Genomic DNA, 141,718 nt, shown 5'->3' with positions numbered 1-141,718 from the left:
TTGGTCTGCCCCTTTGCTGGAGCCCTCCCCTTCTGACAAGCTCATTGTTTATGCCCGCCCCCAACTCCGCTCCAACTCCGCCCAGCGAATTACCTTGTGCGGTTCACCTCTGTGGATACGGCCCCAGCGCGCAAAAAAAAAAAAGCACCAGTCCCTCTGGTTTCCTTATATAATTTTTCTATTTACCATGATCCCCGTTTCCCCCCACCCCCATACTTGGCCATGCTCCCCCCCTTCCCAGACTTTGACAGACGGTCATCGTTGTGCTCCCCCACCCCCCAGTAGAGCTCCGGCCATCCAGTGCCAGGAACTTCGATCCAAGAGGACTGGCAGACTTGGGGGCGAGCCTTGGTGGTGAGAGCTCAGGAGACCAAACCGTTCGACTACACTTTCATGCAACCGAATGTATGGGGAGTTTTGCCTTGGATTTGCTGCTCTCTGGATGCACATTTTCCCCATCCAAATTCTCAAAGCTCAACAATAAGCCTCCAAAGCAGAGTTTTGAGCATTTGGATGGGGAAATGTGCATCTAAAGAGTGGCAAACCCAAGGCAAAACCTCCCATGATGCATAAATGACCAAATACTCTCCCTTCCCTTCCCTTTGCAGCATGCCAATCCGCACACTTTTCCAAAATTTCCATCGTTCCTTTGTTCTATTCTTTTACCAGGTTGGGGGTGCACAGGATGCATGGGGGGGGAGGGAGACCCAGAGCAGACTGGCCGCCCCTCCTCAGAAGGGTGATGGGAGGGAGTTTTGCCTTGGATTTGCCACTCTCAGGGTGCACATTTTCCCCCTCCAAATTCTCAAAACTTGACAATAAGCCCCCAAAGCAGAGTTTTGAGAATTTGAATGGAGAAATGTACATCTAAAGAGTGGCAAACCCAAGGCAAAACCTCCCATTCATAAATGGCCAAACACTCTCCCTTCCCTTCGCAGCATGCCAATCTGTCCTGCCTTGGAGGGAGGCTGTCCCCCGGGTGCAATCCCCTAAACAGACCCCCCCTCCCGCGCGCGCAAAAATGAATGACCGGGCTGGCTTAGGTTAGCAAAGCCACGGCACTTGCTCTCCAAAGAACAAAGAGTGCGATCTGCAGCAGCTATGCACCGTCCGGCACTCCTACGAAGAGGAAACGCACACATCTCTGGCCGGAAGACTTTTGCGGAGGTGGAATGGCGGCCTGCGATACTTGTTGGAGCACAAAACTTCCCTTGTCCAATCACCGTTCGCGTGCGTGGCGAGTCATGGGGAGGGAGGAGAAATTTGCCTGCATTGGCGGGGAGAATTGATCCGACTCCAGGGAGTTTTTCATGGAACTTTGCAACAGAAAGGGCGGAGCAAACGCAAAGATCGCACCAACACAGTTTTGAGATGCTGCGGGGATGAAGTGAATTTTGTGGTCAAATCCGGAACAGCCATGAAAAATCAAAAATTAGCAGCGCGGCAAACCTCCGTGAAAAAATTACCTAAATATTTCTGAAGCTATTTACTGTTTTTATTTAGGGCTTCCTTCCCCTGCCCAGTTCTTCAGTGCTTGAAATATTTCTGGGTTAATTGGGAGATTCGTTGTCATTCTAGGAGAGCTGCTGCCACCATTCCTGCTTTGGGGAGAGGAGAAAGCAGGTGTGTTGCTGGGAGGGTGGTGGGGGCAGAAAAAGAGAGTAATGGGGTAGGGTGGGGGCAGAAAGAGAAAGAGTGATGGGATGGGGCAGAAAGAAAGTGACAAGCATGGAAGAGAGAGTATGAAAATGGGTGACAAGAGGGAGAAAGAGTGAGAGACTGAGAAAAGTAGGAGGAGAGGACTGTGGCTCAGTGGTAGAGCATCTGCTTGACATGCAGAAGGTCCTAGGTTCAATCCCTGGCATCTCCATTGAAAGAGACTAGGCAAGTAGGTGGTGTGAAAGACCTCTGCCTGAGACCCTGGAGAGCTGCTGCCGGTCTGAGTAGACAGTACTGACTTTGATGGACCAGGGGTCTGATTCAGAATAAGGCAGCTTCATGTATATGTTCATGGGAGGAGAGGAAGCAAAGGTGGAGGGATGGGATAACTGCCTCCGCAAGTTTCTTGCAGGTCCCCACTTGTTTGTTTCTATGTTTTCAGCCCAATTAATTACTTCCAGTTCTCCCACTGTAAACGGCTTCTTTTAAGAGTGTGAAGAAATGGGCTTCTTCTCCAAGCAAGTATCAGACTTGGAGGTTTTAAAATGCTAGAAGGGGCTCCTTTCCTTTCCTTTTATCCCTTAGAAGCTCCTTGATCAATTGATCTTGAGCAGCATATATCTAGTCTTGGAGGGATATAAGGACTGAAACAAATCTTGCCACTGACAATGTAGCCTTGGGGTCCCTATCACTTAGTAAAAAAGGCATTATGTCAGTCACAGAGGCGTTGGATTTGTATATTAAAAGGGGGGAAATATAGTGCGATCGAAGTTCCTCGTAAAAGCGGCATTCCCAAAGGGCATGGGCTAATGAGTCAATAGAGCCAGAAGAGCAAGGGCAGATCCTGTCTGAGTATGGTATATTCAGAATTCTGCCCTGCATTACCATAGAAGGGTTAGCATTCAATCTAGCCAAGCAAAAAGCTCTACAGAGACGAGGAGTTGTCAGATAATATGTGTAGGCAGGCAGACCACGTGGAGGGGGTATTCCGGAGAACTGGGATGAACAGACGCGACGAGCATGAAAAGTAGTGCTGTTACAATCGAGCTCTTTAATGCGCTTTTTAATTTTGGTAAAAGCTTCCGTTTTCCCAAGATCTAATAACATGTCCTGCGAGAAGCCCAACAACGACAGTTTCTTATCTAAGATTTTTTGTCATGAGGATTTAAAAGGGTCACGCTTCAGAGAAGCTAGGAACCCCTCAGTGCTAAAGCACAGTTTAAGGTGTAGTTTAGAGGGGGAGAAGGGGCTCCAGGAAGAAAGTTTCCGGAGGTTCCAGGAAAAGCATCTTTGACCCAGGTTGACCTAGTCAGTGGGTGGAGAGAGAAAAGGATTAAAACTGCTGAGAGGGAGCAGAGCGCCTTTTTTGGGCTGGGACACTCAGAGAAGACGGAGCTCATCTGAGGCCTGGAGGAGGCAGCCATTTTTGACCATGTGCTGGCCCCAGGCGCAGGTTAAACCTTCCAGGCAATGGGCTCTAGATAGAAATGTACAGTACCCTAAGCTTAAGAGCCTGTCCTGTATTCCAACATCTGGTAGGGCATGTATAGGGAGAGGGACAGAGGAATTGCGTTTCTCCCAGTTCTTTTGAATCCCTTGCTCAATCTGTTGCTGTGCTAGAAGTATCCCTGGAAATGTTTTACTTTTAATAAATACTTTTAAACTTTGAATACTGACCATAGTTCTTGGTACCACATAGTCCTCCACCAGCTTGGAACACGCTATTGGAAAACAGGGGGGCCCTAGGAGGGAGGGAGGGAGGCTGGCCGTTGGCAAGCAGCTATTTCTCCAGTGGCAACCCCAGGCAGCATCTTGTCTCCGTGGTGCCCAGAAGTGGGGCAAGCGGGAGACGCCGAGGCAAGGCCTCAGGGTTTGAGAGGGACGCTGTGGGGGGGGGATCCTGACCCCCCCACCCCAGTGGGCAAGTCCTACAACGGTCAGGTGGTGGCAGCGGTTACCCGAAAGGAGAAAGAGGCAACCCCTTCCAGGAGAGGTTGAGAATCCCTGGGAGAGGGCAGGAGTGGAATAGGGCCTGAGGATCTGAGCAGGCCCGTTCGGCCACAAAGGTGCTGCTTTTCACCATGCAGCCAGCCAAAATCATTGCTCATTTAAATTGTTTATGATAATAATAGAATTATCATGAATATTTGTAAAGGTTAAAAATGAGCAATGACTCTAACTAGTTACAAAAGTGACGAACAGTAATTGTCCCCTCTACAGAGCTGATAATTTAAAATTGATTCATGACTAGCCCGCTATAACAGAATAGGAATAATTACACCAGAAGGGAGGAAAATGTAAAGGGTGATTAGTTCTTCATTTTATTGATAGCACTTTGACTTTCACACTGGATACTGCAATTGGATTCATATGTTTTTTTTAAAAAAAAAATCACTACATGTCTAAAAAAGACAGAAAAACCACACAGGACAACACTGTAAAGCAGGGAATTATCAATGACATTGTGTGGATTGTGCAGAAAAACGGAGAGAATGAATAATGGCATTTTCTTGCCAAAGGGCTTGTGTGGAATCACCTGAGACCACCTCCAAAGGCCCTTTGATCTAGAACAGAAGACCAGAGTGACCTCTTTCATCACTGACGGTTGGCTACCACCTAGTGGTCATCTGGAGACACTTGCCAGATCTCTCTCCCATTCTCTGCCTTTTCATCCAGCTATAAGGTTGCCCATCAACCAAGAAAAAAATAGCTTGACTGGTATTTTGCATTCAAGCCTGTTGCCAGTAAATCAAGACGGAAGGCTATTTTGGTTTAGTCCTTTTTAAAAAGAAGAAGAAGAGTTTTTTATATGCCGACTTTCCCTACCACTTAAGGAATAATCAAACTGGCTTACAATTGCCTTCCCTCCCGTCTCCGCAACAGACACTCTGTGAGGTAGGTGGGGCTGAGAGAGAGCTCTAAGAGAGCTGTGACTAACCCAGGGTCACTCACCTGGCTTTGTGTGTAGGAGTGGGAAAACAAATGCAGTTCACCAGATTAGCCTCCACTACTCATGTGGAGGAGTGGGGAATCAAACCCTGTTCTCCAGATCAGACTCCACCGCTCCAAACCACCAATCTTAACCACCACACCATGCTGGCTGGCTTGGATCCTATGAACAAGTTCTGCACGCTGCCTCTGCTGTGGAGTGCACTTCCACTCACGCTTCCATCTGTGCAAAGGTTCAATGACAATCACTGCTCTCACGTGACCGGAAGGGCACAATCCGTGGCAGAGGCAGCCAAGCACAGAATTTGTTCATTAGATGATTATAATCCTTATAGTTTGGGGCCAAGTCTCTTCCCATCTCCCCAAACCAGGCAGAAGCCACTTGGCTCCCCCTCTTTACCCCTGCCCCAAGGAGACCTGTTTTAACTCAAATTTCAAAACGTCGGGAAACGCAGGGAGAGAGCAAGGCGACCTCTGAGGGTCAGAAACAGCATGCATAATCCAAAGACCCAAAGTCATTGGAGGGGTGACAGCAAGTGAAGCAGCCATGCATAAAAGACTCAAATGTTGTATGAATAGTTCAGGACGGTGCCACAGTGAAATGCGCATAAGCACCCCCACTAGCATCATATTTGGTGCCCTGCTATCCCCCCCAGGCCATTAGGAGATGTTGTGGTTCTCTTTTCTGTAGTCCTGGTGTGTGTACTTCCCTCAGTTAAAAAAAAGAAACACCACAGATAAACCTTGACTGTCTCTAGGGGAAGGTTACTCAAGGGAAATTTACATTGCCACAGGACTGCGTGGCTGGCTTGGCCTTCTTTTAATAAAGTATGGATGAAAGATCTATCATTCTCTTTCTTCTCTTTTCGTGGCAGATTTAGATGACCCACAACCCAACAGCACCAGAGGCTGTTCTTGCAGACTGCTGGGTCATTTGTAGAAGTTAACCACACAGAGCCTCTAGAGACTCCTATACAAAAATAAAGGGTCTACGTGCATGCGGAAACCAGCTCTGAGTAGTACAGTCGACTGGCTAACCGTGGTTAGCCATTCCAAACTTCTGAAAAATAAAAAAGAGGTAGATGTATACCAGTGTGGTGTAGTGGTTACTAGTTAGTATTGGCTAGAATCTGGAAGACCCAGGTATGAATCCCCATTCTGCCTTGGAAACTTGCTGAGTGATTTTGGGCCAGTCATACACCCTCAGCCTAATCCACCTCACAGGATTGTTGTGAGGATAAATTGAAGGAGTCCCCATTGGGGAGAAAGGCATGGCATTCATTAAGAAAATAAATAAATACATGGAAGTTAGTGGTTATAATTGAGCCTTCAAAAGCTACACAAAAAGAAAATTTCTCTGCAAATCCATTGGAACATTTCTTTTCTGCATAGCTTTTGCTGTTTATATATAAACACAACTTAAATTCAGTGGACTGATGGACTAACTGGTTTTGGAGAAAGGTGGATAAAAAACTGCTGTAATCCTTCCACACCGCTCATCTGTGGCGTCTGCCTGCATCCCCAGGAGCCATCCTCTGACACCAGGGGCTCTTCGCTTGCAGGAAGAGATGGGATGCAGTCAGTAATAAACACATTTTAAAATGCATGACCAATCAACTTTTACAGTTCTTTAATTGGCTGACAGAGCTATGTAAAGGAGGTACCACTGGCGCCGGGACACCACATTTCCTCGCTGTGCCAATCCTGTCAATTGGACAGCCCACGTCTGTTCAGCTCCTCTCCCCCCAACCATGCAAACCCCCATTTCTGGCACCTTCTCTGAGCTGCCCAAGTAGAAACACAAAGAGGCTCCGGCCATTCTCTGCGTCATTTCGGCCGGGAACAATCAAAGGCTTTTGAGCTCCTGGCAGCCTCATTAGTGCCTCAGACCCCCCTCAGCTGGTCTGGAGGTCACGGTGGCCCCCCCGGGTCCCTGGCTGGGAAAGTGCTCCAAATCTCAGGAAGGGGGAGGGGAACAAAGCCCCCGTGAGGCTCTGGAGCAGGCCAGGCCACCCCTGATGGGTCTTCTTTCAAAAACTATCTGAAGTCAACGCGGAGAAAGTCTGCCTGAAGGGCCAGCTTTCTACTCACCTTTTTGCCCCGTAATGGGTTCAGAGTACTGTCAGGTCAATGGTTCAAATCCAGCTGCATGTACTCGCACAAGTTAGAGGGGTCGTCGTCGGCTGCTTTTCTGCTCTGGTGAAGCATTTGCTAATTGGTCCCAAAGTGGCTGTGGAAACAGGGAGATTGCCAGTGCGGGAAACGGAAAGTCAGGCACCTTTGCAGTACCATTAAATGTGCAGAAATCATGTGAAGATGCAAATGGATAGGCAGATGGATCACCAAAGATGCGCAATCCAGGATGTGGCGGCTTATTTGGAATCTAGGTGCTGTCCTGACCACCTGGACTCCAGGGCTTCTCTGCCTTTGACCTTCCCAATGTGTTTGTTTATTTATGTTTTTATTTTTTAAAAAAACACCCTGCTTCTTAGAAGCTCAAAGCTGGTTACACAGAATAAACACAATTCAACGGCATCCTTAAAACAATACAGGAAAACTATAAAAGACCCTAAAACACCACACCGGTGACTGCCCCGCAAATAGCACTACAAATCAGTCAGTCCAGTATAATCCAAAAAAGTCCATTCCTCCTTCTGAGCAAGACTATCCATCCATACATCTCTTTCCCTCGACCCTGAATGTGAGCCCTTCCTCATGCTCCTGCTTCCTTGACCCACTCCCCACTTTATCCCACTCACAATATCAGCCCCTTGGCCTTTGGTCCTCTGCCTGTCACCAACTTGCAGCTTTCCTCTCCTTAGGCCCTATGTGAGTCCCCACCCCCCAACTCTGGGGGCCCATTTTCACTTTACGAAGTCCTCATGGTTGTTGGGGAACAGCACAAGACATTTGTATCACACGTGGAACAGGCGTTTTGTTCCTCCCAGGCGCACAGCGGCTCTTCTCTGTTTGTGACCGCAGCACACAATGAGCAACGGCTATAGTGCCCCTCCACAGTTTTCATGTCCCCAAACCACCCCACTGGCTTCGTTGTGAAATTTAAGTGTAGGCACATAAGGAACATGGTTTTTACAAAAGAGCCAAGCTGAGTTTCTCATGTCCTCAGCTGCAACCCAGACTGGGGAGGGGAGCATGGTTATTGGATGAATGTGCAGACTCCAGTGCCAGGTACGTGTGAGCAACATGAGAACTCATGATCTCCAGGGCCCTCCAGGCTAGGCAGGTTGTTAGATTGAGGATATCAGACTTAATGATTCTTGTGCAAAAGTCCAGGATGGGTGCCCAGAATCACTGCCCCTACCCACCCCCCCAGGACGTAGCAAGGGGTAGCCCTGACCCCTTGCAAAGTGAGTTGGAGTCATCATTGCTACCAGGTGCCTGAGCCCCAAGTGGGGCATGTGTAAGCAGAGGCTCTGCCATTCTTTCCCTCCTTGTTTGGGGGCCAGGCCCAATGGGTGTTTGGGTAGGGTTTCCAACCTCCAGGAGATCTCCTGCTATTACAGTTGATCTCCAGACAACCAATGTGAGTTCCCCTGGAAAAAATGGCTGCTTTGGAGGGTGGACTTTATGGTAACTACCGGGTAAATACTGACCCATCCGCTTGTTGTCTATACCTGGAAAAGTTTTTGAACAAGTTATCAAACAGTCAGTCCTTGAGCATTTAGAAAGGATATATCTGGTTACTAAGAGCCAGCACAACAAGAGATGGATTGACTCAATAAAGGAAGCCACAGCCTTCAATCTGCAAGATCTGAACAAGGCTGTTAAAGATAGGACATTTTGGAGGACTTTCATTCATAGGGTCGCCATGAGTCGGAAGCGACTTGACGGCACTTAACACACACACACACACGAACCAGCACAGGTTTCTCAAGAAGAAGTCATGTCAGATTAATCTTATCTCCTTTTTTGAGAAAGTTACTACCTTGCTGGATCAGGGGAATGCAGTAGACATAGTTTATCTTGATTTCAGTAAGGCTTTTGATAAGGTTCCCCATAATATTCTTGTTGACAAATTGGGAAAATGTAGTTTATATCCTATTTCTGTTAGGTGGATCTGTAACTGGTTGAAAGATCGCACCCAAAGAGTGCTTGTTAATGGTTCCTCATCCACTTGGAGAGGAGTGACTAGTGGAGTGCCTCAGGGATCTGTCCTGGGCCCTGTGTTGTTCAACCTCTTTATAAATTGGTTCTTGTAGGTTATCCGGGCTGTGTAACCGTGGTCTTGGTATTTTCTTTCCTGACATTTCGCCAGCAGCTGTGGAAGGCATCTTCAGAGGAGTAACACTGAAGGACAGTGTCTCTGTGTTACTCCTCTGAAGATGCCTGCCACAGCTGCTGGCCAAACCTCAGGAAAGAAAATACCAAGACCACGGTTACACAGCCCGGATAACCTACAAGAACCAGTGAACTCTGACCGTGAAAGCCTTCGACAATATCTTTATAAATTATTGTCGAAGGCTTTCACGGTCAGAGTTCATTGGTTCTTGTAGGTTATCCGGGCTATGTAACCGTGGTCTTGGTATTTTCTTTCCTGACGTTTCGCCAGCAGCTGTGGCAGGCATCTTCAGAGCAGTAACACTGAAGGACAGTGTTCATCTTTATAAATTATTTGGATGAAGGAATAGAGGGGATGCTTATTAAATTTGCAGATGATACTAAATTGGGAGGGGTGGCAAATGTAGCAGAAGACAGAGCCACAATACAGGATGATCTTGACAGGTTGGAGAATTGGGCTAAAACCAATAAAATGCATTTCAACAGAGATAAATGTAAAGTTCTGCATTTAGGTAGGAAAAATCAAATACATAATTATAGGATGGGGGAGACTTGTCTGAGCAGTAGTGTGTGCGAAAAGGATCTTGGAGTCTTAGTAGACCAAACACTGAATATGAGTCAGCAGTGTGATGCAGTAGCTAAAAAAGCAAATGCAATCTTGGGCTGCATCAACACAAGTATAGTGTCCAGATCACACAAAGTGATGGTATCGCTTTACTCTGCTCTGGTTAGACCTCACCTAGAGTATTGTGTTCAGTTTTGGGCACCACAATTTAAGAAGGACGTAGACAAGCTGGAATGTGTCCAGAGGAGGGCAACAAAGATGGTGAGGGGTCTGGAGGCCAAGTCCTATGAGGAAAGGTTGAAGGAGCTGGATAAGTTTAGCCTGAAGAGGAGAAAACTGAGAGGGGTATGATAACCATCTTCAAGTACTTGAAGGGCTGTCATATAGAGGATGGTGCTGAGCTGTTTTCTGTTGCCCCAGAAGGTTGGACCAGAACCAACGGGTTGAAATTAAATCAAAAGAGTTTCCGTCTAGACATTAGGAAGAATTTTCTAACAGCTAGTGCAGTTCCTCAGTGGAACAGGCTTCCTTGGGAGGTGGTAAGCTCTCCTTCCCTGGAGGTTTTTAAGCAGAGACTAGATGGCCATTTGTCAGCAATGTTATTCTGTTACCTTAGGCAGATCCTGAGAGGGAGGGCATCTTGGCCATCTTCTGGGCATGGAGTGAGGGTCACTGGGGGTGTGAGGGGAGGTAGTTGTGAATTTCCTGCATTGTGCAGGGGGTTGGACTAGATGACCCTGGTGGTACCTTCCATGATTCTATGGTTTTATATCCTGCTGAAGCCCCTCCCCAAACTCCGCCCCCAGGCTCCACTCTCAAATCTCCAGGCATTTTCCAACCCAGAGCTGTCAACGCGTATGTTTCGATCCCCCCCAAGTGTGGGGTCCAGGGCAGCTTCCCTGCTGCCCATTGGCTAAGACATGTCCCCAGTGACATCCTGGAAAACCTCCAGGGTTCTCATATCTGCTGCATCATGAGAATACTGAAACCCAGCTACAAGTTCATCTTCTCACGTGTCGCATCCTCGGCATGCCCCTCTCCAATTCCCTCTCTGATACTTTAATTTCCTGCTTCGCTTTGTATGTATCTCTCCTTTGGGGCAGAACTGAAAAACTGCCCAAACTGTTTTTGCTGGACATTCTCCACTCTATAAATGCTCTCCCAGTCACTCCCGTCTCCAGCTTCATGACTTGCCCTTGCTGGAACTCTGTCTCCCCCAAACCCTGGCTGCTGCCAGTGCCCCCAGCATACAAATCATTCCTATAACAATCACTCCTTCTCCTCAATTCCCTTACCTTCGGCCAGGCCTTGTAATGTTCCAGGACCATGAATACCCTTTGTGTTGCATATTGAGGGGAGACCGGGGTCACAAAGGCACTGTCTCGCCCTGGGGAACTCCTGCTGGGGGTGAAGGAGGTGGCCAGAGCCTTAACAGCTCCCCTGGAACAGGAGGGGATTATGAATCACTTCTTTTTTCCCCACTTGGCCATGCCATCTCCCTGGGTTACAAGCAGATTACCAGCAGGCCCTGCATCAAACGCTGACTGCTTGCAACATGCTCTATCCTGGCAAAACAGAGGGCCTGTGTAGCCCTGTTCACAAGAGACAGTGAACACAAGTACAGTCTGTGTTCCGTGTACACTTGATTTTTCTCTATACAAGCGCTGAGTAATTCTCATGTTACGTTCAACACATGCACAGCTGAATGTGTGATTTAAAGCACACATTTATCCAGGTACTGGTCTCTGGCTTCACTGGTAAAATGAACGCATGCTGGCTGTTTCTTACAAGCAGATTGGACACACGTACCGGTGAAGTGCCTGGTTGTCTTATAGAGTCCAATAAAGACAACTAGGCGGAGGTTAAAAGCAACAGTACTTGATTTAGCTAAACACAGACCTGGGGTGAAATAACCCACAAATAACATGCAGAGTTACTCACCAGAGAAACAAAGGAAGCTTAGTATCATTTATGCATTTGCATGGGGCAGGCCCATGGCTGCTGACAAGCAGATTGATACACAAAAGCACCAATGCACATTAGGTGTCTACTCCACTCTAATTAGCATAGCCTATAGATATTGCCCGAAGTGCTAGGTCTTGTGATCTTGGAAGTAGAAAACACATTCCTAAGGATGAAGGTAATTCAGAGCTCTCTACTGGTGAAAGGCTGTACCAGGCACAGAGAGCATGATTAGTTGGTTCATGGCTCCCGGATGCCAACTTCCCCAAAGCTTCCATGTGTGGGCATATGAGTACATAGTATTTTATACCAGCCCTTATATCTGGGCATTACATTGGCAGGATGTGAACAGGGTTTCTGACCAGCATATATGCATGTATAAAGGTAGATGTACTGAATCAGATCATTAGCCTAACACCGTCTGCTCTGGTTGTCTGCGGGGTGGACATTAAAACCACCCTGGAACAAGCACAGCTAAGAGACCCCATAGGGCCCCCTTGGCTCTGACCCTAGAGCTGCAGCCATGACTGCAAAAGAGAAGCCCACAGCTGTTGCCATTGTTGCCACCATCTGGGCCCAGAGAAACTGGGGCCCTTTAGCGGCACTTCTTCCCGGTCACCAAGAACTCTTCAGGAAGGAAGCCAACAGGAACTTCCCTGGTACATTAAAGGAGGGCCCCCCACCCTTTTAATCCTGTGGACACCTTTGGAATTCGGACACAGGCTGGTGGGCTCAGCAGAGCCAACCACAAAGGGTCAGGGGGTGAGGTTATGCATAACTCTCATGGTCATTCTTCAACATTTAAGGCAGAAGATCTGTCTAACAGGATGCCTTTTAATCTGCACAGCCAATCAGAAGCCCTGCTGGACACAAGCCCCACCTGGCCCTGCACACTTTATAAAAGCACTTGGCAGGGCACCATTGTGGGGACCCCTGAGTTAAAGGGTCATTCTGTCCCGGGCTTTCTAAGATCTCGGAAAGCAACCAGACATTCCAAATTACTCAGGACTGTTACCAAGACCAGCAAGTTTGGCTCTCCCAAACAGCATCGAGGGAAATGCCACATGTGAGGAAACTCCATATTGGTGGTTGGCAAGGGAGGAGGAATAAACTGATAAACTGAAGGGAGGAGGAATAAACCAAGGGAGCGTCAATAGATGTCGTTTTTTTATTTTATTTTTATTTCACTTTATTTATTTTATTTCACTTTTTTCCCAATGAGGACTCAAAGTGGCTTACATTATTCTTATCTCCTCCATTTTATCCTCACAACAATCCCATGAGGTAGATTAGGCTGAGAGGGTGTGACTGGCCCAAGGTCACCCAGTGAGCTTCCATGGCAGTAGGAATTTGAACCTGGGGCCTTTTATGCATTCTAGGTTTCCTCACATCAAACTTCCTGTTTAGGGTTGCCAGGTGCCCGCTGGTGGCGGGCAAACCCCCAGCAATTGACCCCTCTGCCCGCCGACCACCTGAGGGTCAGTGGGCAAACGTGCACGTGCGTGTCACTTTCGGTTTAGAACCAGAAGTTCCACCTCGTGAGGGTCCTTATACCTCTTAGTTTGAGTGGTAAAGGGCCGCTTTACCACTCAAACTAAGAGGTAAAGGCCCTTTGCAAGGTGGTTTATGACGCGAGTGTGTTGGCGCACATGCACACGCGCCTACCAACAAAAGCCTCCCACTGGAGGAGAAGAGGGACCTGGCAACCCTATTCCTGTTCCTTCAGGAGTTTTTTTCCAGTACTGCAAGCATTTTGCTCCCTCTGATGGTCGATTCAACATCACACAGCTTTAAATGAAGCGTTTCTCCCTGTAGTTTAAATCAGCAGCTTTTTGTGCTTAATAAAAACTGGTGTTATATTGAATTGACCACGAGAGGGAGCAAAATATGAGCATAACTGAACACCCCCCCCAAAAAAACAGGAAGATAGAGCAAGGAAACTGAGAATACATCAAAGGCCTGGGTCTCCCAGATCCTAGCCTGACACCCTGACCACTATACTGGTTCATATAGACCAGTTTATGACTCTCTAGTGCTTGTTTTCACAACTAGCGTATTTGACCCAGTCTCCAGGGCTGCCCAGGGAGGCATTCCTCTTACCAAACGCCAGCTAACCACTGACCCAGGTGCCACTTCCTCCTTTTTACTCCTGAGGAGCCCTGCCATGGGAGACCTTTGACAAGGAAATCTCCCTGACCTAAATCTAGCAATCGTGCTCAGCCACTTTACATCGTACATGCCAATTGAATATACTGGTCTTCTTCATGTACCCTAATCAAGGGATCACAGGAAAATGGGGGGGGGCATTGTGGGGGGCCTTCCTTAAACCAGAAAGAAATGGTTGCATGTGTCGCCAGCCCCCCCCCCTTTCATTGGCATACCCCTTCCTCCCAGCATGAATGTAATGTACTTTACATGTAACACCATGAGGAAGCTCCACAAGGCACACACAGAACATGGGGAGCAACCGCCATGTTTTCTGTCTCACAGAGAACCTTGTAGTGGTGAACACAGCAGAGGATCTTGGGACAATGACCCCAGCAAATGCTTCCAAGGAAGTCTTTTGGGGAGAAATCATGGAGTGCCAACAGGACAAAAGCAATTAAGCCACATTAGGCCAGAAGACAAAGATGCCTCTTCCTATATTGTCTTTTACATGATATGCAATCACTGACCATTAACACAATTCAGTCTGGAACCTCCAATTCAAATCTTCCCATGGTCCCTAAAGGTCCTGCGAATATATGACTCAGCTTCGCGCCTCTCATTTTGTAATCCTGAATTATAATTAAATAAAAAACTTCCCTTCCTGTTGTCCTTCCCGGTGCCATTTAGTCCTATAGTTTTCTCCTGATAAGTTGCCCAACTCTCAAGTATTCCTTTATTTTCTGTCGTCATCTCTTGTTTCCTGAAAAGAACCCATTTTATGCTGTGGGCTAAAACAGTAAACTAGCCTGACTTTAGAGCCAGTAATTGGAGTCTAATCCTTAGGGTTGCCAGGTACCCCCTGGTAACTGGCAGGGGATGGGGGTGGGGGGTCTTACCAGACGCAAATTGAAGCCTAGACCTCGACGTCGTGTATTGACATCACTTCCGAAGTGATGCCATCATGTTGCCAACCATGTGGGCGACGCTGTGATATTTGGGCAAAAATTCTATGGAAGAAACTGTTTTTACCATAGAGTTCTGACCAGAGCATCTCCCACATCCTTGGTCATGTCAACACGCTGAAAGCATCGAGGTCTAGGCCTCAATTTGCAACAGGTAAGACCCCTGCCAGCTGGCTGAACAGCACCGGGGAGGCCCAAATTGGGGGGTCCCCTGCCTCCAGTGGGGGGTCTGGCAATCCTACTGATCCTGGCTACCAACCCACACTGGATCCCTTCTTCTTCCATCTGATTTCTTCACAGACCAGGGCAGGTTTCTTTGCTCCCATCTGATCTATCCCCTTCCCCAATCAGAGAGCTGGCACGGTGCTCCTCTCTGCTCTTTAGGCCCTCACCTCTGTCCCAGCTGCCTTCACTTCTCCTCTGTCCTGTTCCCCGTTCTTTACCTCAAAGAATAGCTCCTGTTCCAAACCGGAGTAGCTGTGCTGAATGTTTCCATGCTTTGATTTACTACCACTACAGTTTGCTTATGGTAAGTCCCTCCTATACACACTATCGTACCAAATCCCTCAAAAAAACTGTATATCCATTCCTTTTAAATCAGGTCCCTGTCATCTTTTTCCTGCTTAAAGTGCAACTCATGGCCACCTCTTTAGGTAAAAGATCCTTGTTTTCTGTGTCCTGCACAAACATACCAGCTAATTCCCCACGTTAATCTGAATGTATATAAGAGCCACTGAATACAGTGAGACCTGCTCTTGAATAAACATGCATGGGATGCATGTTCTTTGTGAGAAGAGCACAGATGGCAGAGAATACCAAATAGTGATGGGTACTTTTGAACACTTGAAGCTGCCTTACACTGAATCAGACCCTTGGTCCATCAAAGTCAGTATTGCCTACTCAGACTGGCAGCAGCTCTCCAGGGTCTCAGGCAGGGGTCTTTCACATCACCTACTTGCCTAGTCCCTTTAACTGGAGATGCTGGGGATTGAACCTGGGACCTTCTGCATGCCAAGCAGATGCTCTGCCACTGAGTTACAGCCCCTCCCCTAACTTTTAAACATCCCTTATGAAACTGCCCAGAACCCCTATCACAGCATGGGGTTGGCTATCACAATTGTGTCCACCAGACAGTATGCTCACAGCCTTGCTTTAGGTGTGCAATACTAAAAGTTGTGTGTCTTTCTTATCTGCTTGGTGTGTGTTTCAGTATTTGGCACAGAAATTCTAAAGCTTGCAGAAAATCTCAACAGGTTTCTAGTCCTTACAGATGCAAGGATTAGGCTGAAAAACATGTCAGCGGTGCCTGGAGACACCTCAGACGCCGGAGGGTGGGCCCAGCAGGACTTGTCATGGTTGGAAGGGGTGTATGATTCAATTCCCTACATGGCTTCTTGTCCTTTCCATGGTGTGTGGAAGGAGAATAAATTATGGAGACCAAAACAATGTGCATAATTGATTTAGGCACCAGAACCATCCCATTTGTGATGCAAGATCTGAGTTACGTTGGGTCAGTTTTCTGGGTGTGGCCCCCGCAAATATACAAAATTACAATTCCAACTACTCCCAAGACCACGGTTACACAGCCCGGATAACCTACAAGAACCAATACTCCCCATTAGTCATGGCTTGGCTGCTTCAGAGTTTAAATGATTTCCTCACAGCTGGTCCTCACTTGATGGGCTGCTTTTACCTCCCCCATTGTACTTGGTGAAAAGAGACGAAGAGTGGGGGCCGCTGGTCCCTCTGGGGCTGGCCTGGTTCTGCTTCCCTGAAGCCCTGCTTTTTCCCAGAAGCAGGCAGGGGTGATTCGAGGCACCAGGCTTTCCCCGTGCCACGCCAGCTCCCCTCGGGCATGCGGGATAAAGGGGGCTTCATTGCTATGCACAGGCAGCTTGTTCCCCAGCTGCCATCCCATTCACAGCGGCGAAGTCTTGCCCAGCAGCCGAACAACAGCCCTTTCATTCTGTTCCAATGGGCGACATGGCTTTAAAGACTTGGGAGCTGGCAAGCGACTCCATTGGCTCTGTGTGCAGCAAGGGGGGGGGGTTGCATGGGGGTGGGATCAGGGCTGGCCATGGGCCAGGAACAAGGGGGATCCCATGCCTCCCCAGAAGTTGTTGGGTTGTAAAGTCCCCATTAATACAAAGTGAGTCGTCATGGTACGTGTGGTATGGGCGTGCGCTGGCATGCAGGAGAATCATGGAGTACAGACTACAGTGTACAAGGTCGTGTAAGGGCACAAATGTCTTTGCAGCAGCAAGTGAGCGTGTGTGTAGGCATGCAGACCAACCGGTATAGAGGAAAGGGGTATACTAGGTAAATTTCTGCAGAATCTGAAAGTGACGCTAAGGGCCAAAGACTCTGATCAAGGTGGTTTGAAACCAGGTTGGTGGCTCCCCTCTAAATTGAGAGTTACCCATCCTTGTTCAGTACTTTTACATATTATGTTCCTAGCGCACACACACCCTTGAGGGTCCTTGGAAACTTATATGGAATTTCTCAACTAAAAGATCAATTATGTTTATCATCATTTATTTATTTATTTATTATTTAAGGCATTTCTATCCCATCCTTTGTCCTACACAGAACCCCCAGTGTGGCATAGAAATGTAAAAAAATACAAGCTGGGGAGATTTATGGGGGAGGAAACCCCCTTTGACCCTTTTCGAACCCCCTCGCCACTTTTTACCCCTTACCCTGCCTCCCATCCATTTTTTTGGCCTTTTCTCATACCCACTGCTGCTTTTTGCCCCGTGCTGCTTTTCATCTCCTTTTTCCTACCCCCTCACTGATTTGCATCCTTTTACCCCTTTTGCTCCCTGCTACACTTCTTGTCACAGTTCTCAGCACCCTTGCAGGCTGAAAGTCTCTAGTCTAGCTGGAGCTGCTAGGAAACCCCACAATGCCATTCATGATCGCACCATATTTTGCAAGATCTAGGGTAGTAATTCCCATTTTTTATTAGGTGGATTTAAGCCATTCTCAGTTTTATTTAACATTTTGGATTTTTGTGCAAATCTTGGGGCTGCCCCAAATTTGGAGAAAAATCTTCCCTTTCTGAACACAGCTGCATTGTGCAGATGATTTCATCCACACTCTAGGGACATTGTTCAGATTAAGATATATTGATCAAACAATAAAAACATAGACAATGCCAGCAGCCTAGAATCAAGGTCATCAGTTACGCTCAACAGCCAGATTGCTGTCAAGTCACAACTGACTTATGGCGACCCCATAGGGTTTTCACGGCAAAAGATGCTCAAAGGTGGTTTGCCATTGCCCGCCTACGCATCATGCCTCTTGTATTCCTGGGAGGTCTCCCATCCAAATACTTGCCAGAGTTGAACCTGAGAGTGTGTGACTGGCCCAAGGTCACCCAGCAAGCTTCCGTGGCACGAGTAGGAATTCGAACCTGGGTTTCCCAGACCCTAGTCCAACACCACTACACCATGCTGGCTCTCAACAAATAGTTTATAAACCCTAAAAAACTCTCTTAAAGAGCATCCCAAGGGATGTAGAAGAACTTGTAAGGAAGGTACCAGGTGGCCTTCTTTAATAGAGAGTCCTAGGGTTAAAGTGTCACTGCTAAAAGGCCCTGGTTTTTTGTGGATGCCCACCACACCTCAGGTGGTGGAAGCACACAGAAAAAGATTTCTGAAGTGGGTCTGTCTGGGGGGGGGGGGCTATGGCTCAGTGGTAGAGCATCTGCTTGGCATGCAGAAGGTCCAAAACATTTTATAGATGGTATCTGACTCCAAATATGCTTTCTCATATGATATCCTCCGGGAAAAAAGGCGTTTGTTGGAAATGTCAAAATACAGACGGGTCTTACTTCCATGTTTGGTGGACATGTCCTAAAATTCAATTGTATTGGAAACAGATTCACAGAGAACTCCAGACGATATTGAAAACGAAGATATTACAAGATCCCAAATATTATTTACTCAGTATCGTACCACCAAACTTGCCTTTGAAACTTCATGATATTTTCAAATATGCCACAACAGCAGCAAGAACGGTCCTGGCTAGGACTTGGAAACAAACGTCTACTCCCGAAATTGAAGAAAGGAAAGAAAAGCTCCTTGATTATGCCAGTATGGCAAAAATGACTTTTATTCTAAATCCAAAGATTAATGAATCCATGGAACAATTTAATGAAAAATGGGAATCATTTTATACTTATGTCTTCCAGATAAGTAATTGATCAGCTAATATCTCTTTTAAAACGATATATTGACAAATGATAGTTACTTTTAATATACTATTTTATTAGATACATTGTACAATGTTCGTTTGATACTTTGTTGTACTCTATGAGCTTTTTTTTTTTACCGAAACTGCAACGATGTTTTTTATATATTCATGATTTATCTTTCCCCCTTCCTTTCTTTTCCTTTTTGTACCCCTTAAAACATAAAATAAAATTAAAAAAAAAGGATTATAAAAAAAATCAAAAAAAGAAAAAAAGAAAATGGCCACTTTGAAAGGTGGACTCTATGGCATTATAACCCATTGAAGTCCCTCCCCAAACCCCACCCTCCTCAGGCTCCACTCCCAAAATCTCCAGGTATTTCCCAACCCAGAGCTGGCAACCTTATCCAGCAGGCAGACAATGCAGAGATCAAGAAAATCTTAAAGCGGTTTTAAACATCACATAAGAACCAATCATGAAGGATGTTGGACATAACTCCTAAATCAAGCACTGGCATCAGAACAAAGCTACACATAGGGTTGCCAGCTCCAGGTTGGGAAATACCTGGAGATTTTTGAGGATGGAGTCTGAGAAGGGCGGGGTTTGGAGTGGGGAAGGACTTCAATGCCATAAAGTCCAATTGCCAAAGCGGCCATTTTCTCCAGGGAAACTGATTTATATTGCCTGGAGATCAGTTGTAATAGCGGGGGATCTCCAGCCACCACCTGGAGGTTAATGAATATAAAATCATAGCAACATTGGCCTCAATAATGTAATGACAAGTAGGTAACACTGAATGACCGAAATATCGAACAATGAAGGCTAAATTATTGAATTAACAAATGAAAATGCTTATCTGCATATGGGTGTATACCCAACAAGCAACAATATATATTACTAAGTTAACGAAAGTATTCAAACCATACATAACATATATAAACACGGAAATACCGGATTCCTGTTAGATTGCACCTACGGGATTGTTCCAGTAACAGGACTACGGGATTGTTCCAGCAACAGGACTATCTTGGCAACAGTTGCTTGAGGGACTGTGATTCCAGCAGCGGCATCATACAGATGGTTACAGCATATGATGTGGACTTATAATATGTTATGTATGGTTTGAATACTTCTGTTAACTTTGTAATATATATTGTTGCTTGTTGGGTATACACCCATACACAGATAAGCATTTTCATTTGTTAATACAATAATTTAGCCTTCATTGTTCGATATTTCGGTCGTTCAGTGTTACATACTTGTCATTACATTATTGAGGCCAATGTTGCTGTGATTTTATATTCACTTCCAAGTACACAGCACGGGTATATATTTTTGATTGTTACCACCTGGAGGATGGCAACCCTAGCTCCTGGGAGGGAGGGGGAGCAACTTCCAGAGGTGTCCCTGCTACCTGTGAAGATGTACATGATTTGTGTGGTGGCAGTCCCAGAACCCTTTGCTGGAACCCTCTTGGTTCATACACTGCTGAGGAGAGGGGGACTAAAAAACAGTGCTGGGCCAGCTCTGCTTCCCATAGCCCTGAGATAGGATTTTCCTTGTTAATTTTGCTCTTTGTGTTGCTGAGTTCTTCCCAGGCTGGGATATTGGGGGGACTGTGTGTCCTAACAGTAGCCCCCGTGCTTGTGGTAATGCCAGAGGGGGTATCAATCTTGCCACGATGAGCATGAAACTGGAAACACCTTGAAACCTCAGAAGGAGCACAGAGACCCTTCTGTTCCAAGAAGGGGGCCCGCTTACACCATGGCCTCAGGTCCATTAATAAGGCCTTTGTGGGGCTGTCCGCTCCTGGCTCCAGAGGGATGTGGGGACTGAACAACAGTGGCAGTTTCATGCGGGGGGGGGGGTAGTGAGTGCCTGGGTTGGAGCTGGGAGCTGGGAACACAACCGTGGGCCAGAGACCTGGCCAGCAGAGAAGCCTGTAAACTCCTGGACAACAGCTTGACTCTCTGCCATGCGTAGTTGCAGGGTGTGTGTTGTTCTAGGGTCTCTTCCCAGTTCATGGCAGGCTGCGGAGCCTCTACTTCCCACTACTTCAACTGATCTCCAGGCGACTGATCACCTGGAGAAAATGACTGGAAGGTGGAATCTGCCATTATACTGCATTGAAGTCCCATGGAAGGGGTCGCCGCCATCCTCCTCCATTCATATGCATTGGGAGACTCTTTAATATAATCTTACCAGTGTATCTGAATGGAGAAGCTGGGCTTTAAATGGTGGATGGGAAAGTTCGCCCAGTGCCTTCATAGAGATACAATGTGATACACTTTGTCTCTATGGAGGTGTGGGGTGAACTTACCCACCGTTTAAAGCCCAGCTTCTCCATTCAGATACATTGCAAACATCACATTAAAGAGTCTGAATACAGCCACTTTGCCAATGCATTTGAATGGAGGATGGGCACCCTATAACTCTGGACCCCCTGACCCAATCTTTACCAAACTTGTGGTTTCTTGCAAGGAGAGTCACTTCTAGCTACCCTGAAAATTTGGGACCTCTACCTGCAAAAATGCCCCCGCAGGAGCTGCGAAAAGCCACGAAATGCATTTAATGTTTAAATGGCTGAATTATTCGGGGAATCCTGAATTTAAAGCCGAATTCCCACCTATACTGGTATGGGGGAATTTGGCAGTCAGGTTTTCCTGAATTAAAAAAAGGCCATTTAAACCCGAAACCAAATTAAACCGTTTTTCCCCCCTCAACAGCCCTAGTTGCTGGTGACCAAGGTCAAGATAATTCATACAATGGTATTATCCATTATTGTGTATGGATGTGAAAACTGAACAAAGAAGAAAGCTGACAGGAAGAAAGTTGATTTGTTTGGAATGTGGTGTTGGAGGAGAGCTGTGCAGATACCATGGACCGCCAAAAAGACAAATAAGTGGGTTCTAGATCAATCAAGCCTGAACACTCTCTAGGAGCTAAAATGACTAAATTGAGGCTGGCATACTTTGGTCACATTATAAGAAGACAAGAGTCACTGGAAAAGACAACAAAGTTAGGAAAAGTTGAAGCCAACAGGAAAAGAGGAAGACCCAACATGAGATGGATTGATTCAATCAAGGAAGCCACGGGCCCTCAGTTTGCAAGACCTGATGAGCAAGGCTGTTAACTAACGATAGGGTGTTTAGGAGGACATAAATTCGTAGGGTCGCCATAAATTTGAAGTGACTTGACAGCACATAACTGTTAGCCGGACACTGTACTGGATATTTCACACATGGGCTACTCCCCCCTCCCCAGGTACTTTCCCACCCTGGCTCAATTAAACTGTTCAGGCTCCAGCTTCGGCCAACCACAAACATTAAAGGGATTAGGAAGGGGGACGACCAGTCAAGGGAGACCCAAGCACTGCCAAACACCCCCCTAGTCATGTCACGTTATTCTCTATAGTGAAGACCCTCCCTCCCCACATCCCTAAAGACTTTCACCATCTGGGCCCAAATGAGTCCACGCAGCTCAGAGGCAAAGAAAGAACTGTTTTCCTGGAGCAGAAAACTCCCAAGTCACTGGAGTCCAAATATACCTCCTGTGTCTCTGAGCAGGTTGTGGGATCAACTTTAACTACTCTGTTCAATAGCCTTCTTTTAGCCAGGTGTCCAGAAGTCCCGACTCACAACCCATTGTCCCAGCTTTAACTACTAATCATCTTTCACCTTGCTCTGGAGATGCTAACCAGGTCTCCCATTTTCAGACTTTCCAGCTGTGATCTAAACCTGTGGACTCCTTTCTGAGGAACTGAATTGTGATGCAGAAACCAGTAACTTAGAGAATCAGGGTATCCCTTGCTTCCCAACTTGAGCCTGGGATCCTGCTTCAAGCAAGGAAGGGCTTCTAAGCATCTTTCACAACTGGGGTTGCCAGGTTACCCCTGGACACCGGTGAGGGATGGGGGGAGGTAGGGTTTCCAGATCCAGGTTGGAAGATGCCTAGAGATTTGGGGATGGAGCCAGGGGAGAACAAGGACCTCAGTGGGGTACAGTGCCATAGAATCCACCCTCCAAAGCAGCCATTTTCTCCAGGGGAACTGATTTCTATAATCTGGAGATAACCTGTAATTCCAGGGGATACCCAAGTCCTCCCTAGGGGCTGGCACCCCTATTCACAACCAGGGCCCACATTTCTGGGGTTAGGGGGGAAGATCACCAGGTCAAAAGATGTGCATCTTCAAGCTTTGGTTCTGCACCTTATTTTTTATAAGCCCCACCTCCCTTCCCCTCCCCAGCAGCCACTGCCAGCAGCCCCTGGCCTTACACTGTTCTCAACACAATGGCAATGGATGTCTTTCCTGCCTAAGCTTCAGGTGAAAAGTTTTGGGAACAGGGGTGTTGGGGAGGGGGCTGTCTTTAAAGAATCACTGGAGTGGAAAACCAGCCAGGGGTTTCAAAGGGACATTTCATTGAAGTCTTTCTTAATTAATTTCTCAGCTGCCTGGCTCAGCCTGCCTCTGAGATGAATCAAAGAACTGTCATCTGGTCACTCCTGGTTAAAACAGGGCAAAAGATGACTGGGGGAAAGGAAACTGTGTGCTGTGCTTAATTTCAGAGGAGCATCAAGACTCAGGCCTGCGTGGGGAGTTTTTTTTTTCTCTTTTCACCTTAACCCCTGACACTGGATACTTATTTATTTAAGATACTTATAAGTCCACCTTTCTCCTGACCAAGTCAGGACCCAAGGTGGATAACAGTAAAATATAATATAAACCATATAAAATCACATAGTTAAAAACATTGGAACATAAAACCAAAATAATAATAGTAATAATACACTAAGCAACATTAAACAGATGCAGTTATTCCATCATGAAGAGATTCTGAACAAACACTAAGATCTATATATCTATCTGTCAACATACATAATATGAGTCCCATTCTCATATTATCCTCACACCAACCCTGCACGGTAAGAGCGGTGAACTCTAATCGGGAGAACTGGGTTTGATTCCCCACTTCTCCACATGAACGGTGCACTCTAATCTGGAGAACAAGGTTCAATTCCCTGCTCCTCCACATGAAGCCTGCTGGGTGACCTTGGGCTAGTCACAGTTCTCTCCAAGCTCTCTCAGACCCACCTACCTCATAATGTACCTGTTTTTTTTGTGGGGGGAGGCAATGTAAGCTGCTTTGAGACTCCTTAATGGTAGAGAAAAGCAGGGTATAAAAGCCAACTCTTCTTCTTCTTCTTAAACAGAAAGAGAGAGCAGATATAACACCAGGTTTCTAGATCCTGGTCCAACACAGTACCCCTCTCTAATTTATTGTTTATATTTCTCTACCTAGCATGTGCAGAACCCCCTCCCTTTATCTCCCAGTATCTACTGCCTACACACCCATAGTTCTGGGATCGGAGATATGACCTCCTGCTCAAACAATGGGGTTTAGGCAGGACTGCGCCACAATCTGAGAGATTAATCAGAGCATAATGATCCCTCTCACACCGGTGTACAGGATTTGCCCCTTGGTGCATTTTTCAGGTGTCAGCCTTAGTTTGCTTTTGAGCCTCTCTAGAGCTATTTTTGTGGGCATCTGATCGATAATCCTGTGGGAAAGAAAGCAGCAAAATGGTGTTTGTAACAAGAATGAGCATTCTAGCCAAAGCAGGCTCCGATCTCATTCTTCTCCTGCTAGATAAGGGCTCCTGAAACAGCTGGGGGTGGAATACAGATTTGGAATGGATGGACTGCTTGCTGCTTTCTGATAGTCACATTGATGGCAGCTGAAAATGGGGGGGGGGTCACTCTCAGAACTGGATTCAGGCCTTTCCATTTCCATAGCTGATAGTTGCGAGGATTGTTTTGGGCCCCTCCTGTGTACAAACTAAGGCTCTGATGCTTTTGCCATAACCTGCTCTGTCATTCTGAGGCAAGGATGACATCCTCTGTCATCCCTGTTGTTGTGACAACCTACACCTCTGGCAAAAAGCCACCTGCATGGGCAAAGGCCTTGGACACGTAGCCCATGTGAGGGCATTCTCCATCAAGTATGTTCAGGGCTTCTGCCTGAAGCCTGTCTTTTGTTTCTTTGCCAAAGCACTGGGCACTTGGCATGGCTTATGTGAGGCCGTAGGATCTGGCAGGCAGCCCATTCCCCCCCCCCGCCTCTAGCCCATCACACGCATCACTGGGGTGGGCTTACCCTTCAGAATAAAACCCATTGCAGCACAGAGGGAAAGATCTGTCCGAGTCCACAGAGCCTGGAGGAGAAACCTGACCATGGAGGGACAGAAGCTGTCGTCCTACGGAAAACGCTTTGGCTCACAAACCACCTCTGTCCATCATGCCCTGAGATTCTCGCCTGGCCGCAGGTACCTGCCTTCAAATCCCACCACCCGGTTCTCTGTCACCAAGCTGAAGACGGCCAGCCTCAGCTTCCGTGCTGGTCCCAAATATTCCCCAGACAAGGTGGATTTCTCCTTGGCGGATGCCCTCAACACAGAATTCAAGGAGACTCGCACCAATGAGAAGGTGGAGATGATGGAGCTGAATGACCGCTTTGCCAGCTACATAGAGAAGGTCCGCTTCCTGGAGCAACAGAACAAAGTTCTGGCTGCCGAGCTCAACCAAATCCGGGACAAGGAGCCCACTAAGCTGGCTGACATCTACCAGGAAGAGATGAGGGAGCTTCGCCGTCAAGTGGACCAGCTCTCCAGTTCCAAAGCCCGGCTGGAGATTGAGAGGGACAATCTGTTGGAGGACCTCAACAATCTCCGGCAAAAGTAAGAGAACTGCATAAAACTCCTTTCACCCCTCTGGAGGGTGGGGTACGGTAGATATAAGCAGAGAAATGGCTCGAGGGAGCCAGGAAAACTTAGGATGTTGGGTCTTTCCCTCAAAACGACTATGAGAATGAATCAGGCACTAACTCAGATCTTTACTGATTTCCCAGTTCAGATTTAGGAATAAAATTTCCAGAAAGTACTATTAGGTAGAGATGTTTGTGGGATGGATTTTTGCCTCTTCCCCCGACCCCCCATGGCTTGGCTTGCTTATCTGAACCATTCAGAGCAGTAGTCAGGGGTAGCTGCAGGTGTTTTGTTGCCCCAAGCAAGATACACACACAGGGTTGCCAACCTCCCAGTGGGGCCTGGAGATCTTCCAAATTACGACTGGTTTCCACACAAAAGAGACCAGTTCCTCTGCAGAAAACGGCTGCTTTGGAGGATGGGGCTCTATGGCATCATACCCCCACTGAGGCCCCTCCAGGAATTCCCCACCTGGAGTTGGCAACCTGGCTGAGTCCCTGCACTGCATCAGCACCCTCCTCATTGTGCCCCCCCCCCAGGCAGTTGCTTGAGTGGTTTGTCTGGAGAACGGGGCCTGGCTGGCAGTAGCTCTCAGACATCTTCTGAGGAATCCAGTGGCTCTCCAGAAGCATTGCTGGGGCTTGTTAATGAGGTGATCAATAGTTGGGGACGCTTTTCCCTACCCGCATCAATTCTCTCATGTGGCATGCAGGTGCTGGCGAGGGTGGGGCTTGTCCTTGACCAAAGTCTTTGGTAATGTGACATGACAGTGAGGCCCAGCATGTCTGGCAAATGTACCAAGTGAATCAGTAATTAGGATTGCCAGCTCCAGGTTGGAAAATACCTGGAGATTTTGAGGATGGAGCCTGAGGGGAGGGACTTCAATGGGGTATAATACCATAGAGTACACTTTCCAAAGTGGCCATTTTTTCCAGGTGAACTGGTCCCTGTCGCCTGGAGATCAGTTGTAATAGCAGGAGATCTCCAGCCACCACCAGGAGGTTGGCAACCCTATCAGTAATGTACCTTTAAACACCTCAACTCACCTGTATTTAGGCTTGTTGATTGCCTGGTGGTTTACCCACCAATCCACCGTGCTGCCCTCCAACCCTCAGCTGGTCGGCCAGGCAGAGGGGGAGGTACACAACGCGCCAACATCACTTCTGGGTTTACCTCTAGCAATCTCCACCGGTGTAGCAGAGGGACTTGGCAATCCTGCCTTTATTGTATGGAGGCTCTTTGGCAGACAGATACACCCACAGCAGTTCCCCTCTTATCTTATTTTTATCTTGTTATTCCACCAAGGAGCTCTGGACAGCATACCTCAGTCTTACATTTTATCCTGATAACAATCCTGCAAGGTAGGTTAAGCCGAGAGATAGCCTAAGATTAATCAGTGGGGATTTGAACCTGGTTCACCCAGGCCTTAGTCCAACAACCACAGCACCATGGTGGCTGTCCTAGGCCTTCTACTGAATCAGGTCAATATCAAGGTCAATATCGTCAGACCAGCAGCGGCTCTCCAGGGTCTCAGGCAGAGGTCTTTCACATCCCCTACTCGCCATGTCCCTTTAACTGGAGATGCTGGGGATTGAACCTGAGACCTTCTGCATGCCAAGCAGATGCTCTACCCCGGAGCCACAGCCCACAGCCCACAGCAGAGTAGTCCATGTACAATGAGTTCCTTGAGGGAAGGAAATCTGAAAACAAAACTCGAACTACTTGGTCTGTCGGTAGGGCTGCCAGCTCCAGATTGGGAAATACATGGAGATTTGGGGGGTGGAGCCTGAGGAGGGTGGGGTTTGGGGAGGGGAGCATAACGCCACAAAGTCCACCTTCCAAAGCAGCCATTTTCTCCAGGGGAACCGATCTCTGTTACCTGGAGATCAGTTGTAATAGCAGATCTCCAGCCACCACCTGGAGGTTGGCAACCCTTTCTGTAGGTGACTTTCAGCTATCCATCTGTTCCAAACTTGGGGGCTGAGTTGAGTGAGCCATCCCACCCTAAGACAGAAGGCTTAGGGTCCATGGTTCCCTAACAATCTCTTAGGAAGTCCTCTGAAAGAAAGAGTTGCTTGTCAACATTAGGGAACCTCAGTAACAAAGAGTATTACAGAACCAGCCATTCAGAGCAACAGGACAGCAGGGCGTTCGTCAGTCCAGTTGAAGGTAGCAAATGCTTTCACAGGAACTCTCATTCAAATCCGAAAGTGGGATGTTGTGCCATGTGGTGCATAAATGAAATGCACATTCAGGACAAAAAAATGTTGCGGGGAGGGCCACTTAACTGGTCATCTGTGGGCCATATATGTTTAATGCAAGCATCTGCAGACAGATGGGCTTGTAAAGACTGTTGTGGGCTAGTAACGTTTGGATGAACATGTGAATACAGGATGAAACTGCTCTTAATGCCACATTAGAGAAAGTTTTTTTTAAAATGAACATTTAATGATGTTCCAGGCATAGGGTTGCCAGCTTCAGGTTTGGAAATACCTGGAGATTTTTGGGGTGGAGCCTGAGGAGGGTGGGGTTTGGGGAGGGACTTCAATGAGGTAGAATGCCTCCACCTTCCAAACCAGCCATTTTCTCCAGTGAACTGATGTCTGCCACATGGAGATCAGTTGTAAAGCGGGAGATCACCAGCTACCACCTGGAGGTTGGCAACCCTATCCAGGCAGTGGTGCTATCAGGGTTGGACTGTGGGGCAGAAGTCTAGGGTCTGGAATATGGGCTGAATTGGGGGTAGGGTTGCCAACCTCCGGGTGTTGGCTGGAGATCTCCCGCTGTTACAATTGAGCTCCAGGCAACAGAGATCAGTTCACCTGGAGAAAATAGCTGCTTTGGCAATTGGACTCTATGTCATTGAAGTCCCTCCCCTCTCCAAACCCCACCTAGGATTGCCAGGTCATCCCTCTCCTCCAGCGGGAGATTTTTGAGGCGGGGATCGCACGCACATGGCTGCGAGTGGCGCGATCCCATCACTTCCGGTTTACTTTCGGGAGTGCCGCAGCACAACGGGACAATTTACCACTGGAACTCCCATTTGAGTGGTAAATTGTCCCGTCACTTCTGGAAGTAAACCAGAAGTGACAGGCTCGCATGGCTCACAGTGCACACAATGCTTGCTCTCAGCCGGCCGATGGATGCTATTCCACACCACCGGGTAACACTAACCCCGCCCCCCTCAGGTTCCACCCCCAAATTCTCAAGGTATTTCCCAACCCGGAGCTGGCAACCCTGGGGGGGTTCACCTGGAGAAAATGGCCGCTTTGGCAATTGGACTCTATGGCATTGAAGTCCCTCCCCTCCCCAAACCCCACACTCCTCAGGCTCCGCCAAAACCTCCCGCCAGTTGTGAAGAGGGACCTGGCAACCCTAGTCATAGGGTTGCCAACTCCAGGTTGGGAAATTCCTGGAAATTTAGGGGTGGAGAGCGACCTTAGTGGGGTACAGTGCCATGGAATCTTTCCTCCAAAGCAGCCATTTTCTCCAGAGGAATTAATCCCTGTTGTCTGGAGATCAGTTGTAATTCTGGGAGAGCGCCAGGCCTCTTCTGGAGGTTGGCAACCCTAAACCGATGGTGCAGCTGGGTCATATTACTCTGGGCCCAAGAGTTTTATGTGAGTCCCCCTTTAGATAGCAACGCATAGGTCCGTGTTGGCGAACCTATGGCACGCGTGCCGACACTGGCACGCGTAGCCCTCTCTGCCGGCACGCGCCCGGTCGCCTCCACTCAGCCCCCGGGGAAGCAGCCTTCCTTCCCCTTCCCTTCCCGGGCTGGAAACGAGGGGTCGAGGCGCGGCTTTGCCTGGCCCCACGCCACGGGCGGTCCACAGCGACTACGGATTGGGGGCGGGGACAGCGGGAAAGCCGGCAGCAGTCGCCCTCAGGGCCCGCCCGCCCGCCCGCTGCAAAAGGCCCCTGAAGGCCGGGCCGCCACCTGCGGCGCCTCCCCCGCTCGGCCAAGAGGAGCCGCCGCCGCCGCCCCGGTTCTGCCCAGCGCGCAACCCAGCCGAGGGCCTGTGAAGCGGAGCCGGGGAGCGGGAGCGGCCCGTGCGGTGGGGGGGGGGGCGTGCTGCGGTGGCGGCCGGCGGGACTTGCGCCCAAGCAGCCCCCGGAGCCTCTGGGAGGAGGAGTAAGAAGGCTCCTGGCCCAGACTGGGCTCCGCTGCAGCTGCCAGAGAAGCGCAGCGCAGCACGGCCCTTTCTGAAGCCGCAGCGTGCAGGAACGCTGCGGCCCCTTTAAACCCCCTCTCGCCATCGGAAAGAGGCGGGAGGCGGGAGGTGGGAGGGAGGAAGACGCTTCCCCCAAGCCGGGAAGGCGAAGCGTCCCTGCACGCTGCGCGGCACAGGGGTTGAAACCTCTCTCGGCCGCCGCAGAGGGAGGGAGGGAGGGAGGGAGGGAGAAGAGGAAAGAGCCAATCGCTCCCTCCCGGGGCCGGAGCATCCGCGTGGGAGCCGATCAGGTGGAGGACTTTTGTGGATTTGGGGGTGGGGGGGGGAGAGGTGGGAAGGCTGAAGCCCGGTCGCAGGGAGCCGGCTGTGTGTGTGTGTGTGTGAAGGCTTTTCTCTCTTTTCTTCCTTTTTCAGTCACTCTCCTATTCTTTCTCTCCTCTTTCCCCTTCTCTTTCCCCTTCTCTTTCCCCTTCCCCTTCTCTTTCTCTTTCTCTTTCTCTTTCCCCTTCTCTTTCTCTTTCCCCTTCTCTTTCTCTTTCTCTTTCCCCTTCTCTTTCTCTTTCCCCTTCTCTTTCTCTTTCTCTTTTCCCTTCTCTTTCTCTTTCTCTTTCCCCTTCTCTTTCTCTTTCCCCTTCCCCTTCTCTTTCCCCTTCTCTTTCTCTTTCCACTTCTCTTTCTCCTTCCCCTTCCCCTTCTCTTTCTCCTTCCCCTTCCCCTTCTCTTTCTCCTTCCCCTTCTCTTTCTCTTTCCCCTTCTCTTTCTCTTTCCCCTTCTCTTTCTCTTTCCCCTTCCCCTTCTCTTTCTCTTTCCCCTTCTCTTTCTCTTTCCCCTTCTCTCTTTCCCTCTCTCTCCCTCCCTCCCCCCTCTCTCTCCCTCCCCCCCTCCCCCCCTCTCTCCTTTCCATGCTTCCTTTCTGCCTTCTTTCTGTCCTTCATTCTTTCCTTCCTTCCTTCTTTCTGTCCTTCCTTCCTTCCTTCTATCTGTCCTTCTTTCTTCCCTTCCTTCCTCCTTTCCGTCCTTCTTTCCTTCCTTCTTTCTGTCCTTCATTCCTTCCTTCTTTCTGTCCTTCATTCCTTCCTTCTTTCTGTCCTTTCTTCCCTTCCTTCCTCCTTTCCTTCTTTCTGTCCTTCATTCCTTCCTTCCTTCTTTCTGTCCTTCATTCCTTCCTTCTTTCTGTCCTTCATTCTTTCCTTCCTTCCTTCTTTCCTTGCTTCTTTCCTTCCTTCCTTCTTCCCTTTCTTTCCTTCTTTCTGTCCTTCCTTCCTTCCTTCTTTCTTTCCTTCCTTCCTTCTTTCCTTCCTTCCTTCCTTCTTTCCTTCCTTGCAGATCGACCGCAGGCTGCAAGCTGCGCCCCCCTGGCACCTTGGTTGCCTGGGCCCACCGCTGGCTGCCTTCCCACCTGGGAGGAGGGGGAAGACCTGGGGGAGCTGAGACACCCTCCAAGCCTTCTCTGCATTGCCTCCCCTAAGGTTGCCAACCTCCAGGTGGTGGCTGGAGATCTCCTGCTATTACAACTGATCTCCAGCCAATAGAGATCAGTTCCCCTGGAGAAAATGGCCACTTTGGCCATTGGGCTCTATGGCTGTGCAGTCTTCCTCCCCAAACCCCGCCTTCCTCAGGCTTCACCCCCAAAACCTCCCGCCAGTGGTGAAGAGGACCTGTCAACCCTAGCTTCCCCCCACACACACACACAAGGAGATCTACGCCCGGTATGGCCCCCGAACGATGTTATAAATATGCAAATGGCCCTTGGCAGAAAAAAGGTTCCCCACCCCTGTTCTAAACTAAAACCTCAGTATTCAGGTTAAATTGCCGCATTGGCACTCGGCGATAAATAAGTGGGTTTTGGGTTGCAGTTTGGGCACTCGGTCTCTAAAAGGTTCGCCATCACTGTCCTAGGATAAATTTGGAGCTCCCAGACGGGCTGCTATAAGAATTATTCTTTGGAATACAGTGATAGCTTTGCTGTCCACATTCCTTGCCATCCTTGTTAACTGCTTGTTCATTTTTTTGCCTACTACTGTCTTATTTGAACAATACTTTTTACAGTAGAGTGAGTTATTTGTATAACCTCCAGGTGGTGGCTGGAGATCTCCTGCTATTACAACTGACCTCCAGGAGACAGAGATCAGTTCCCCTGGAGAAAATGGCTGCCTTGGCAATTGGACTCAATGGCATTGGTTCCCCTTCCCTCAGGCTCCACCCACAAAAGCTCCAGGTATTTCCCAACCTGGAGCTGGCAACCCTATCAAGGTGCTTCCTTTCCCCCAGACCTAGGGTTGCCAGGTCCCTCTTTGCCACCGGCGGGAGACTTTTGGGGTGGAGCCTGAGGTCGGGGTTTGGGGAGGGACTTCCGTGCCATAGAGTCCAATTGCCAAAGCGGCTATTTTCCTCCAGGTGATCTGATCTCTATCGGCTGGAGATCAGTTGAATTAGCAGGAGATTTCCTGCTACTACCTGGCAGTTGGCAACCCAACCCAGACCTGAATTTCAACAGACTCACCCTCCAATGCAATTATCTTGGTTTGAGGGCTCAGACAGAGAGAGGAACAACTTCTCAGATGCACACTGCTGGCTCCTGCAGCCTCAATTCACCTTGAGAAAAGTAGCTTTAACCCTTCAACTCCACTCAGTTTTGCTAGTTGAAGCTGCCTAACTCACCCCAGATCTCAGAAGTTAAGCAAGGTCGGCCCTGGTCAGTATGTGGATGGGACACCACCAGTAGGGTTGCCAGGTCCCTCTTCACCACCGGTGGGAGGTTTTTGGGGTGGAGCCTGAGGAGGGCGGGATTTGGGGAGGGACTTCAATGCCATAGAGTTCAATTGCCAAAGCGACTATTATTCTCCAGGTGATCTGATCTCTATCGGATGGAGATCAGTTGAACTAGCAGGAGATCTTCAGCTATTACCTGGAGGTTAGTAAACCAAAAAACAGCAACAAATGCAAACAATATTCATTTATGCAACTCAGAGCAATTAAAGATACAACCAGTATCTATTACAACATGGACAATGTCCAAAAAGTCAAAATATGACCACAAGGAAGATAATCCAGTCCCAGGATAGTGACTAGGAAAGTTTTCCTTCTCTCCAAGAGGTAAGGTGTAGAACGATACACAATGCCAACAGAATTCCGGTTTTCTTTCTGTTTCGGCTTAAGATGACATTACCTGGAGGTTGGCAACCCTAACCACCAAGGAGTACAGGGGTTATGATGCAAAGGCAGGCAGTAGCAAACCACCTCTGAATGTCTCTTGCCTTGAAAACCCTAGACGGTCAACCATAAGTCAGCTGCAGATTGCCAAGGACAGGGAAAACACCCACCCCTCCTATTTGCATTTTAAAGGTGGGGAAGCAGTGGCCTTCAAAAACACACATTTCCCCCCTGAAGCAGCATAAACTCGCAGTTTGTATTTTATGGACAGAAGTGTGCTTTTCTGTCTGTTAATGGTACAATGAAGGAGAGGGATATTTTTAGTTCTTTGTGTACTTTAGGTGATCATGTTCCAGAGGGATTTTGGGGGTTGGAAATGTGTACCTTAAAGTATGCATTGCCCCCCAACCCCTATCTCCCTCGCCCAGTTTATTATTTATTTAATTTATTTATTGATTGATGTTATTTATAGTCTGCCTTTCTCACTTGGACTCAAGGTGGATTACACAGAATGAGTCAATACAATCGACAGGTTAGGCCATGCAATAAAACAATACAATAGGATTAGGATTGTAGAAGTCTAAAAACAGCAGTGAAGCAAAGCATGACACATTCAATGATGCTAAAATTACACCATGGGACCCTACCTTCACCAAGCTAAACACAGTAGTATAGATCACAGTCCCTAATAATTTCTCTAAGTGACTTTGTGAATCATTTCGTACAGTGCAACTCTATTGCCTGAACAGAAAAACCCTCTCGAATAATCCGGTTCTGCATAGTTTGTGGAAAGCCAGGAGAGTGGGAGTCTTCCTGACTTCCTCAGGCAGACCATTCCACAAGGAAGTGGGGGGCACAACGGAGAAGGCACACGTTCGGGCAGTTGTTGATTTTGCCCATCTGCAGGTTGGCACCTGCAGAAGAACCCTGCTCAGATGAGCAAAGCTGTTCTCATGGAGCATAGGGGGAGAGATAGTCTCACAGATAGGAGGGTCCAAGGCCATGGAGGGTTTTTTATGTGATAGCCAATACCTTACATTGAGCCTGGTAACTGATTGGTAGCCAGCAGAATGAGAGTAATATGCATGCTCCATCTAGCTCCTAATAATCGCTGAGCTGTGGCATTCTGCATCTGCTGGAGTTTCCTACCTGATTTTGAGGGGAGATCAAAATATAGTGCAGTAGTCTAGTCTTGATGTCAATGTCAAGTAGATCCTGGTGGCCAGATCATCCATATCAATAGGGTTGCCAACTCCAGTTGGAAAATACCTGGAGATTTTGGGGGTGGAGCCTGAAGAGGGCGAGGTTTAGGGAGGAGAGGGGCTTCAGTGGGGTACATCTTCCAAAGTCCATCTTCCAAAGTGGCCATTTTCTCCAGAAGAACTGGCCTCAATTCCCTGGAGAACAGTTGTAGGGTTGCTAACTTCCAGGTACTAGCTGGAGATCTCCTGCTATTGACACTGATCTCCAGCCAATAGCGATCAGTTCACCTGGAGAAAATGGCCACTTTGGCAATTGGACTCTATGGCATTGAAGTCCCTCGCCTCTCCAAATCTCCTCAGGCTCCACCCCAAAAACCTCCCACCGATGGCGAAGAAGGACCTGGCAACCCTAACCAGTTGTCACCCCAGATCTCCAGCCACCACCTGAAGGTTTGTGGTAAACAAAGGTTAGTGTGCTGTGGGATGCTCAGCAAACTAGAAACAGCACTTCACAAAGCTAGACACAATGATTATAAAGTAGTGGTATTTAATAACGTATCCACCACTGATAGTATGTAGGCAAAAACATGTGTTGTTAATTACTGCCTTAAAAGTAACGCCGAAGAGAGGACTATGCCTTGTGATCTTTCTGTTTCGGCAATTAACGCCTTCTTTGGGGACCAACGCTGGCTGTTATTAACATTCTCTGCGTTGGTCCCTGAAGAAGGCGTGAATGTTAATAACAGCCAGCGCTGGTCCCTGAAGAAGGCGTTAATTGCCGGAACAGAAAGATCACCGGGCTTCTGTTGAGAACAACTGCACTACTGAATTGCTACTCTCAAGAAGCATATCTGTGGAAGAAAGGGAGGTTGGCACCCCCTTTCATGGACTTTCCTATAATACTGTTATTTGTTTGTAACAAGGCATAGTCCTCTCTTCGGCGTTACTTTTAAGGCAATAATTAACAACACATGTTTTTGCCTACATACTATCAGTGGTGGATATGTTATTAAATACCACTACTTTATAATCATTGTGTCTAGCTTTGTGAAGTGCTGTTTCTAGTTTGCTGACCACCTGAAGGTTGGCAACCCTACATATCAAGGCCATCTTTCAGGCTAGGCTGAGTCGGCAGAGACTGTTTTGCAGCTGCATTAACTTGCTTCTCCAGCAATCATGTTGGGTCCAATATAACCCCCAGGCTCTTAACCAAGTTAGAATGGGTCAGCTGAATGCCAACAAAAGTGGGGAGCTCAGTTCAGCCCATTTTCCTTTCTCCCTCGGTTCCCCTTTATTTCCCCTTAAACTGACACTCAGCACTGTGGAGGGTAATGGCCGCACTCAGTGCTTATTGGACCACTTTGGGGGGTGGGGTGTATCTTAAGTATGCAGAAAACCTTGCCTTGCCTGTGGGTGACCCGGCTTCATTCGCCTGTTAGGAGGCACCAGACCAGCGTTTGCCATTAAAATAAGCTTTGGGGATATTCTGAGGCCCCGGAAGACATCCTAGCTTCATCCATTAAAATGTGGAGGGTATTAGGTCAGCAGATGACATTTTCTCCCCAAGCCTGTAGAATAATATTGGATATTCTAGGATAAAAGTGGCTATTTCTTCCTTCACTCTCTCATGAATAGGAGGTCATAAACTGACCTACTGTAAAAGTTACAGAATATTCACAAAAGTGCTTATTTATGGGGGGCATAAGGGCTGCTGCAACAGCTACCTACTCATTCCCCATCCCCTCCAGCCATTGGCTGAGGATCTCTGTCATCTGGGGTTGCCAACAGCTTTGGAGATAAAGGGCTCCTGTAATAGAGGTTTAATGTTTGGATATGGGCAGCTGAAGCTTTTCATGGCATGGAGGCAAATATCCTCAACTGGTAAATGTGTGTGTAAAGTGTGGTCAAGTCTCAGCAACCCAGTAGGGTTTTCAAGGCAAGAGACTAACAGAGGTGGTGTGCCATTGCCTTCCTCTGCATAGCGACCCTGGGATTCCTTGGTGGTCTCCCATCCAAATACTAACCCGGGCTGACCCTGCTTAGCTTCTGAGATCTGACAAGATCAGGCTAGCCTGGAGCCACCCAGGTCAGGGCCAACTGGTGACTAACCTCTCCTTAATCCTTTGTTAAAGGGACAGGTGTGTTTTTTCTCCAGGTGGTTGGCAACTCTACTGACATCTTGGAATGTTTACAAACATTCTAACATCTGGGGGGAAAGATGTCAGCAACAGAATGTTGACAGTACTACGGCTGTGTGGGCCATGCAAGGAAGGCCAGCGTTGATGGAGGTTAGAACATCTTGGAGGGCTTTCCAAAAGAAGGGTTGTGTGACACTGAGTCGACAAGAGGGGCATAAAGAGCGCCTCAGGGCTGGCACTACTGCCCCTAGTATCAGGGCTGTTGGTGGAAAGAGCTCAGGGGGGCTTAGTTGAATGTATTGGTTCAAAATATCCTGTCCGATCACCACAATCAATTCTCTGTAGGGTTTTGGGTGGACTGGACTTTCCCTTTTGTGGTAAAGTGGGCAGCAAAGGATGGTTCCCATGCAATGGGCTGGGTCCTGGAATTAACTGGGGGAGGTGCTAGTCATGGGCTTTTGCTTTCTGCACCCAGTGCTTTGCCAGAAGGAAGAAACTCCCAGGCAGAACTGCCAGCAAACTGCTGAACAAATTGGCCCTATACGGTGCCCCAAGAGGGCTTGTTATAGCTTTATATATGTGAGGGTAGTGTTGAATATGAGCAGTCAAGCACATGCTGATTTGGGGGGATACTCAGAGTTCAGAAGGGGGGTTGTGTGGTTGTGTTTGCACAAGTCTGGCAAATTTGAATAGGAATGTGTGTGAGAGAGGGAATAGAGTAGAATTCTGGGCTGTATACCCATGCTTGTTACATGCACATCCTATCTTTCTTCCTTCATGACACTCAGGGCAGTGTGGAGAGGGGTCCCATCCATCCAAGTGCCTGCCGAGGTAGAGCAATGTAGCTGCATCAGATGCCTTCCTGGCATATTCTGGGGCCTTGTGGCTGCGTGGGCTGTGTTGTGGAATGGTCTTGCAACTCAAAAGCTCCCTGCTTCTAGAAGAGCATCACATAAGGGAAAAGGCAACCCTCACTCATGCACTAGTTTATTTAGGGTTGCCAACCTCCAGGTGGCACCTGGAGATCTCCCACTATTACAACTCCTGTGCAGACTACAGAGGTCAGTTCTCCTGAAGAAAATGGCTGCTTTGGAGGGTGGCCTCTATGCTATTATATCTGCTGAGGTCCCCCTCCCCGAATCCGCCCTCCCCTGGCTCCACTCCCCAAATATCCAGGTATTTCTCAAACCAGAGCTGGCAACCCTACGTTTACTGCATGTAGGGAAGTGTTTTCATGAGGGCAAACGCAGAATGAGTTCATAATGCATAAACTGGCTCTTAAATGCCTTCACTCTAGCAACTAAAGAAAGGATGGTTTAAACTCGTACACACAGCTGTACATAAAATGTTCCAGGGAGAGGTTTGCAGCAGGACATGAGCAACCAGGCTTACTACAGGGGGCCTGTCTTGCAGTAGATATTACAGGACCTTCCAGAGTAACTGCTAGTGTAGAAATGCATCCTTAGTCAGGGTCGCTGCTCCTATACCACCTCCAGGGAAGAATGCTGCAAACACTTTGGAAGCCCCTTGGATAGGGTTGCCAGCTCTGGGTTGGGAAATACCTGGAGATTTTTGGGATGGAGCCTGAGGAGGCCTGGGTTTGGGGAGGGACTTCAATGAGGTAGAATGCCTCCACCTTCCAAACCAGCCATTTTCTCCAGGTGAACTGATCTCTGCCACATGGAGATCAGTTGTAATAGCAGGAGATCTCCAGCTAGTACCTGGAGGTTGGCAACCCTGCCCTTGGAGCCAGAGATCTGTTTGTTCCACTCATGTTACACTGGGAAGAGCTTTGACAAAAACAGCACTATTAATAATGAGGATGAGGATGATCTGTTGCATGGCATACAGAGGCCAAAAGGGCAGACGACTTGGGAGGCAGAGCGTGCTGGTGCATAAACAGCAGGGAATTAGCCCAGGCCTGAGTGCTCTGCGGAGGCCCTGACCTTGGCGTATGGCTCCCTTCTCCGCCGCTTGCAGAAGAGAAGAACGGATAAGTCAAGGAGGCTGCCTGGCTTTCCACACACTCCTTTCCCTCTTTCTCTCTCTTGTTTAAGGTTACAGGACGAGATTAATCTGCGCCTGGAAGCCGAAAACAATTTGTCTTCCTACAGACAGGTGAGGTAGTGAGATGATGAATCCCACTTTGGGATTACGGAGGGGGAATGAAAGACAGCCTGCTAATTGGTACTGGGGTTTTTTTGTGGGGGGAGGGGAGTTCCTGCTGTTTTGTTTCTGGTCACTGCATGGGGGCTTTACCCAAGTGTTAAATTGAACAGCTCAACGCATAATTTCTAAGTAGAGTTGCCAGCCTCCAGGTAGGCTCGGAGTTCTCCTGGGATTACAACTGATCTCCAGGCCACAGAGATCAGTTGTCTTGAAGGAAACGGCAGCTTCCCAGGGCAGACTCTATGGCACCACATCTCTGCCCATTAACCTCCCCAGGCACCAGCCCCAAATCTCCAGGAATTTTCCAAGCCCGAGCTAGCAACCCTAGGAGATGGCCCCTCTCTGATGGGAGCCAAGTTGCTGCTTCACCATGTTGGCTGCTGATTCAAGCAAGGAGTATGCAAAGGAGCTCAAATCAAGAACAATTAGGGTTGTCAACCTCCAGGTAGTAGCTACCTGCTATTGCAACTGATCTCCAGCCAATAGAGATTAGTTCACCTGGAGAAAATGGTCACTTTTACATTAGGACCAACAAATGTAGCACAAAGCAGAGTGCGAGCTTTCGGTTTCTCAAGAACATCCGGCTGGATGTTAAAGTAGGGAGGGGAGAAAAAAAGATGTTTCAGACAATGATCTTAGGGGCATTTGTTTATTTTATTTTTCTTTACTTAATTTACATCCCTCCTTTCACCCCAATGAAGACCCAAACTGGCTTCCATCATTCTCCTCTCCTCTGTTTCATCCTCACAACAACCCTGTAAGGTAGGTTAGGCTCAGAGTATGTGACTGGCCCAAGGTCACCCAGCAACTTTCCAAGACTCAAGTGGGGATTCAAACCTGGATTCCCCAGATCCTACTCCAATACTTTAGCCACTACACCACACTGCCTCTCATACATTGTATAATGCTGGGCAGCTTTGAACGGATAAATGTTTTTGTGAGGGTTCCCCACCTCTCTGTGCAAATCCCATAAAGCCACTTGCTCAGACAGTCATGCAGAAACAAGGATCTTTATTGAGAGCTTCAGAAGGTGTAAGCCATACACTGGTTAAAGTTGCAAGTAAGCCAGACTACTCTACTACAGAATTATATCTCCTCCAGAGAAGCAAAAGGTCACACCTATGTTATGGGAAACTACAAGATAGATGGGTATGGTGCAGACATCAATCGTCCCCAGGGAGCTAGTTAGGGTTATCTACTTTCCAAGGCCGGAATTGGCAAGAGGGAGTGAACCAAAGCACAGCCGGGGAACACAGCAGGGGAGGCACTCGTGAGACATACCAGCCAGGGCCTGACAGATATGGCGCCTGAACTCAGAGAAGGCCAAATGGTCTGAACTGCTTTTACGAGTCCAGAGGGAGGGGGGAACTGGGACCACAGCACACAAAGACATACAGACTCTCACAGTTTTCTCCAACACATCTTTTGTTCTTCCCTCACTCCTTTTGTTTGTTTCAACCTCCAACCTGATGAAGAGTTCTGTAGAACTTTCAAGCTTGCGCTCTCCTTTGTGCTCTTTTACTTGGTCCCAATTAAAGGTATCACAAGGCTTGTTTCCAGATTTTGCTTTGGACCATTACCCTCAATCTCTGGTTCATATAAATCCGATCAGCAATATGGCTTTAAAAGAAGGCATTACGTTGCATTTTTAAAGACAATACCCTAATGCAAACTGAAAAAACAGAGAAGAAAAATGGAACTGGTGTTTTAAGAAGAGGATGCTATAATACCATTTGGGGAGGGAAAACTTGCACAAGAGACCTTCAGGCATTTCAGATACTTAATTTAATGCAGTTCAGTAGTTCATCAGAGAAATCCAAATGCCAGGGCATAGCAATCGGAAGAAAGAAAAGAGGAGCCTTAGCATCAGTTTTCCCAACAGACCGTCCTACGTGAGTCAGACCTGGTTTGCTCATGAAAAGTTGCTAAAAAGGAAGCAGGATCCACTACACAGCTCGTGTAACGGATCTTAGTCTCTCATTCACAAATAACTATCAGGTGTACTACTAAGATCCCTGCAGCCATATAAACTGTAAAAAATTGGTGCAAATTTTTTTCTGAAGAAATCGGTCTATCAATGTGATTCTAAAAATGGATACAGTCCATTACTGCAGTGCTAAGGCAACCGTCCCCAGCCTTTTTGAGCCTGTGGGCACATCTGGAATTCTGACGCGGCATGGTGGGCGCAGCAACAAAAATAGGAGGCGGAGCCAGCCACAAAATTATTGTCACAATTTAACTTCAGTATCACGGCGAGGATCCTTGTGCTGTGGTGGCAGCTGCTGTCCAAGCAACATTTTAAAAAATCTGCACAGCCAATCAAATCTCCAATAGTCAATCAGGAGCCTTGCTGGGCAAAAGCCCTACCTGGCCCCACCCACTTCCTAAAAACACCTGGCGGGTGCCAGAAAAAGTATTGGCACGTGCCCATGGCGCCAAAGGTTCTGCTAATTCCAGAATCTGGGGCCCCAGTCTAGAGATCCTTATCTGCTGATGAGTTTCTCCAGCACTATTTGTGGGGTGGTTATTGACACTGATTGGAACAGATTCGATGACCCCCACCCCAATTAGGATTCTTGAGAAGAAAAAAACATCTTTTGATGCAGAGCGGTACTGCGTCTCACATAAGAGAAGCTAGTCTCCTCTCTAAAATTAATTTTGATGCTTGAGGCATAGAAAGGAACGAATGAACTTGAATAACAAAAAGGTTCAAGAAGGGAAGTGACTGATCCAGAATCTTATTAACAAAGTTAACCAAAATGCAGATTACCCTTGCACAAGCAAGGGTATTTTTAAAGTTAAAATTAAAGAATAGGTGGGGGTTTCTCCCTCTCTCCCCATATACATATAGGAATAACTGGTAGCCTTGGAAGATGCAGGATTTTTTTCCTTGACAGAGGCACTGGCCTTTAAACTGCTAGGTTGCTGAAGCTGTGCGGCATTTTACAGCAATATGACTCTATTCTGGGGAAAGCGCATGTTGAATGTCTGCTAGCAGTCCGTGACTTCCAGCTCCTCTTGCTTTTCAGAACTGAGCACTGGAGTCGGCAGGAAATGGAGCTGCTTTTTGAACATCAGCTGTTTGACCGTAGCATTGGACATGCCGTCAGAAGCTGCAGGGGAGGGGCATCTAGGGGGATGAGCAGGGTGCATGCAGGCCATGAGCCACTGTTTCCCAGTCAGCATAGGACCCCCCCACACACACACACACAGGATCACAAGAAGCGGAACAGAACTCACAACTTGTGAGTGTCTTCTCATCTCCTGGTTTCTCTGTCCCACAGGATGTGGATGATGCTGCGCTGGTCCGCATAGACCTGGAACGGAAAATTGAATCCCTGCAAGAAGAGATCAACTTTTTAAAGAAAGTGCACGATGAGGTATGCCACTCAGCATGACGGTGAGGCCGTGCTCTCTTTGGAAGCATTCTGGAGTATAGTGATCAGGTTTCCTCAAGATCCATCCCTTGCTAAAGTGGAAAGAACTAGTCCAGAGGTCCCCAACACAGTTGAGCCTATCATCACTGTGGGACTTTTAAAGAAGGAAGATAACACTACAAAAAAAAGGTGAAGGGATTCAATCACAAAATGTTAGAGGAGGTTCCAAGCCAAGCACCCTGCTAGGTTGGTGGCTGGTGTTTCCAGGTGCAGACAAAGGTGATGTTTCCGGGGTTCTTTTGAAGCACTTTCTACTCCATCATAGAGGAAAGCCAGGGTCAGAAAGGGGAGGGCTTGTTCCTTGGGTAGCCACAGGAAGGATTGGCTAAGCCCAAAGGTCTGTGTCTGTGACCCAGCCAAATGACCGTGAGACATGTACCCTCCAGGTGGGGCCTGAAGATCTCCTATTACAACTGATCTCCAGACTATAGAGATCAGTTCCCCTGGAGGAAATGGCTGCTTTGGAGGGTGGACTCTATGGCATTGTATCCTGCTGAGGTCCCTCCCCTCCCCTTCCCAAACCCCACCCTCCCCAGGCTCTACCCCAAAATCTCCAGGAATTTCCCAACCTGGAATTGGCAACCCTAGCACACACAGTCATTATGTGATAAAGAATGGTTTATTGCTGTTGTTTTCAACTGACCAGGTTTTAAGAACATAAGAAAGGCCCTGCTGGATCAGACCAAGGCCCATCAAGTCCAGCAGTCTGTTCACACAGTGGCCAACCAGGTGCCTCTAGGAAGTCCATAAGCAAGACGACTGCAGATGCACCATCCTGGTTTTGTAGTAAAGAAATCTGATTCCGGTCTTTCTTAAGCAAAAGAACTGTGGGGAGCACAACGTAGGGTTGTCAACTCTGGGTTAGGAAATTCTGGGAGATTTGGGGGCAGAATCTGGGGTGAGTGGAGTCTAGAGTTGCCAGGTCCCCCCCTCTCCTCCGGTGGGAGGTTTTTGGGGTGGAGCAGGGGTGGGGATGTTGGGCGCATACGGCTGTGCACAGCGCGATTGCGTCACTTTCAGTTGACACCTAGAAGCCACTCGGTTTGAGTGGTAAAGCAGCCCGTCGCGATGCGGCGCTTCCGGGATTGCCCGCCAATCCTAGCGACCTGGCAACTCTAATGGACTCTGAGGAGGGGAGGGGAACTTGGCAGGGATCAGAGTTCTCCAGTATCAGAGGATACCACTTTTAAGGCTCCTGGAGGGTATGCCAGTCTAGGCCAGGCTGACTCTAGGAAGGAAAGGCAACGCCAGCTTGAGAGTACACCTGATCCCCCAGCACTTACCTGGCTCGACTTAGCATGCAACCCACTGACATCAACAGTTCTAAACGAACAAGGGGGTAACTTCTCTTTCCAGTGAGGCATCGTGTCTCAGCCGGCATCTTTCAGGGACAGGCGGCACCACCTGAGGCCACTCAGCCCTTTGAGCCTCAACAGCACGTTTCAATGTTGCCTCTCATGTCCCCTGCCAGGAGCTGCGTGAGCTGCTGGAACAGCTGCAGCAGCAGCAAGTCCACATCGAGATGGACGTGGCCAAGCCGGACCTCTCCTCTGCCCTGCGGGAGATCCGCATCCAGTACGAGTCCATGGCCTCTAACAACATGCACGAAACCGAGGAGTGGTACAAGTCCAAGGTAGGGTGCAGGGGCCGTGACCCCCATTGGTGCTCCCAACATTCAGCTGCATCAGGTTGAGATTTCAGATGGCCGGACCAACTGGGTGGGTGATTCAGGAGCAGAGCAATGCAGCTGTCGGCATCCATAGCTTGGCACGGCCCACTTTGTGTCACTCTGATATTTGTGGGTGAGAATCTGTCTTTGGATGGACAGAGAAATGCTGCTCGGTCTATAGTTGGTTAGCGACACAGGGCTGGAACCAGTTGATTCTGCACACATAAGTGGTCCCACTAAACTGGTTGTTATTAAATAATCTAATATTCAGAAATATATTTTATTTACATTTAACAACAGACAGTGGGGCAGAGCTGACTGTCCTCCCAAGCAGCCGCCTTCCAGCCTAAGGAGCCTTCCTCCAACTTTCTCCACAGAAGTGCTACATAGATTGGAAGAAGGCTCCAAAGCTGAGCTAAAAGGAAAGGTGGGATATAAATATTTAAATAAATAAATAAACTTTGCTTAGTGAAGTGGTAGAATACCCCAGCTTGAGAAGGAACAATGAATGTCTGGGAACCTCAAACCTCTGCAAAAACAGGCATCTTTCTGATAAGGAACTTCCTTTTTCAGTTCTGGATTGGCAACTCCCTTGGATGGGAATGCTGAAGTCTTGAAGCACCCTAAAATGGTCTCGCTTCATGTGCAGAGCCTGAGGTATCCTTGGCCCTGATGCATCAGGGGAATGAAGCAAAGAGCTTCTGCGTCAAAGACGGTCTTTCCCAGTCAACACTGGAGCTCAGTTGCCTCCTTTAAAACAATAAATTAAGACCTTAAACAAACTTCTGTCTGACAGTTCGCAGATCTGACTGATGCAGCAGCTCGAAACATTGAAGCCCTGCGCCTGGCTAAGCAAGAAGCCAATGAGTACCGCCGGCAACTGCAGGCCCTCACCTGTGACTTGGAGTCCCTGAGAGGATCGGTAGGTGGAGATGGCCCTGGGACAGGCAGAGTAACTCCAATGCCCGAGTTGCGCACAGATTCTGTAAGGCAAGGAGCAACCACAACTGGGGGCGGGGGGGGGGGAATAGCAGACTGTGCGTCCCTGGAATGGCCACCCCTTTCAATCTGACTCATTCTCAGCACTGCTGTTTTTGTAATTGCTGGGCTTGTCCCGAACCTCCCCTCCCCTGGTCAGCTGAGGGTTTCCTGGTAACCCTTTAGGTCACTTCCACATCCATTAGCAACTCTTCTATATTCCTGGTCACAGAATGAATCACTGGAGAGGCAGTTGAGAGAGATGGAAGACCGCTATTCCCTGGAGACAACCAGCTACCATGACACGGTGATCCGGTTGGAGGAAGACACCCACACTCTCAAGCAGGAAATGGCCCGGCACCTTCAGGAATACCAGGACCTTCTGAATGTCAAATTGGCACTGGACGTTGAGATTGCCACCTACCGCAAGCTTCTGGAGGGAGAGGAAAGCAGGTCAGTGAGACTCAGAAGCTCCTTCCCTGCCCTATATCATCTGGAGGTAAATTGCTGGGAATGCTCTGTCAGAAGTCCACAGGTTACTGGTGGTACCTACGATCCTAGAGTTTTGTGGAAGATGCACATGTTAGGCCTCATCACAGCAGAGTGCAGTAGCAGAGACTTGAGGTGATAGGTTTGCCCATACTTTTTGTAATAATAACAATAAATGATAATAACTTCCGAGCGGGACAGTGAGTGGCCTGGACTTTGCCCTGCAATGTGCTGTCTAGTTTTCTTCTTGAAGGGAGGTTTGGGTTTTTAAAACAAGGAATAACATCTGAAAGTGTCAGACACACCTGCAGTTTGAAGTGGTACAGTCTGGTCTTCCATTTTCTTTCTATTTCATCTGAAGACCAGGCCTCTCCCATTGAGTCTGATAGTTGACAGATGCCTGAAGGATCTAGTTGAACCCCATCAGAGTTGAACCTCACCTGAAAGGGTCACCAGGCAGTGCCTTAGGCCATTGTGTTAGGAAACCCCAGGGCTCAAACCCTCCATTCAGCTCTAGCAATGTCTATAATCAAAAAGCACACCCTGTGCCATAGTCAGGTATTTCCTCCAAGCTTCCTTGGCTCTGGAAAGTGCAGATTTTGCCTTTTTGCTGCAGTCCGAGCTACTCTTTTGAGAGGTTCTTTCTTCAATTTTTGGTCTGTCCAGAACGATAGATCAAAGGGTGGGAAAGGAAGAAAGATTAGGACTGAATTCCACAACCCACCCTGTTCTTCTTCTTCCTTCATTTCTTCTTTCTCTGCAGGATCACCATCCCAGTGCAGACTTTCTCCAACCTTCAGATCCGAGGTGAGGAACTCATTCTGTCATGGTTGGCGATCCCCAAGTCATGAGTCAACACTAACCTGAGAGCCATTAAACGTTGTGCTTCCCTTCCCCATTTCCATGAGTGGTTCAATGGTAAAGGATGGTCTTTGCACAGCCGGTTTCCTTTTGAGAAAGGACTTGTGGTGACTAGATGCTGCTTTTTGGAAAAGCCAGCTGACCTGGCACATTTTGCAAAATCAGAGGGAAATGGAAGCAGGGAGGTAGCAAACAGAAGGGGCATTTAAAACATTTCTATTACCTATTGGTCAGCTTGGCTGGAGTGTTCTTCTATAGTCACACAGCACAACCTATCTGCCACCTTTTCATGGGGCTCTGCGTGGCCTCCTGTTCAAAGACAGGGCCGCTGTCTCCGATGCTCTCAGACTATTTACCAGGCCCCAGAAGGGTGCCGTGGATCCCAGAGGAGAATTTCTCACTGTGGGGCTCAAAATGTAACAAACGGGGAGCGGGCCAGCCTTTTCCCAGTGAGCCTCAGCTGCCAGAATCGAATGCAGCTGTTTAAAAAATGAGCCAGTCTCACACAGTCTTTTCAGGCTGCTTCTCAGCAGTCTCCACAATGGTCCATCCAATCAGGCTCCCTTCGTTCAAAGAGGGCAAGGCTGATTCAGAAAGATCCTGTTGTCCTCTACATCCTGGTCCACCCCACTCTTTCTCCTCCTCACCCACCACCATCACAGATAGGGGGCTGAAAGATGAGCGGCTTGCTTCAAGGCTACTGTGAGTTCCTGGCAGCAGCTAGAGCGGGGTGGGGTGGGGGGCTTCTTTCATCCCATCCTTAGCCTCTACTTCAGCTCTGTTCTGCACCAGCTGCCTCAGACACCTTCATTCTGGTTGGCTGCTTCTCGGTGGGCCACTACGTTTGTTCTTGTTGCCGCATGACAAGTCCCTTTAAAAGCTTCTACCAGGAAACGTGCCTCCTTCCTGCTCCGTACTCAAGGTTCCTTTTGCAGTCTGATGCTGCTGTACAGAGTTTTCACACGCTGCCTGTCAAAAAGACATCAGTCTGTCAAGATGTTGCAGTGTGGGATCAGTTTAAGCCTAGCAATGCCTGCCCACTCCCTAGCCGCCACCACGCCGGTCCCTTTATTGCCCTGTGTGTTCAGTACGGCTGCAGCAGCGTTCAGAAGAAGTTGGGTGTCGCCCCACAAACGGCCTTCTGGATTTCCCACTGTTGTTTCTGTTGTTGTCTCAAGGACTATCAGCAAGCATCCAGCAGCCCACCAGTAGTTCACAATTCAATTATTGCCGATCTCTGCCAATGACAGGCTGTTCTTTCCCTCCTCGCCAGAAACGAGTCTGGACACAAAATCTGTTTCTGAGGCCCACCTGAAGAGGAGCATAGTGGTCAAAACGGTGGAGACCAGAGATGGCGAGGTAGGAAAAGGCTAGCCCTGCTTTCTCATGCTTTAAGCCTTCCATTTCTGATCAGAAAGCTGAAAGGGGCCCCACAGAACATCAAGTTCAGTCCTTTGTCCCCAAATGCCCGAAGCCACCTACTTTGTTGCATGGAAAGAGAATCCCCAGTCTCCTTAACTGCTTCTTACAGTTAGGAAGTTCTTCCTAATCTGTACTTGGCATCTTACTTTGTGGTCAGTGGTAAATGACTGCACACACACTCTTTCTGTCAAGATTCTTCCTAACTATCAACATGTGTGTATGTAAAGTGCCGTTAAGTCGCAGCCGACTTATGGCGACCCCTTTTTGGGGTTTTCATGGCAAGAGACTAACAGAGGTGGTTTGCCAGTGCCTTCCTCTGCACAGCAACCCTGGTATTCCTTGGTGGTCTCCCATCCAAATACTAACCAGGGCTGACCCTGCTTAGCTTCTGAGATCAGACGAGATCAGGCTAGCCTGGGCCATCCAGGTCAGGGCAAACTATCAACATATCTGAAGTCAAATCGCATTTAGATTATATACACACCTTCTTCAGCCTTTCCCTGTAGGATTTGTCTTCTAGACCCTTGATTATATTCATGGCTGTCCTCTCCATCCTTTTCAAGTTCATTCTTCTTGAACTGTGGTACCCAGAACTCCAAACAAATTATTACCAGGACTAAGTAAAGCAATACTGTAACAGTCTTGGAACTGATGTTTCCACTGAGATACAACCAAAAATGACCTTGTAGCATATGATGGTTGACTCACATGCAATTTATCTACTAGAGCCTTCCATTTTTCACCAGATAAGTTGCTGCTGCCACCTGGTTAAATGTCCTTGGCTTGTTCTTGCACAAGAGCCTTCTGTTTTCCTGTGTGTAACACTGGGGATTTTGGGGTTTTCATTCTAATTGCAGATTGTCAACCTTTTTAGTTTACTGTGGATGGAAACACTAGCGAGATTTATGGCATGCAGGAAAGCTTGTGGGCAACAGAAAATAATTTTTCTTTCTCCAAGAAGATAAGTGGTGGGGAGAATGAAGCATCAAAAGAGATGGGAATACAAATTCTTATTTATTTATTTGTTAGATTTTCTTTAGATCTTCAGCACCGCCTCTTCCATGCAGTGAAATACATAAATGTATAAGAGCTAGATTCAAGTCCAGTAGCATCTTAGAGACCAACAAGATTTTGGGGGTATAAGCTTTCGACAGTCAAAGCTCCTTTGTCAAATCTGACAGGAAACTGAATGTCTGTCTTGAAAACCCTGTGGGGTCACCATAAGTCAGCTGTGACTTGATGGCAAAAAAAGAGCAGAATAACAAATGTAAAAAAACAAGTGGCTGCGACTGCTCACAGGGATAGACATGCATGTTTCTGTAAAATATAATAATCACTTCGGAGCATTCCAATAGCACTGGCCTACCTTGCAGGGTTGTTGTAAAGGGTGCTATTACCCTCCCAGGGCTAATGCTGTGAGACGGCAGTTTGCCAGTGGCCATCCCATGAGTTCATGGCAGAGAGGAGATTAGCCTCTATACTACACTGACTCTAGCTCTCTTCCATGCAGCGAAATACATAAATGTGCAAGGGCTTCAGTTCAAGTCCAGTAACGTCTTAGAGACCAACAAGATTTTGGGGGTCTAAACGTTCGAGAGTCGAAGCTCCTTTATCAAATCTGACGTCAAAAATGACGAAGGGAGCTATGACTCTCGAAAGTTTAGACCCCGAAAATCTTGTTGGTCTCTAAGATGCTACTGGATTCAAATCTAGCTGTTTTACTGCACACCAACACGACTGCCCTCCTGAGACATAAATCTGTGCTCTGTGACAACAGAGCTATATAGTTTGCATGTTTTCTGGAGAAGAAATTCAGCCCTTATCACAAGGTTTTGATTGCGCTCCTGGGATCAGGCATTACAACTATCCATGCATATTTTATTGCTCCAGCTGTGCGGATACCAGGAGAAACCTGGTCTATCGCGCCCTTCAAGAGCACCCTCATTCAGCTCCCCATTGCCAAAGTTAGACTAACCGAAGGGGTGCTCTCGAAGGGCGCGACAGGCAGGTTGGTCTAGACATGTGGGCAGGAATCTGAGCTCAATGCTCGGGCGCCCTCTGCTGTCCTACAAGCCCGACCACATGCATTCCTCTTCGTTCCTGCCTTTCTTCTCCTGGTCAAGGGCAAGTCATGGCTAAAGGGTATTACGAGGGGGGGAATGCCTAGGACTTAAATCTCTTATCCACTGCTAGTACATTTTCTAGGTATCTTCTACAACTTTGCTTTCACTAGAAGGGAAGAAACTGCAACCTGTAACTACAGTTCTACAGCTGTAACCGTTCAAAGGCAAACTACAACTGGATACCCCTTTTTGCTTTAAAAAGCAGCCACTGGAGGGCTGCCAGGACCCTCTTCACCACCTGCGGGAGGTTTTTGGGGTGGAGCCTTAGGAGGGTGGGGTTTGGGGAGGGGAGGGACTTTAATGCCATAGAGTCCAATGGCCAAAGTGGACATTTTCTCCAGGTGAACTGATCTCTATCGGCTGGAGATCAGTTGTAGTAGCAGGAGATCTTCAGCTACTACCTGACGGTTGGCAACCCTAACTGGAGGCCAGAATTGAACGGCTGCCGCCCCCTGCTGCTACTATTGGCCCTAGAGAGCCAGCATGGTGTAGTGATTAAGAGCGGCAGACTCTAATCTGGTGAACCAGGTTTGTTTCCCCACTCCTACACATGAAGCCTGCTGGGTGACCTTGGGCTAGTCACAGTCTCTCAGCCCCACCTACCTCACAGGGTGTCTGTTGTGGGAAGGGAAAGGTAATTGTAAGCCTCCTTAAAGGTAGAGAAAAGCGGGGTATGAAAACTGACTCTTCTTCTCTTCTTCTGTAGTGGAGAGCCCTAGAGTTGCCGCTTCCAGATGGGGCTTGGAGATCTTTATGGCACCACGTCCCTGCTGAGCTTCTTCCCCTTTCAAAACTCTGCCCTCCCCAGGCTCTACCCCACAAATTTCCAGGAATTTCCCAACCTGGGGTTGGCAATCCTATCAGGGGAGGGAGAGATACAGGGTTTCCAAACTCTAGATGGGGCTTGGAGTTCTCCCCCTATTACAACTGATCTCCAGACAATAGAGATCAGCTCCTCTGGAGAAAATGGCTGCTTTGGAAGGCAGACCCCATGGCATTGTACCCTGCTGAGGTCCCTCCCTACCCCAAACCCTCCCTTCCCCAGGTTCCACCCCAAAATCTCCTGGTATTTCCCAGTCCAAAGCTGGCAACCCTATGGCCTGTCTGTTTCCCCTCCCAGAACAAATTGCAGCTCAAGGCAGCTGATTTTGCTGGTAGAAACTGGATGGGGGGGAAGAGCTATTCCTGCTGCAAAATATTTAAATACAGAGCCTCATTCAGAACTTAACAGTGTTAGAAATTGGCTTGGCATTCAGAAATATGAAACCAGTGTCAAGATCTAAGATAACCTGCAAATGTTCAGACAAATCTCCAGAAATACTCACAGAGCACTATAAAAGTTGTATGCTATTAAAGCACAAACACTGATTGGAAATGACTGTTTTTCAAGATTAAACTATGTATTGGGCAACTGGATTACTGTTCCCTGACGTCATGTCCAATTTTGCGCCATAGAGAATAAATATTGCTTAATTTTTCAGTCCAGTTGTTTCTGTACTATACCAGGGTTGCCATCCTCCTGGTGGGGCCTGGGGATCTCCCAGAATGGCAACTGATCTCCAGAGTAGAGAGCAGTCCCACTGGAGAAAATGTCTGCTTTGGAGAACAAACTCTATGACATTATACCCCACTCCCCTTCCCCAGGCTCCACTCCCCAACTTTCAGGAATTTCCCAACCTGGAGTTGGCAACCATTATGCCAAAATTGACCACTGTTTCTGGTTGTCACCTGTTTAGACTGACCTCACTTTATTAAAATAAAAAAACACTAGGAAGTGACATTTACCGATTGCAAAATTTTGGACTGAACGAGAACTGTCCCCTGGCTGTAATGGCCATGCATAAGGTTGATTTGGCTATTTACTTGGAACTGTTTTTACCCCACGCTCTTGGCTACAAGCTCACAGGCAGCTTTCCGTAGCCAAGCAGGGCAAATGACTTCCTCCTTCTTCTCCTCGTTCTGCCTACAGGTGATCAAGGAGTCTACCCAGGAGCACAAGGAGGTGGCGTGAAAACTGCAGCCATGCGGTAGAGGAAGACGCCTGTAGCTGTAGGATGCTAGGACAGCTTGCCTGCCTTTGACGCTTCCATCCCATGGCCCACAAGCAGCCCGAATGTGCAGTGATCACACCAAACACACCACTGCTGGCAAGGGGCAGGAAGCATTTGCAAATCTAATGGCGCAGGAGAAAGACCAGCCAAGCTGCCATCCGGCCTGTCGATTCAGCCTCTCGTAGTAGGGTTGCCAACCTCCAGGTGGCGGCTGGTGAACTCCTGCTATTACAACTGATCTCCAGCCAATAGAGATCAGTTCACCTGGAGAAAATGGCCTCTTTGGCAATTGGACTCTATGGCATTGAAGTCCCTCCCCTCCCCAAACCCTGCCCTCCTCAGGCACCACCCCAAAACCTCCCGCCGGTTGCGAAGAGGGGCCTGGCAACCCTATCTCATAGGCATCTGTGAGGGCCAACTCCTGTCTCTTCTCCTGCCTGCTTCATCTGGCATGCCAGCTTCTCTAAACAGCACTTTAGACCAGACCGTAGGTTGTTTAGATAACACCTCTGCCTTGATGCCAAAATCTGCTGCTTATCAATAAACCTACTAATAAATAGGATCAACTTTTATTATTGATAATGGAATGTGCAGCGGTAAAGAGGGAGTGTGTGTATGTGTGTGTGAAGAAAGGAGAAAATAAAAGGGCCACACCAGTCATTAAGAGAGGGGGGGAAAGGCCAAAGTCTATGGTGCAAGTAAAGTAAAAAATGTATTTTATTTCTCAGGGGCCATTTATGCAGGGCTGTTTCCCTCGCGGTAACCCTGCTGACTGCTCTGGAGCGTCATTTGATTATGCACGCCTTTCCCGACCGTCAGAGGTCGCCTTGCTCTCTCTGTGCGTTTCTGCACTTTTTGCTCGTGTTTTCTGGATGCTGTTTTAGCAAGGATCTGGAAAACGAGGGCAAAACACACAGAAATACACAGGGATTGCAAGGTGACCTCTGACGGTCAGGAAAGGCATTCATAAACAAAACAAAGCACCAGAGCAGTCAGCAGGGGTGACTGCGGGGAAACAGCCCTGCATAAATGGCCTGGGACTTTTTAGCTGAGTGATAAAATATAATTTTAACTTTACTTGCACCATCAGCCTTGGCCTTATTTTTTTAATCTCTGTATAAACAGACAATGGCCAGAGGCCTAAAAGGACTGTATTTCTGAAAATGCACCCCTTAGATTTCTATCCCCTAGTAATAGTTGGGACTGAGACATGCTGATGTTGACTAGAGGAGAGTGTTGCTTACCCAAGTCCACCCTTCCTTGGCCTCTTAGGGCTGTAGTTGCCCTGCTTTTTCCAGCAAGCTTTTAACCATTGCACGACAAGCAGAAATTCACGAGGCTAATCATCATATTGTGGAGATGTAACTGTGGAAACTTCCCCTGTGGAATTTCTACAGGTGACATGGCTGTTCAAGTCACAAGAGCCCTGCCAGGAAAAAAAAGGATGGCAGCCCCATAAAGAGCAGATCACAATGCTACTCCATGTGAAGATGGGCTCTGAAAAATAGTTTCACCTGGGTCATTTATGCATGGGTAATTAGACTCACGTTTGCCCCCTGTCTGACTTGGTTGTTCCTTGGAGTTCTGCGTGAGTTTTCCGTCCATTAGAGATGACCTCATGCCCAGCCTGCGCAATGTCCGGGTCTTCTCATTCCTCTGTTAACCTGACTCTTCCCTATCCCCTGAGCTCCACCTGGCTGAAATCTCCGTGCAAAAGGCAATGTGCGGAACATGCAAGCTTGGTTTCTCTCACAGCTAATTACAAAGCAGCGTGTAAAGAGGCAGGGATTCAAATGCTTCCTGCTTCCTCAGAGAACTGTCTGAGCAGAAGAAAGGCTTTTTAAAACCAAGGCTTGGATTTCTCCCCCCCCCCTTCCTTTCAGATTGCTCCATTTTTTGTTTTTTGTTCTTAAAATGCTTTTTTATGCAGCAATTGGGTTTGGGGGGGGGGATTTTCTCTCACAGTGAGCACTGTGAAGTAAGCCAATTACAAAGCAGCATTTAAAGGAGTGGGACTTGATTTGAGCTTGGAGACTGCTGGTGCAGAGATTCCCAACAGGAAAATGTGGGTTCAGCGAGCAACGAACCTTAGGTAAAACTCCCATGCATAAATGACCTGGTTTGATCAAAGAACATTACCTGGTTTGAAGACAGAGATGGATCCTTGGATGAAAACCTATGGTGGCTGATCTTGTGGCTTTGAATGTCAAGATGCCTGTTCTGGCACACTCCGCTGCACATGTGATTTTGTTCCACATTCCCCAGGAGCATTAAAGACCACCACAGCTAGATAGAGGTTTGAAGTGGCACACAGCTGTACATGTGCAGAACTACTCCCAATTTTCCTTTAGGGGTCAGGGGGTCAACTTTCGTGGCCAAATTCTGGAAGGCTTTTCTCAAATTGATCGGAGTAAAGCAAGGACTGTCTAGTGCCTTCCATCCCCAAACAGACGGTCAAACTGAACGGGTGAATGCGGTGTTGGAATGCTATTTACGCTGTTACGTTAATTACCATCAGGATGATTGGGTAGACCTGTTGCCTTTTGCTGAGTGTGCTTATAATAATGCGGTTTACCAGTCCACGGGGTTCAGCCCTTTCCAGGTTGTCATGGTAAAGAGTTTGGCCCCGCTGGTCATATTGATGTTTCTGAGGAGGAGGGGGGAGCTGATGTGGCAGGATGGGTACGTTCAATTCAAACAACCTGGCCATGGCTGGTTAAAAATCTAGAGCAGGCCAAACGGCGTTACAAGGCTCAGGCTGACAAACCTCACTCCCCCAGTATGGAATGCAAAGTGGGGGATCTTATCTATCTGTCCACCAAGAACCTACGGTCCACCCGCCCGTGTGATAAACTCAGTGCCAAGTATGTGGGTCCGTTCCCCATTTCCCGGATTATTAATCCAGTGGCTGTGGAACTCTCCTTGCCCAAGTCCTTACGCAGAATTCATCCTGTGTTCCATGTCAGTCTTTTAAAACCGTATGTTCCTTCCCAAAAATGGCATCCTGAACCACAACCTGAAGTGCCTGAAATGGGGGGGGGAGCATTTTGAGGTGGCTAAAATACTGGATTCTCACATTCGCTACGGTACCCTTCAGTACCTGGTCCGCTGGAAATATTTTGGTCCTGCCCAGGATGAATGGGTGCGCGCCTGTGATGTCTCCGCCCCCCGCTTAGTACGAGAATTCCATGCCGCCTACCCTCATAAACCCACGGTGGGAGGGTGACGGGGGGAGGCAGAATGTCAGGAGCAGGCCATGGGGATGGTATGCGGTAGTCTGATTGTGCTGCTTCCATGTGCTGTTGTGCTATTCTGTCCAAAGCCAGTCTATGCCCCATGTTTAGTCTTCATAGATTCCCATACTGTGAGAATCGCCAAGTACTCTGGGAGGGGGGTTGCCTGGGTTACCAGTTATCTCCTTTTGCTCTTCCATGTATGCTGTATACCTTGCCTTTGCCCCTTACTAGTGTCCTTTTGAATATGGCTTCTGAAACCTGTCGATCCTAACCAATAAAACTGCTTTCGTGGACTTGCCGTCTGCTGGAATCTGTTTATGGGTTTGCTGCAGGGCTAGAGCTTACACCCCGTCAATCTCGATGTAGTTTTGGTTTTTCATGGGAACAAAGTACGCTGTATTTGACAACGGTTTGGTCTGTCCCTTTTGCAGGAGGCCTCCCCTTCCAACAAGCTCATTGTTTATGCCTGCCCCCAACTCCTCTCCAACTCTGCCCAGCAGATTACCTCATGCGGTTCACCAGCCCCAGAGCAAAAAACAAGCACCAGTCCCTCTGGTCTCCTCCATTTTTCTTCCACCCTCGCTCTGTTCTGCTTTTGGAACAGTCAGATTCCAAATTGGGGGGGGGAGGCAAGGCAGCGCTTTCCTCAAAGCTTCCCTCTATTTTCTATAGGTGTGGAACCCATTGCCCTTTAATGACAGACAGGATTGGGGGGGGGGAGGAATTGCATCCATGTGCCCAGAGAAGTGTTTAGCTGAAAGTGGGAATGGAGCAGCTCCAACCTGTGCCTCTTCAAGAGGTGTGCCTTGGATTTGCCGCTCTCTAGATGCACATTTTCCCCATCCTAATTCTCAAAACTCTTCTTGGGGGCTGATTGTTGAGTTTTGAGAATTTGAATGGAAATGGGTGCATCTAGAGAGTGGCAAATCCAAGGAAAAACCTCCCGTGCATAAATGGCCACTGTAAACCTCTTGCATTAAAGCAATTTCCCAGAGTATGTCCCCCCCAGAAGGCCCCTGGCTTGCACGCTGGCCCTGATCTGACCCCAGTGCATCGAGAGAGAGAAAGAGGAGGGCTCCTGGCTTGTGCGCCGGCCCCGATCCAGCCAGTGTGCATGGCGGGCGGGGGGAGAGGAAAGAAGGCCCCTGGCTTGCGCGCTGGCCCTGATCCGGCCCCAGTGCATCATGAGAGAGAGGAGGGCTCCTGGCTTGCGTGCCGGCCCTGATCCAGCCAGTGTGCATGGCGGGGGGGAGAGGAAAGAAGGCCCCTGGCTTGCGCGCTGGCCCTGATCCGGCCCCAGTGCATCGAGAGAGAGGAGGGAGACCCAGAGCAGACTGGCCGCCCCTCTTCAGAAGAGTGATGCCTTGGGTTTTCTGCTCTCAGGATGCACATTTTTCCCATCCGAATTCTCAAAAATCCCCCCTCCCCTCTGGGGTAGAGGGGCCAACAGCCCCTTCCCTTGAACATCCCCCCCATGGGTCCAGCTGCCCTAGACCAAGCTGCCGCCACCACCACCACCAGCGTGCGAGGCGCACATGGCGTGGCCCCGCCGGTCTCCCCTTTGAGCCATCCATCTGACGTCCCCCTGGGCTTGGAGGTGTGGGTCCAGCTCCAAGGCCCAAACCCGCCCGCCAGCCTCCGGGACAGAGGGAGAGAAGTGCCAGGACTCTAGGCAGGCAGGCAGGCAGCAAAAGGGGCGGCATTCTTGTCCGAGCGCAAAACTCCCTCAGCCAATCGTCGTTCTTGGGGGAGGAGAAATTAGCCGGCATGGGCAGGGACAATTGTTCCAAACCAAGGAACAAAGGCAGTTTTTTTCATGGAGCTCCGAGCCAAAAACTGCGCAGCAACAGGAAAGAACGGCGCAAAAGTGGTTTGACTTGCCCCGGTTATAATGCGGCTTTAATTGCTCAATCCGAAAAAAATCGGAGCAGCCATGAATAACCAAAAATTTGCAGCGACGCAAATCGGCTGTGAGACCGCTGCAACGCTCCATGAAAAATCCCCCAAAGGGTCTGAAATGTATTCTGCTGTAGAGGCAGGTGCTCATGTGAGATCAAACACTTTGTTCATTATACACCAGTTATGCAGTCCCCACCTAATACTGGCACACCAAATGCAGTTCATGTGTTACAACACATTCTTACGTACAAAACCACAACACTTTCAGTTGTCTTGATGGTTCTATGGGACTCCTTGATAGTTTGCTACCAACAGACTAGTATGGCTGCTCACCTGGAATTTGCCTGAATAGTGAAGTGCAGCTTTGGTTTCCATGCAAAATTTAGGAACTAGTTTGGAAGGAGAGAGAGAGGGAAATGTGAGTGAAAACCAAGAACCACTCCTTGCTGGTACATTCTGGTCTCTCTGCTGGCCTTCCAGATAGTGCTTAATTTCCAAAGGTGTCACGATTCCTGCTAGTAGTCAACTGCCAGAACTGAAAATCGCAACTTCTGACTTAGCAGGGAGCCCTTCCTCCAGGAGTGGCTGCTGTCTGTCCTTAGGAACTAGCCAATAGGCAAAGGACACGGCAACCAGTTTTATAGGTTGCTTGCTGGCAGCAGCTGCACACCTGGATTTTTGCAACCCTGCTGCGGTATCTCTAGGTCCTCTCGGAATTTATCCTTTGCTTCTAGATTTTAAACTTAAGGGGACAAATCTTTTGATATGAGTTGTAACATTCAGTGACATGCATGTCTTCAGAGACCAGCTCTGGCAGAGTGTGTCCTAACGCACTTCTGTTGTCATTCTAAAAACGTTGTTTCTTAAAGTTCTGCTTCAATCACGGCTATTCCTATGTGTCAGGCACAATTTTGCATGGATTATATACACTTCCTTTTGGTGCATTGTGGTTTTTGAAGAAAATAGTATGATGTTTAAACAAAAACCCTGTGTGCTTTCTTTATAAATGTGTGACTATGAGATTGTGTGAAAAATCACACATCCTTTTTAAAAATTATTTTTTACAAAAATTCTGATCAAGGCAGAGGGTGGGGCTCAGGGTCAGAAGGCAGTCTGAAATGGCTCGTGGTCTCCCTAAAACACACTGTTGGGTACTAAAGGTATTGAGCCAATCCACCTTTGCTATTGCTAAGGGAACTACAGGCAAGGTATGTAACTATTGACTGAGGTGTCTCTGAGAGAAACTGACAGAAAGCAACCCAAAAAGAAGAAGAGTTGGTTTTTATATGCTGACTTTCTCTACCACTTAAGGATGAATCAAACCGGCTTACAATCACCTTTCCCGCCCCCCACAACAGACACCCTGTGAGGTAGATGGAGCTGAGAGAGTTCAGAGAGAACTGTGACTAGATCCAGCTGGCTTCATGTGTAGAATCAAACCCGGTTCTCCAGATTAGCCTCTGCCGCTCACGCGGAGGACTCTATGGCATTGTGTGTTATATTTTTGAAGTATATTCTTGAAGTACATTATATTGTGGAATTTGGAGCCTGCGTGCTGTTTTCTTCCTATTGTGAATACAATTTACAGCATAGGTATTTATTCTTGTTGGTTAGTACCTGGAGGTTGGCAACCCTAATTCACATGTCTATCCAATATACTAAGGTAGGATGCTTAGACCGTCTCTTCAACAGCAATATATCAGAATTGTTAACAATTACCAATCCATTTTGAAATGGCCAATGTTAATTCTGAACTTCATTTCCAATCAGTGATTATGCCTTAATTACATACAACTTTTAATTCATACATATAGCAACCCCCTTCCATTGTATTGTATTGTATTGTAGTGGTTAAGAGCGGCAAACACTAATCTGGAGAACCAGGTTCGATTCCCCACTCCTCCACATGAAGCCTGCTGGGTGACCTTGGGCTAGTCACAGTTCTCTCTGAACTCTCTCAGCCCACACGGAGGCAGGCAATGGCCAACCACCTCTGAACGTCTCTTGCCTTAAAAACCCTACGGGGTCGCTGTAAGTCAGCTGTGACTTGACAGCACTTTCCACCACCACCTTCCATTTCTCCTTCATAGATTGTGTGACAGGAGATGCCTGGGCTAGGAGTAGAACAACCAGAGTTTAAACTGTTAGGCCAAGACTGTCTATTCTGATGGCAACACCCTGAGTCTTTCCAACTCCGATACTTGAGATCTTTCAAAGGTAGATACTGAAGATTTAATCTGAAATTTTCTCTGTGCAAAGTATGCGCTCATATACTGGACTGTGGTTCATCTTCCAAATTTCTTTTTCTTATAAGAATCAGTATCAACTGAAGACGACAGTTATCAGCTGTTGTAAATGCCATAATTTAGATCGGGGTGGGGAATGTCAGGCCCGGGGGCCATTTAAGGCCCACAAAATCATTTGGTCTGACACTTCGTGGGTCCTGGCAGATCTCTAGCTCAGAAGGATCTAAGACTGGTGATCCGCCCCCTCCCGCAGACAGGAATAGCCTCTATTCAAGGCAGATGTGAGTTTGTTTTGCTGAGAAAAGGAACCTTTCCCCCCCCCCTTGCAAAAGAGTCATTAGCTATGGAGCTGCTAGGACCGCCCAAGAAATTGTGTTAACCCTTTCCCACCCAGGCCGTGGAGAAATGTATTCCCTCTGTACTACAAGAGGGCTGGGGGCAGAAGTGATGACAAGGGAGGGGTTAAAGGGGGCAGGGCCAGAATGAATGGGGGGCAAGTTCTTAACCAATGTGTTAAGTCCATGTGGGGGAACACACGAGGTCGGAGACGGAGTTCCAACGGCAACCGCTTTATTGTGAGAACAAGAACTGAACTGAACTACAGTGACCGGACCCCTGCTTATATGCCCACTTGGCTGCCTGCAGCCACTCCCCCCAAGTCCATGATTGGGGGGGGAACCCCAGTAGCCAGTGGGAGCATACAGTTCAGGAGCCCTGGGGAACTCCAAGCTCCACAGCGTGCTTTCCCCCCCCCTGATACAATTACAAGGAACTTGTTTCCCTTGATTCAATTACACATACAGACATGCATACATAACACCCCTCCCCCCAAGTTCGGGTGGCCCCCCCGCCTAGCACACAAAGTCCTTGAGGTGGCTCGGCCGTGACCGGGCCCGCTGGGAACGGCGCAGCGCCGGAGTGGGAGCCACGGGTTGCTCTTCGGGCGCCAGATCTGCTGTGCTGTCAGCCTGCGGAAGGGTCCTTCGCGCGCCCTGGGGACTGGTCCTCTGGGCACTCGGCCTCCGCGGCCACGGCTCACTCTCTGTCTGGGCTATCCGCGGCGACTGGGGGTGGTGGCAACTCTCGGTCGGCAACAGGGTCGGGCAAGTCCACCAGGCAGCATCGCAGTTGGTCTATGTGCTACCGCAGGACTTGCCCCTCTGGAGTGGTGACCCTGTACGATACTGGCCCCGTAGCCTCCTGGACTGTGGCATGAACCCAGGCTGGCCCAGTGCCATAGTTGCAAGTGTAGACTGGATCCTCCTGTTCCAAGGACCTGGGGGCTGCGGCAGCCTCTCAGCGAGGGGGGCTGTCCAACATCAGGTCCGGGTGCAAATGGTCGAGCAGGGTCCAAAGCCAGCGACCCATCAGGAGTTCTGCGAGGCTCCGGCTGGTGGCTGTGCAGGGCATGGTGTGCTGGGTCAAAAGGAAGTCCACCAGCCGTGCATCCCAGTTCCCATAGACCTGTCACCCCAATGCATCCTTCGTGGTTCGCACCATTCTTTCCGCCTGGCCGTTGGTGGAGGGGTGGAATGGCGTGAAAGTCACATGCCAAATTAGATTCCTTGCCAGAAATTCCTGGAACACGGCAGACGTTAATTGTGCCCCGTTGTCCGAGACCACGGTGTCCGGCAGGCCGTGTGTAGTGAAAAGCTGTCGCAGTACCCTGACGACCACCCGAGCAGTCATGGAGGTGACTGGCACCATCTCCAGCCATTTTGAGTAAGAGTCCACTGTGATTAGGAAGGTTTTGCCCTGAAATGGCCCTGCGAAGTCGATATGTATGCGGGACCATGGGGCGTGTGCTGACTCCCAGCGAGGGACTGGGGCCCACAGCATCTCGGGCTGCGACTCCTGGCAGGTCTGGCAGCACTTGACCCACTCCTCCACCGATGCATCGATACCGGGCCACCAGACGTAGCTCCTGGCCAGAGCCTTCATGCAGATGATCCCCGGGTGGCAAGCATGCAGGGCCTCCAGGACACGGGTGCACAGTTTGGCCGGGATGACGACCCGGCTCCCCCAGAGCAGGCACCCTTTGTGGACAGACAATTCATGCTGGCGAGCGGCGAATGGTGTGAATTCAGCCTCCGGCCGGCCCACAGGCCACCCCCTCCCCACGCGGTCCTTTGTGAAGTGGGCAGCGATGTCCGACACATGGAGAGGAAGCTCGGGCAAAGTCTCTAGCAGCAGTACGTTGTGGGCCGGGGACAGGTCGGGGTCGGAACCCACCACCGGCAGGCGGCTGAGGGCATCCACATGTCCGATGCTCTTGCCGGGTCGATGAAGGAGCTTGAAGGAGTACGCGTTGAGGAAGATGAACCACCGAAGCATGTATGGGGACAGGAACTGCAGTGTCTGGCGATCCGGTACGAACAGGCCCAGGAGTGGCTTGTGGTCCGTGACGATGGTGAACGGGCGACTGTAGATGTAATCATGAAATTTCTTTACACTGGCCACGACGGGCAAGGCCTCCTTATCGATCTGCGCGTAGTTCCGTCCCGTCAGCGAAAGGGTCTAGGAGTAGAAAGCGATCGGGGCCTCTCAACCATCAGGCAACTGGTGGTTGAGGACAGCGCTGATTCCGTAGGGTGAGGCATCGCAGATCAGGATGACCGGCAGCCGCTCGTCGAAGTGCACGAGCAGGCTGGAGGAGGAGAGCAGGCCCTTGGTGGCCTCATAAGTGCCCTGTTGAGACCACGCCAAGACCACGGGGTGGCCTTGTCCAAGAGCTGGTGCATCAGCTCCGCGACTGATGCCTTGTTGGGCAAGAAGGCATGGTAGAAGTTCAAAAGTCCCAGAAATGTTTGGAGTTCCTGCTTGCACTTCGGTGGCAGGGGGCACCGTGGATGGCCTTGACTTTGGCGGGCGTTGGGTGAATTCCGTTGGCGTCAATCAGGTAGCCCAGGAACTCCACTTGTGGCAGGCCCAGCTGGCACTTCTCACACTTCACCATGAGGCCGGCGTCCCGGAAACGGCTGAGGACCAGGCGAACGCACTCCAGCAACTCGCCCTCCGAGCCACCAGCGACCAGGACATCATTGAAATACAGGACGATGCCCGGCAAGCCCTTGAGGAGATCCTCCATGTGGTTCTGGAAGAGCCCTGGTGCCGTACTGACCCTGAACTGCAGGCACTGCACCTGGAATGTGCCCCCGTGTGTGACGATAGTCTGGGCGTCTGCAGACTCAGCTTCGACCAGCTATTGCTGGTACGCCTGGGCAAGGTCAAGTTTGGCAAAAACCTTGCCCCCTGCGAGGGATGCCAGGAGGTGGCTCACGACAGGCACCAGGTAGGCGTGCTTCTGGAGAGCCTTGTTTATGGTGCATTTGTAGTCCACGCAGATCCAGACCTCGCCGTTGGCCTTCAGTAGCGTGACAATTGGCGTCTCCCACCTCGCATTCAGAAGGGGCTCCAGGACGCCCTGCACGACGAGGCGATCCAACTCCGCATTGATCCTGTCCTTGAGGGTGAATGGAACCCCAACAAGGCTTCAGGCGGATAGCTGCTCGGAGGGGTCGAGCTGGAGCTGGACTGGCGGGCCCTTGTAGCACCCCAGAGGCACGTTCTACACGCTCTCAAACTCCCCCCAAACGGAGTCAAGCTGCGCCTGGTCGATGTGCCATACTCCAACCACGTGGATTCCCAGGGCCTGGAACCACTCGAGACCCAGGAGACTGGCGCGCTGCCCCTCAACGACAACGAGGCAGAGTTTTTGTGCAAACTGCTTGTGGCGGACGTGGACGGTAGCGATACCCCGGACCGGCACTCTGAGCTTCTGGAAGTCCGTGAGGATGATGCCGCTCTTCTGAAGTTTGGGAGGCTTTGCATTCGTGCACAACCGTCGGAAGGTATCGGCCGAGATGATAGCTCAGATCCCGAGTAGACCTCCATCTCGCACGGGGAGCCCTGGATCTGGACGGTGACGCAGATCTTCTCCATGGCATGAATCTCATGCAGCTCCACACTCAGGACGCGACGCCAGGGAGGGTCACAGCAGTGGCAAGGGGGCGTGGGGTCCTCGTCGAACAAAATGAGGGCGGGCTGGGTGGCGCCATCTTTCCTAGCTGGAACCGATGAAGAGGCCTCCCTCTTCGTGGTGCGGCAGGCCCTGGCAATGTGGTCGACCCTGTCACAAGCCCTGCACTCGACGTCATGGAACTTGCATGTACGGCGGTCGTGCAAGTCCCCGCAACTAGCGCACGGTCTGCCCGGCGGACCCCAATGCTTGGCCCCTCTGGCAGACATCTTGTGGGCTTCCTCTTCCTCATCCACATTGCAGGTGTCCTCATAATGGACAGGGACCGCTGCACGAGACGGTGGAGCGGGCCCCCTGTCCCTGATGCGGTCTGCCTTTGCCGACGCTTCTGCCGCCATGGCATCCTTGACAGCCTCCACAAGCGAGACCTCTTTCTTCACCATGAGGCGGCGGCACACCTTCTCATTCCGTAGGCCGAAAATGAGCCGGTCCTGAAGGTTGCCGTCGAGGTCCGGAAAATCACAGTACCTTGCGGCCTGCCAGAGCGCCACAACATAAGTGGACACGGTCTCTCCGGGCTCCTGGTCCCTCAGGTGGAACTCCAGATGCCAGGCGAGCTGCGTGGGCTGGGGGGCAAAGTGGTTCCCCAGGGCCTCCATGATGGTGGCAAACGGAGTCTCGATCAACTTTGCGGGGGCCAACAGGGTTTGCGCCAGCTGGAAGGTCCGTGGTCCACAAATGCTGAAGAATAGCGAGTGTTTCTTGCTGGCGTCGGTGATGTCGTTCACGTCCAAGAAGAAGCCGAGATGGGCGGCATAGCTCTCCCAGTCGCCAGGGTGAGCCGGATTGAACGCCTCAATTGAGACCTTGGCAGCCATTGTGCAGCGTGTTGTGTCTCCCTTGTGCATCGCAGTGATTCAGAAAGGCAAGCCGGACTGCCTACCAGCCGCAAGTGATTTCAGCAGGATCAGCCGGACTGCCTACCAGCCTTTGTCGCCACTGTTAAGTCCGCGAGGGGGAACACACGAGGTCGGACACAATGTGATAACACGATGTGTCCTCATTTCACTCCTGCAGGCGGAGGTAGCAGGAGCCGGCTGTAGAATCTGTCCCCAACCATGCGGAGCAGGAGAAACTCTGCGTGCAGCTGGACAGCTACACCCGGCTGGTGCAACAGATCATCCTGTGCCACCAGGTGGGTGAGTGCGCCACCGGTTGGATGCCTGCCTGCTTGCCCATGTGGGGTGTCATCTGGGGCAGCTGCCTGCTTGGGGCTTGGTCGGCTAATTTTTAAGTTGATGGCCCGCGAATGATGTTATAAATATCCAAATGGCCCTTGGCAGGAAAAAGGTTCCCCACCCCTGATTTACATGGATTTTGAGCTAGTTTCATTTACATTTTATTCCTGTTACATAATGCAATTCAAAACTATCCCATATTTGATGAAAAATATTAAAAGATAGCCTTTCCTTCTGACAAAAAAATGTATCCTTGCATATATTAAAGTACAGCATTTAAGAGCAACTAGACCCAAACTTCAGAATCCTCGAAAAGGACACCACCATTGAAGTGTCTACAATACATACATTTATTTAAGGTCAATGGGCTAATTGGTTCATTAATTCTTTAACTGGTTGACAGACTTCTTCTTATCATTACATTTGCTAAGTATTCTTGGTCAACGTCTATTCCACTCAGCGATGTTATTCCACAGCTGTGCATCTGAAGGCATAAAGGAAGCAACGAACAACATTGATGACGACAAACACTATGGTGATGAGGACGTAGCTTGTGACAATGACTTTGACTGCATACAGTGTCTCAGGATCATCCAGGCTTCGTCTGCGGCGGCTCTCGTACACCACAGAGAGCCGGAAACCAGCGACCATCTTTCCCTCTCGCCAGCAGTAGTAGGTGCCTCTGTCACTCAGCTGGGCAAACCGAATGTGCAGATGGTTTCCATGGTCTATGAAGACCCTCATGCTCTGATTGATCCCAGTGAGGTACCTGGTGAGATACAGCCGCGTTGTATCTTTGTCCCAGGCCACGGCATGTTCTGGCCTGGCGCCAGGGCAGGAGATGATCATTCCACTGCCGAGGGACTGCTTATGGAACTGAACAGGCACGTTGGGAACCCATGGCTTTTCCCCAAGCTTTGAGATGACGTCGGAGATGGAGGCTTCCCCCTTTTTTGAGGATTTTTTCTGTCTGCAAGGCTTTGTGCAACTTCGGATAACAACCTCAGGCTTCCTTCTCTGGATGATACCCTGGAACTGCTTCGGGATTGAGTTAGAGCCACAGGATGCTACCTCGACTGTGGTGGTACGGTACCGCCTCAGCAGATGGGCACTCTTCACATGGCAAAGACCAATTCTTCGTTGCTCACCTCTGACATTGCAACGGTCACATGTGGTCCAATCCCAGAAGATGGTGAAGACCATGAATTGTGTTTCATTACGGTTGTTCTGTGGGTGCTGATTTCTGTCTGCAAAGGCAACATCTATGCCCTTGGAAGCCTGCACGTCTATATCATAGCCATAGAAGAAGTCTCCTTGCTTTGTGCCACAAATATAGTGCCCTGAATCTTCTACCTGAACTCGGAAAACAATGAGACTGAACATCCTAATACTGAAGCGCCGTAGCATGTCGCTGCCCACCTTGATGAAGCTCGAGTCCACAATCAATGTGCCATCAAAATCTGTCAAAACTCTCGTCTGCCGACTGCCCATACTCTTCTGGAAGTACCACACCACAGAGGTGGCCTGTTCTGGCTTACAGTTGCAAGGTAGCTCAAAGCTCATGTCAGCCAGGTAGGCAGCATTCTCAAACATCAGGAAGGCTGGGCAAGGAGTCTTCTTGAACACATCTTCCTTCTCCATGATGGCGAAGGCATGGAGGACATCAACAGTGTGAAGGACAATGGCAATTCCAGCCAATCCTGCTGAAGCCATTTGGTTCCTGAATCATATATGTCACCCAACAGCTTCCACCCTGGGTAGGAAAGACCAATCACAAGTTCTAGACTTTAACTCTGATACCTCAAGTTCTAGAATGGAAGCCCAGCTCTGAGACGGAACAGTAAACAAACAGCCCCCAGCCCATATGGCCAGTTGAAACATATGAATGTATAAAATAGTCTTACTCGATAGTCTTGTCAATCTAGCTAGGTATTGTCGATTCTGACTGGCAGCAGTTCTCCAGGACCTCAGCCAGAGATGAGTCTTCCCCAATTTCTGCTGCCTGAGACACTTTAACAAGAGAAGCCGGGAACTGGATGTGCTTACAGAGTTGTAAAATTAGCATGTTAAATACAAAAACTTTTTTTGGCGGGTGGACTAGAGCCTACTTTGTCAAATGCATTCAGTGGATCCTCACTTCCTCACTAGTTGCAAAAAAGGAAACCACAGGACTATAAAACGCATGAAGTACAGGGTGAAATGTAACTGAAAAATACAAATGTAATCAAGAAAAGTACAGAGACCATTCACAATTGACATCACTTGGCATTTCTCCAGTTTAGCTAGGTCAGTAAATGCCTGTAAGCCTTCAGGTGCCCTGCCTTCTGCACTTAGGCAGGTGGCAACCCCGGAATGGACGTTCTCAGTCATGGCACCAAAGCTCTAGAACTGTCTCCCCTCCTCTGTTGGCATTTTCAGCCAGTGAGTAAAGACTTTTTTCTTTCATTTGGCATTTTCTCAGTGATCCCTCCTTCCTGCCCAATGTTTTAAATATTGTTTTTATGGTCTTTTATGCATGGGCAGTTAGCCCTGCATTCAACCCTCACACTCTTCTAATCCGAATTCTCAAAACGATATGCATGGGGTGTACTGCCCCATTTCAATCCTGTGTATTATCAGAGATGAATTTTCCCATGCATATTGCCCTCGTGAAAAACACGAGTTAGTGGGGGAGTGGCCAGGGTGTTGCATGGCACCCCCCCCCCTTAGCATCACCTCTTTGTGATTGCAGATGTGCTCCTATGTTGTGAAACGTCAGCAGCCCTGTTTTCCAATTTTTTACATTTATTTAGTTCTATGTCAATTCCGTCCCTCTCTTTTTTGTTGTTTTATGGCCATTTTTATTGAAATACCAATAAAACATCATGAACAATTGATTTCAATGCACATTACATTGTTTTAACTTTGCAGCCCCCCCCCCCCCAATTAGGTTACGATACATCAGCAGCCCTGTTTTTCAATTTTTCACATTTATTTAGCCCTGTCCCCCTTTATGTAATTTTTGTTTTATGGCCATTTATTATCGAAAACAGCACAAAAAATTAATGTAAATGCACATTAGATTGATTTAAACTTACATACCCCCTCACTCGTTTACTCGGAGGTAAATTTGCCCCTCTGCCTGTTGAATGCAAGGTTTTGATCGGCTGAAATGTGTTGGTGGATGGCCGTCACAAGCCACTCCCAGGAACCCATCAGCGGGAATATTTTATTTTGATATTTCCAGAGTGGCCATTTTTACTGCTCACAGAGCAGAGCGGAGATTGACAAGCTGGTTTGAGAATCAGAAACTCTCTGCACTATATGCCAGTGTGTAGACTGACTGCAGCCATGACTCTTTCACATTCACAAGTACGGTAATGTGTATGGCGTTCAAAGTTCTCTGTCTTTGGGTGAGAAATGCTGTGACCATTTGTTCCACAAGAAGAAGAAGAGTTGGTTTTTATATGCCGACTTTCTCTCCCACTTAAGAAAGAATCATACTGGCTCACAATCACCTTCCCTTCCCTCCCCACAACAGACACCCTGTGAGGTAGGTGGGGCTGAAAGAGTGTACAAGAGTGCCCAAGGTCACCCAACAAGAGTGCCCAAGGTCACCCAACAAGAGTGTACAAGAGTGCCCAAGGTCACCCAAATGGCTTCATGGGTAGGAGTGGGGAAACCAACACAGTTCATCAGATTAGCATCCGCCGCTCATGCGGAGGAGTGGGGAATCAAACCCAGTTCTCTGGATTGAAGTCCACTGCTCCAAACCACCGCTCTTAACCACTACACCACACTGGCTCAAATCCCCCACATTTACAAAAAATCACCATGAAAAGAAGGGAGGAAGAGAACCAACTCTCCTGTAAAATGCTCCTGCCATGACACGCTGATGAAGCCAAATACACCATGTTCATAGAGCAGTCAGGATAAGCACCCCACCCCCCACAGCCCCCACCCCCACTATGACACCAAAGCAGGAGGGATGAGAACAGGGCAAACCAATTGCACTCACTATCTGTTGGAATAACAATAATACGAGCAAATAATTTTTTTAAGGAAATGGGCAAGTGGGGCTGCTGTAGAGAAATGTAACCCAAAAGATGGGAAAAGAGAAACTCCAAGCGAAGGAAGATGGTTTCCAGGGAGGGGAAGCCTGGCTGGAGTGGCGGTGGGAGATCAGGAACGGGAATGGACACATGTTTTTTTAATAGCCACCATTTCGGTATCTCGAAAAATCATTAATTTAAAAAATAAAATAAAGGAAAAAGGGGACCATGGGTGGGTGAGGAGGAAAAAACTGAACAAAATGGTGGAGTTGGGAGAAGGCACAAGATTTGAGGGGTTGATTTTAGTGGTTTTAAAATGTGATTTCACCATTATGTTTTAATTTGTTAGAAACTTTGGTGGCCCTTGTAAGGGCACAAAGGTGGGATATAAATTTAACAAATAACTAAATAAATACTCAGCGGGATCTTTTTTCTTTCCTGTCTTTGCTTTGAACAGCAGAATATCACAAGGTATATTTTGGATTCCAGCCAGTGAGAGGTATATTGGGAGAGGGGGTCCCTCAGATAAAATGGTCCCAGACCATTTAGGGCATTGAAGGTTATTACCCAAACCTTGAACCTGGTTCAGTACTTCACCTGGAGCCAGTGCAGCTGACAGAGCACCAGTTGGATGGGGGCTCCAAATGGGGTCCCTATCAGGACCCTCGCCACCTCGTGCTGGAGTTTTCGGATCAGTTGTAGCCCTGTGCAGAGCCAGTTACAGTAGTCTAGCCTGGAGGTGACCGTTGCATGGATCACTGTGGCTAGATCAGAATGGGACAAGCAGGGAGTCAGCTGTTGAGCCTAACGGAGATGAAAAAATGCTCTCTTGGCTCTAATATTAAGATACACATGGATATGCTGTATATTGTATGATTATTACACTTATAACAATATTCGTATTACATTATTAAAAAATCAAAAAGATGCCCCCTAGCTGAGACCCAGCTGCTTCAAGTGTCTCCAACCCATCAGCCCTTGCCTCTGAATAAGGGCCTTCATGGTTGCTGTACTGACAGCCACGTTATAATGCTGGATGTCCTGCTATATGATGTCACAACCAACCAGACTCAGATATTGCATGCGCACACTGTGTGCTCTGCAGGCTGCCATGACTTATGCCCACCTCTTCCTTGGGATCCTAAAGGTGCCCCTTAAGGGGCTGGATTGAGTTCAAGGGCCTTGCCCGACCCCTTGCCGCTGCACCTTGGAAATTCTCAACTGTAGCAGGATCACCAACCCTCCTGGTTTCCCCAAGTTCCCCTTCCCAAACTGGCTGTTCATCCTCATCCTTTATTGGGAATGTGATTTCATCTATTGGAAAAGAAGTGTGGAATGCCTATCCTTGGGCTGAGTACTTGGTCCTCAAGGGCAACAACTTGAGCAGACTTCAAAACTGTTCTCTGGTAGGCTTACTCTCCCTTACCTATCTGGACTTGTCATGCAATAAGATTCAAGTGATTGAGAGAAATGTGTTTGAGGCTGCCTCGTTCCTGCAGATTATAAATCTCAGTGGCAACGGCATGGAACAGATCACTGAAGGAACGTTCCGGGCCCGGCATGGCATGCAGTTTTTGCTTAAGGTGGATCTCAGCCACAACCCACTGGCAGTCCTTCAGGATTCCTCTTTTTACAGTCTGCCTTTGCTGAAGCTCCTAGACCTAAGTGCCACTGAAGTGACGCCAAGGATTTTGGAAGACCTGCTGCAGACCTCCCAGCAGTTGAGAATGCTCATCTTGCCTAAGAAGAGGTCCTGCTGTCTTTGCCGTATGAAGGAAGACATTGAGGTTTTATACAAGACTGTCAAGTTGGGGTGCATGTGATATAAATGCAACTCTGCGCGAAAAAGAAAAGCCTTTGAACAGGATGCAAGAAGTAATGAAAGTCTTAGAAATCAGGAAATGGAATGGCAGAAGCCTGCTTAATCTCTTGCCAGAGAGAGCCATACTCAACAATGACGCACCTGAAAGAGTGGAACCTAACAATGACTCGCTGGCACAGGGACTTGGGGCACAGATCTGGACTACAGATGAGTTGCTGAACCTGCTGTGACACAGAAGAAACCACCCTGCAGAAGATGGGAAATCTGAAATCTCAGCCACTGACGTGGAACTCTCCTTAAATGAGCTCTTGCCTGATATAACTCTGTCTCGCGGGACACACTGGGAACATCAGAGGACTTCTGCTTCTCCCCCACTGGACTTCTTGGCACCTCAAGATGACTCCTTGCTTCAGGGTGTCCTCTTTGAAATTGAGCTGAATAAGAAGTTGACTTCCCCCATCCTGAATGCACCAGTGAGGAAACTCGTCTCCCACGTGATCCGCATCCTGAAAATGGATTGCATGGCTCCCACAATCCAGATGGCTTGCCCTAAACTAGTTTCCAGAACAGGCCTCCTCATGAAACTCTTTAGTGAAAACATCAATGAGACCTTCTCCCTATGGAAGTCATACTTCTGGCCCCTCAAGGATGTTCCCAATATGACCAAAGCAAGCTCAAGGAAACAGGAGAAACCTTTGGATGTGATAGCAAGTCACGGAATTCCAGGATATGGGTATGGAAACAAGCGTCTGTTGACTATTGTACTGACCGTCATTGTCAAGAATGTTATTACTATTATCTGCCTGACTGAGACCTGGTCTTGGCGTTCTGCAGCCAAAGACAGGACCTTTCTGGGCAGAAGCAAGAAACCCCCTGCTGGATGAAGAACTTTCCAGAACACCTTCTCTGTTGATGGGTAATAAGCCTCTTTGGCTCAAAGACATGTTCCATATTCAGGATGAAACAGAGAAGAACAACATAGTGGACAAATTGCATGATGAAAAGTCCTTGGAGGAGCAGATAGAGTCCACTGGGGCAATGCAAGGCCATCCTTACCAGAACCCACACTGGAACATCTGACTGTCCCCCCACCCCGGTACAACCTCCTCCTCCCCTACCATCTTCTACTTCTTCTCAGAAGCCCAGTGTGAAAAAGGACTCAGGCACGGCAGGGGGAACTTCTGAGGCCCCCAGTTCAAAAGCAGCATCTTCAACAGCATAGGAAGGAGATGATGAAGATGCAGGTGAAGAGGGCTCTGCCGAGAAATCTGAGAGCCCCACGACAGAGGCTACGAGTGAAGCGCCAGAAAGTGGGGAGGTGGGAGGGGAAGATCTCTCTGTTTATGTAGATCATACATTGTAGTGTTGTTTATGTCAAATATAATGTGATTAAAAACACACAGCTGAAAAATATTAAAATTCTTTTATAGATGCTTTGCTTGGGTTTGACTGAAAATCTGCAATCATGTTTCTGTCCGTAGAAGGAGCAGTCATTGTCTAATAAGAATGTTCCTTTGTGAAAATTAGAAATACGATGGGGATATGGTATGTTGTGAGCATCACACACAGGAATGAAACCCCTTTGACAATACCCAGAATTGAACTTCTTCTCTGACATCGTCAGTTTTTTTCTGCTCTTCCCCCTGGCCATTCTTGCTTCAGTTCTGCTCTCTGGACATTCTCTATGCTCTAGAGATTGAGAAATGGTGGAGCAGATCCTTACCTGGTGTAAATCAACAGAGACTCTGCATTTTGATATCTAGGCATTTCTACCAGTTTGTAGCATTTCTTGTTTTCAATTCACACGTTTTTAGGTGATCTGGGTTTGGGGTTGGATTTAGCCGGGGTTTTTGGTCACCCTCACTCAGTTCTCCTCCTTACTACAGCCCTGTTCTCAGTGGCTTCTGTCTATGCAGGTCCCATGATTCCCAGTGATTAAAGAAGTTTCCCTCATCCCCTTTTCACCAAAAGAAAAAGCAGCACCTTTCCAGTTACTCTGTTGATTCTCCTGGACCTCTCAGCGGCTTTTGATACCATCTATCATGGTATCCTTCTGGACTATCTGGGCTGGGATGGGGAGGCACTGTTCTCTGGTGGTTCTCGTCCTATCTGGGAGGTAGATTTCAGAAGGAAGTGCTGGGGCACTGCTGCTCAGCCCCTTGCCCTTTGGCCTATGGGTCCCGCAAGGTACCACCTTGTCACCTGTGCTCTTTAGCATCTACATGAAACCACTGGGTGAGGTTATCTGGAGATTTGGGCTGGGTTACCAATATGTGGATGACATTCAGCTCTCTTGCTCTCCCAACTTATTCCAGGGAGGATGTAGAAATCCTGAAGTGGTGCCTGGAGGCAGTTTTGGAATAGACACAGGCTAATAAAGCTTAATCTCAACAAGGGGGAAGTGCTACTGGTGGGCAGAATGTCTGACCTGGGATTGAAGCCATCACCTGTTCAGGATGGGGTTGCACTCCCCTCAAAATAAGAGATCCATAGTCTGGGGGTCCTCTTGGAGCACCGCTGGATAAACAAATGGCACCTGCGGCCAGGAGTGCCTGTGAACACCTTCGGCTGGCCAGCCAGCTGCAGCTTTCCTAAGCAGAAAAGATCTGGTATCTGTGATGCATGTCCTGGTGAAATTTACATTAGATTACTGCAATGTGCTCTACAAGGGACTGACCTCGAAAAGTGTTCAGAAATTTCTATTGGTACAGAATGCTATAGCCTGGATGTTGATCGTACTGGGCTGTAGGGACCATACCACTCCAGTGTTGGCCCCTCTACACTGGCTCCCAATTGTTTTCCAGCCCTATATGGTTTGGGACCAGTATGCCAGTATACCTGGTGTAGTGGTTAAGAGTGGTGGTTTGGAGCGGTGAACTCTGATCTGGAAAACCAGGTTTGATTCCCCACTCCTCCACATGAGCGGTGGACGCTAATCTGGTGAACTGGATTTGTAACCCCACTCCTCCACATGAAGCCAGCTGGGTGACCTTGGGCCAGTCACGCGCTCTCAGCCACACCTACCTCACAAGGGTGTCTGTTGTGGGGAAAGGAAGGTGATTGTAAAGCCGGTTTGATTCTGCCTTAAGTGGTAGTCAGCAAATAAAAACCAACTCTTCTTCTTAACCCACCCAACCACTGCAGTCATCTTCAGGGGCCCTGCTTGAACTGCTGAGGAGTCCCAGGTTTTCCTGAGATATTTAACACCAGTTATGATGAGAGAACCCCACATCCCTGTAAAGCCCTGGAAGGGGGAAGGGAGACTGTGTCAAACCTCTTAATGAATTCTAATCCAGCAACTTTGAAGTCCTGTTGCTACTTCACTGGGATAACTATCAGCCCTGGGCTTCTATTGGGGTCTCCCCACTTTATGGAAGAGTCTACTGGAGATGGGCCACAGGACACCAACCCTCCAGCTGTTCAGAAAGCAATGCAAGACTGAATTAAATGACAGAGCATTGTAAAGCATGTAAATGAGTTTCTTCTCTGACTTGCTAGACTGGCTGGTTGATAATTCTGGCTGTGGTGCTGATGGGGCTTTCCTGCCATTTGGATGTTTATTGTTGTCCTTAGGTTTTCAACTTCCGTAAGCCACCTTGATCCCACATGCTGGAGAAAAGTCAGGTGCAAATATATTAAATAACATTATTACCAATATATCCTAGGCATATAACACTAAATCGAGTATGTAGATGTTTAATTCATTGTGCCTGAAGAAGAGTTCTGTGTCATTCAAAAGTTTGCTCCCAATATTCTGAGTGTTAGCTAGTCTATGGTTCCTGTAATCATGCAGAAAACACATCAGACAAGCACCCTGCCCTGCTGTCACCCACCAAGGGCAGAACACAGAGCTTGTGCTGTGAAATTTTGTTCTCTGGCCTAGAAGCCCACTTCCATAACCCAAACATAAAGGGATGGTTGTGAGAATTCATTTGTAAAAGAAAGACACTCCGTAAATGCTCAAACATCTTTGCATTCAACAATAGCCATGCAGATTAGCTTTGGATTAGTTTTGGATTACACACATTAACAGATCTCTTCAGGATACAATGGTTCCATATTAACATACCATACCCTCATTAGCACATTATCTTGATACTTACAGGACAATGATTAGCACATTACTTTTGCAGGACAATACTCAGCTCAAACCCAACCCCTTTCTGACTATATATTACTCTTCCTGCACCCTTGACACTGAGAGACACTGTCCTTCAGTGTTTCTCCTCTGAAGATGCCTGCCACAGCTGCTGGCGAAACGTCAGGAAAGAAAATTCCAAGACCACGGTTACACAGCCCGGATAACCTACAAGAACCAATGAACTCTGACCGTGAAAGCCTTCGACAATATCTTTGCATGTGCTCACATCTTTATTATTGCTTTGAAAGTGTCGGCTGAGCCTTGGAATTGCAGGCTGCTTAGAGGCTGTGCTCTGAGTCCTAGACAGAACAGAAAGAGACGTATGCCATGACAAATGTGAGATAAATTGTAGCAGAGAAGACCTGTAAAGCAGATAGGCCTTAAATCAGGCACTTGCCAGAAGTATTTGCAGCAGACTATCTGCCCAGGTGCAGATGGCAGAACCAACACAAGCAGAGACAAGCACTGGATCAGCAATGGGCCCATCCCCTGGGGATCAGATCTGCACAAGCCTCATGAAAATGAACAGCGGATGCATAAGAAGGCCTGCAAGCAACTGCACATCTCCCGTTCATTTTAATGAGCCTTGGAAAGAGCCTGTGGTGGGTCTTCCTACCCTGCCCATGTTCCACACAACTTCCCTGTGTGGCATGGTTGATGCCACAAGCTCAGACTCATTCAAGGGGCTTGGTAAAGGTGCATCAGTTCCATCCATTTTCTTTCTGTTGATCCATCGCTCTGGCCACTGGTTTGGGTAACTGAGGTACTTTCTTTGTGTACAAATTTGGGAGAACACACAGGGCCTGTCTCCATCATGCGTAGTTTCTCAAACAAATTCCTGCAACTTTCCTTCTCTTCCCAGCTCAGGAGTTCTACGTTCAGCCCAAAGCGTTTGGTGCCTGAAAGACTCTCCAAGATCTCCAAGACAGAGTCTCGGTCTTTGCCACAGACATTTTCACTGAGCACTGTTAGAAATTCCCCCAGGAGACCAAAAGCAAGATCTGTTTGGAAGATCTGGCCCAACTTCTGGGACCCAAGTTGAAGCAAGAACTGGTACTGTTCTTGGCTGCTTTTCATGCATCTGCGCCAATTTCTGTAGAACTCTGATGAAGTCTCAGGAAGGTGCTGCAATTCCTGGAGGGTAAGAAAAGTGTCAGAAGTTCCAACAAACATGGGTGCAGTCCCACTCCCCAAGCCATTGGGTGAAGACTTAAAAATTATCTTCTTGGAAAAGGGATATTGTTTGTAGCAATTGTGTGCCTATAAAACTGCAGCTTAGACAAGAATGATAGCATTCTATGCTAAACTCTCCAGATTCTGACACCAAGAAATTATTTCTCCAAAATATACTGCCATATTATTTGAATTCAGAATCAATTATATGCCATTTTCCCTGTTGTGTGTCTTATAAGAAGTTCCTTAAAAACAGCTGAGGTGCAGAAACCTGTACTTCAAGGAATATACCATGAAACTGCCATTCGAATTCTGCTCTCAGAAATAACTGTAAAAATTAATCTGGTATGTACTAATAATATAAATTAGGAGGCAAAGAAAACAAAAAATGTTTTTGTGACAAAAAAAGTAAAGGGAATCTGAAATTTCTTAGCTATTTCACGGCACTTAACACACACACACACATTTCAATTTTAGTGATTTTGATTTTAGTGAGATTCATTAAAATTGTATTTTTCAGATTCTATTTACATATTTTAAAGTAACAAAAACATTGTTTTATTTTTCTCTCTCTTTTTCTTTTCTCAGCCTCCTGATTTACTTGAAGGGCTAGAAACATACTTTTAAAAGAAAAAGAAGTTGGTTTTTATACCTCGCTTGTCTCTACCTTTAAGGAGTCTCAAAGCGCCTTCCCTTACCCTTCCCACAACAGGCACCTTGTGAGGTAGGTGAGGCTGAAAGAGTTCAGAGAGAATTGTGACTGGCCCAAGGTCACCCAGCAGGCTGTATGTGGAAGAGTGGGGAATCAAACCTGGTTCTCCAGATTAGATTAAACCACTATACTACGCTGGCTCATGATTGTACACCACCATCATTATTATAAAACTGTACAGGAAATTTCACATCTAAAACAAATGATTTGCCCTTGGCTTGGGGCAAATCTGCCACATGCAAACTTTCCTTCCAATTTATCCCACAATTCAGTACAAGGAATTTAAACAATGGCTTGGAGAAACAAGTCCAGCTCAAAAGGAACCAAGGAGCCTAAACATTCTCAGTGTTCTCACCTGAGGCAGCTCCACTTTGCTTTCTTGTTTGTGGCTTGCTTTTCTTACACAGGAGTTCCATGGTACCTTTGCTTTATTTCCAATCCTGTCCCTTTTCTCCAGAGGCTTCAAGTGTGAAGCTAAAACAATATCCCTGCAGGTAACAGAGAAGAGTGGGATGCTCTATAGAGTGGAATTACAATGTGGAATTTCCAGAGAGACTTTCAGCAGATACTCATTTCTGCTTCAATTCCCTCTTCTACTTAACTCAAGGTTCGGCAAATCCCAGCTGTCAGGGTGCATAGAGCATTGCGGCTAATGGTATTTTCATCAGTCATTTATTGTAAATGCCTCTTGGTGATTCTCAATAGAAGTACAAAGCTTATTTAAGTGAGCTAGATGTTAGTTTTTTATTGTGAGGACCAGAGCCAGTTCCAGGTTTGCATTGGCCTTGGGCAAAACGGTATAACTGGCCCCCCTTCCCTCTTTCTTATGGCCCCTTCTCTCCTCTAACAACACCCCTTCCACCTAGCGCTGCCTTTTCTTCTTCAACCACTCCCTTTTCCATTTCAATTTTCTACTATGGTAAAGAGAAACCATACAAAATTGTGTTTCTTAGTAATGTTTATTACTTTGTATAAAACCAGAGAGAAGAAAATATATTTTCCATAATTGCATTTGGTGTGCTATTCAATAAAATTGGGATCATTTGTGTAAAACAATAACAATATTATTCTGGAGGAACCTCAATCTCCAGGTCTGTGGAAAAGTTTCTCCACTCTCATCTTTGAAAGTGAGGAGGCCAAACCAACACTGTGAGGAGGCCAAGACTCAACACTGGATCAAAGGAGCCATAACTTAACTAATACAAGAAAATAAAATACTAATACAAGAAAATAAAACTTATTTTCAGTACTGAGAAATGTATTGCTCGTTTTTTTTAAAGCTGATAGTTACATCTTTGATACAACTAATTTAATACTCTGATAAATATCACGATTTGAATCTTTAATTTTTGGTTTTATACATATGTACTGTTTTTAAAATTTATTGGTATTATCTTTTTTTAACTGTTCACTGCTTTGAGGGCCCTAATTGGGTACAAAGATGTCCAAGTATATTTTTTGCCTGTGTGTATCCATAATGATCAAGATGTGTACCATGAGGAAGAACCTCTAACGCATCGACTAGTTGTGACAACAGAACTGATTTGATAGCATCTACTGCAGCACTTTGAGATGTCTGAGACAGAAGTTTCATGGTCTGTTCTGGCAAATGCCAAAGGCCTCTTCCCAGCATTTTGTTGATCTAGAAAAAAACGAATAATCCTTTGCCTGGCCAGAACTGTCTGTGGCATGCAACACAAGGATCCAGTTGTGGTGAGAACAAGATACAAATAATGCCTGGGGATTTCCCCCCACACACCTTACAACAATGGATTGCACTCTTTTGGCACCATTATCACAATATTGGCTACAACTATTACGCAACAACAATCTATACGTTTCTGTCACCCTGCCCGACACAATGCTTGAAAGATCTTTTCCCTGTGACATGCTCAAATTCCAAAATGTTCCCCTCAATGTTCACTGATTTGCTGTTAACAAAGAGAGGGGGAGAGTGTTTAGGTGGCACCTTGGTGAGAGCTTAGCATCAACCACCATAAAGTAATAAAGTTGCCATTTTCCACTTTACTGTGGTGTGAAGTCTACAATGTGAGGTAAAAACACACAATTATTTCACAGCAGGAATGGGCCTCAGCAGATGCCCCACCCTGCCCACTGCTGACGGCTGGCGCTGGTGATGACAACTAGGGTTATCCCATATTTGTTTATACACTACAAAGCTTTTGGTACAGCTTTTTAAAAAATGACAAGAAACTATGATGAATTTAGGATTATGTTTTGTGGTAGCAATAATGAGAAAGTATGGTCATTAAAATATAAATCCCTGAAGACTGGAAAATGTCTGGCTCTTAAATTGTTGGGGTGGCTCCTAAAGCCAAATAAAATTTGTCTGAACTATTAAAAGGCACTGGGGACCTCCTGAATTCTGTCGCTGTTCTCTGTAAGGGGCAAGTGAGTTGACTGTACCTGAAATCTGGGGTGTCTATAGACAACTATTAACCACTTCCCTGTCACTGGAAAACCTCCTGTGGTGCACATGCAACGTCGGGAAATAAGGGACATCTCCACCACCCTACATTTCCAACTGGTAATGCAGGAATGTGGCAAAATTCTCTTCGCTAAGTAGGTCAGACACTACAGCTGACCAGCCTCCAAAGTGACTGTGTGTATATGGTGGTCAATTCATAAGCAGTTGACCTGTATATATCAATGAAGGAACCAGTGGACTTCAAGCAAACCTGAATTCTTCATAAGATGCCACTTTCTGGCGCACTGCTCGGAACTTGGCCTCATTTTCTCTCTGGTACTTTTCATCAGCAGCCACAGCTTCTTGCAACTCTTTTTCCAAAGCCCGAAAATCTATCATGCCCTCCATTCTGAAACGAAGGAACAATAGCGCTAACATCTCATCTGAGACAACAGTCTTTATTCCACGGAGTAGGCTGTTGTCTCAAATACTGCAAAATCCATTCATTCTGCATTGGCTCTACTCCAGCTCTCCAAGATGCTTCATCCTCAGCCCACTCACAAACTTTGATTCTTGCCTCAGCTCCAAATTATTTCTCTGCCCCTCCTCTTAGTACAGAGCAATGTCATTTTCCCAAACTCTGATGGGTATTATATTACCAAAGCTAAACAAGGATTCCATATAAAAGATGTATTTAGATACTGCTTTTCTACTATCACTTTCAAGACGGTTAAAAACTAAAAGTAACTTCTACAAGATAATATACGCCATTAGTGCTTTTATTGTTTAAAAAAATCACTGGTACTCATATACAAGGTCACACTGATCTCCAGGAATTACCCCCCTCAGGACTTGCGAGACCCCCCCCAACACACACACACACACACACAGGGGCCAGTACTCAGTACTGGTGAGTTCTGCCACAAAAAATCCCTGTACACAATATAAAAGATAAGTGAGACAGAAAGGGAAGAGGAAAGCAAGCAAATTATGGTTCTAAATCTTAGATAACTCCTATTGACGTTAGACAGAGGTTCCAGGTAGCCACAATGGTCAAAATAAAAAAATCCAAAAGCAAAAGCAATGTAGCACCTTTTATTAAGATCAATCAAACTGACACAACACAGGGTGCAGGTTTTCAAGTTCTACACATCTCTTCATCAGGCTGGACTAGGGTTGCCAGGTCCCTCTTCGCCACCGGCGGGAGATTTTTGGGGCGGAGCCTGAGGAGGGCAGGGTTTGGGGAGGGGAGGGACTTCAATGCCATAGAGTCCAATTGCCAAAGCGGCCATTTTTCTCCAGGTGAACCGATCTCTATCGGCTGGAGATCAGTTGAATTAGCGGGACATCTCCTGCTACTACCTGGCAGTTGGGAAAGATCCAGACAGCACTCACAAATTGTAATACAAAAGTAAGCTTTATCAAAGTGTGAAATAGTGCAAAAGGTGCAAAATATATATACAAGGATGACGAAGATACACATACAACATAAATAATGGAAGTCCAAGATGATATCAAGTTCAAATGTCCAAAGACACAAAGTAGGTAAATATCCTGAAAACAGGTAAGTCACCTTCCCTTTGTGGCTCTCGCCTGGGACATCTGCTCCTTCAGCTGTCTATAAGTACAACAGAAGTCCATACTGGATTATAAATATTGACTTACCTGTTTTCAGGATATTTACCTACTTTGTGTCTTTGGACATTTGAACTTGATATCATATTGGACTTCCATTATTTATTTTGTATGTGTATCTTCGTCATCCTTGTATATATATATATTGCACCTTTTGCACTATTTCACACTTTGATAAAGCTTACTTTTGTATTACAATTTGTGAGGTGCTGTCTGGATCTTTCCCATTATCCATACAGCACTGAGCCTTTATCTTGTCCAGGACTACCTGGCAGTTGGCAACCCCAGGCCGGGCGCTCAATTAAAGGGGAGAGCCTTCTTTTTCTCACCACTGACTCGATTAGGAGTTCAGTAGAGCTCAAAAGCTTGCACGTGGTGCTGTGTCTTTTTTTATGGGTCTTCATAAAAGCTGCTCCATGGTTTTTGCTTTTATGTTAAGAATAAAATTCTTTGGTTAAACCAGGAGCTTTGCCTTTATCCATTTGGCTCGGGAACTCCTCGGAGGTTTAGGGACGGTGCCTGAGGGCGGCAGAGTTTGGGGAGGGGGCTCAGCAGGGAGGTTAATGCAACGGACTCCAGTCTCCAAAGCGACCGCTTGCTCCAGGGTAACTGATCTCTGTGGCCTGGAGGTCCCTTCTGATTCTGGGAGAACGCCAGACCTCACCTGGAGGTTGGCAACGCTACGCCCCACACAGGCAAGAGGAGCGCCAAGCTTACCGGGAGAGGTCTCCGCCGGCCTCCCGCTGCTCTTTCCCGAGACTAGGCCTCCGGTTTCCAGGGCAACGATGCCCTGGCTGGGTTTCCATAACAACCAGGAGCCGCTGAGGAAGCGAGGACCCTGGTCGGATGGGGCGCCCGCGCTAGACGCCTGTCCAAACCCGACGCCCCACATCAATGTTTTCCTTCTTGTCTTTTTTTTTTTTTTTTTTTGGTCCGCTCACTCTGATTAAAATCTGGGCTGTTGACGCGTCTGTAAAAGCGAAAAGAGAGCCAAACTGGAAAAATAAGGCAAGAGAAATGGCGCCTTCCTGGGGCCTTTCACGACGCTGGCGCGGTGAGGTCACCAGCCCGCGACGGCCCAGAGAACGTTGGAGGAGCGCGCGGTTCTTTGGCGAGGCGCTTTCCGACGTGGGTGGAAGAAAAGAAGGGTTGTTGTTTTTTTTTAAAGATAATCCTTTGTAGCGGTACGTATTTTGTCGTGTATCTCTTTAGTTACTACTTTTTTATCCTTCTCTTCTTCCGCCAGAGCCTTCAGAGTGGCGCACCCCTCCCCATTTTATCCCTACAAGCACCCTGTGAGGTACGCTGGGCTGTGAGAGTTGTCTGCGGTCAGCTTGTGAGTTTACAGTTGAATGGAGATTTGAACCCAGACCTCCCGAGCATTCTAACCAGTACACCACATTGGGAACCACTTTTCGTTTAGCGAATCAGACTGGTGTAGTGGTTAAAGTGTCGGATTAGAGTTTGGGAGACCCAGATTCAAATTCCCGCTCTGCTGTGGAAACTTGCTGGGTGTCCTGCGGCCAGTCACACTCTCAGCCTAACCTACCCCACAGGATTGTTGTGAGGATAAAATGAAGGAGAGGAAAATGACATATTCTGCTTTCGGTCCCTTGGTGGGGGGGGGGGGAAGTGAGACATAAATTAAATAACAAATTATTCAAAAACTGGCTACCCTGAGCTCTTGCAACCACTGTTTCTGCCTCTTTCTCTGTTAGGTTTGTTCTATTAGGTTTGCAGACAGAGTTGCTGAAAGAAATGGGTAGAGAAGGAGGTTTTAACTTTTTTTGGTGGCGGGGAAGGGGCTGAGGTTTGGAGGAGAGAGATTTATGAAGGTGGATGGGCTTAGAAAAATGGTTTGGAACCAGCAAGGTGCATTGGTTAGGAGCTGATAAGAAGAAAAACTAGATGACCGGTAGACAGGCACAATAGTAGTCGGCATCAGTGGAGGTTGCCGAGGAGGTTGTATGTATGAAATCTGCAGTACAAACAAAAAAAATTGTCAGCTTTTAACTTCATAATATTGCAACAAGCATGTAGTGCCTGAGTGAAGGTGTCACCAAACAACTGGCAAGATCCAACAACAAAATATAGGAATACAGCTTGATACAAACTGAATTGAATGCAAAGTATAACTGATGATTCTGTGGCTTCCTTTCTTCCCAAAGACCAACCAAATGGATACAGACCTCTATGATGAATTTGGGAATTACATCGGTCCTGAACTTGATTCTGATGACGATGATGATGAAATGGGCCGGGATTCAAAGGATCTCGATGAGGTACTGAGATTATCTTTCTATTGTAGTTGCCAGCTGGGCTAGAGGCCTTTTAAATAGTTTTACTTGAGGCTGTCAACCAGTTCATTCCTGGTTAAATAATAAATTAAATATATTTCTATATTGCATTGTTTTGAATTTTGAGGATTTTGTAAAAAAAAAGTTGAAGCGTTTCCTTATTATGGTATGAGTTTGTGCAGGTTTATATATATATATATATATATATATATATATATATATATATATATATATATATATATATATATATATATATATATATATTCAAAATTCAACGGTCATGGATCCTACAAGAGAATGCATGAATTAACTGTATTTTTGTGGTTTACTCCTATTATAACAGTTAATAAATTTTCCTAGTCCTCCATTAAAAATAAATATTCATTGTTTTCATTCTCCATCCTAAACCTAATTACTACTGTTAATTTTTGATTATCATAACCAACCACATTTTATTAAGCCATTCTTTTTCAGTTTATGAGAACTCTCCCAGTATTAGCAATTAATGTTTTAGCAGCTACAATTGTAATACCAATTTTCTGGCGTTTTCCCCTGATACAGTTTATTAAATCACTTTTAACAAATCACTGGAGCCATCTAATTGAGATTCAGGTCACTTTTCCGGTCACTGAAAGTCTTCCTGTCTCATTGAGAAATAATGCCCTTTGGCTGGAATGCCAATAAGCAGCTCATTTAAGCAAATTCCCTTCATCAATGGATGCTTTGGAGTGTTTGCCAAATTTTCCTGCCTATCTGATTTTTTTAAATCTATTTATTTAACTTTTTCCAAGTAATCGCACAAATATTATGTAAAGTTATGCCAAAAGGCATGATAATGGATCAATCTACAGAGGTTACAACACTGTAAAAAGAAATCCTGAGGTGATCATGTCAAGATTTCTTTTTTTGTCGTCTTTTAGTTAATGTGTATATGACTTTGTGCACATTAAAAATAAGAGAAAAATATGAAAAATCATGATGGGTAGATGCATTAGTCTGTCAATATCAGTCTTTATTAAAAACAGTCAAAGTCCAGCACAGCTCTTCACAATTTACCACTAAAATCCTTAGTATTAAGCTCTATCCACAAGTTTATACAAATAGTAAAAAAAGTTGTTTGCACTCTTTGCAAACTATATATACTACTCTTTAAAATTATTAACCTTCCGATGTTCTCAGCAGTTTCTGACGGATTCTACAGGCCGCTGCACAAAACCTTGCCGTTCCTACTGTAACCTGTGGGTTTTCCTCTATAAGCAACATTTTAGTGTACTCCTGACCTGTATGGCTGAAATGCCGACTAAGCCAGGGGGAGATAAACTTAGAACGAACCTCTTGATATAGTGGACAGAGCAGTAGAACATGCTCCGTTGTTTCAGTTTCCTTTAGAGCACAGGGACAAACCCTCTCCTCAGGGGAACCTTTCTGTATCTCCCATCCACAACCACCGAGGGAAGAGCTTGGCATCTGGCAAGGGTGAATGCTCTCCTACATCTGAAGATCTCTAATTGGGAGAGGTAGGCGGCAGGAGTGGCTACATATCTGGACTGTTCTGCTTAGTCTGTCAATAGCAATAGAAAAGAGCCAGTAGCACCTTAAAGCCTAACAAAATTTCTGGTAGGGTATGAGCTTTCATGAGGCACAGCTTACTTCTTCAGTATCTGAAGAAGTGAGCTGTGTCTCATGAAAGCTCGTACCTTGCCAGCAATTTTAAAAGTTAAAAAAATTGATTGCACATGTGTAGTGCCTCAATAAAATCTGGATATTAAAAAATAGAAGAATTCTTCTTGCTAAACCATTGATACCCTGTTGCAAACAAAATCAGGCAATTCAGAACTCCTATTTCTGGGGAAACATTCAGATGGGGAAACATTCAGATGGGAAGAACAAGTTCATGATTGTCAGTGTGTGCGTAAAACAAGATGGGACTGACTACTATAACTCTAAACAAAGTCAAATAATTAAGTCCAAAGCCTGATTCACTGAGGCAGCTATATAAATCGATTGTGCTGTGTCCGTTGGCTGTTGCTAAATATCAAATAGCTTTTTATTAAAGTTCCCTCTAGAATGTTATGCCCTTGATGGCCCTTTCATATCTTGATGATGTAGTCGTTATGTGATAAATGTGCATGTGTGAAACTTCTCCCCCCTAGTTGTGACATTAGGATTATACTAGCTAAAAACTGCCCTTTGTTCTGTTTTCAGCTTGATGATGATGATGATGATGATGAGATGGGGGACCATGATGAAGAACACCCTGGGATGGATGTGGTGTTGCATGAGGATAAGAAATACTATCCAACCGCTGAGGAGGTCTATGGGCCAGAGGTGGAGACCATAGTGCAGGAAGAAGACACACAGCCTTTGACTGGTGAGAAATGCTGGGCACAGGTCTCCAGTTTTAATGTATTTTGCCAGCATGGTGATGAGGCAGCCAATATGTGGGAAGGGTGACTGCCTACCTTACTCAGTAAGTGGCCAGAGTACAGGAATGGGGAAATATTTTAGATTCTTTGCAGTCAAGTTTTATTTCGATACAATATCAGCTCTAGGTAAAAATCAAAGTTAGGTTAAAATAATAAAATAAAATAATAAAAGTTGATGATTCTGGAAGGATGATTTGAAGAAGAGGAGGAAAGATCTTCTACTGGGAAACGTTTTCAGTTAGTCGTTTATAAATCCCACTAGACTGGAAGCAGAATTTGGCTACTTGAATGGTTATCTCCCGAGAGGAGTCTGCAGTCAATATAATCTGTTTAGTCCTCTATTTGTAGAGATAAGATATAAAAACTGGATAAGCTTTGTTATCCAGCATTTTTGAAAACGGGCTGCCATTTAATCAAATGTGATGGATACGCAAGCTCATTACTCTGCCCTGCCCCCTACCCAGAGGAATCCACAGCAACCAAACTCTACCCCATCAGAAACACCATGGTGAAAAGTCCATGTGCCTAGTGGAACCCCCCCACCCCAGCCATAGAGCTGTCCTACATAGCAGGCAGCCAAGAAGGGGGTTGGACTAGATGGCCTGTATAGCCCCTTCCAACTCTATGATTCTATGCTGCCTAGGAGTTCTCAGGCAGAGCTGGCTCCTGAGAGCTCATGGCAGACTGTGAGGGAAGGAGGCACCTGAGGATGTCATCATCTGGTAGTGCCAGCTATAAGAAGCCCAGCGACAGCTGGAGGCATCGAGCTTGCTGGCTAAAGAGGTGGAAGTGTGGGATACATGCATGCCTGAAGACATGGAGGTATACTGGTTAAGAAGGAGGAGCTTGACCTCTGGGCAGTGGTGGTTAAACTGGGAATTCTGGATAGCCAAACTTTTACTATACTCGTATAGATACCTGGCTGTTTTTCGGATTTTCATATTAAGAGCTTCTTTGGTCAGATCATGGAGCTATCTCACGGTGTCTTGTCTATGTTCAGTGATTGATAGCAGTTCTCCAAGACCTTTCCAGCCCAGTTATTCAGGGACTACAACCAGAGATGTTGAAATGAATTTGGAGCATGCTTCATGCACAGCGTGTGCTGTACCACTGTACACTGTCTTCTCTAGTCCCTTTTTGGCCATAGGGTGTAGAATGGAGGTTTCCCTGCTTTCCCCATTAAAGGGTCGTTATGCTTGGTGTTTCCTTTCAGAGCCTATTATTAAACCAGTGAAGACCAAGAAATTCTCCCTTATGGAGCAGACGTTGCCAATCACGGTATATGAGATGGAGTGAGTACAGCTTACCATTATTTTTATTTTTCAAATAATGTATTATTTGGGGGAGGCTGGGAGTTAACAGATTTTATTAAAATTTATATCCTACCCACTTTGGTTGTTTTGGCGCAATACTTTTGCTTGCTACGTGTCTCCCTACCGCTCTTCACCTGCAACATCCCACATTATCCCATTCCTGTGTAATTCTCCTTCTACTCCAAGAGATACTTCTAAAATAATTTAACACCTCGCCCTCTAACCCAGGGGTCCCCGACCTTTTTGAGCTTGCGGCCACCTATGGAGCTCTGACACAGCGTGGTGGGCGCAGACACAAAGGGGCTGCCACAGTGTAGCTGCTGCAAGAGGCGGAGCCAGTGATGTATTGGCTGCCACAGCTTACCTTCAGTCACACAGTCTGTGCTGTGGTGGAAGCTGGTGCCAAAGCAACATTTTTGAAAAGCTGCATAGCCAATCAGGCCCTGCCCACTTTCTAAAAACACTTGGTGGGCACCTGGAAAGGTGCTGGGTGCCATGGCTTTCGCGGGCACCATGTTGGGGACCCCTGGTTTAACTAAATGTTGTTGGATGGGAAATGAGAGGTGGTGGTAGGGGATTCTTTGCCTCTGCCAGGGGACTGATTACCATGGATGGGGTACTACAGCTGGTCAACTAATAAGAAATGTGTCTATATCCTTTTGTTTTTACTAAAACTTTTGGCAACGTTTATCACTAAGGGCTGTTTTTCTTTGATCTCTCAGCTTCCTAGCTGACTTGATGGACAACTCGGAATTGATCCGGAACGTCACGCTTTGTGGCCACTTGCACCACGGCAAGGTACAGTTAGTGAATAGTGGAAGGCAGCTGAGGGGTAGCCAGTCCATCGGAGGGTTATATGACCCATCAGATTTTCAGACTGTTCCAAAGATACCTGGAAAATCAGGAATTGCTGAGAAATTTCCCTAAAAGGAGGCCTGTCCGTTATTACAGATCTTTCACTGCAATTTTTGGCCCATATATGGTGTTTCCGTGTTACATTATTAGTTTTCAAAGGACCTCGGACAAGACTCAAATTGTCCAGCATCCGACACAGGATTGCAGCCCAGTTCCAGCAGATGTGGTGTGGGGGCTCGTGATTGAATCCCCCTTACAAAAATCTTCCTGCTCTTGGCAAGATACCCTGCATGGGAGAAGTCTAGGCGAGAATCCTCCCTGGCAATTAGTATGTTTCAGAAGCAAGGAATTTTTTTTGTGTATGGAAGAGAAGTGTTGGTTTTTTATACCCCGATTTTCTCTACCTTTAAGGAGTCTCAACGTGGCTTACAATCTACTTTCCCCCCATCCCCACAAAAGGCACCTTGTGAGGTAGGTGGGGCTGAGAAAGTTCTGAGAGAACTGTGACTGGCCCAAGGTCACCCAGCAGGCTTCATGTGGAGGAGCGGGGAATCAAACCCGGCTCTCCAGATTAGAGTCCGCCACTCTTACCATGACGCCACACTGGCTCTCTGTTATATGAGCATCCCCTTGCTGTATCAGCTGATACAGTCTAGCCAGATATTTATCACTCAGCTGCTGTTTGGGAGAACTTGGCCTGAGTTGTAAAATTTTTGGAAATTTTGAAGCGACTTTAAGGGGAGAAAATGGAACTTTGGGGCAAATTGAAATATATTCAATACTTCCTTTTCAGTACTTCCCTAAACTACTGCACAAAATGCATCATTTATAACTTAGCATATAACGGTGTACTGTTTGGAATATTTATGGAATTTTACAGTATAACTATCTGTATTCTATAAGAAAAAATTGCAAATTTACCGAAAGGGTTGCAAACTACTGCATCCTAGTATAGCACATGTATCTTTAATTTTTGCAGTCTGAGATGTAAGAAAGGTAGAAAACAAATTTTGTAATAAACAAAAGAAAATACATTATTTGGAGAAAAACTTCAAATTTGGAGAATTACAGTAGTTAGGAGTTCCAGCATGTTTGGATACCAACTTTATGAAAACACTGAACTCTTTAATAGTGGATTACTGTTATAGCTTATTAATTATTGTAAAAAATATACATTTAAACCAATAAATCTTGTAAATATAGTATATTTATAGTGTAAGTTTTTTTTAATACCTCCCCAAATTTTCCCTTGTAAAGCTGAGAAAGTCCTCAGACTTTTCTATGCTTGGAAAGAATGAAATGCTGTGTAAGACAAGGTTTTTCTCACAGATAAAGATAAAATATTTTGTAGGCTATTTTTCAGAGTTACTTGATATTTTCGAATTTTTCCACTGGAAGAATATAAAATGTTATTAAACCTTTTCACGCTATAAAATTTTAATGTGAAAAAACCTTGCTTTAAGATGGGTTTTACTCATTTTTAAAGTGTCTCAGAGGCATTTCTTTTCAGTGTTCCCCCCATATTTTCCATTGGAAAAATTGAAAAAAGGCCTCGACAAAAAGAGTTTCCCCCTGAATTTTTTGTGTTCCCCCCATGCCATCACATCTTTAACTTGATTATGTACCCTTGAACATGATCTTTAAAGAAGCATTACATGAAGTTGGGAAACACAACAGATAAAAGTGATGCTCTTAGTGGTTGGGCTGGCATGTTTTGTATGTCTATGGCTGTTACCGCACTAGGTATTCCCAGCGATGTATTAAGAGTTTGAAAATGTTATAAAAAACATTGCTTTAAAAGGGTTTTGGCATACCACGTCTTATAAATGGTTGGAAGACGTCTTCACAGCTGAAGGGGCCAAACAAAGTGCGAACAGTATTTTTTATAACGTTTTCAAACTCTTAATACATCGCTGGGAATACAAGTGCGGTAACCCCCTATGTCTGTCTGTCTGTCTGTCTCTTTTGAGTAGTGTAGAAACTCTGCTTGTTGTAGGCAGCAAAACAGGCTGCGTGTGTTTACTGTGGTCTTTGCACTGATAAATTATTTGTGCAAATCAGACCTAAATTCATTTAGCTGGTTGGTGCATTAGTCCAGTTGTTACCTCTTGCTTTTCTGTTGCCTTTTCAGACTTGCTTTGTGGATTGCCTGATTGAGCAGACTCATCCTGAGATTAGGAAGCGATACGACCAGGATGTAAGTTAACTGTGTTTTGTGAGGAAGGGTTGTGATCAATATCGTACATGGGATGTGACATTTAGAGCAGGCAGTCGGTCACAGAGTCTTCCCTGTTCACCTGATTACCGTGCTGTGTCCTATCTAAGACCCAGTTCTCACAGAACTATGTCTGAGCAGTACCACTTCTTACTGAGCGTAGCATGTTTACTCATCTGCACTAATAGAATTCCCTGCATGTAGAAATCTAGGACATCAGGGAGAAGGCTATGCTGCAGTCAGTCTATGGGCAAGATATTTTGGTTTGCCTGAAGAAGTATTTGGTTGTGTGGATCCCTACTGGAAGACTGTGCAGTCCAGTCACATGTTGGGTTCCTCAGTGAGAACAAGGCCCATCTTTCTCTAAATCAGTGGCTCCCATCCTGGGGGCCAGGGATCAGTGGGGGCTCATGGAGTTATTGCAAGGGGTCCATGAATCCATATGCTCACTAAACGTTGTCATTTTTGTCTTTCTGTTATTATGTATTTTCTCAATCAATGGATGCTAATAGTACAACTGCTATCATGTGGGCATCCATAATTTTTTTTGATGTTCAAAAGGGGTCCTCCTATTCTAAAAGGCTGGGAACCCCTTCTCTAAATGAAGAGGTCCTCTGTTATAGAGATGCCATTAACACGTGGAGTTTGCAAGTGGCTGCTACCTAATGCTCGGTTTCCTTCTCTGTCCGAAAGAGATATAAAAGTAATCTTCATAGGGGGTGATGTGAGGCTGACTGACAGAAATCCTGTAAACCTCCTATTGACTAATGCACTGTGGAAGCAATTAAGTAACAGCCTGAACTATGTTAGCCAAATTGCTCGGTTATTAATATTTATATGGGGGAATTAGCAATTTAATAACCAGCAGTGGGCATAACAGCAGGATCTAACCTGTGTCTATGGGAGTCTGTTCCGAGGTTCAAAGAATAAGGCGGAAGCAAAGGTTTCTTTTAGATAGTTTACTTAATACGTGCACAAGCAATCCAATAACACGTACACAACACACAGTCAGAGCCTAGGAAATAAATGTAGTGGAATAGAGACGTTCACCAGTGTGGCAGTTTCCCTTTGAAGAGGGGCAATACTACACCTGATCCAGAAGCGGACATCCAGGGTTCCGTGCTGCTAGAATACGAGAAAAGCGGGGGCAAGGGATTCCCGGGGCTCGGCTAGCGAGACAGGAGGGTATCGTGGCTGGGCTGTGCAAAACCCACACCAGCAGAGTGACAGCAAGTATGAGAGGGGGAAAGGAAGGTAGCTTATGGTTGAGAGCGACCCCAGTTATACTCTTTTTGGGGTGGGGGATAATGGAATTATCCCCTCGTGGTTCCCATGGTGAACAAAAGGTGAATGAAACCTTAATGGTCGGCTGCTAAGGTGTGTCGGGGGCAATTGAGACAGGCTGACTAAAACCTGTGGCTTGCGCAATTCCGGGAGGGTCCGGAGACGATCGCTGATGAGTTTATCTGGCTGGATACAAAGGCACGAATAGCTGCGTCCGGGCGAGTCACTTTTGCAATGCCGGAGGAGCGATCTTTCGTTGCTGATATCACGGAGGCTTCAAATGGGTCATTAATCATGCAGATGGCTGGGTGGGTGCTGGCTACGTGTCTGGTTGTTCCTTGCGAAATGGCTTCTACTGGACACTCGAACGGGGTCACAGGCAAATGGATTCCCTTTGGTTCGCTCGGAGGGGCCGACCTGCCCGTGGTTCCTTCATGCCTGTTTTGCGGGATGGTGCGGGAACCCTTTCCATAGCGTTTGGGGCTTGCCGCATGTCTGGGATGGTGGCAGCACGTAGCTTCTGGGGTTGCCATGTATCCAGTCTGGGAGATGGCAAGCTCGGGGTAACAACTACATCCTTGCCTGGGACAAGTCCTAAAGTCCCTCGGCTGGCTTCCCATCCCTTTCTGCATCCAGCATAAACACACCTCCCATCCTTAGTTCTCAAGCCCTCTTTGGCTCTTTTTCTGCCCTTTGTTTGCCATTATATCTGTCATGCTGAACCCCCCTCCCCCTAGTTTCCTCCTGTCCCATATGCCTGGGGCTGCCTCCTTGAACATCTGTGTAGTGCCATTTTCTCTTAAAGCCCATCCTTTTCATGAAGGCTTTGGTCTCATTCTTCATCTCAGTCTCACTACCTGTAACTGCATTTTGTCACATGTCTCTCCTTGCCGTTCTCTTCCCTCCCTTCTTCTGTCGTCCCACCTGCTGTCATAATTTAGATTGTAAACTCCTTGGGCCAGGGACCTCTCTTTTGTTTGTTGCTCTATAAAAATGTTTTGGACATTGCTGCCCTGTTTTATACCACCCCATTTCCCTTTCTTTTTTTGGGGGGGAGGGGGAGATAAACCTTTGGGCTTTTTTCTTCTCTAGCTCCATCCTCTCCCTGGTTTCTTTCCTCTCTTTCTGTGTTTCTCTAACAAGCTAAAAGAGAGGAAACTGAGATGAATTGGAACAAAATAGTCATGCTTTGGTGATACATTGAGGTTTTTTTTCTCCCCAGCTTTGCTATACAGATATCCTGTTCACTGAACAAGAGGTAAGACCTGCCTTGTAGAGCCCACCAGCTACCTCAAGCTGTTACACCTTTTTCTAGGCTTTTCCCCAATACTGTACTAGCCTTTTGAAGATGTGGGGGGAAGGAGGGACTTAAGTAGTCATCTGAAAATTGTGAGAAAACCACCCAGGCACATCACGGTGGGGTGGGAATGCTTCAGAGGAAGTGTGCCTCCAAACAAAAGGCCCAAAATCAAACTGCTCTTGTGACTTTGGGAAATGGGGAGCACAAGCTGGGCCGACTCTGAAGACCTTAACAGCATGCCCAGGGAGCCTGTGAGCTAATATGGGACCTCTGGTACCTTCATTATTAACAGGGCGAAGGCAGTGCTTTACTTCATACACAGACACCACTGTTCTAGAAAGGACTCAAGGCAGCTTACCAAAGATACCAAAATGGCATCAGAAAATAGCTATAATCAACTATAGAAAAATACCCCAGCTAATAAGAGAATGACACTACAAAATGGTGATTTGAACAGGAATTTGAACTCTGAACATGTTTTGTATACCCATGGCTAAGCACTGAAGGTGGACTTCCTGAGCATTTTTGCTACCCCTCCCCCCTCTTCTTTCAAATTAGCTGTTGTGTGGAAATGTTGTACTGCCAGGAATTTATGCCATTCGGTTTGTCTTTCCCTTCCTCCTATACCATATCCTCATTGCTCGGCCAAATGGTGACCCCCCCACACACACACTCCTAATCTTGATGTTTTTCAGAGGGGAGTTGGGATCAAGAGCACTCCAGTGACCATTGTTCTTCCCGACACCAAAGGGAAATCCTTTCTCTTCAATGTCATGGACACACCAGGTGGGTAAACAGAAGAGGCACAGGCCATGGGAGAAACAAGCGATGTGAGCTTTCTAACAAATATGAAGGCTCTAATTTTTGTGAGTAGTTGGTAGCAGTCCCCACCGATGCTTTGTTGGTAAAGTCAGGCATTGGTGTCTCTGTGCTGAAGTCCAGGTACAGGAATAAAGTGCCCACAGCAAGCAGAGCAGCTGTCTGAATCGTCCTGGAGGAGTCAGGGCGGATTTAAGCAGAACACACTGTGGGCTGCATTGTAACCAAGAATGTAGTCCACCTAACCCAGTGATATGTAACAGTGTGCCAGCTTCAAGCTCATCAGAACTCATCAGGCCAGATGTTATTATAGGAAAAAACCTTGAGGGGAGAAAAAGGACTTTGGTGTAGATGTTGTGCCGGCTTGTCTTTTTGAAATTCTCTTGGTGTTGATGTGGTAAACACTGATGTTTACCACATCAGTGTTAAATGAGGTTTGCATAGTGCATTAGATGCAGAGCAGATTCCAACAGACCTGGTTTCAAGATACTCCAAGCCAGAGGCAATAAATCGATTCCTCTCTGAAGCAAAAACATGTCCAAGAGATGTCTCTGATGTCTCTCAACTAGCGAGACTCAGTCAAAACATAAAAACATGCTTTTCTTGGTCTTTTTACGTAGGCCTTTTGCTTAATTCCAGAATTCAAACTTAGAATGTAAAAAAACAGAGGCTTGGATACCAGGGAGGATTTTGGAGTGCGTGTGTGCAGTTTTTGCCAATTCCCCCCTTTCTGCTGGAGACCTCTGACCCCCCTCTCAGTTGTTCCTGGGGGTCCCTTGTCCCTTACCAGCAGCATCGGGAAGTGGGAGCATGTTGGACTGCAGTGGTAGGGTGGGAGGCAGCAAGAAAGTCATGCTCCACAAACCAAAATCCCTTCTCTCCTGAAATTTCTGGTGGATCCAAGCCACGGTTCATTTGAGCATGTGCAAAATACAGCTGCAATATAATCTGCCAAGTACTGTGAAAAACTGTGGACAGCCCACAGTCACTTGGGATTCTGGTCCTGGTGCCTGACTTGGAAAGCTGGTTCCGTTGAATTCTCTGTGCATCTGATAACGTTCAAATTTAAAATAGCACTTAATGTTTTTGTTGGGGGGGAGGAATGATTTGAAAATACAATTAACTAGTGTTTTAAATACCGTATTTTTCGCTCCATAACACGCACTTTTTTCCTCCTCAAAAGTGAGGGGAAATGTCTGTGCGTGTTATGGAGCGAATGTGTGCACAGAGCCGGCTGGGCGCGCTGGAACGACGCGAGCCAGCTCTGTGCGCCCCGTTCCAGCGTGCCCAGCTGGCTCTGTGCACCCTGCCCGCCTCCCAGCTGGGAGGCAGGCGGGGCGCACAGAGCCGGCTCGCGTTGTTCCAGCGCGAGCCGGCTTTCCCCGCCCCGATGGCCAGCGGGGGGGGGGGGGGGGCGTGTTATGGTCAGGTGCGTGCTATGGAGCGAAAAATATGTTACATATACTACCTTTGACTTGAAAAACTGCTGAATTATTGTTGTGGTGAAGTTGTTGCGTGTTTGAAAGTCAGCAGGGTGCTTCGGTGCTGCAAGCTGTTCCTTTGCTGGGTGCGAAGAGTGCCTTTGGCTTCCCACATTAGGAGCTTGTGAACCGCAACAGACGAAAGCAGGGCTGGTTTTTCATGCTCTGATTCACCCCTTTCTCTTCTTGACTTGACTTTCCACTTCTGGTGGTTGTATTTAACTCTCTAAAGGTCACGTAAACTTCTCTGATGAAGTCACAGCTGGTCTTCGCATTTCTGACGGCGTGGTGCTTTTTATTGATGCTGCTGAGGGGGTGAGTACATCCCTGCTTTTGTCTTATTAACACAAGAGGAAGCAAATGTTAGTGGCAATCTGGAGGATTGTCTTGGAAGAAGGAAGAACGTTTTTCTGTTCAAAGCAAAGATTGAAGATGGCAGCCAGGGACCTATATTTCTGTGCCAGGAAGTAGAATCTGAAACCATTCGGAATGATGTAACTTTGTTTAAAATGGGTGCAGGAGAAATAATTTGGTCATTGTAGCCACTGAAAATGGGATGAGAACAGAGTTTGAAATGATAAGGAAGCTGCATCCAGAGGAAACTTCTGCACTAATGGAACGTGCTGGCCTGGACAATTCATAGAATCTCCACAACTGGAAGTTTTAAAGTAAAGCTGCAGTGGGGCTCTGCCCTGCATCCCTTTCCATGCCACTTGTCAAGTGGTTCTCCCTTTTTAATTTTTTTTATTCACTTCTAATAAATTTTAATTCACTTCTGATAAGTACAATAAAGATACAAGTTGAAGTGTTGTTCAAAAGAAATTACTGGAACACTTGCCCTCCAAAAATGCCATTATTGGTGGTTGCTGCCACCATGTAATTAGCCCCTTCCTCATCATAATTCAGATGTGACTTGATGATAAAATTAAAAAGCCACAAATGCCAGGAGGAAGGGGAGGTTGCAGCTGGTTGGGGGTGGGGAGCGGGCATCAGTGGGGAAATAAGATTTCCCCTGCATATTGTCACAGCTCTTCCTGTTATAATATCTAATCTAGTAGCTCCCTCTTTGTGCCTTTGTTACTCCAAGTGACAAAGAGCTTTTTATTGATTGGTTTGATTTTTTTTAGCTGCTACTCACCCAGGGTCTTGCAGCGACCTACAACAATAAAACAGTATAAACGAGTTAAAAACAACATAAAAACAGATAACAAATATAAAATATTAACATTGAAATATTAAACTAACTATACACCCCAAACTTGTGGATTACACTCCAAAGGCCTAAACAGCCTGAACAATTCAACCTTTGTTTGTTTGTTAATTCACTGGGGGGGGGCAGTCTGCCCAGGGAGAGAATGTTGCATTAAGCACACTTTCAGAAGAGTGAACTTTTTGCTGCTTGTTGAGTGTTGATCCTTCTGCAGGCTGTTCCCCCACCCCCCCAATAGGGGAAGGATTTGTGTTTGATTCCTCACGTCTTGCCTGGCCTCCGCTTTTGCTGTGCCTCCCCTGTAGGTCATGCTCAACACTGAGAGGCTGATTAAGCATGCTGTGCAGGAGAGGTTAGCTGTGACCGTGTGCATCAACAAGATTGACCGGCTGATCCTGGAACTGAAGCTGCCCCCGACTGATGCCTACTACAAGCTACGGCACATCGTGGATGAAGTCAACGGCTTGATCAGGTATGCAGACACCGTTCTTCATGAATTTATCAAGCCATGTGAACCAAGTTTAAAAGTTTTCTTCATATTGGGGGAGGGGGAATCTACGCTTCATTGGAGGAGATCCAGTTTGTTCCTAGATCTGTATTTATTGGTTGAAACCCCTCATGAAATGTAGGTAATGTAGATAAAAGTCTGTTGAACAGTCAGTGTGCATGTGTTTCCCCCCTCATACTCGCCAAGAAACTTGTGCATTTGATCCAAGGCTTTGCAGAGCCTTCCTCCTCAAGAGAAGTAAAATCAGTGGCTAAACTGCCACATTAGAACCTTAAAAGGCCTGGAAAAGCATAACCGTCGTTGATGTGAGCAACAGTGTGTTCTGCTCCTGTAACAGACTTCTGTTCTTTATATTAATGTGTCTGATGTACATTGTTACTGTTACTCTGAAAAGTAATTATTAAAAAGATGTACATCCTCCATATTTTTTCAAAGAAACTATTTCTCCATCACTTTTTGTAAATCTTTAACTGTGCCTTTCTTTTATTATTTTTTTATTTGCATATATGTTTGAGTAAAGGATGGGTTAGCATTAGGGCTATCAACTTGTGTTGACTCTGTTTGCCTTTTAACCAGTTAAACTGCTTGTGGCATCTGATCTAAATCTAAATATCCACTTCTTTGAGATATTAAAAGAAGTAGGAGAGAACTTATGATTCAGTAAGAAGAAATAAACACCAGAATGTGTGGTCCTTGCCTCACAAAAGTCAGGACAGATTCACAATTCAGAGCAATGAATCTGCCAGTTAAATCTCACAACCTTAGTTAGAATGTAGGTCTATCTCTCTCACACACCCGCTCTCCCCATTCTGTGCAATCTGTTAAGAATTGCCTCCTTGTTTGCAGCATGTATTCCACAGATGAGAATCTGATTCTTTCTCCACTCTTGGGCAACGTCTGTTTCGCCAGCTCCCAGTACAGCATCTGCTTCACACTGGGCTCTTTTGCCAAGATCTACGCTGATATGTATGGTAAGGATCGGCCAGAATCTGTGTCCGTGTTGGGAACATCTTGGCTATCTTTTTGCGAGTCTGTCCTATATTGTGGAATCAGACTGTGTTTTACACAAGCATACACGTGCACTCAATCTTTTCAGTGCTGAGCTTCATCTGTGCACATGTGTAACTATGTACTGATTCCTAAGAAGAAGAAAAGGGATGGTTTTAATACCCTGCTTTTCTCTACCGAAAGGAGCCTCAAAGCGACTTACAATCACCTTCCCCCCACACAACAGGCACCTTGTGAGGTAGGTGAGGCTGAGAGAGTTTTGAGAGAACTGTGACTGGCCCAGCAGGCTTCATGTGGAATAGTGGGGAAACAAACCCAGTACACCAGATTAGAGTCCACTGCTCTTAACCACTACACCATCACAGTCCAGTGGGGTAAAAATGAGAAGCCCAGGACAAGGCTGCCCTGCTGAAAGGGTAGGCTATGCAGATAAAGAGCAACTTTCATTCTTAACAGCTGGGGCCACAGATCAACTCCCACCCTGATGGTATCTCTGCATGCAGCCTTTTTTATTCCCACTGTAAGTGAATGGTTGCCATTCGTTTCTGTGATTAAAAAACAAAGCACTTCACTTGCGAGGACAATTGTAAGGTATCCATCCCTCTGCTGATGGCTGGCTGGTCCATGCAGAGGACAGAGAAAAGCGTTACATGTCCCAGGGGTCTTTAGAATGCATTGGTCCTCCCTCCCTGCTGACCCGACCATCATAACTGTGGGCTTGTTGCTGCCCTGGGCTCCTTGGAGGAAAAGTGGAATAAAAATGTGATAGAAGGTGTCAACGCTTCATATTCTCCTTAACAACAGCCTTGCAGTGTTCATCCAGGGTCAAATGTCTGCTCTCACATTTTCGCAGCGTACCTTTGAGATGCTGACAGATCAGGAATGAACGTGTTCAGAGAATGGACTTAATTTGATGAAGGCCCAAGACTTGTTATTATCGCCAGGGTCTGGCCCTGTGACAAAGGGATTAAGTTCCTCCGAGCTTGCACAGAGGAACTTTACCTCCCTGCTGAGTAAATGGTCTAGGGCTTGCACAAGGTCTTGAGGCTTCTGCAAGCCCACTTCCAGTCTTGAATCACGAGGGCTAGGAACTTAGAGAAATTAAGGAGGAAAAGGGATGCTTTTGAGAAAGTGGATTCTCTGCTGCGCTCTACGTTTGCTCAGTTTCTAAAGGAGCCGTGCAGTTTACTGAGGAAAGAGTTAAGAATCGGTCTGCCTCTATGCAAAGTCTCTTCTCATGGGGAAGAGGCTCAGCTGTTTCTGTGCTGAAGGTTATGAGGAAGGTCTTGCTCTTTCTTTGCTGGGGCATCTTTTTAAAGTAACTCTTGGCTGGCTGCTTGTGGAAGGCAATCTGTTCCCTTTTCTGAAAAGCTCAGAAAAGTAGACTGCTTTAGCAGAGATTCCCCCCCCTTTTTATTTCTTTCCAAAAAATGGGGGGGGGGCGACTTAAGGAGAATATACATAAAGACCAAAATATAATAACTGTGGTAGCAGATCTAGACATAAGTTTCTGTAAATGGTTTCCAAATATCTAAAACCAAGTCCATACACAATTGCCATCTATGTGCCGTACATTCAAATATTGATAGAGTTCGAAGGTCCTCAATCCATTTATTTACCAGAGGTGGGCTTTTATCATTCTAGTATTGTAATATAAGTCTTTTAGCTGTATTAGAATCATGGAGGGTCCATTTTCGTTGACCATTGGTTAACTTCCAGGAGACAGGCAAATAGTTTAAAAGGTCACAGACATCCTCAAAAATCAAACATTCTAATATAACACTGATATGGGTAATAACTTCTCAGAAAAAAACGAATGACTGGACGCGCCCAAAACCTATGTTTAAGGGACACGTCCATTGAGTTACAACACCAACAATTAGACAATTTGCTCATTCCTTTGCTAAAGAGTCACTGTGGTGTCCCGTATACCTTGAACATAATTTTTTGCTGAATCAGTCTCAGCTTAAGATCCATGGAGAGAGCAGGTATAAGCCTTAAGGCCATGTCCCATTGCTTTGGCAAAATAGTGCAATCTAGCTCCTTGTTCATTTGCCTGTCTTATTTTTTAATGGACAACAAATACTAACAATGTGTGCTTTGATCCAAAGCTGTATCTAGTATGTCATTAAAATCTCCTCCACCAGATATATAGTCATATGTAAAATTTATCAGGTGGCTGAAACATTGATGAAATGTGTCTGTAGGGTTCACATTTGGACCATACACATTAATCATAACAATAATAGAATCAGAACTTTTTACTACCAAAATAATAAAGCAAGCATTTGGCTCTGTAATCACTTGGTGGACCTGAAAAGAAACACACTTGTGTATCAATATAGCAACCTTTAGATCAATTAGATGTATCTGTAACATGTACCTCACCCAATCCTTACACAAGTAATTCTTATCCTTTCCCATTACATTATTTTTTTTGTACGATCTTTCTACTTGGAAATAACATTTTAATGCTTATTGGAATCCCTCAGGCCCTTAATAGTTCGTGATATGATGTTGAACGTAACACTTGAAGATAATATATCCAACCCACATAGAAAAGTTGCAGAGTATCATATAGAGAACCTTGCTATCTATAGAGTAGTTACCAAAACAGGAAACAAATACTATGTAACAGTTACTGAGATAAGCAAAAAAGACAAAAAATCTCTATAAACTAACCACCAACTATGCAACAAAACTATTCCCATCCCAAAAAGAAAAAAGGACAAAAACTAAACAGAAAATTTTAAAAGTAAGAAAATTAAACATTTTTTTCCACGTCCAGGTTAGATGCTAGAGTTTGTAACATCCCAAGCATGACAGGATGTCCTCTTCATCTCAAATTAAAATGGAACCCTGGACTTACTGTGAAGGTTCCTTTTGTTTGAGAATGAGGAAGACATTCAAGACCCACCCAAGATCTTTTTTAGATTAATGTCTCAGGTGGTGGGGAATCCATCTGCCAACCGGGGCATCCATTTGTGAAACTATTATTGTTTGTTCCTTTCTGTTTCCTACAGTGTTACTTGTTCCTGTTAAGATTAAAGTTATGTTCTTGTGACCCAGTTGTTTTAGAAGGTGGGGATGGATGAAGGCTCAAGGCAATATGGACTGATCTCTTTAGCAGCTGTAGATGCCTCCAAGTGGAAGAGGGCGGGCGCTTCCTTCCCCACCAGGGCTGGAAAGAGCAATCTAGTTCCTGCCTCTTAGGATGATGGGAAGAGGAGTATCCAACTTGAGCAGGCTAAGATCAAATAAAAGGGAATTGAGAGCCACTGTGGGATAGTTGTTAGTGTCAGATTAGGATCTGGGAGAGACCCAGTTACAAATCCCCACTCTGCCACAGAAGCTTGCTGGGTGACCTTGGGCCGGTCGCACACTCTCAGTCTAACCTTGTGATGGTAAGGAAAAATATGTAAGCCGCTCTGAGTCTCCATTGGGGTGAAAGGTGGGATATAAATGAAGACAAAAAATAAATAAATGACACTGTCACAAGTCAATGTCTAGTTGAAGAGAGAACTGCCAGTCTGATTCTCAGGATACGCCACCTGTTTTAAAACCAGAGATGAAAGCTCCACGCAACAGTCAGCTGCACAGCTCAGATCCCTTTCTCTTTTTGTGCTTTACAGGAGACATTAATTACCAGGAGTTTGCGAAGAGGCTTTGGGGGGACATCTACTTCAACCCCAAGACGTAAGGAGCAACTCTATTTCGTTCTTGCTCACTAGGCTTTTCCATTGCAGCTTTTCTTAGGCCCTCATAAACTGAGCAAACATTACTTTGAGCATGCCAGTTATCTACGCTGAGGGGTAGGAGATTGAGAAGAAGCTATGAGACTTCTTTCTTTGGACTGTGCAGGCTTTTGAATTGCAGTCCCTTAAAGTTGTACAGACTATGAGTGGAGGTTATGTTGACAACCCCCTACTCCAAGGCAGAACTACTTCACTACATCAGCCTACCCCCATGTACCACAGCATACCTGTGAACCAAACTGTGCCACACACACAGGACAGATGCACTGTAGAATGGTGCTTATTAAGGAAATGGTGCTGGGTGCCTCCAGCAGTTGAGCTGGGCTCCTGAAACCCAAGTTGCTGAGCATAAACCATCAAGAAAGTTATACCAAGAAAAAAAATGGAATGATACAACTACATTGCCCACCATCATAGGCCCCTAACGTTTGGTCACTGGGGGCTCTGCATCTTTCTCATGCTTCCCAATTTTCTAGTTCTCATGTCTGAGAGAGGAGTGGGGTGCTTCTCCCCAGCGTAGTGCAACTTGTAATACTTGGATAAGAACTCTTGAGCATCCTGATAGAGCCACCATGAAAGGCCTGATAACGAGGCTTTTTTTCATACCCGCCTACACACAGCTTTGTGCTTTTTGGTTTTTTCTCCCCAGGAGGAAGTTCACTAAGAAGGCCCCGACCAGCAGTTCCCAGCGCAGCTTTGTGGAGTTCATTCTTGAGCCTCTGTACAAGATCCTGGCTCAGGTATGTGACTCCCTCTTGTGGGTCGGTGGCTGTTGACAAGGCAGCCTTCTGGGAGTTGGTTTCTTCAAGAAAGGGGATGGACTGGAATGGAGCTGTGCCTTTCTCCCCTTTCCCTGCTCAGTTTTTTCTGTCGCTGATTTGTGCTACTGTCATGGCCTGCGGGGGGAGGGGGGAGTTGTGGATTCCGTAGAACCTTGCAGAACATGTACGGAATGTGGGGTGGACCTGAATGAAATCTAGCTCCCTGAAAATGTTAAGTCTCATTCTTACAGCTGTATAGCAATATTTGCAAAGTGGGCCATTCCTGCTGAAATTGTAGAAACCAAAGAGGTTGCTGAATAAAATTACCAGTAGGATGGGTTTTAGTGTCTTGGCCTCTCTTTTGACTAACAACACCAGAATAAATTATACAAAGTCAGAGATTATTCAGATGCACTCTATTTGCATAATTTATGTTGGTTGTAGAATTTGGCTTTTCTTACTAACCAATTAATTAATTAGAGAGCCAGCATGGTGTAGTGCTTAAAGTGTTGGACTAAAATATGAGAAACTCAGGTTTAAATACCCACTCTGCCATGGAAACTTGCTGAGTGATAGGGGTGACCTTGTGCCAGTCACACACTCTCAGCCTCGACCCTGGCAAGTATTTGAATGGGAGACCTCCAAAGAATACCAGGGTTGTGACACAGATGCAGGCAATGGCAAACCACCTCTGAACTTCTCTTGCCTCAAAAACCCTAAGGGTCGCCATAACAGTCTATGTATTTGCCATTGAAAGAGTGTCTTCGTGTGTGTCAGGACCTGTCTTGTGAGAGGTGTAAGAGATGCAGAAAATACGCACAAGTCTACATGTGTCAAAGGCCAGACTCCTATGAACATAAGTGAACAACATCTCTTGAGGGTGTGGCTGTGCTGCTAACACACACTTCAGGGAGTAGGAGTAGAGATAACTCTCCTTCCCGCTCTGAAGGAAGGTCATCTTGCAGCGTTGGGTGTTTCTCGTCCCATTGCTTGGAGAGGCAGGACTAGAATTAAACTATTTCCTGTCTCTGGGCAAGGAACGCCCACACGCTTCCAGTTATTCTCCTGCCTAGCTGGAGAGAGGACGTCCCAGTCATAGCTGGGATCTTAGATCCAGGTAGACATTGTTCAATTTATTTGATTTATTTGTTTGTCCTCCCGATTTGTTCCTACCCTATATACCTTCCTACGCTATATACCTTTGTTAATCGTCTGTGTCCTCGTGTCCTCGTTGTCCTCCCAGCCCTTGCCCTTCGCAGCAGCCCCGCCGCTTGCCTGGTCGGCCGGCGTGCAGTAAATTAGAGGGAGAGAACTTAAAATGGCCGCTGCAGCACTTCGGTCTGAGGAAGTTGAGCTTCTCTCAGATGCAGATCACGATGCTGCCCTCAGCGGACAGGCCAAAACTGCCCCCCCCCTCCGTTGGCCGCTCCGGCGGACTAACGGAAAGGGAGCAGGGAGAAGCCACCCCACCACCCCACCAACAAAAAAGCTACAGACAGTTAGGCGGCGGCAAAAGCGGGCGCGAACGGCGGCAAAAAGAGCGGGAAAAGATCGGGGCCCAAACGACACAGCAAAATGAGTGCCTCCTCGACCTCCAAGGTCCCTGCCGGTTCCTCATGCAAGGATAAAAGGACTAGCAAGACGGCTAAGGGTAAGAAAGGGGCCCCTTCTCATACCCAGCTGACTGAAGAGAGGGTGAATGCCCTGATTCAGCATACCTTCGAAGGCCATTTCCAAAAGCTCCAAGCCTTGGTGTTGGCCCAGAACCCTGATAGAGACTTAGAATCAGCCTCTCAATCCTCTGCCTATTCTGAACCCACGCAGGGAGCAGAGTGCAGCCATATCCTATCCAACAAACAGTGGTTAACCAAGGCTGCAATGAAATCCAATCCCATTAGGCAAGACCTGACCATGGGAGAGGACGCCTCCTCAGTTAGCCGGACTTCCCCCTCTGATGAGATCGAGGAAGGCGAGTTTGTTTCAGATGAAGAGCTGCCTGTAGTCCATGAACAACAACCCAGACTCTTTAATAACGATGATTATCAGTCACTCCTGGCCAAGGCTCTTTTCGCCCTTGATTTACTTAATGAACCAGACACCTCTGAAGAGCCCAAGGCTAAGCGCAAGGGCTCTAAGGATTACTTCCCTCAGGGTGATACTCACGTACTTAAGGTTCCCTTGCCAGAGCACTTTGAAAACCTCATTAGATCTGAATGGGACAAACCCCTCCATAACAAACAGTTCTCTGGTGCAGCAAAAAAGCTGAATGACATGGCTCCATACGCCATGGAGATGCTGGAGCTGCCAGTAGTCGATGCTCCTGTCACGGCTATTCAGTCCTCTGATTTCTTCACAGAAGATGGGGGGGGGGGATTTATTAAGGATATGCTGGATAGAAAGATGGATTTTCTTTCTAGGAAGGTCCATGAGGCCTCAGCCCTGGCCATTCAGGCCAACACTACTACTGCACTTATGGCCAGAGCCACTAATGCCTGGACCAAAAAACTGATAAAGCTCCTTCCAACAGCAGATAAGAGGGTAGCTGAGGGCCTCTCCAGAGTGTTACAAGCATCTTCCTTTATGGCAGATGCATCTCTAGATGCACTGATATGCGCGTCCAGAGCAGTGGCTTCTAACACAGCCATTAGAAGGGCACTATGGCTCAGACCCTGGCAGGTCGAATACAGATCCAAGGCCATTCTCCTGGCACATCTCTTCAAGGGACGCAAACTTTTCGGGGGGAAACTAGACCAAATGTTGACTGACACTAAGGATAAGAATAAGTACATGCTTAAAAATCAAAAGGATTTTAGGAATAGTCAATACCAATACCCTCAAACCTTTCGTTCATCACATACCCTGTCCAGATTCAGACAGGAGCAAAGGCGTCCCACCTGGCCTTCACAATGAGGCTCCTTTCGGAGGTTCAATAAATTTGGTCGCCCCCCCCCCCATACCAGCCCTTTAAGGGGGACAAATTTGACAAGTTCCCCAAAGGGAACAAACAGTGATGCCAAAGATACCCTGGTGGGAGGAAGATTACAACTATTCCTTCCACAATGGAGAAGAACTCAGACGGATGCCTGGGTTCTACAACTCATCCAACACGGTTACCTAATAGAGTTCCGAGCAACACCACCAGACCGGTTCCTAACATCACCTCAATACCGGAACTCAACCAAGCACAACAGATCGGTGAGAGCCATCAAACATCTCCTGGACATCGGAGCCGTAGAGGAGGTTCCTCCCTCGGAGTGATTCGCCGGAGTTTACTCAGTATTCTTTATGGTCCCAAAGAAAAATGGGGACTGGAGAGCAATACTAGACCTAAAGTTTGTCAATCGCTACGTTCAAAAGAAACACTTCCGCATGGAGACACTAAGATCCATCATAGAAGCTCTACGAAGGGACACTCACATGACCTCCATAGACCTCACGGAGGCATATCTTCATCTGCCAATCCATTCCTCACATCGAAGGTTTGTTCGCTTCAATTACTCAAACTTCCACCTTCAATTCAAGGCCCTCCCATTTGGTCTGGCTTCTGTTCCCCGAGTCTTTTCCAAGATTCTGATAACCTTAGTGTCATCGTTGAGAAAGGAGGGGATCCAGCTGCACCCCTATCTCGACGATCTCCTAATATGCGCTCCAACCATCGCGCTAGCCACAGAACACACCAGTCGGGTCCTCCTAACCCTAGAAGACCATGGGTACTTGATCAACAGAGGCAAGAGTTCCCTGATTCCTACCCAACGCATCCTTCATCTCGGAGCGATCGTAGATTCATCTCTAAACATGGTATACCTTCCTCAAGATAAGGCTCTCAAGATAGCGAGGGTGGCCAGGGCCTATGCCAAGGCTCCACATCACCAGGTCATGGCATTAACAAAACTGCTTGGTTCAATGATTTCATGCATAGGCTTAGGACCTTGGGTCCGATTTCATTCCAGGCCACTTCATTAAGCACTCCGACCTTTCCAACTACTTATATCGCACAAAATAGACAAACACATTACTCTAGACGCATCAACCAGAATCAGCCTTCTGTGGTGGGCCAAGGCACAAAATCTCACTTCAGGCCAACCATACCTACACGAGACTCCCATCCAAGTCTTCACCGACTCCAGTCTCGAGGGCTGGGGGGCCACAGCTCCAGGAACCTTCTCTCAGAGAACTTGGTCTCCCTCAGAAGCCAAACTTCACATCAACATTCTGGAGTTGAGAGTGATCAGACTGGCCCTCCTCCAGTTTCAACAACTCCTGTGGAGCCATCATGTCCTGATATGCACGGACAATGTAGCCTCAAAGGCTTACATCAACCAGCAGGCCGGTTCCAGATCCAGGCTCCTGAACCAGGAGGCTTCCACCATCCTGACCTGGGCGGAAAAGAACCTGTTGTCATTAAGAGCGGAGCACATCAGAGGCATCCACAATCTAGAGGCAGATGGGCTGAGTCGACAATCAATCCAGGAAGGAGAGTGGAATCTAGACCCACAGATTTTCCAGGCGGTGACAGAAAAATTCGGAGTCCTGAAGGTGGATCTTTTTGCCACAGCGCAGAACCGGCAGATACACCAGTTCTTCTCCAGGTATTATCACCCGAGCGCGGAACGAGTGGATGCCCTCCTGACGTCATGGCCCCACAGACTCATGTATGCCTTTCCCCCTCTACCTACTCTTCCGAAGGTCATCAGGAAGATCAGGGCGGAAAGAGCAGAGATCATCCTGATAGCTCCAAACTGGCCCCGCAGACCATGGTTTCCTGCGTTGATGGAGATGTCTACCTGCCCCCCATGGCAGTTGCCAGTAGTACCAGAACTCCTGAGACAGGGTCCCATCTTACACCCGGACCCAGGATGGTTTCATCTGACCGCGTGGAAATTGAGAGACTAGGCTCCTAGATCTAGGTCTTTCACAGGAAGTGATTTCCACCATTTTACAGGCCAGGAGACCATCCACACAAAGGATATATAACTATACCTGGAAGGCCTATGTTAGATGGTGCCGACGCAAAGCGGTTAATCCCATATTGCCATCATTACAACTGCTGGAATTTCTTCAGGAGGGGGACCTGAGACAAAATCTCAGACCATCCACGCTTAGAAAACAGGTAGCGGCCATATCATCAGTATGTCCAATTGTAGATGGATACACGATAGCTTCACATCCTCAGGTTAGATCCTTCCTCAAGGGAGTCAAGCAGTCCACCCCTCCGGTTGTGCACCTCTTCCCTACTTGGAGGCTAAATACAGTACTCCCGGCCCTGACAAACAAACCTTTTGAACCAATGAGGGAGGTCCACATCAGACTACTCAGGATGAAGACCCTATTCTTGACAACCATCACCTCTGCTAGTCGTGTCAGAACTGAGGGCACTTTCCATACGTATGGCGCTTCCATACGTGTATATTCCACAAAGATAGAGTGGTTCTCCGAACAGACCCATCCTTCACCCCTAAGGTTCGATCACAGTTCCATCAAGCACAAGAAATCAACCTTCCTTCTTTCTGCCCCAATCCTTCCAACGCCAAGGAACGTAGTTGGCATCCCTTGGACCTGTGCAGAGCTCTTCACATATACATCTCAAGGACAGCTTCTATCAGAAAAACTGAATACCTATTTATCTCCATAGCACCACCTAACAAGGGCATGCCAATGTCTCGCCAGTCTATCAGCACTACTATCCGCAGGTGCATCACCGAGGCATACATCGCAAGCGGACTTCAGGGCCCATTAGGCATCACGGCACACTCCGGAGTGCGGCAACCTCTGCTGCTCTATTCAAACAGGCATCAACAGAGGAGATTTGCAGGGCAGCTACGTGGTCTAATCCTTCCACCTTCATTAAACATTACCGCATTAACACCTTAGCATCCGCAGAAGCTGCCTTCGGTAGGCGTGTATTGCAACACGTAGTGAAGGAAGATGACATCTCAGATTCCCACCCTTAAAAAGGGGGCTCTTGGACATCCCAACGTTGCAAGATGAACTTCCTTCAGAGCAGGAAAGGTACATTGTTTACTCACGGAGAAAGTCCTTTCCACTCTGAAGTAGAAGGTCACCTTGCCCACCCATGAGGAGTCATCTTCTCAGGGTGGCTAAATAACTTGAACCAACATTCATCAGCCAAAGTGAGCCTCAAGCAAGATAATTACAGTTACAATTAAAGGGGGCAAGTTGTCCTTCCTATTGTTGTGTTGACGTTCAACCAGTTCATGGTGTTGTTTCAATGTGTTATTATCGTTATCATGTTCCTGTTTTTTCCTTGTCTCTAATGAGCTCGTAGTAGACTAACTGGAAGCTTGTGGGCTTTCCTCGCCCCGAGACAGGAAATAGTTTAATTTTAGTCCTACCTCTCCAAGCAATGGGACGAGAAACACCCAACGCTGCAAGATGACCTTCTACTTCAGAGCGGAAAGGACCTTTTCTGTGAGTAAACAATGTACCTTTCTCCTTCCCTGGTTCAAACTCAGTGAAGTCAGGGGGAGCAATCTTGTTGGCGCTTCTTCCTGCCCAGGGTCATGCTCTCATCGGTGGGCAAAGCCTGTTACTTTAAGCACAGTATATCAGCCTGTTTTAGAAAGGAGCCAATCTTCCTGGAACTCCTTTGTGTATGAGCAGTGTTTGTTTTATGATGTTACTAAAAGATTTTATTGCTTTCTCAAAACATCAACACACAAGTCTTCATGGTGTACATCGAAACGCTGGCAACAGTCACCAGCAATATACAGGACAGCAGAAAAGCCGTGCATGGTTTGAAAATAGTTTGCACCCTGAGGCTACAGCAAGCAGAGACAATGCTCAACAGATAACTGGAAAATGTTTCAAAACACAAAGGTTTTTTAGTGTGCCTTGTAAAAGCGAATGGTGTCAGGCGCTTACAGGCTTCCTTGTGAAAGGACTGCTATAGAATCGGGGCTACAGATTCTACAGCAGTGAGAGAGAGAACGATTGTGGTCAGCGGGAGCATCCGTCTATCTGCGCACATGCGCATGGAGCTTTCCGCATGGGAGAGAATGTTAAGAGTTGTGTGTTCTTTGTGAATTGTCAGCCAAATTCAGATGTTCAAGCATTAACACCCTGCTGTGTCAACCCCAGAAATCCTGTCCAATGTCTAGATAGGTTTTTGTGGCATCTGTGGGAGCTTTTGCTCACCTGCCTCCCTTCCCCCCAGGTGGTTGGGGATGTGGACACCACCCTTCCCAGGACTCTGGACGAACTGGGGATCCACCTGACCAAGGAGGAGCTTAAGCTCAACATCCGCCCTCTCCTGAGGCTCGTCTGCAAGAAGTTTTTCGGAGAGTTCACGGGTAAGCCCTGCTGTCTTTCCCTCAGGCTGCTGGGCTTCCATCATCCTTGCCCAAGGGGTGGCTTGACACGGGAGCTGCCTGTGGCTGAAAGAGCTGAGCAGCTGTTGCAGTCTGTGCTGTGGGCTAGAATTAGGGGAGCAGCATTTGTGGTGGGCAGATTTGCCCGGAAGAGCGCTATATAATGGGCAGGGTGTCCAGGTTATGCCAGGGGAGATATGGGTTCTGATATGCGCTCAGCTAGGATGCTAATTGGATGGCCTTAGCCATTCATATGCTCTCGCCTTTATATGGTGTTTCATATAAAGGGGGGATGTGCACTCCCCTGAGCTTCTTGGAGGAAAGCAAGGGTAAAACTGTAATAAAATAAGAGCTTGTGATCTTGGGAATGTGCCTGTTCCGAGCACTTCCTTTTCTTCCTACCCTTCTTCCATGAGACTTCATGGAACCAAAAAGGTGGGAAGAGGACAGAGAGGGCCACAGAGACCAAGGACCGCGAGTAATAAAAGGTTATGCACTATGTGAACTGATATGTGTTGCTTGCCTGTCTCTAAGCCTGCTGCTTTCCAGGCATGGCAAATGACTCTGAGTTCTTGTCCTTTGTGTGTGAGTAACTGTGGCCATCCTGTTACGCCCTTCTAAGCCCCTCCGCTTCAGTGGACTTGGAAGGATGTAGTTCTGCTTTGGTTGGCACTTTAAAGGGCCCGAGTGGACAGTGGGTGGATCTCCTACTAAATATCAGCTGCCAGGGGCCCTTTGAGTAGTTCTGTTTATTGCCATGTGCTTCTGACATCAGACAGCTCCCTATAGAAATGCTGTATGTGCTTCCGCTGGGGGAAGCATATACAGCATAGAGGTGGCATGGATGTTTTCCCCCAGTGAGGCAAATAGCAGCTCCAGGGGGACACTTTAGGTTGGGGAAACGGTACGGTGGGCCTTGACTCCGCCGAGGTGTTCCCATCACTGCTATTTACCAAAAACTTGGGAAACCCATTCTCAGGACTCCTAAAATCTTTCTGAGTTTGGCCTTAATGCGGCTTCACTGCTGATCATCAATGTCTCTTGCCACCATCTCTTTAAATTTAAATCAGAGTGCATTGAGCCTTCCTTGTCAGTCAGATATGTATTCAAAACTTTGTTCTGAATAAGTAATACAGCCTCTGGGCCCCAGTGTTTGGGGGGGGGGGCGTTAGTCTAGCACAGTGCTCACAGATGATGCTCCTACAAATATTAGTAATAACAGGGCAGCTTCTTGGACGAAGACTCCACTGTTAATTCTACCTTCCTGTCAGTGCACGCACACACTCTCTCTCTCACACACACACGGAGTCTGGGGTGGGTTCTATGGGGCCCACTGTTGGTTTGTAGCAGGTAAGCCCAGCAGGCCTGGCCAACACCTGGCGGGTGCAGGCAGGGCACCCTTCAGGCAGGGATTCAGACAGGTTGGTGTGGAAGTGGTTTCTTGGTTATAGGAGGTTGGCTCACCACTCCCCCCGTAACTATCTTGCTGCATCACCATCTCTCTTGACTTTGTTCTCCTAGGCTTTGTGGATATGTGTGTGCAGCACATCCCCTCCCCAAAAGCAGGTGCCAAGACCAAAATCGAACACACCTACACAGGAGGAGTCGACTCTGACCTGGGAGAGGCCATGAGCGAGTGTGATCCAGATGTAAGGAATTCGCTTCTAACTTGATTTGTAGATGTAGTTCAGCTCCACTAACTGATATGGTCCTTTCTGACCGCCTCAATACATGAATACATGAAACTGCCTTATACTGAATCAGACCCTTGGTCCATCAAAGTCAGTATTGTCTAATCAGACCGGGAGCAGCTCTCCAGGGTCTCAGGCGGAGTTCTTTCACATCACCTACTTGCCTAGTCCCTTTAACTGGAGATGCCGGGGATTGAACCTGATACCTTCTGCACGCCAAGCTGATGCTCTACCACTGAACCACAGCCCCTCCCTGATTTATACATGAATGACAAAGATTTGTGTACAGTCGATGTGGCTGCTTCTGTTTCATCTCGTTTGGCCCTGTAGCATGCACGCGCGCACACATACACTGTTCCCAGCACCCTTATAGAAGTCCTGTCTCTGGGTGTCCTTGGAAGAAGTCAGTGACACTGATAACAGCTCACCATGAGCTTTCTTTTGGGGAGTTGGCCAGATGTCCAGTTAGCTCAGTACTGTGAGCCTCAGTGGGCCTTTCGAAGCCCTGCTGTTTGGGACTCTGTAAACGGATGGCCTTCCACCCTTGTGCTGGGACAGGTTGCAGATTTCCCATTCCTGGGTTGCAGGCCCCTACAGAGCCACCCTTTTGGCTGCTTTCTTTAGATGAACCTGCAGCTAGTGCACATAGGTGGAGAGCAAGAGCTCCCTGCCTTGCTTTGCGCACATGCAGAGAAAAGTAGCAGATGGCAAAGCGTAGTCAGAAAGTGAGGGAGAGGATTCCAAAGGTCTCCCTTGTCTTCGCTTCCTCCCCCACCCCCATCCCCCGCAACAAACACATACAGCATAATCTGCCTGGCCATACAGCCTCACCTGCCAATCCTCCAGTGCTCTGGGCACCCCTGTGGTGTGGAGTGCAAGCACCCTGGTGAGGTTATAACTCTGGCTCCATCTCTTCCTGCATATTTGGATATCAGACTTCCGGTCATGTGCTTGCAGACCAAACATGTGGCAGAGTTTCTGGCAATTGTTATTAAAAATAAAAATGAAGGGTAAGTAAATAAATAATAAAACCAACTGTGGCAATCTACAGACACTGGGAAACAATATATAAAAGGGTGCTGGTGTTAGCTAGGCTGTGAGATAGGTCCATTGTAATAATACATTCTTCCATACATTTAAAACTGAAGAGATATATGTGAGACCCTTTTGGGTGAGTATGGAGCTTTATGTATTTCTGTTACTACTATTACTATTCTAATGCCAATAAAGGTGTCTGAAACTGATTGAGCTTGCAGGCCAGTGGCGGCTCCCAGATCTGGAAACCACTTGCCATAAGACAGAGTGCTACACATTTGTTTAGCAAGGCAGCTGTTTTCCTCTAAACTAGGGATGCTGTTGTCAAAGTGTTTGACAGACTGTTTCCATACCAGCTGTATGTTGTGACCGTTGTTTACATGCAGACTGATTTACCCCCCCCCCCATCCTTTTGTTTGGAAAGGGCCCGCTTATGTGCCACACCACAAAGATGTACAGCACAGACGACGGGGTCCAGTTCCATGCGTTTGGCAGGGTGCTGAGCGGGACCATCCATGCAGGGCAGCCCGTCAAAGTCCTTGGAGAAAACTACACCCTGGAAGATGAAGAGGATTCACAAATCTGCACCGTGGGACGCCTTTGGATCTCAGTGGCAAGGTGGGTGTTTCTTGGAGGGGCTTCTCCCAGGTATTAGTGTTCACTTTCTACATGTGTAGTATTATAACGGTAACATAAAGTTGGGCACACCCTGTGGAATCTCTGTTGTCGTTGAGAGTGATGCTTGAAAGCAGACGGGGAATGTGTACCTGCATTCTGAGCAGGATTGCCTGTGGTTGGGGCTGTGGGGCTTTGCTTCTGGTCCTGGGGACCTTTTCTCTTGGCTCCTGTCTCTTCACAGCTTGCCTGTGCCCACTGTCTGTCTCTGTACCACCTCCCAGTACCTGACAGTCAAGAGGACCTGGGTCTTGGACGAAGACTAGCTTGTGTCAAAAGCAGACCTGCACAAATGTTCCTGTTCTCTTGATGGGTTGGATCCAAAGGTTCCATTCTGCTAATGGTGGAGCCTGCCTCCGATGGAAGAGGCATCTTCCATTGGAGGAAGACCCCAATGTTAGTGGAGTCAAACCTATAAGTCTAACCCAATCAGTATTACTTGGAAAGTTTTGGAGACAAAAATAGTCAAACTCTTCTGGTTTCTTGGGGAATTTTGGGGGGGCTGTGTGGGGGTGTCAGAGAAGCTGGGGATCTGTGCTGTCGCGAACAAATCAAAGTGTAACTCAGGTTTTGGAGGGAGGAGCAGAACTCTGCAGTTTTTTGAAATATGCACATAGATTAAGATACCCTGAGGCTCTTGTAATTAGCAGAGCCTGCGGAAGGGATTGGGCTTCATCTCCAGCATCATGAATTGAAGGGTCTCCAGTAGCAAGAAAGGTATATTTGTGTCTAAAATGCTGAGCAATTGCTTCTGGCCCGATGAACGACCCTGATGCTATGGCGTGCATCCTACCACTTGACTCAGCAAGATCTGAATCCTTTCTCCAACCTCCGGAGCCCTCCTCAAACTTAAATGGTGCTTCCTTTGGTGGAAAAGCCACTTCCGCGGGAGGAAAGCTCCTTAGGCTAGAGAATGGCTTCGGCCTTTGCAGAGTGGGGTGGTAGGAGACAATTGGTGTCTACTGACTTAACTTCGCATGCTCCATTAGGGGTTTGCACCCAAAAAACTTCATTTTCCCCCTGCATTCGGGAATATTAGACCCAAAAATTTTCAAGATTTCTGAAAAAAGCCGAATCTTCATACTGGTAAAAATTTAGGCTCCATTATACCCTATGGGGAATATTTCCGGGCCTCTGGAAAGGCTGTTTTTGAAGATGTGTGTGTATAAAGTGCCGTCAAGTCGCAGCCAACTTATGGCGACCCCTTTTTGGGGGTTTTCATGGCAAGAGACTAACAGAGGTGGTTTGCCAGTGCCTTCCTCTGCACAGCAACCCTGGTATTCCTTGGTGGTCTCCCATCCAGATACTAACCAGGGCTGACCCTGCTTAGCTTCTGAGATCTGACGAGATCAGGCTAGCCTGGGCCATCCAGGTCAGGGCGTTAAAGATAGAGACACCAAATTTGCAATGTAGCTGCTGGTGACTCTCCTTATTACAACCTTCGAATTTGGTAAAGATTGGGTCAGGGGGCCCAATTTTATTGGCCCCCAATGGAGGGGAAAAATGAGGGCCAATAAAATTGGACCCCCTGACCCAATCTTTACCAAAATTAGGAGTTCTTGTAAGGAGTTTCACCAGCAGCTATGCTGCAAATTTTATGCCTCTACTTCAAAAAACAGCACCACAAAGATTTCCCTTAGAATGGGCAGAGTCTGCTGTAGGTGCCCTTTAACAGTAGCTGCTGCGGCAGTCTAGAAAAGGCCGGATTTTTTCGGCTTTGGCTTTTTTGCCTCTGTTAAAGGGTGCCTTTTCATGGCCTTTTCCCAGTGTGGCAAAAGCCGAATGCGCACCCCTATGCTCCATAATACAAATGCTTGACTACTTTGCAAAGTTCTACATCTGTTGGCCTTGGGGAGGATTGCAGAGCCATGCAGGATGCTGGAAATCCTCCTTGGTGCTCTTCGTTCTTTTCTCCAGCCTTCTGAGTGTTGAAATATTGCTTTTAAACATTATTTATATCCTACCTTTCTCCCTGCTTTGGACCCAGAGCGGCTTTCCCCATAGTTCTTCCCTCCTCCAGTTTATCCTCACACCAGCAACCTTGTGAGGTAGCTTAGGCTGAGAAATTGTCATGGGCCCAGGGTCAGCTGGTGATCTTCCTTGGCTGAGCGGGAATTTAAACCTGGTTGTCCCAGGCCCTAGTCTGACAGTGTAACTGCAACGTCACACCAGCTTTCATGGTTTGTTTGTGCGCTGTCAGGTCTGGCTCGGCAGACTTCAGGACTAGGAGCCTGTTTATTCTCACTGAGCGTTCAGATGTGGAATTCTGTGCATGATGCCAGTGGCATCTTGTATATGAATATGAGACTGCTCCAGTCTACTGGCTCCTCTTTTATAACCCGATGTCTGTTTAGTCTCTTTCATAACTGCCAATGGGTGCTCACCAGCTCCATCCTAAGACCTTTGGTAACTCTCTCTTGGCAGAGGCCACAAGTGATAGAGTTGAATTAGTGAATTTATTGACTATAGCAGGGGTCATTAGCTTTCATTCTTTCTTTGTTTCCCTCTGTTCTTAGACCGAGGTCTTGAACAATAAAACCATAAAACTTAAATAAGACTCATGTCTAAAAACACCTCCCTGCTACTCTTCTCTGCAGCCTCAAAAAAACGAGCAACAAAATAAGTACACTGAGGGTCAGAGTCCTCAGGATCATTAGCTTACCTTCAGTCACACAGTAAAGTATGTTGTGGTGGCAGCTGCTGCCAAAGCAGTACGTAAAAATTATGCAGCCAATCAAATCTCCAATGGCCAGTAGCCCCACCCCACCTAGCCCATTTGGCAGGCACCAGAAAATGTGTTGGTGGGCACTATTGCACCTATAGGCACCACATTGGGGACCCCTGGCCTATAGGTAATCTGCCGCACAGACGTAGAAAGATTTTTTCAATTACTGACAGCAGTAGCGATAGGCTAGAAGAGGCATATGGTATTGTGGTTAAGAGTGTCAGACTAGAATCTGGGAGATCCAGGTTCAAATGCCCACTTGCATCATGGAAACTCACTGGGTGACCTTGGGCCAGTCACACACTCTCAGCTTAACCTGCCTCACAGGGTTGCTGTGAAGATAAAATGGAGGAGAGGAAAATTATGCAAGCCACTTTGTGTCCCCATTAGAGGAGAAAGGTGGTAAATAAATAGTGAAGTCCCTTGCATATGTCCTAGTCCATCTGCTTTTACAGGCTTAGCAAATGTCCAGTTACCTTGAAAGAGGGAGCGTGACTTCTGCTGCCTGAAAATTGACAGCAGTTTCCTTTCTAGGAAAGCACCATCATAGCAGTAATAAGTTTCATGTCTTGGGTGTTTTATTTCAGGTACCACATAGAGGTCAACAGAGTCCCGGCTGGCAACTGGGTGCTCATTGAGGGGGTAGACCAACCAATTGTGAAGACGGCCACCATCACCGAACCCAGGGGCAATGAAGAGGTAGAGTAGCCAACAGACCTTAGGTCTTGTATCTAAAGGTAAAAGGTGTCAGAATGGCAGTATGGGAGGGCAATCAAAGTGGCACCCAATGGATTAGTGCTCTTACATGATCTACTTCCCATCTTCTTCCCCTGTCTCCCAATCCCATCAGAATATTTGAGGATATACTGAGAGTCCACAGTCACTCAGCCAATTGATGGGATCATTTTAGTTTAGTTATGTTAAAGTTTACCCTCTGGGCCACCCTGATGGTATGTTTTGATGATGAAGCAGTGAGGCTGCAGTCATTCTCTCTTGTCCCTCCCCATTCCCCCTTCAAATCCTAGCTGCATCAGTGAGGTTTCTCTGCCAGAGGGCATTCAGTCCACCCAAGTATTGGCTGGCAGGGGATGAAGGCAAAGCTCTCCCTTTTTTGGGAACTTCATGCCTTAGGTGGGGAGGGCTGTCCTAGAGTTTGAGAAAATTCATCTAACGAACAAGTTTCAGATGTTCCTGTTCTCTTTCAGGCTCAGATCTTTCGGCCCTTGAAATTCAACACCACGTCCGTCATCAAGATAGCAGTGGAACCTGTAAATCCTTCTGAGCTCCCCAAGATGCTGGACGGCCTGCGGAAAGTCAACAAGAGCTACCCCTCTCTCACCACCAAGGTGCAGGATTGCTTCAGAGGCAGGCAGGGTCATATGAAAAGGCATCAAAAAGTGGGAGCAGATGAAGAGTCCAAGATCAAAACTTTCTTTGGCCACTCTGCAAGGTTTAGAATTCTAACCCTAAAACTTTCTGGTATCCTTCAGAGAGCCAGAAGATTTGCTTGGAGAACTTACCGTATTTTTCGCTCCATAAGACGCACCTAGTTTTTGAGGAGAAAAACAAGAAAAAATCTTGTTTTCCTCCTCTAAAAACTTGTCTTATGGAGCGAATGGCGGCTGGGCGCGTGCGCGTCGGGACGGCTCCAGCCGGCGTTCCTCGCCCCGACGGCCAGCTGGGAGGCGGGTGGGATGCACAGAGCTGGCTGGGCGCGCTGGAATGACATGAGCCGGCCCTGTGCGCCCCGTTCCAGCGCACCCAGCCGGCTCTGTGCGCCCCGCCCCCCTCCCAGCTGGCCATCGGGGCGGGGAAAGCCGGCTCGTGTCGTTCCAGCGCGCCCAGCCGGCTCTGTGTGCCCCGCCCGCCTGCCAGCTGGCCATCGGGGCGGGGAAAGCCGGCTCATGCTGGAACGACACGAGCCGGCTCTGTGCGCCTCCCAAAGGCAGTTCATGAAAAGGAAATGCATCTAGGAGACATTCCCGCATTGCCAGAAAAGCAGCCAGGTCTTGTCAAGTTGGTTCAGGTTTGGAAGCTGGAAATCTCTTTCTAAGGTCTTTGGATAAAACATTGACTGACTAGCTGCTTCCTGAATGCACAACCTTCACCAACCGTATCATCCTTAAAGCTCACAACATTCTCTGTTGGGGCCCCTGCCTTATGGATGGGCCTGCCTGATCAGGTCAGGAAGGCTCCTGCTTTCCTGGCATTTTGCAAAATATGCAAAAGAAAAAGAGTTGATTTTTATATGCCGACTTTCTCTACCACTTAAGGAAGAATCAAATTGGCTTTCAATCACCTCCCCCTCCCCACAACAGACACTCTGTGAGGTAGGTGGGGCTGAGAGAGTGTGACTAGCCCAAGGTCACCCAGCTGGCTTCATGTGGAGGAGTGGGGAAACAAATCCAGTTCGCCAGATTAGTTATTATTCAGGAGGGTGTTTTTACAAAGGTAATACAGCTTATTATAATGGAATGGTTCAGGAAGAATGCTTTAATAAAGGCAAAGAGACTGTGGACTGTACTGCTATATAAAGTACATACTGTACGTCGTTGTCTGTGTTATCCTGTTATATGATTTCTTTGTTGTTTAATATGCCATGTTAATTCTTATGCATTGTTCCAGGTTTTTACTTGGATTTGATTTCTGCAATCCTAATTCTATTACATTTCTTATTAGTTGTCCCTTCCTGCTGACTGCATTGATTTACTCTGTGTAATCTGCTTTGAATCTCAGTGAGAAAGGCAAACTATAAATAAGTAAACCAGGGCATGACAGTGATGGTCACCCCATCTCTTGGAATCTGATCCCTGCTATTTATCCATCCTGTAAAGAGAGATACTTGATTTAGCTGCAGAACCTCCAGATTCCGTTATAAGGTTCTTGTTCCACTTTGCAGCTTTCCTGAGGTGTGTGGGTGTGAGAAGTTTATCCTGCTCTTGTCTCTCCAGGTAGAAGAATCTGGGGAACATGTGATCCTGGGCACAGGCGAGCTCTACCTTGACTGCGTGATGCATGACCTTCGCAAAATGTACTCAGAGATTGACATCAAGGTACTACAGAGGTTGTCTCCTTCCTTGACTTGGCGAGGGCACCTTCTGGCCAGGACACTGGGCTTCATTTTGGTTTGCAGGGGGAGGTTGGGCTGTTGCCCTGTGAAGCACTGCCTGAATTCTGGGGACTCCTGTCTTTGAAACATATTTGCTTAAAGCTCTACTCCTTTTTCCCTGCCTGCATTTTAAAGGTTGCTGATCCTGTGGTAACTTTCTGCGAGACAGTTGTGGAAACCTCTTCCTTGAAGTGTTTTGCTGAGACACCCAATAAGAAGTAAGCTCACCAATCAGAGTCTTAAATGCAAGCCAGGAGTTTTGTGCTGCTGCAGACAAAGCAGAGACCACCTTACTCTGGATTACACAAGCCCTGGATGCCAGGGAAGTCAGCCTTGGCTGGCCCTGAGTTGTAGAGGTTCATCCAGTGTTGGGCACAACGTATTGAATAGGTTGCAGACTAGAGGAGGATTATGGATTGGTGCCATGTGGAAGCTGCTCAAAGGTCCCTCCCTGGGGCAGGTCCCCTTGTACTGCCTGTTTCCCTTTAACCAAGGGCTTGTGGTATATTCTCCATACTGAGGCCGAGAGGGGCAATATAATGTTGCCTGGAAGGGTGGTAAGCCAGCCCCGTGGGAATCATTTGATGCACGCAGGCTCGTCTTTCTCTCTGCTTCTGTTCTGAATCATGGGCTCCTTCCAGATTGAGCTTCAGCAGCTGGAAGCATCCATGTGACAAGATGGGACGGGAGGAGGAACTGTTGGGTAGACACTGCTCAGAAGATAAACCCTGACTTTCCTAGAGGAAAGAGGGTTAAAGGAAGTGATGGTGCCATTCTTCAGGCTCTTTAAGCCGAAGAGGGATGACAGGAGTTAACCTTCAGCAACCAAAATATGGGACAAAGAGCAAGGGTTTCAAACTATCAGTGGGGTCACCTTCCTAATCCCCCCCACTTAGATTGAACAGTCAGTTGAGCGACCTGCAAAATGAGTTTGCAAAGTTCCCTTTTGTTGGTGTGCTTATCTCGTTCCCCTGCGCTTGCCCTATTGCAGAATGACTCCTGAGAGAGCGGGCAGTCGGTGTTCTTTCTCTCTGCCATGGCCGCAGCTTCTCAATAGCTGTGCTGTGGAAAATACTCTTCCTCCTCTTCCTTATCCTTGTGCCCAGCTCAATCCCATTTGTCTTTCTGCTCAGGAACAAGATCACGATGATTGCTGAGCCTCTGGAAAAGGGTCTGGCAGAGGACATTGAGAATGAAGTGGTGCAGATCACATGGAACAGGTATGGGGAAGGTAGACGAGTTGGTTGTGGGGGAGAAGGCTGGAGGCAGGGGCATGTGTGTGTGGGCCTAAGGTTGTGTGCCATCGTCCTTTGCTTTCACTGCTGCTGGTTGCTGCCCACTCTGCCATGTTTGTGAATCCAGGCCTGGATACGTAGATATATTTCTAAAAACTTGAATACTTCATTTAAGCCAAGGTGGTTGTGTGCTCAGCACCCTTGTGCTTGCTTAGGTGCAGCTGCTCGTGCACAAAAAAGCAAGGCAGCCGGGCCTGCAGAGTTGGCTGTTGCAGGTTAAGTTGGCTGATGGGAGGTTTGCGGGGGGGAAGGTCTCACAAACAGGGATCAAGAGAAAAGAGGGCTGGAGGCATCACGTGGAAGCCATCAGTATTAAAATGCTGATGTAAGGAAGAGGCAGAATGGCTGTTTCCCAGAGTCAGAGGGGGAAGATCTAGAAGCACTGTGGCCAAATTGTGGATCTCTGTTAGACCTATTATCCTCACCTGGAAGCCCAGGCTAGCCCGATCTCGTCAGATCTCAGAAGCTAAGCAGGGTCGGCCCTGGCTCATATTTGGACGGGAGACCTCCAAGGAATAACGGGTGTGACGCGGAGGCAGGCGATGGCCAACCACCTCCGAACGTCTCTTGCCTCGGAAACTCCACTAGGGGTTGCTATAAAGTCAGATGGGACTTGATGGCACTTCCCACCACCATTAGAGCTATTTCCCAATTAAAGGCATTATTGAATACATTAACAGTTTTAATCAGTCCATCTGTTCAAGTATTTTAAATTTGCAAATGGCTAGAACTGGGGTCCCCAACCTTTTTTGAGCCTGTGGGCACCTTTGGAATTCTAATTCAGGGTGGTGGGCACAGAGACAGAATGGCTGCCGTAGCTCACCTTCAGTCGCACAGTGAAGACCCTAAGCAAGCACCTGCCTCCTGCAGTTGTTACAGTGACATATGAAAAAGCTGTTAACTGTCTGCTGCTTGGTTCCTCAAACTACCTTTTTAATTGATCTAAAGGTTTTTACCCAAACTGACCAATTAATGAGACTAAGGAGATTCCAGCACAGCCACACACAAAAAACCTTCTGTGCTTTAAGAATGGGGGGGGGGGGAATGTTTCCTGAAGATGCATTGCAGTCTTTTCCAAAGAAATGCTGAAGGGGTGACTAGGCAAGATTTAGGATCTTAGGGATCTATTGGGTTTGGATTGGGGGTTGACCAAGACGGTTCAGCCCCCTTCCTTTCTTCTGTAATATTTGCACTTCTCACATCAGGAAGAAGCTGGGTGAGTTTTTCCAGACCAAGTATGACTGGGATTTGCTGGCTGCCCGCTCCATCTGGGCTTTTGGGCCAGACGCTACTGGGCCGAACATCCTGGTGGATGACACGCTTCCCTCAGAGGTAAGGACTGAGCAGGGCCAGAGGGGAGGGGGAGGGGCTGGAGTCAGGGTTGGGGTTGAGCCTGTGGAGCACAAAGGCCTCCTCTTCAGGGCAGCTTCCTTTTTAGACCCACGTGCCGCAGCTCGCACATCCAGAGATGTCTAATCCCTTGATCCGGAACTAAATCGTGCAAACGATGCTCATGGGGATTGAAACAACAACGAAAAAAATTCACATGACTCAGTAAAAGCTATATTTAACTTACAATTTCCAGATTTGGTTGTTTGCAGTACCAGAATTGTTGGGGGAGGCAATGTAATGTGGAGGTTTGATGCTTGGTGTCCAGAGAAGACCTAAACTCCATGTTTAGAACAACAAATGCATCTTGGAGGCATCTGCAAAAGGGTTGTGGATGTACACCCTTCCTGTTGTTGGCCTTATAATAGCAATGTCGCTGTTGGTGCTGTGCCAAAACGTTGCAGTTGCTTTGGAATCCAGCTGTGGCTCTTTCTCATGTGGAGCCTGCGGTGCTGCAGAGGGGCCCATTGTGCCTGCTCATTTCTTGGCCGCCCCAATTGATTTGAGGTCTGGGTGTGAATTCTTCTTTCCAATGTCCCCCCCCCCCCCGTAAAATCAGACATAACGATTTCAGACATTTGCAGGGGAAGAGCTTTGGCGCATTGCCAAAGGAGGTACTAAGTCAGGGGTGTCAAACTCAATTGTTACGAGGGCCAGATATGACATAAATGCCACTTGTTTGGGCTGGGCCATGCCTCGCCAGCCCAGATCAAGAAGGGGGGCTGCCTCGGCTGGCTCACGAGCAGGATATGAGCTCTCAAAGGGCCAGATCAGGCCTGCGGGCCTCATGTTCGACACCCCTGTACTAAGTATTCCAGTTAGCATACGCAGGCTAATTTCTGCTTCTTTGCAGGTTGACAAAACCCTGTTGGGCTCTGTGAAAGACAGCATCGTGCAGGGCTTCCAGTGGGGGACCAGGGAAGGGCCTCTCTGCGATGAGTGTAAGCAAAAAATCAACATGACAACCCCCCCACACACACACGCATTCAAACCTTTCCCATCCCAGGCGTGTGTTCCAGGCAACATGAAACGGTCGCCTCTTCATGAGTCCAAAACGACAACTGCTTCGGCCGCTCTCCCATGCTAATGATTTGGGGTCAGTCCCAGGTCACTGTGCTTCTCTAGTGAACTGTGCCCAGAGGAGCGGATAATTCTGCTGTGGTGTGTCTGATCGTCTGTCCCAGGGGGTGAGAACTGAATCACAAGCTCCTGATCTTGCCAGAAGCTGTTGACTTTCCCGTCTTGCTTCACTCTTGGATCTCTGTTCTCACCCTGAACATCTAAAACATTAGAGATTGAAGGGCATTCAAATGTTCCTGCGTGGTGACTAATGTGCCTAATTGCATAAAATAGGCCTTTGAATGATCAGTTACCCTGAGATTAGCAGTCCCTTCGCTTTTTTCGAGTTCTGTTATAAATCAGAGGCTAAAATGAAGTAAGCTTCCAGGAAAGGGGCCCTTGAACAATCGGGATTTTTTGACCTGGGTGTAACCAGCTGCTACATTTCCCTGCCTGCACAAAGAGAGGTCTTTGGATGGCTTCTTCCCTCCCTCCCTCCCATGGTGCTTCTCTTCCTTTTACCACAGTGATCCGCAACGTCAAGTTCAAGATCCTGGATGCGGTGATTGCCCAGGAGCCCTTACATCGGGGAGGGGGGCAGATCATCCCGACAGCCAGGAGGGTGGTATATTCCGCCTTCCTCATGGTAAGGACTCCTGCAGCTCCTGGCATGGCACCAGTGCCCAGCAGTGCTATAGAATGCTTTCCTTCGATATTTGAGGTGAAGGATTGGAACATTGGGGGAGTGGGGGGTGTATGCCGCCTACTCAGTGAAAGAGGTGCAGCTATAGCAGTGCTTGCCTATAGGTTACGCTTATCTGGAAACACTTCTGTGAGAGAACTTTGCCCTTTTCTGTTCTTCATTACATAATGAGTGTCTGGGTCAGCCCCTAGGAGACATGCAATACCAGCAGAAGGGATTTTCTCTAAGGACTTATTTCCTAGTTCCGCTTGTGGCTGCAGCAGCACAGACAAGTCAGGGGTATAACTTGTAGACCAGCCCTATTTATCCAGGAACTTGGTTTCGTCACGTCTAGCTCATTCTGGCTTCTGATTAAAATCCTGCTTTCCCAACAGTGCATTAATGGGAAAGGGGTGCCCCTGGCTGGGATACTTCAGTGTTGTAATCTGGGAGTGGTCAAGAAAGGGAGCTGAAGGGGAGGATTCATTTGAGGCCAGAGAAGTTATGTAGAACATGTCACCTCTTGGTGGCCATATCCACCTGAGCTGAACACGCCTCTGGTTTTCCGCTTTTCTCAGGCCACGCCGCGGTTGATGGAGCCCTATTACTTTGTGGAGGTCCAGGCCCCTGCAGACTGTGTGTCTGCAGTGTACACTGTCCTCGCCCGGCGTAGGTGAGTGACCATGCTTTTTTAACCCCTCAGTAGCCAGGCGACTGGAAATGTGCAATTGGAAGTCTCCCATTCTGGATGTTTTTGGAAGCTCTTTGATGGGAATTCAGCTGTTAAAATGTGGCGGTGGGAAGTGCCATCAAGTCGCAGCTGACTTACGGCGACCCCGTAGGGTTTTCAAGGCAAGAGACGCTGGAAGGTGGTTTACCACTGCCTACCTCCGCATGGGCTGAGAGAGTTCAGAGAGAACTGTGACTGGCCCAGGGTCACCCGGCAAGCTTCATGTGGAGGAGTGGGGAATCAAACCTGCTGGCTCTGTACAAAAAGAGTAGGGAGAAAATGAGTGCCTGTACCCACGTGCAAAAAGTAGACAAAATGCCACATCTTTCTTATCTTCTCTTTTAGTATTTTCCTTCATAACTGGTCAGTCTGACTGCCAAAGGAATGGGGGGAGGCACACCCCCTGCCTGCCTCAGCCCTTTTTGCAATTGCATTTAGCCTGCCAGATTTTGTCACTGGGATTTGCCAGTGGCCAGGGATTTGGTCTCTCAGTTCCTATGGATTTTATTTAACATAGTTTTATTGTCCGAGGGTGTGTGTGAGAGAGAGAGACTGAAAGGTGGCCTAGGATACCTTCAGGCAGACAATGTGATGTATAAGTGTTATAAAGAATTAAATCAGGGAATTGGAACTATGTTCAGCGTGTATATATTTCTAAAACTGGACGTAAATGTGTGTCCAGGGACAAAAAAAAGCCCTTCATCTCCCCTCCCTTGTATCATGTAGTAATATGACAGTCACTGCTTCACATTTCCGTGTCCCCACAAGTAGCAGCCAGTGAAATGACCAGGGTAACTCAGAAAGACTATGACTTTATGCCCCGTGTTTTATGCCACACTGTGCGCCTACCCAGTTGACCCTTGCCCACCTGTCTTCAGTTACCCTGTAATAAACACACAAGGTCTCCTGAGCTGGCACTGGAGGAGCAGCTGTTGTGACTGGGGGGAACTTAGTCTCCTTCGTTCTCTTGCAGAGGGCACGTGACACAGGATGCCCCCATCCCGGGCTCCCCTTTGTACACCATCAAAGCTTTCATCCCAGCCATCGACTCGTTTGGGTTTGAGACAGACCTCCGGACGCACACACAGGGACAAGCCTTCTCTCTCTCTGTCTTCCACCACTGGCAGGTAAGGTTGCAGGAAGGCTGGTCAGCACTCCTTGTGCCTAACCCATCACATTTCATTATGCAATGGATGTCCCAGCAGGAAGCCAAAGGGCAGGACAGGCGACTTGACGTGTGCAGCTGAGAAGCAGGGCTGCATCTGTTTTGTGCCCAACAAAAGTTACACGCAGCCTCAAAGAAGCCCATATTCTGTGCCAAGGAGAGCTCAGTTCTGTGTACTGAATTATGCTAATTAGTGTTTTGTTTTGCATAATTAACATAATTTATTCACTTATATCTTGCCAGTTGGGAAACCGAAGCAACTTATATCATTCTCCTATCTTCTATTTTCTCCTCATAACAACTGTGTGAGGTAGATTAGGCTGAGTGTTTGTGACTGGCCCAAGACTACCCAGCAGTCTTCTCTATCAGGGTTGGGATTTGAGCCTGGGTTTCCTAGATCCTAATCTGATGCTCTTAACCACAACACCACACTGGCTTTGGTCACCCACTTTGTTCTTTTACTGGAACTCTTGCTCGGTCTCACACTTCTCGCCCCTCTTTTTCCTCCTTTTTTGAGATCACATTGATGCTGGCAGCAGCAGTATAGCGAGGTGCCTTCTGCATACTGACTGGGAAATGTTTGCAGCCACATTTCAGCAGAGCCCCCCTGTCCCATCATTACATAACCCTCCTGCTCTTTTCCTTCCCCTGGTCACATGGACCATTCATATAAGTGCACCTGTGCTTGCTAGTTGTAGGTGTAGCTGTAAGAGGTGATGGGCAGAGGAGGGAGGGAGCTTTGTGGGACTGAAAGAAGTCGTATTAGGTGACTTGATCCTCCTAACCTGTAAATCTGCTAAATCCATCTTGGCAATGTGCTGGGAAATCCCTGAGGTATTCCACTCCACGAATATAATTTCAAAAGGACTCCATATACTGGTGCTGTTTTTCACTTCGGCCAGCCCTGCATGGGGTATCCCTCTCCTGGGGGACCAATGATAAATTCTCCGTATGCCCAGACTGGCCTACTGGTGCAAGAGAATGAGGATTCTTTCACCCACCGCTTGGTGTTCCCTTCATTCCAGATTGTGCCAGGCGATCCTTTGGACAAGAGCATTGTGATCCGACCTCTGGAGCCCCAGCCCGCCCCTCACCTGGCCCGAGAGTTCATGATCAAGACCAGGCGCAGGAAGGTAAGGCACAGGAAGTGGGAGGCCGGTGGGCCTCTGTTGCCCTCTGCCCTTCCTGCCATGTGATCATATCCCCTCCCCCAAGTCTAATGCTTGCTGTCCCTTGATTTCTCCCTCAGGGGCTGAGCGAAGACGTGAGCATCAGCAAGTTCTTCGACGACCCCATGTTGCTGGAGCTGGCCAAGCAGGACGTGGTTCTGAACTACCCCATGTGATCATGCAGGTTCCTTTCCCCCGACCAGCAGCGCTCCCCAGGAAGGACTTGGCCAGCCTCCTCCTGATTGGCTCTCTTCCCACGAGGCGTGGCTGCACGTCTCCAAGGCAGCTTTTTGCCGTTGGGTCGTCAGGGCAGGTGCCGCTCCTGTTCTGAACTAAGGCCAGGGGATCCTCCTCCTCCTTCCCCTCCTGGCCAGGCTCCCAGTGGGTGAGCGTGACTGGTCCTCGTGTCTTCAGCTTCCCCTCTGAGCAGAACTCTGTGAGAGTCCATGTTTGTGTCTTCTTGATTACATGCCCCACCTCAGAGAAAGCAGCTGTGTGTGTTAAAATGAATCGCCACAAACTGTTATTTGCTTGTCCATCCTCAAGTATGAGGATTTACTGCTTTCCCCTTCTAACTGAATTGTAACTTCGTCAGCAGCGAGCCCTTTTCCGAAAGGGAACTGGGTGGCAATTCCTTGCTGCCAAGTCCAGGCAGTTCCTGTTAAGATGAGCCGGCGGGAGAAGAGCCTACCCCGAATGCTGCTTGTTTCTTCCCTTTCGCTATAAGAGTGAGCCTGTTATCTTTTGGACATATGCAGAGAGCCCCCAGCTGGACAGGACATCTAATGGGACTGGTGGGTGTTGTAAAGACAGTACATATTTTTACGACTTGTAATAAAATAAAACCATTCTTTATGCCTTCTCACTCATTTTGCCTGCCATGACTGAGCACGAGTCCTATGGAGCGCGAATCTGTAATGCTTTTTGCACCAATATAAAAATGTGTCTCAGTGTACATGGAAAGGATTTGGCAAAGACTAAAGCTGACACTGTGAAGCTGCCTGCTACTAAATATCTCTAATCTGAAGCAGAGAGAGCTCTTTCCTACCCTGCTACCAGAGAGCTTCCAAGGACTGAACTGGGGCCCTTCTGCTCTGCCTTCCACTCAGCCGTTCTTTTTATTTCTAATATTCTCTACAGTAGCACACTATACCAGACCAAGCCGTCTGCTCTAGCTCTGTGTTTCTGTACTATTTCACTGTGGGTACATCTCTTCCTGTGGGCCTGCTGGGATGTCCCGGCTTGGCCCTCCTGTTTTAGAAGTCCCTGAAATCTTAATTTCAGAATAACACCTACAGAAGATTTGGCTGGAAAGTTAGTTTGCATGTTTAAATAAACATTTAGTTCCCACCTTCCTTCATGTTATGCAAATAAATAATACAATTAACAGTAGTATTTATTTGTATAACATGAAGGAAGATGGGCAAACTTTTACTTTATCAATTTTATCTCTCCCTGCAAAGCTTAATCCAATGGTTGCTATTTGGCATAGGTGAAATGATTACATTATTAATGGGTACATTTTTTAGAGTGGTAATTAAATATAAAAAGGGTTAATTTGGGGGATTATGTTAATGTGATGCTGCTTGTGGCTATTTCAGCAATATCATTTAAATAAATCCATTATACTAGTGAAAGCCATTTTATCAATTAAGCATTTTTACAGCACATTTTAAATAGTTAAATTTAAACCTTCATATTGTCCTTAAACCACATAGAAAAAGTGCTCATCTAAATTATAATCGATCTTGCAGACCCCAACCCCTTCACAAGCAAAGTACTAGCAAAGAAAGTGTTAAAGATAGGGTGGGGGATCCAGCCATCTGTCAGTGGAAGGTGCTGCTGGCAGATGTGGATATTTTCCTGCTTTCCCTGCCCCAGGAAAACTGATTCATTGGGTCACAGGACTGCTGTGGACTTCCACACAGATCTGGCAGCTGTAGTGGAGAGGAGAGGGAGCATGCCCCCTGTTCATGGATCTGACACAGTTTCTCTGGTTCCAATTATGCAAATTAGGATTTCAGGGTAAATTTGCTGTTTTTATAGATATGTTCAATTTGTATACTCTGTTTTGAACTAGATCCTGACTCGGTGGGCGCTAATGAGACCAACGTCGGGGTGGGTTACTGTCTTGTTTGTCATGTGACAGGAAAGACCTGTTCAAGAGAAGGCCAGCCCAGCAGCAGAGAGTGAACAAGCGAGCAGGATTCTCTCAGTGAGGAGAGAGCAACTTGCCCAAGGATCCCTTCACAGCCCTATCCTTAAGTCTCACTGTACTTCTCAGCACAACCTTTTAAAGAAGTATATATATATAAAAGACGAGTGTTTTTTCCAAAAATGCTGAAGCCGTATTGAACGAAGGAATTGAGTCTGCTGGTGTCGTTTCTTCTGCAAGAGTAAACTCAATTTCCCAGCCTTGTTGGGATTACCCCGAGTGTCTTCGCTCAAGGAAAAGAAAAAGCGGGGCAGGCTGTGGCCTACTTTTGCTGTCCAGCAGGAGGCTGTTTCATGAAGTGGTCCTTGTACATGCTGTAGACAGCACCTGTTGGGAGAAACCAGAGTTTGTGCAAAAGAGGCAGGGAGGGGGGGGGGAGTACAAAACACAACACCCTTTAACGCCCTGGAGATCAAGCCCTATGAGGAAAGGCTGAGGGACTTGGGAATGTTCAGTCTGGAGGTGGGGTTCATGATTGCTCTCCTGAAGTATTTGAAAGGCTGTGAGGAGGGCAGGGAGCTGTTCCTGATGGCAGAAGGGTAGGACTCAGCAAGTCCTGCTGAGCAAAACCCAACATGGCTTCTGTAAAGGTAGGTCCTGTGCCAATAACTTTTTAGAGTTTTTTGAAAGTGTCAATAAGCATGTGGACAGGAATGAGCCTATATTTGGATTTCCAAAAGGCTTTTGACAAAGTCCACCACCAAAGACTGCTAAGCAAACTTCATAGTCATAGGATAAGAGGACAAGTCCTCTTATGGGTTGAGAGATGGCAGAAAAATAGGAAGCAGAGAGTACGAATCAATGGTCAGTTCTCACAACGGAGGGATGTGAACAGGGGTCTCTCAGGGATCTGTGTTGGGACCGGTGCTTTTCAACCTGTTCATCAATTACCTGGAGTTGGGGGTGAACAGCGAGGTGACCAAGTTTGCAGATGACACCAAATTATTTAGGGTAGTTAGAACAAAAACTGAAGAGCTTCAAAAGGATCTCTACAAACTGGAAGAATGAGCATTAAAATGGCAAATGAAATTCAATGTGAGCAAGTGTAAAGTGATGCATATTGGGATCTGTGCTGGCAGCGACAAACCAAGAAAAAGATATTGGGGTGGTAGTGGATTGCTTGATGAAGATGTCAACCCAGTGTGCGACTGCTGTGAAAAAGGCATATTCTATGCTGGCCATAATTAGGCAAGGAATAGAGAATAACACTTATGCTATCATACTGCCTTTGTACAAATCTATGGCGAGACCACACTTAGAATGCTGTGTACAGTTCTGGTCACCACACTAAAAAGGATATTGCAGAGCTTGAGAAGGTGCAGAAAAGAGCCACCAAAATGATCAGGGGGCTAGAGCAACTGCCCTATGGGAGCGGTTAAAATGCGTAGGGCTGTTTAGCTTAGAAAGAAGGTGGTTAATACTAGTCATGATGTATACCTATTCCCTCCAGGATCACAGGAGCATGCCTATTATCTTAGGTGCTGTGGAACACAGGCAGGATGGTGCTGCTGCAGTCGTCTTGTTTGGGGGCTTCCTGGAGGCACCTGGTTGGCCACTGGGTGAACAGACGGCTAGACTTAACGGACCTTGGTCTGATCCAGCAGGGCTTTTCTTATGTTCTTAATAATGGTATAAAGTACGGGTGGAAAGGTACTGGCTGGACATTTTGAAAACCTTTTTACAGTCAGAGTAGTTCAGCAGTGGAATCAACTACCTAGGGAGGTGGTGGGCTCCACCTCACTGGCAGTCTTTACGCAGAGGCTGGATGAACACTTGTCAGGGATGCTCTAGGCTGATCCTGCATTGAGCAGGGGGTTGGACGAGATGGCCTGTATGGCCCCTTCCATGATTCTATAATCCCAGTGATTACCTTTGTGTAATTGTATCTCTACTGGCCAGGAGGGATACTGAGGTAGGCAGAACACTGAAGGAGCACACCATTCCCCTTGGAAGTCCTATGGGTTTGCCATCTGGCATCTTAAAAGCTCACTGGGCAACGGCCATTCATTTTCAAACTGGTATTTTGAGGCTTAAGGGTTTGCTTTAAACCTCACATTTTCTGTGTACAATCTTCTTTTTTATTTATTTAAGGCACTTCTTAACTGGCTTTTCTCCTGTGATAGATTCAAGGTGGTTTACAGTGTTTTGAAACCCACCAAATAATAGTTAAATAAAACAACATTAATATATGCACCACAATTAAACAGCTACCAGGTCTCTGGAATGGCAGCATACAATTTTTCTAAATAATAAAGTTAATAAAACAGCAAGATTCAGCCCAAGCACACACATTCAGACAAATGGAGCAGCCCTAAGGAGGTCTACTTGTTAGTAAGACCCATGGCATTCAATGGGGCTTATTATCAGGAAAGTGTCCTTCGAACCACAGACCATGGCAGCCATCAAAACCCTCTACAGATAGCTGCCTATCAATAGTGAAAACTTTTGTACATAAATTGGCTTTACACGGTTTATGAAATCAGTCTTTCTGACCCAACTGGGTATAAGCAGTTCCATACCATGGGAGCCACTGCGGGAAACAGACCCTAGAACAGGCAAAGGTTGGTCTTGCCAAAGGAAGTGGACTTGGGTGGAAAACTGGAGTTTCTGCATGGGAATATACCAGTTGGCAGAACCATCAGTTAACCAAAAACCAAGCCTGACTCTTTGCCCTCCACCTCCAGCCCATCGGAGGAAAACCGTTCTTCTGTCCTGCAGCCAAGCAGAAACCACATCCGGCTCTCTGTTTCATGGGTTTCCCAGCCCTGCTGTGTGAGGCCACCTGATTGCTTCACTGGAAAGTGTGCGTGTACCTCTGAGGGCCTGCCCCCCCCCCACTCTGTCTTGGAGACTCCCACTGTTCAGGAATTCCACTTTCCAGCTCTACATGTGTAAAGCTTCAGCCTCTCGTCTGCTGAGGGACAATCCTTCCACAACAGAGGCTATGAAGGACCAGCCTCCATGAAGTCCTGAATGGTGGGAGTCTCCAAGACTGAGTGGGTTGGGGGGGGCAGGCCCTCAGAGGTACACGCTCACTCTCCAGTGAAGCAATTGTGAGGGTCTCTGTCTTTGTGTCTCTGCTTTCCATCACCTGCGGTGTTATCAGTGAACTCGTAAAAGCAGTTCACACCTTCTGGTCTCAGGCGCCAGGCCTGATGGCCCATGTATCTTCCCCCCCGCTGTTCTTCCTGCCAGTACTCCCTCAGGCCGGTGCGGCCTTGGAAGTGTGATAGCCGCACCAGACTTCCTGGGATCCGTCTGATGTTTTGTATTATGCCAAGCTTGTAACTTCCCATAACAATAAGTGTGAACCCCAGTGCCCCAGTGCCCTGGAGTCAATATATTCTGTAAACCCGTATAGCCCCTCACTTGCAACTTTCTACCTGTGCCTGTCTCATCTCCTGAAGGCTTCAATAAATCTATTGTTTCTGTATCAACGTCTGAGCAACTGATTTGGAGAAGCAAACTCAGAGAGGGGGATCTCTCACATTAAGTTGCAAGTCCTTGCCTCTCGGACTGCAGCTGTACCGCTTTGGACAGAATGTCAGCCGACGAGGACACCACCCCTAACCCCGATGCCCCCAAGGAACCGGACGAGCCGGAGAAGCCGGACCCGAAGGAGGAGGGAGCCAAGCCAAAGAAACCGAAGGGTCGCGCCCCCGACCAAGATCGGGACGGACGTCCCCGGGGGCTTACTTATTGGCTGGACTCTCCCAAGGGCTGGTCGCTCTCGCGGACTGCGGCGAAGGATCGCCGGTTGGCCTTCCCCAGCACGGGACTCGAAGGGGACCCGGCCCGCAAAGAGGCCCTCATGGAGGAAGAACGAAAGCAGTGGCAGGAAGACCGCCGGGCTATGCAGGAGCAGATGGAGATCATGCAACGCGTAATGGGTGAGATGGCCACGACCCTAGATGCGCTGAAGTTGCAACCTCCAGCCGGTGCTCCCCCAGACGGGGCGCCGGTAGTTCCGCCCGCAACCCCTGCCCCCCCGGCCCGTCGGGACCTGAAAGTCACGTATGACGGGTCGGGAGACCAGTTGACCTTTTTTATGGTCCAAGTAGATATTTTTATGCGGGAACAAGGCCGAACCTTCGTTTCTGAGGAGTCCCGGGTGCAGTACGTGGCTTCCTTACTGCAAGGGGAGGCGGCTGCCTGGATGGTGTTGCAGTATGAACTCCGCTCGCCGGTGCTGCGAACCCTGGACGAGTTCATGGTAGCACTCCGAAACCGTTTTGAGGACCCGACTCTGGGTGAGCGGGCTAAAGCCTCCCTGATGCAACTGCGCCAAGGGACTAAGTCGGTGGCGCAGTATGCAAGTGAGTTCCAGTCACTGGCTAGCCGAATTCTGGACTGGAGTGAAGCTACCTTGGTACAATGTTTCAGGGAGGGTCTCAACCCAGACCTCCAACATTGGGCCTTCATGCAAGGGAACCCCCCGGATGTGGAAGGTTGGGTTCGCCATGCTGCTGACATCGAGAATCGCAAAGAAGTATTGGGACTTGTACATGGGGCCAGGCTAGCGGGTCATTTTGGTTTCATAAAAACGCTTCACCTGGTTCGAAGGCAATTCTGGTGGCCCGGTATGAGATCTGATGTAGAGTTGTATGTGCGCAGCTGCCCCACCTGCGCCACAGCCAAGAAACGGATGGGAAAACCCCCGGGGCTTCTCAAACCGCTTGAGAACCCCTCCCGTCCCTGGGAAGTCATCGCCATGGATTTTATCACCGACCTACCTCCAAGTCGGGGGAAAACGGTTCTCTGGGTTATCACAGACCTCTTTTCCAAACAGGTTCATTTCGTTCCATGTGCAGGTCTTCCTTCAGCCCAGGGCTTAGCTAAACTGTTCATCACGCACGTCCTCAGGCTACACTCGATCCCGAGGAAGGTCCTCTCCGACCGGGGGGTCCAGTTTGTTGCCAAATTCTGGCGGGCTTTCCTAAAGTTAATGGGAGTGGAGGAACAGGGCCTTTCTTCCGCCTATCACCCCCAAACGGATGGTCAAACGGAACGAGTAAATGCGGTAGTAGAATGTTATTTGCGTTGCTATGTAAATTTCCACCAGGACGACTGGGTCGACCTGCTGCCATTTGCCGAATATGCGTACAACAATGCGCCTCATTCCTCTACCGGCTTTAGTCCCTTCCAAGTTATATACGGGACGGATTTTGGCCCTTTCGGTTCTGCCCCCGTCTCGCCAGAGCTCCAGTCTACCCCTGATCTTCAGGAGTGGATTCAGGTGGTTAAATCCACCTGGCCATGGTTGCTCAAAAATCTGGAAAGGGCAAAAAGCAAGTACAAGGAACAAGCAGACAAACACCGGTCTCCGGGATGGGAACTCAAGGTGGGGGAGCAAGTCTATCTGTCCACCAAAAACCTCCGCTCTCTTCGCCCCTGCAAAAAACTGAGCGACCGTTATGTAGGACCTTTCCCCATTACCAGAGTAATCAACGAGGTTACCGTGGAACTGAGTCTCCCTAAGACTCTCAAGGGAGTTCATCCAGTCTTCCATATAAGCCTCCTCAAACCTTATGTAGCAGCTCCCCAGTTCCACCCCCCTCCCGCTCATGAGATTCCTACCGTAGTAGGAGGGGATACCCATTTGGAAATATCCAAGGTTTTAGATTCCAAATGGAAGAAAGGGAAACTGTTTTACTTTGTTCGCTGGAAAAACCTTGGCTCCGCTCATGACGAATGGGTGGCCGCACCCCACATGGCAGCTCCTCGCTTGGTCCGAGAATTCCACCTCGCTTATCCCGATAAGCCTCGTCCTCTCGGAGGGGGGCCTTAAGGGGGGCAGAATGTGAGGGTCTCTGTCTTTGTGTCTCTGCTTTCCATCACCTGCGGTGTTATCAGTGAACTCGTAAAAGCAGTTCACACCTTCTGGTCTCAGGCGCCAGGCCTGATGGCCCATGTATCTTCCCCCCCGCTGTTCTTCCTGCCAGTACTCCCTCAGGCCGGTGCGGCCTTGGAAGTGTGATAGCCGCACCAGACTTCCTGGGATCCGTCTGATGTTTTGTATTATGCCAAGCTTGTAACTTCCCATAACAATAAGTGTGAACCCCAGTGCCCCAGTGCCCTGGAGTCAATATATTCTGTAAACCCGTATAGCCCCTCACTTGCAACTTTCTACCTGTGCCTGTCTCATCTCCTGAAGGCTTCAATAAATCTATTGTTTCTGTATCAACGTCTGAGCAACTGATTTGGAGAAGCAAACTCAGAGAGGGGGATCTCTCACAGCAATCAGGTGGCATCACACAGCAGGGCTGGGAAACCCATGAAACAGAGAGCCGGATGTGGTTGGGCCTGAGCAACTGGGAGAGAGACAGAGGAGGAGCTTAGAGACAGGTCAGTGAAAGTTTTATTGTAAAGTTTGTGTTTTCCTCAGTGGCTGGGGAGCAGTAGTTGAGGTTGCTGTGTGTATGTTAGTGAGTGAGTGCCTGTAGCCCGCTGGATGGGGGGTTTCTGACTGGTTCTCTTTGTTGTTTTATCTAGCTGTAGCTGGCTGAAGGTAATTGCTGTGCTGTTGATTGCTGAGGGGTGGGGCTGAGAGTATTTAAACAGGCTCTTGGCCTGTGGCTCTTAGCCTGGGGGTCGTGTCTGGGAGCCTTGAAACCAAGTTTGTATTTGTAGTTCACTCTGAAACCGGGAGTGTCATGAAGCTTTTAGTAGGGTTACCATTGAGGGATTGTGCAAGAAACCATACCATGTCTGCAATGAATCAAAGCGGAATGGCTGGTGAGAGAGTGGAGGCAGTGACGTGTAAGGTGTGTGGAATGTTTGTTTTCCTACCCGAGGGTAACTGCAATTACACGTGCAGTAAGTGTAAGTTGGTGGCTCTACCGGAAGAGAACATAAGGGGACCTGAGGCCCGCTTGACTACACTGCAGAGTATAAAAGAAGGGGAGGAGTTCATGGCCCAAACTTTTGAAAACCTCTTGGGAGGGCAAGAAGAGGAGGAGGGCCAAATAACTCAGTGTAGGGAGGGGGACCCACCTCAGGAGAAGAACATGTGGAAGAATGTTATCTACAGAAATAGGAAAGTCAGGAGACATTCCATTCCTCTGGTGCTTAGCAATCGGTTTCAAAACCTCCCTATAGATGCTGAGCCTGGATCATTGGAACAAAGGTTCAGTGCCCAGTCCTCTCTGATCTCTCAGGTCCCTGTGGATGACAGGACTCAAACTTCTGCTCCCCAATGTAGGACTAGGCGAGTGTTGGTTATTGGGGATTCCCTAATAAGAGGGGTAGAGGGTCAAGTGTGTAGACCGGACTTGTTGTCTTGAGAGATGTGTTGTCTGCCGGGAGCGCATATCCGGGATGGACAGAAAGTCTGGATAGAGTTGTTAGACCCACAGATCATTATCCCTTCCTTCTTATTCATGTGGGAACAAACGATACTGCCTGGCACAGCCCAGAAAGTATTAAAAGGGACTATACAGCTTAGGGTAAAAAGGTGAAGGAACTGGGAGCGCAGGTTGTGTTTTCGTCAGTTCTTCCTGTAGTAGGCCGTGGATTGGGAAGAGAACAAACAATTCTGGAAATAAATGAGTGGCTGCGACGATGGTGTCGCCAGGAAAGGTTTGGTTTTTTGGACCAAGGCTTACGCTACCTGGATAATGCTCTTCTATCGGGAGATGGTTTGCACCTCTCAAAGGTGGGTAAAAATGTGTTTGACAACAGCCTTGCAAGCCTGATAAGGAGGGCTTTAAACTAAATCTTCTGGGGGAGCGAGACGTAAATTTAAAGCCTCAGGTAAGGACAATAACTGCAAATGTAGATATGAATGATTTGCAGAGGGTAGCACATACGCAAGGAAAGACAGTTCAAAAATGTAACAATGGGAAGGAGACAATCTTAAATAAGCTGCCAAGAAGAAGGACCTGTGGTCTAAGGTGTCTCTACACTAATGCACAGAGCATGGGAAATAAGCAAGATGAACTAGAACTTTTAATAGCAAAAAGCAAATATGATATAATAGGCATTACGGAAACCTGGTGGGACGAGTCTCATGATTGGAATGTATTAATTGAAGGTTATAACCTATTTCTGAGAAATAGACCAAATCGGAAGTAAGGAGGGGTAGCATTATATGTTAGGGATGATTACACCTGTGAGGAGATCAAGGACTTAAACACTGGAACCCAGCTTGAAACCATCTGGGTAAAAATTCAGGGGGAGAAAAATAGCGATGTCATTGTGGGTGTGTATTATAGACCCCCAAGCCAGACTGAAGAGTTAGGTGATGCTTTCCTGGAACAGATGTCCAAACATTCAAAAAAGAAAGATGTAGAGAGAGATTTCATGGGAGATTTCAATTATCCTGACACCTGTTGGAAGGCTAACTCTGCCAAAACAACTAGGTCTGACAAATTCCTCACTTCCCTTGCAGACAACTTCATAGTCCAAAAAGTGGAAGAAGCAACAAGGGGAACAGCCATTTTGGATCTGATCTTAACCAATTATGATGACTTGGTTTATGGGGTAGAAGGAGTGGGATCGTTAGGTTGGAGTGACCATTTTCTCCTAGAGTTTGTTATACAGCAGAAAGGAGGAGCAAGAAATAGTCAAACGTGTACTCAAGACTTTAAGAAAGCTGATTTCAATAAATTTAGGGAACTGCTGGGTGTGATCCTGTGGGTGAGAATATTGAATGAAAAGGGAGTACATGAAGGATGGGAAATTCTTAAAAGGGAGATATTGAAGATGCAATTTCAATCAGTTCCCACGAGGAGAAAAAAAGGTGGAGGTTTGAAGAAACCAGGGTGGATGTCTAAAGAACTTTTGGTTGAGATAGGATTTAAGAAGGGCATGTACAAGAAATGGGAAAAGGAAGAAATCAACAAAGAGGAATTCAAACAAGTAGCCAGCACATGTAGGGAGAAAGTCAGGAAGGCTAAAGCACAGAATGAGCTCCGACTAGCCAGGGAAGTTAAAAGCAACAAAAAAGGGTGTTTTGGTTATGTCCATAACAAAAGGAAGATCAAGGTAACAATCGGGTCATTGCGTGGAGAGGACGGTGAGTTATTAACAGGAGAGGCAAAAAAGGCAGAATTACTTAGCTCCTTTTTTGTATCAGTCTTCTCTCAAAAGGGGAATAGTGCTCAACCTGGGAACAATGGAGCAAAGGATCCAATAGGGGAATTACAGCATAGTACAGACACTGAGATAGTACGGGAATACCTGGCTACTCTTAATGAATTCAAGTCTCCGGGGCCGGACAAACTGCATCCAAGGGTGTTAAAAGAACTGGCTGAAGTGATTTCAGAACCACTGACAATAATCTTTGAGAATTCTTGGAGAACAGGAGAAGTTCCAGCAGACTGGAGGAGTGCAAATGTGGTCCCCAAGAAATCCCAAACAATTATCGCCCAGTCAGCTTGACATCAATACCAGGTAAGATACTAGAGCAGACAATTAAACAGACTGTTTGCCAGCACTTAGAAATTCCGTGATCACTGACAGCCAACATGGGTTTCTAAAAACAGGTCATGCCAAACTAATCTCATATCTTTTTCTGAAAGAGTGACAAGTATGGTAGATGAAGGGAATGCTGTAGATGTAGTGTACCTTGATTTCAGTAAAGCCTTTGATAAAGTCCCCCATGATCTTCTTGAAACTAAGCTAATGTGGGCTGGGCACTGCTACTGTTAGGTGGATTGTTAATTGGTTGACCAACCGAACCCAAAGGGTGCTCATTAACGGCACAACTTCATCCTGGAGAGGAGTGACCAGTGGGGTACCACAGGGATCTGTCCTGGGACCGGTACTATTTAATATTTTTATAAATGGCTTGGATGATGGAATAGAGAGCATGCTAATCAAATTTGCAGATGACACCAAGTTAGGAGAGGTAGTTAATACCCCGGAGAGTAGGGTCAGAGTTCAGAATAACCTTGATAGACTGGAGAGCTGGGCCATAAGCAATAAAATGGATTTCAATAGGGAGAAGTGTAAAGTACTTCACCTAGAAAGAAACAACATAAGGCACAGGTACAGGATGGGAGATAGTCGGCTTGACAACAGTACATGTGAAAGAGATCTGGGAGTCTTAGTGGACCACAAACTGAACATGAGTCAACAGTGTGATATGGCAGCTAAGAAGGCCAATGCAATTCTGGGCTGCATCAATAGGAGTATTGTGTCTAGATCAAGGGAAGTAATACTACCACTGTATTCTGCATTGGTCAGACCTCACTTGGAATACTGTGTCCAGTTTTGGGCTCCACAGTTTAAGAAGGATGTTGACAAGTTGGAGTGTGTCCAGAGGAGGACGACCAGAATGATCAGAGGTCTGGAATCCATGCCTTATGAGGAGAAACTTAGGGAGTTGGGTTTGTTTAGTTTGGAGAAGAGAAGGTTGAGGGGAGACATGATAGCCACGTTTAAATATTTGAAGGGATGTCATGTTGATGAGGGAACTAGCTTGTTCTCTGTTGCTCCAGAGACTAGGACACGGAGTAATGGATTTAAACTAATAGAAAAGCGATTCCACCTAAACATGAGGAAGAACTTTCTGACGGTGAGGGCTGTTCGACGGTGGAATGTGCTGCCACGGAGGGTGGTGGAGTCCCCGTCTTTGGAGGTCTTTAAGCAGAGGCTAGATGCCCATCTGTCGGGAGTGCTTTGATTGTGGGATCCTGCTTGGCGGGGGGAGGGTTGGGGGATGTGGGGGGAGGTAGTTGTGAATTTCCTGCATTGTGCAGGGGGTTGGACTAGATGACCCTGGTGGTCCCTTCCAACTCTATGATTCTATGATTCTAAGTCCAGTTGGGTCAGATCCATATTATTCTGCTCTCATTCCTCACAACTATCTCACTTGGATGGTTGTCACCAGTTTAATCCCCACTGAATACCATGGGTGCCCTTCCGCTGCATGGAAACCTTTTTAGTTGTAAAAAATATGTGTCCGAGGTGAGCTCAGCAAAACTGAAGTTCTACCTAAGATGCTGAATCTAGGATGACGTTCTCTCACACACAAATTATCAATTCAATTCACTTCGATTTATTACGGTCATTTGACCAGCATAAGTTATCAATTTGACCTACAGTTTACCCGGGGTGGACAGATCAGTCTAAAGTGGCCCTAAGGCCTCCACTCCACTTTTTAATAAAGACTCCAAGGGATTTGGACCCACCCAGGATTGTGAGGCCAGGGGTCTTCCCACTGATAGATCTCTCTTCTTGTCACATTTTTATCCTGCCCTTCCTCTGTGGAGTTCAGAAACAGCATAGATAGTTTTCCTCTTCTCAAGGGCTGAAAGAGTGACAGAAGGTCACCCAATGAGCTTCATGGTAATGTGGGGATTTGAACTCAAGTCTCCCAGATTCTAATCTGACTCTCTAACCCCACTGCACAACACTGCTGGTTCAGGTGCTCCACAGACAGCCGTGCCTTTCTGCTCTTCACCTTACCAAGGGTTATGGCTCCAACCACGCAAGCCTGGGCGGCTACCCGAGTATGAATTAAGTGGACGGACATCTTCATGCTCCCTCTTTCCTTCATTCGGTAAAGGCCGTAGGTTGCTACAACCACAAACCCCACCAGGCCTATAAGGGAAGAAAAGCCAAAGAGTCATTCAGTTCTAAAAGGGGGCCCAGTGGAAACATCCCACTCCAAGCAGGGCATTATCTACCTACCACAAAATGAACTGACTCTTGTCCAATCTTTCCTGTCATAAACACCCTAAGAACCTCTTATATTTAAGTGGTTTTTCCTAATTTTTAGCATTAAAAATGTATTCTAATAATTTCTCGACGACCCACGAAAACTGTGGCTAATAAACCATAGGGTTGCCAACCTCCAGGTACTGTGCATGTGTGCCTAGACTTGGAAAGTGACTTCCTTGAAGTGGATCAATGAACTGAAACTGACATGGACTTTTGTTCAACTGGGATCTTAACAGTTCACCACCACCTACCTGTGGAGTTGTAATGTGCTGCTGGTGACTGTATTGTGAGAAAACATTCTGATCCTGTGGATTTGTTGATGTAGTTATATATGTTTGACTGGATCCTTTCTACACGTACTTACTGTATACATCCTTTGTATTCTGAATATTTTTGACAAACTATATGTGATATTTTGTTTATAATCTGATTAAGATTGTTGTGTGGCGTTTTTGTCCTATACTGATTTTGACTTTGGTATAGAGGTGTGATTTATTTCAGCAACCTCCAGGTACTAGCTGGAGATCTCCCGCTATTACAACTGATCTCCAGCCGATAGAGATCAGTTGCCCTGGAGAAAATGGCTGCTTTGGCAATTGGACTCTATGGCATTGAATTCCCTCCCCTCCCCAAACCCCACCCTCCTCAGGCTCCACCCCAAAAATCTCCAGGTATTTCCCAACTCGGAGCTGGCAACCCTAACATACCAGCATCATATGTAAAATCCAGGATTGCTAATTGTAATGAATTGCTTCTTCTGATTTTTGGGGACTCTATGCATGGGCAGAGTCCTTTCCTGTCCTTTTGTGATGAAAGGGCATGGTGTCAGAATGCGCTTCCTTTATTCAGGTTCAGGAATTAAACTTCAAGAGGAAACGAAGCGTCAAACAGCAACAGCAGGAATTTTTGAAAAAGCAACAGGATCACTTGTGATGGAGAAGGGCCTTTAACTCTGCAGTAGCAAAGGTGCTTTGATGGGTATGGAAGGTCCCCAGGTTCAACCCCCAGCATCTCCAACTAAGTACAGGATCTCAGGAGGACCTCTCTGTTGAGGCCCTGAAGAGATGCCAGGGCTGGGCCTAGGGCTGCCAACCTCCAGGCGGTGACAGGAGACCAACCAGCAAAAAGCTCAAAATCAAATGACTATTTGAACTACAAATTTAAACGACACTCTTATGTATCTATCCACAAAAAACACCAAGTGTAACAATTGCAAGCATGAAATATAAAGTGAGTATACAATATAACACAAATAAACAGGTGGTGGCTGGAGATCTCCCGCTATTACAACTGAACCCCAGGTGATAGAGCTCAGTTGCCCTGGAGGAAATGGCCACTTTGGCCATTGGACACTATGGCATTGAAGTGCCTCCCCAAACCCCGCCCTCCTCAGGCTCCATCCCTAAAACCTCCAGGTAATTCCGAACCCAGAGTTGGCAACCCTAGCTGGGCCTGATGGGCTAAGACTTGACAGCATCGGTTTCTAAGTCCAAATTTCTGTCCTTGCCCAGGCCCCGCTCCTAGATTTTGTCCACTGACATTCTCTAGATAGTTTCAACACCCCTTGCCAGTTTGATGCTTGGGGTGTGACATCCGCCTCTTAATAACCTGCTGTTCAGGGCCCTGGATCTCTGCCATCGATGGGTCTTCCTGTCCCTGCCTTCTACAGCAAGAACAGCCTGGCTTGAGCTGCCTCTCTCGCTCGTTGGACCATTTCCCCTTCCTCACCACACCAGGACCTCTTTGTGCTTCTCTCAGACTTTCAATGTGGCTCTACCCCACCGTGATGGAAATGGCTGAAGGTCATGCATCGATTACAGGGAAGGGGAGCATTCTAGTCATCCCGCTCCCACCGCCACCCAACTCACCAACAGGTACCAAAGGACTCTTCCGTGCCTTTTGTAGAAGTTTGGTACCAGCTGTACTTTCTTGCTCTGGAACCCAACTGTCATTGTCCGTCGACATCTGGAAGCTGCCAAAATGGATTTCCATATTACATGCCAAAGGAAAAAGCCACTACATAGTCTTAAATGCCTTATGAAATAAAGGTGTTTGGATCTCACTGACAGGCATGGCAAATTCATGCTTTTGCAGCTGAGCGCCAAAATGTAATCCTCACAATACCCTGATGATTATCAATGCTAGGAAAAGCGGAAGGCAGCAGGAAAAGAGAAAGGCCCAACAGGAGATGGACTGACTCAATAAAGGAAGCCACGGCCTTTAGTTGGCAAGACCTGAGCAAGTAGGGTTGCCAGGTCTCCCCTGGCCACCAGCTGGGGATGGGAGGTAGGGTTACCAGACCCAGCTTGGGAAGTGCCTGGAGATTTAGGGGTGGAGCCTGCGGAGGACACAGACCTCAGAGGGGTACAGTGCCATAGAGTCCATCCTCCAAAGCATCCATTTTCTCCAGGGGAACTGATCTCTGTAGTCTGGAGATGAGCTGTAATTCCAGGAGATCCCAGGTCCCACCTGGAGGCTGGCATCCCCATGAGAAAGGCTGCTAATTATAGGATGTTTTGGAAGTCATAAATTCATAGGGTTGTCGTAAGTCAAAACTCACACAAAAATGTCTGAAGAACTAGATTCTTGAAACTTGGGAGTACAAAATCTGCCTCTTGGGACGCCGGTGCTGTCTGAATGTGCC

General features: G+C 47.4%; 6 protein-coding genes and 1 non-coding gene across 8 annotated transcripts; 4 read left to right on the top strand and 3 right to left on the bottom strand.

Moving 5' to 3' along the window:
- The first annotated feature begins 1,794 nt into the window (after positions 1–1,794).
- TRNAV-GAC (transfer RNA valine (anticodon GAC)) lies at positions 1,795–1,870 on the top strand. The gene has a single exon. It is a non-coding gene; the product is annotated as a tRNA-Val (tRNA).
- A 23,090-nt stretch (positions 1,871–24,960) lies between these two features.
- Positions 24,961–51,364, top strand: GFAP (glial fibrillary acidic protein). 2 transcript variants are annotated; one of them, XM_056863059.1, is made up of 9 exons: positions 24,961–25,474; positions 38,227–38,287; positions 41,623–41,718; positions 43,247–43,408; positions 44,241–44,366; positions 44,655–44,875; positions 45,675–45,718; positions 47,046–47,131; positions 51,287–51,364. In XM_056863059.1, exons 1-9 carry the CDS (start codon positions 24,972–24,974, stop codon positions 51,326–51,328), a joined length of 1,341 nt encoding a protein of 446 aa, XP_056719037.1. In that variant the 5' UTR covers positions 24,961–24,971; the 3' UTR covers positions 51,329–51,364. The 2 variants fall into 2 exon arrangements, with proteins under 2 accessions (XP_056719037.1, XP_056719038.1); XM_056863060.1 differs by lacking the exon at positions 47,046–47,131.
- A 13,067-nt stretch (positions 51,365–64,431) lies between these two features.
- On the bottom strand, positions 64,432–65,679 carry FAM187A (family with sequence similarity 187 member A). Its single transcript, XM_056864764.1, has one exon. It carries the CDS (start codon positions 65,677–65,679, stop codon positions 64,432–64,434), a length of 1,248 nt encoding a protein of 415 aa, XP_056720742.1.
- Positions 65,680–68,225: 2,546 nt separating this feature from the next.
- LOC130490905 (leucine-rich repeat-containing protein 37A3-like) lies at positions 68,226–70,703 on the top strand. Its single transcript, XM_056864709.1, has 3 exons — positions 68,226–68,229; positions 69,408–69,804; positions 70,055–70,703. The coding sequence occupies exons 1-3, from the start codon at positions 68,226–68,228 to the stop codon at positions 70,701–70,703; spliced, it is 1,050 nt and encodes a 349-aa protein (XP_056720687.1).
- Positions 70,704–74,638: 3,935 nt separating this feature from the next.
- Positions 74,639–78,683, bottom strand: CCDC103 (coiled-coil domain containing 103). The gene is made up of 3 exons (XM_056863878.1): positions 78,545–78,683; positions 76,201–76,333; positions 74,639–75,094 (listed from the first exon to the last, which is right to left on the bottom strand). Exons 1-3 carry the CDS (start codon positions 78,679–78,681, stop codon positions 74,639–74,641), a joined length of 726 nt encoding a protein of 241 aa, XP_056719856.1. The 5' UTR covers positions 78,682–78,683.
- Positions 78,684–82,084: 3,401 nt separating this feature from the next.
- Positions 82,085–125,415, top strand: EFTUD2 (elongation factor Tu GTP binding domain containing 2). Its single transcript, XM_056863431.1, has 27 exons — positions 82,085–82,190; positions 84,411–84,576; positions 85,845–85,923; positions 86,667–86,742; positions 88,931–88,996; positions 91,521–91,556; positions 92,294–92,384; positions 94,131–94,213; positions 95,414–95,580; positions 96,463–96,587; positions 100,257–100,320; positions 101,029–101,119; positions 108,315–108,450; positions 109,990–110,117; positions 111,619–111,812; positions 115,182–115,293; positions 115,800–115,940; positions 117,546–117,647; positions 117,839–117,921; positions 118,837–118,923; positions 120,204–120,330; positions 121,241–121,328; positions 121,974–122,092; positions 122,707–122,801; positions 123,832–123,985; positions 125,049–125,156; positions 125,273–125,415. Exons 1-27 carry the CDS (start codon positions 82,086–82,088, stop codon positions 125,366–125,368), a joined length of 2,919 nt encoding a protein of 972 aa, XP_056719409.1. The 5' UTR covers position 82,085; the 3' UTR covers positions 125,369–125,415.
- A 2,254-nt stretch (positions 125,416–127,669) lies between these two features.
- HIGD1B (HIG1 hypoxia inducible domain family member 1B) lies at positions 127,670–141,039 on the bottom strand. Its single transcript, XM_056864708.1, has 3 exons — positions 140,943–141,039; positions 138,763–138,954; positions 127,670–127,734 (listed from the first exon to the last, which is right to left on the bottom strand). Exons 1-3 carry the CDS (start codon positions 141,037–141,039, stop codon positions 127,670–127,672), a joined length of 354 nt encoding a protein of 117 aa, XP_056720686.1.
- Between the last annotated feature and the right edge of the window lie 679 nt (positions 141,040–141,718).

This window comes from Euleptes europaea, chromosome 18 (assembly GCF_029931775.1).
Source record: "Euleptes europaea isolate rEulEur1 chromosome 18, rEulEur1.hap1, whole genome shotgun sequence".
Classification (NCBI taxonomy): Eukaryota; Metazoa; Chordata; class Lepidosauria; order Squamata; family Sphaerodactylidae; genus Euleptes; species Euleptes europaea.
This window is presented reverse-complemented; position numbering and strand designations above follow the sequence as displayed.

Coding starts and splice junctions, on each gene's coding strand:
- GFAP (XM_056863059.1), top strand. CDS start 24,972: ATGGAGGGACAGAAGCTGTCGTCCTACGGAAAACGCTTTGGCTCACAA. Junction 41,719..43,246: donor TAAAGAAAGTGCACGATGAG/GTATGCCACTCA, acceptor GTCCCCTGCCAG/GAGCTGCGTGAGCTGCTGGA. Junction 45,719..47,045: donor CTCCAACCTTCAGATCCGAG/GTGAGGAACTCA, acceptor CCTCCTCGCCAG/AAACGAGTCTGGACACAAAA.
- FAM187A (XM_056864764.1), bottom strand. CDS start 65,679: ATGGCTTCAGCAGGATTGGCTGGAATTGCCATTGTCCTTCACACTGTT.
- LOC130490905 (XM_056864709.1), top strand. Junction 69,805..70,054: donor GTTTTATACAAGACTGTCAA/GTTGGGGTGCAT, acceptor GCTGTGACACAG/AAGAAACCACCCTGCAGAAG.
- CCDC103 (XM_056863878.1), bottom strand. CDS start 78,681: ATGGAGGGCATGATAGATTTTCGGGCTTTGGAAAAAGAGTTGCAAGAA. Junction 76,334..78,544: donor GCATCTTATGAAGAATTCAG/GTTTGCTTGAAG, acceptor TGTTACCTGCAG/GGATATTGTTTTAGCTTCAC. Junction 75,095..76,200: donor GCAAAGTGGAGCTGCCTCAG/GTGAGAACACTG, acceptor CTTACCCTCCAG/GAATTGCAGCACCTTCCTGA.
- EFTUD2 (XM_056863431.1), top strand. CDS start 82,086: ATGGATACAGACCTCTATGATGAATTTGGGAATTACATCGGTCCTGAA. Junction 94,214..95,413: donor TTATTGATGCTGCTGAGGGG/GTGAGTACATCC, acceptor CCTCCCCTGTAG/GTCATGCTCAACACTGAGAG. Junction 122,802..123,831: donor ACTGTCCTCGCCCGGCGTAG/GTGAGTGACCAT, acceptor GTTCTCTTGCAG/AGGGCACGTGACACAGGATG.
- HIGD1B (XM_056864708.1), bottom strand. CDS start 141,039: ATGTCGACGGACAATGACAGTTGGGTTCCAGAGCAAGAAAGTACAGCT. Junction 138,955..140,942: donor GAGTCCTTTGGTACCTGTTG/GTGAGTTGGGTG, acceptor CTTCCCTTATAG/GCCTGGTGGGGTTTGTGGTT. Junction 127,735..138,762: donor GCACCTGAACCAGCAGTGTT/GTGCAGTGGGGT, acceptor TTCTCCCAACAG/GTGCTGTCTACAGCATGTAC.